Source organism: Magnolia sinica, chromosome 3, assembly GCF_029962835.1.
Source record: "Magnolia sinica isolate HGM2019 chromosome 3, MsV1, whole genome shotgun sequence".
Lineage (NCBI taxonomy): Eukaryota > Viridiplantae > Streptophyta > Magnoliopsida > Magnoliales > Magnoliaceae > Magnolia > Magnolia sinica.
Genome location: NC_080575.1, coordinates 734,640 through 878,818, shown reverse-complemented (window position 1 = coordinate 878,818; position 144,179 = coordinate 734,640). Strand labels below are relative to the sequence as shown.

Here is a 144,179-nt window from a genome sequence, read left to right as displayed (position 1 = left end):
TCACATGGCAATTAGCAAATGGTAAAAGTAAAATGGGCATAGTCCTAACCAAATGCACAACTCCATATCACCGACAGGCGGTCATCAATTGAGACCAATCATAGCTGTTAACTTCACCAAAGAAGAAATGATTTCGGAGAGATCACATATTCGACCACCTTTGCTTCATAGAGTAATTTGTGAATAACTACAATTAAAACCCATCCATTGATCGGATGCGAACCGCCTATGCCTAGGTCAACATAAGTTCTTGTAGGCAGAAGCTACATGAGCCTTCCACAATATTCGCATGACATCCACTCTAGCCTTCTATTTTTTCAACTTATGTAAGGAAATGAGTCCAAAATTAGACATAAATTGAAACAAATCCAAATTTTAAAATCAATCCAAAATTGAGACAAATCCAAAACTTAAGTGGACCACATGACGGGAAATATGTTATAATAGATATCTTAAATCGTGTTTGTTACTGGGTCTGTCGATGTCATTGACAGTCAGTTTGATATCACCTTTGATAGCATCACACAATTCTCGATCTCATTAATGTTTTTTGAATTTTCTTCAGTTAGTTGCTGGATTAACTGGACACTTCTTCAATGTCATTGATGAGTGTTTGATGTCATTAACAAGATTAGTTCAATGCCATCAAGAATTTCTGAAAAATCATGTTTCGTCTCTAGACAGTTGAGGTGTTAGTTCGATAACATCGATAGATTAGTTTTGATGCCATCTATAAGCGTTCGATGGCATTGACAAATTCTACACAGATTTTTCGCGAAGTTATGAAATTGTGGGATTTGTTTCCGATTTCATTTGAAATTCTTTCCAAGGCTATATATATATATATGGATGTAAAAGAGATTGGGAAGTATTCTAAGGGTTTCTAAATCATCCTAGGGTTTCAAAGGGTATACCAAGGGTGAGGTTCGAAATTGTTCAAATTAGGTAAGCTTTTTCTTTTTGTAATTTTTTCTTTCATAGTGATAATTTGTCGCGTTGTGTTGTGGTTTTTTTCCAAAAGGATTTTTTCACGTTAAATCGTTGTGTTCTTCTTTCTTTTACCTAGTGCACGCTTTTGTATTACTATCTTAGATTCATCTTTGTGTGCTTCTGCGAGTCCCCTAATAAAATAATTGGGATAGAACTGCTAGCCATTCAAACCATCTTGAGGTCCACTTAGATGAATTGAAAACATAAATATTAGCTGATCCAAAACTATTGTAATCCCAGAAAAGGTTTCAATGTTGGACTGGTTTCAGTGGTGTAGCTCATTTGAGTTTTAGATATGCTTCACTTTTGGAGTCATGTCCTAACATGAGCTTGCGTAGTTATGGACGGAGTGGATGTCACACTGGATTTGCAGTGGACACTACATAGCTTCTGCCTTATTGTAACCACTTGCTGGTGAGGGGTTCATGCAATTCACATCCCTATAGGTTGTGCCTTTTTCATGAGTTGCTAAGCAGTCTCAACTCATCCATTGTACACGTCGCATACATGTGTACCAATCCTAACTATTCAAATCATAGACTTACCATCACCGACCGTTATATACTAATTAATCACAACAGTCCAATAGATGGCCATCAAATATGGATCAGAAAGAAAGTGGTCCACCATACAACAACTTCAACTTATATACGAGGTATGACTGGCTCATGAATTTGATCAGTCCATAAGTTGGTGATTCCATGTTGGCATTTTATCCAAATAATCAGACAGGTTCACTCCTTTAAGCGAGCCCACTTACAAGTGAAGTACCTCCCAAGTGCAACTAATATGCATTTTGCCTTTCTTTGTGCTCAGGCGCATGTTCGAAACCTCACATGGTCACCCATATAGTTAGCATAGTACGTAGCACACAATAAGAAAATAGTATAAAAATGTTCATGTTTAAATCAGTCTCAATCAAATACAGTCATGTTAAAATTTTGGAGAATGAAAAGTTCCAAGTTTAATTTGGTTTGAATTTTAAAAGAAAAATGACTTATGTACAGGCATGGATTTATATTTTATACATACGGTTATAATATAAAAATTAATTAAAATAATTAAAATTTCTATATATATATGAGACAATAATAAATACATAGATGAATGATGTTCTTGCCTCACTCAAATCCTTTCTTTTCGAATAATTTGCATATGAATCAGCTTGGGGCTATTAAAATTTTCACCTTCTACTTGTAACTTTGTCAACGCATGGAGAGCACTGATCTCTATTTCTTCAATTAACCTAAAAAACTATTTTAATAAAACATATTTTATATTTAAAAAAAAAAATGTATTTTTTGTTTTGCCTATGTTTTAAACTACATGGAGTTTAAACATTAAATTTATTATGCAAATTATCTTTTTTGTAAAAATACAAAGTTTAAAATGAAATTTGGTCATGGGCCCACATCATGTGCTCATGACATCCAACGTGCCCAACAGGTGCGACCCTACATGTGTGCATGACATCCAACCTGCCCAACAGGGTCCGACCCTACACAGTGTGCATAAGCTAGTCCGCAAATCATGCAGACCAACCTACTTGATTGTCCTCGATTGATTGATTGGACACTCCTAGTGTCCCCAAGCAATCAACGGTCTAAGATCATTAAATCATTTCCCTTTATTCTCTGATTCATCACTTATTATTGTTTGAGACCCTCGAATTATAGATATTTAAAAGCATCCTTTGATACGTGACTTTCATCATTAGTTCTTCTAAATCATGCAGGTCTCATGTCTCTCGAGACACAGAAATTTATTTTTTTTGTGTGCCGCAATATCTTGTAACATATAATATTTGTAGAATGTGCCATTAATCGACAACTGACCAAAGCTTCCTTTGATGGGATCACCCTAACCATCTTCTAAATGAACTTTTATTAGTGCACCAGAGACTTTTCTAGCTTCATCTTTTATCATAATTTATATGCCGTTAAATCAAGATTCAGATCATTCCAAAACATAGATCTTAGTATTAAGGCCACTACCAATCCAGATAGTAATTGAACGGTTCTGATTTACTCAATTTATGCCAAGTGTGTGACAATGGCATAGAGGCACCGTACTTCCAATGTCTCGAGAAGCACTGGATCAGTTTACCAACATCAAATCGATTGCCTGTGGCCCGGGCACAGGAAGCTCCTGCGGTCGGAAGCCGTGTGGGCCCTAAGAAATTCCCGTGACAAATGCACTCTGTACATCGGTTTCACAATACCACAATAGGATAGGATTCCATAAATCAGGTAGATCCAAAACTCACGTGGGCCACACCAAACGAAAAAGTTGGAACGGAACCGTCCACCGTTGAAACCTTCTTGGAGCCGACCATGATGTTTATCTGTCATCCAAACCGTTAAGAGATTTATTACCACTCGGATAAACTGTACGCACAAATACCATACTGATTTTAAAAAGTCTCCATTGTGGGCGTTCAATCCCCGCTGTTTCGTGTGGCATGGCCTGTATGAGTTTTCGATCTGTATGATTTTTAGATTCCTGCTATATTGTGGTATTGTGAAAATGATAGACGGAGTGGATTTGTCAAGGGCATCTCTGTGGGACTAACACAGCTTCCGACCACAGGAACTTCCTTAGGCCGGGGCACAAGCAATCCACGTACACGTAAAAGCCGATATACGAAAGGATGAATTGCGTCTGGAGCATGCATGAACTAGATCTAAACCGTTCATTTTAATTTATGAAAAGATCAATACATCAAAAGTCTAAAATAGCAATATCTAGACGATACAAACCCGTTGATGCATGGCAAATATACTTAAACTAAGATACAAAACTCAGCAAATGGCTCACATTCATTTAAAATAATGTCCATATGTTAGATGGCTGAAAATTTTCAACAAAAGAAGAATTTAGTAGTCGATAATCATAATGCTTCAAACAGGACCCTGGCTCAGATCATTAAAAAAACAAAAACAAAAAAAAACAAAAACAAAATAAATAAAAAAAAAAGTTTTATGTGAATTACTTCCAACCCGTCCATTTTATAACTAGATTTAGTGTTACAATCTAATCCATAACGAGGTGGACCACACCAAAGGAAACAATGTGGTACATGAGAAGGTGACACTCATTATAAGAACTTTAAGATGGAATGTGGGGTCCAACATGTTGTTTATAATATTATACTATAAATGTAAGTAAAGCAAAATTGTTAAAAATAAAAATAAAAAACATCTACCACCTCAACATTCATGAAATCCAACCCATTCAACAGGTCTACCCCCACCAAGATGAAGGGATGTACTGAGGATGATGCCATTGACACACTACACAAATATATAGTTTTAGGCATATCGTACATTTCTACCTCTAGTGTGTCCCACCGGAGTTTTGGATCAGGAAGATTCAACGCAACTTTCTGTGAAGATGAGGGTGTGCATCAGATGCACGGTGTGGATTCCACTTATATATCATAGGTGGGCCCCATTTAGCTGTAACTATGTTAATTAGTTGAACTTATGACATAACGAAATATGGCTGGAAGACTCACAGAGAACCCAGAGGTTGACACGTGGATGAGGCCTAGATCCGACGGGTCGTGTCTGTTGTGGACTGGTGGGGATTTTGTATATTTGAAGCATGTAGTGACATCACATGCAACCTTGAAAGTGATATAATTAGGTCAATGAGACTCATTCTCATTCCTTCTACCAAGAATTCGCCAAGAAATACCAACCTTTGACGCTACTTCCATGTAAGAATCATACGGTACGAAGCCCCTCATCTGTGCACAGTACACACGTGTTTTAATTCTCACAAGTGGAGCTATCATTAGCTAATCTAAACCATTGGCTTGTTGTGTCCCACGTTTGATGAACTATGGCTTAAGACAGAAATATTAAAATTCAGATATCTTTTCCTACAGTTATGGATCCCACATTCAACTGAAAAATGTCTAAATATTGATTGTTGGAACCTTCAAACGTAAGATTTTTATTGAGAATTCTCCATCCAATATGGACATTAACTGACCAACGGTGTGGATTACCAAACCAAGGGACCCACTTTTTTGAAGTGAAAAATACATGTGTTTGAAAAGATGTGGCCCACAAATCCCTCTCTCTCTCTCGACAAGGCCCATACCTTCCCATGAGATTCTTTTAACCTAACCAAATCAAATTCTCTTTGTCATAATTCCTTTTTTCGAAGGGAAGAGACGCACCACCAAATCCCATCGTTGTTGGCTTCCCATTCACAAGTTCTGTGAAGTGGCAATTGCGTCACTAATCCGCTTCCTTATGGTAATCAACTCATAACACTTTCTCTTTTTGAAGTTGGTACAATGACGTACATCTCAATGTCCTCTGGTCCAATTTGGATTATCTTCTCATCTCCCTTCTTTTTTTATGGCCCACTTGGGCTCTCAAGGAAACACCGTACATCTTTTATTGCCTAAAATGTACAATGATGTCGAAATTGTAGTTTGAAAACTCAATGGATTGCTTTGATAAAATTTAATGAAATCATGGTTTAAAGCACAAAAACTTGACTCAACCCAAAAGCCAATCTAGTCTACTAAGAAACCCCTTGAGTTCTTCGAAAGGTCATATGAATTTTACTAACTATTTTCAATAATATTCAATATTTAAAATATGTAGAGTTGTGCTAAATTAAGTTCAGCTTTATCTAATTTTGTCGAGTTTTGTTTAAGTTTATTGAGTTTTGTTCGAGTCAAGTATAGATTTTCTTGAGTCTTGACTGATACATGCCATAAATATGCCAACGTGGACCCCATTATAAATGTTGTAGCTTCACTCGATATAATTTTCTTGATTAACTTATAAAGATTTCTACTTCGCTATGTTTTCATAACTATGAGTGTCCCTTTTAAAACTTTCATAATACCTTCATAACCGGCGAATATACATCCAAGTGCATTTAGAGGTCCTAAAAATATCAAATTTTTCTTCAATTTCAAAATATACCTGACATTAGTTAGAGTACGCTCCATTCCATCAAATATCCCGATGTGGACCGAACCAATTTCGATCATCTTATAGGCATAATCATTGCCCATAAGAATCAAGCCACCATTAGACTTATGACTATATGCGGTTAATTGAACCTGAAGATGACACAGATGGTATTATGCCTGCTATCCAAAATTCACTCCTAATAGAATTGTCCAACCTTAGACACTAACAGAACATTACAACCACCCGATCATTTACCTGATGTCGTTAAATTGACTTCCTTTGGTGAATTAATTATCGACGCGACTTCCCTTTCTCTTGCTCAAACGGTTTTCCCCAAGCAAACAATGCATCCGTATAAGTAACTCCGTTCTTCTTTTTCAACTACTTCGACTAAAGGGCTAAGATAAAAGTATCAACGTCTAATGTATCCCTATCCTAGTATAGAGTATCAACTAGATATTTATACAACTTTGGAAGATACGTTAACAAAATTAGGACTTTGTCTTCTTCATCAATCTTCACATTCACGCTTATCAATTTGCAAATAAGTTTGTTAAACATATTAATGTGTTCAAAGATATCTGACTCATCCACCATCATCAAAGTGTAGAACTGTCTTTTCAGATATAGATGATTGATGAGCGATTTTCTTAAGTACATACTCTCCATCTTTGTCCATAAACTTGTGATAGTCATCTCATCAATGATATTATAAAGGGCTTGCCAAGGACAATTGGATTGTGTTAATAGTTATCTGATCAAATTCGTCGAAATTCTCTTCCTTCATAGATTTCAAATGTTTTATTTTCCCAAAGTGTGCATGCGATCAACACTTGCCGAATTATGAGGACTTTCATCTTCAACCTCCATAATTTAAAATTATTTTTACTTGTAAACTTCTCTATCTTGAATTTTATATTCGATCTCTCGATACTATGTCTACAAATTTAACCTAATATCCCAACATATGCTTTGATATCACTTATTGGACTCGGAATCAACCTCAAATTAAAGCAAACAATGCAATCAAGAAAAAAAAATTCAAACAAATATAGATAACACAAAAAATTTTATGTGAAAAACCCTTGCAGAAAAAACAATGGCACAAAACAAAGATCAATCCACTATAATCAGAAGAATATGAGATATGGAATAACTTATAATAGAAACCCTAGCTTTTTTGTTTAAACCCTAGAAAAATCGTGCTAGTGTCAAGAACATTTCTAGCATTATTCTAATTGCATTTACAAACATTTTTATATACTATTGTACAAAATTAGGAAATAAAATCACACAAAAAACTTACACACTCATTCGATAGACCCAACTAGACTTTCGGTTGGCTAAAAACTCCAGTGTGCTTTGATTGACTCAACTGGATATTTAGTTAACCGAACACATTATAGTGTGCAATAGTCAATCAAGACATAACTCCGTTAAGCCAAAAAAGGAAACATTAAACGCGTGTTTGGGCAGTGGGATTAGAAGGGATTAGGTGGGATGGGATTCATCTGATCCCGTGCCAATTCCACTCCATGTTTGGGAAGAATGGAATTAGGTGGGAATTAGATTAGGTGGAATTGCATTGGGTCCCGTGCCAATTTCACTCAATGTTAGCAAGTTGTGTAGGTCCCACCATGATGTGTGGGCTATATCCACACCGTCCACCCATTTTTCAAGATTATTTTAGAGCATGGGCCAAAAAATCAGGTAAATCTAAAGCTCAAGTGAACCCCACCATAGAAAGCAACAGGGATTGAATACTTACCGTTGAAAACTTCTTTGGGGCCACATAAGTTTTGGATCTACGTCATTTTTAGGCCCATGCTATAAAATGAGGTTACAAAATAAATGAATGGTTTAGATATAACACATGTGTGTTATTCTCAGTCATTTCAAATGATGGTGGGTACATCCATTCACTGTACCACCCTATTATCAACAAAGCACGGAATTAATCTTATCCCATGGCAACAGGGAACAATCCCTGCCATGGTAATTATGTTTTTTGAATCCCATCCCACCCAATCCCTTCTAATCCCACCGCCCAAACACGCCCTAAAGGTACTCGATCAACAAAGATAACTCAGTTGAACGTTTGACAAGCCGGGTCGACTCAGGCTTAGGCCATTTCAGACTTTCAAGTTGGCATTTTTAATCAAAATCAATTACCGCCGACAGATAGTGCCAAATGCTAATAACCCAATGTATCTCTTCTATTAAAAAGAAAAGAAAAGCAAAGAAAAAAAGTTCCTATTGCATGACACGATGCATGATTGTGTGTGTGTCATGCATGGTGTCATGCATGGATTTACCAAACAATGACGCAGTCGTTAGCATTCTCAAGATCTAGCTTTCTTTCTTTTCATTAAACTAGATTTATGAATCTTTAATCTTGTTCTATGAATCATGCATGAATTTACCTAACTAGTTAGTTCACTGTCATTAAAAATGCCAGTGATAAGGTTCGTGACCCCACTAACGTACATGAGATATACTAATCCGTACCGATTTGCATGGAAGCAGACTGAGATGGGAGATTAATTAAGCATGCGCCAAGGCGTCAAGCACGTGCAAGATCTGAAACGTCCATCAACGTGGGGTCCCACCATAAACATGCCTTGACATAAAATCAAGTTCGTCCATTCATCAGATTACCCACACGCAAGCATGTGAATATATAAACGGTTTGGCCATCTTTTAGTCTCCAATCTCCTCACTATCTCTTTCTTCGGCCAAGGAGTGATTGTTCATGGTAGGACCCGCTGAACGAATGGAGTAGATCTCGCCCCTGCACGCCATGTGGCACGTGCCTTTGGGACCCTTGGACACGTGGCATTTATCACGGTGGAAATGGATGAATAAACCTGGCTATATGAGTAGTTATATTTGTGATATCATCACATTCCAACATGTAGCGGAGAGAAGCACGTGATAGGTATTGGGTTTGTTACAAGGTTATATTAGTTTGGGGCGGCACCACGTGGAGAGAGGTGGGCCATCTCACTTGCCAATGCCATACGTATTGGGTTTGTTAGAAAGGTGTCTACAAGGAATGCGTTGTAAGTGAAGTGAATGTAGGTTTCTTCATTCCTCGACTTGCAATTGGTTTGACGGTTAGATTTTAAAAGCCTGTTACCTATATATAGTCGTTGTTATTTTATTTTATTTTATTTTTATTTTTTTTTTGGGATTTTGACTGTACGTACTAACCTCGAAGCTTGGGCAAATTACCTAGAAAGTTATAACGTTCCGTATTTCCTAAGAGTGGCCATCTCACAAGCTTTAGATATTATTTCAGATGAAAATGTCTCTGTCCTTGGTTCAGAAGTCATACGGTCATAGAGAGATGGAGTAGCTACTCTCCCAAGAAAGTGACGGATTGGCTACTCCCCCCGCCACTAGGCAATGGCTAGTGCTCAATGCTTATGTGTTTCATCCATACCGTCCATAATTCATGTTGCCCACATCCTTTTTACCGTGTTATTTTAGGGGTAAAGCATCCATGTCGTTCATAATACATGCCGTGTCATTTTATGAGTAAAGCATCCATGCCATCCATAATCTAGCCGACAAGATGGATAGAAGTGGATATTGCCTAAGTCAGGACTTTTTAACCCCACAGCGAGCTAGCCGACAGGGTGGATGGATCAGATCACCCCATTGTCGGCCTTAAGTTATGGTACCAATGGTTTAGTAGAAAAGGAAGTGAACACGTTGAAAACCACAACCACGATCCAAGAAACATGACAACCATGACCCATATAACATGGCAACTACAACCTATGCAAACCATGACCCATATTGCAACTACGACACATATACACCCAGATCTATAGCTCAAGTAGTAGACTGAGTGAAAGATACCTCGTTTTAACATTGAGGTCTTGGTATCAATTCCCCAGTGAGGGTGGCTAACAGTGATGTGTGAACTGACAGTGGGTGTACTAATAAGGTAACCAAAAAAAAAAAACTACGACACATATAACATGACAACCACAACTCATATAACATGACAACCACAACCCTTACCTCATAACAACCACGACCCATGTAGCCTGCATTTCCTGCTCCTTCAATCTATTGATAGTCATATCATATTCAAAAAATGCCAGATAAGCTTTGGTACGGATGGGCACATTACTTTTCTAACTTTGATGAACGGTAAGGATCTTATTTGCATGTATGGGTCGTGGTTGTCATGCAATATGAGAGCAGGAAATGAGAACCACGACCTATACAATATAACAACCACGAGGGTTGTGGTTGTAATGTGATAAGGGTCGTGGTTGTAAGATCCTTACCGTCCATCAAAGTTAGTACATAACATACGTAGATATTGTTTATCCCATGTACTCACCAAGTAGGTACAAGTCACGCCATAGTCGTGCAAACAATTATGTTATTGTGATGAGATGCTAGGTAACGTGGCACTTAAAGTGACGTGTACCAATAGGATTCAGCTACTCGCTGTTTCCAGGATACAGGGGATCCGCACTCAAGATTTCAACGCTACTCGTGCGTGTATCTACCCCTTTCGTGGACGCCAATTTTCGGCCACAGCCTTTCAAGGAAGTTACTGCGATGGGATGCTAGGTGGGTCCCCCATGATGTTTGAGATAAATCTACACCGTTCATCCGTTCTAGGAGGTTAGTTTAGGACATGTGACGGAAAATGGGGTGTATCCAAAACCCAAGTGAGCCATAAAAGAGGAAACAGTGTAAATTCAATGACTACCGTTTGAGACATTCGTATGGCAAAAAAGTTTCACATCAGGGAAGTCTTTTTTGTGTTTTCACTTCGTCCTAGTAGGAATGACCTTCTCAACAGAGTTTTTAATCAGGCTAAAACAAGACATTCGCAACAGAGTTTTTCAACTCGTTGAGTGCCCGTTGAAGAGAACCGTTATTCATATTGTATTGTAATTATGGTCGTGGTTCTCATGTTATATGGATCGTGGTTGTTACTGCATATGGGTCGTGGTTTCCAATTGAGTCGTGGCTGTTATGTTATATGGGGTCGTAGTTTTCATGGATCGTGGTTTTGATGTTATATGGATCGTGGTTGTCATGCTAAATATCGTAGTTCATGGATCATACATGTAGCGCTGATTCCGAAGGGTCACGCTGAATCCGAAGGGAATGATCATGGATATAACGAACAATGGATCGTGGTTGTTATGTTCAATGGGTCGTGGTTGTCATGTTAAATGAGTCGTGGTTGTCATGGATTGTAGTTATTATCATAGGTCGTGGTTAGCATGTGAAATGGATTGTGGTTGTCATGTAATATGGGTCGTAGGCCTAAAATGACACGGCCAAAGGATGGGCGGCATGGATTATACACATACTTTAATGTGGGCCAATATGGGTTGTGGTTCTCATGTGATATGGGCCACGGTTGTTACATGTTCACTTCCTTTACTACCAAATGAAAGGATAACCATTGGTATAATAGCCAAAGGCCAACAATGGGGAGATCCGTTCCGTCCACCTTGTCGGCTAGCTCGGCGTGGGCCCAAAAAATCCTGACTTGGGCAATGTCTACTTCTAACAAACATCACAGTGACTTCTAACGAACATCACAGTGAGCTTGGAAAGTTTCAACAGTGGGTTCCATTATCACCATTATTTTCTATTATGTGACCCACATAATCTTTGAAACAGGCTGATATTTGGGCCCTAGCCCTAATATGACACGGCAAAAAGGATGGGCGGCATGGATTATACACATACATCAATGTGGCCCCATGAGTTTGGTCCTTGGCCATGCGCAAAATAAAGGTTTCGTACACATCACTTTATTGGCAATAAATACGATGTAACTTCTTATTCCCTAGAAAACTGTACAACTACTGATACAAAGATAAGGGCATTTTGGTTCAAGTAATTTTCAAAAGCTTGTTAGAAGGCTACTCTTAGGAAATATGGAATAACCTAGCTTTCTAGGTAATTTGTCCAAACTTCGAGGTCAATACAACCAAATTCCCTTCTTTTTTTTTCATGATTTCGGTTGTGAGTAGTTCTTCATCCACTTAGCCACATGTGCCAATATCGAAAACGTGTGCGAGATCAGGTCTTTTCTTTTTTGTGGGCTACATTGTTTAGATCTTGAGGCCTAAAAACAGGCCATTTCAGAATCCAAATGGACCACAGCATATAAAATAAATTGATCACTGTTATTTATGTGGGTAGAGTATATATAATGAGAAATTTTCATAATACCTGCCTACCTAATGCTCATCTCATAAACCCCACGAGCCCTAAATTCGGCAAACTTAACATTTATACTCAGGTTGGCTACAGGAAAGAGAACAGGTTGGGAAGAGATGGCTAACCTCGGTTTTCACCGAAGCCCACTTGGGTTTAATTATAACCAGAATTTTTGGTTTGCCCTTCATCAAAACCAGATGAAGGTTCAGTATGGCTTGGATTGCATATAAGAAACATGTGGGGCCCATGTCGCAAATCAAGGGTGGCACCCTCCTCCCTACTATTTCCTTTGGTGTGATCCACTTTGTTCACGGGTGGGATTGATTTTTGGGCCATAGAACTAACAATATGAGTGGGTTCATCTAGTTAAGTTGTATGTTGTGTATGTGTCAAGGGTGGGTGCCACCCCAGTCAGAGTCCAATGACGAGTGAGCACTTTTTGACATGTGATACAGTAAAGAAGAGGTGAATCACCTCATGAAAGCTCAAAAGTTAGCTTGAATTAAAAATCTAAGAGAGAGGCCTTATCACTTTGCCATGGCCGACTAGATTTTTGTATCAGGCTAACCTTTGGGCCATAGGGGTTTCATGGAGTGACTCAACTAGTGGATGCCTAATCGAAAATTTCAGTGGGCCATAACAAAGTGAGAAGTAAATCAAGGGAAGTAGTTCCTCTCACTTTTCTATGTGCCACCAAAATTTTAGATTAGTCTAACTTTTGAGCTCTGGAGGGGTTTCTATGAAATAATTCAATTAGATTGGATTTTGTGTCCATATCACCTGTCAAAGAGTGATCACAAGTTCCCATGTGATCATATCTCTCTCTCTCTCTCTCTCTCTCTCTCTCTCTCTCTCTCTCTCTCTCTATATATATATATATATATATATATATATATATATATATATATATATATATCTGTGTGTGTGTGGGGGGGGGGAAAAGGTTCTATGCGCTCGACCTCACGATAAGCACCCGTGAGGTCGAGCTGTGTGGGCCCCACCGTGATGCATGTCAACCATCAACACCGTGCATTTGATGGGTCCCCTCTAAATTATGGGATATCCCAAAAATCAGACGTATAAAGAACTCAGGTGAGCCATACCATCTAAAATCATGTGAAGATATGCCAAAAACATATAAAATCACTTGTTGGGGCCCACCTGAGTTTTGAATACTTCTGAAACTTGGTCCGAACCCTCATCCAAGTGGGACACACATAATGGATGGGATGGATTTTCAAACCACATCTCGGTGGGCCCAAAAACTGATTATGAATATTTTAATGGTGCATAGCCCCTCCCCACTCCTGTATGTGGTGTGGCCCAACAAGTCACGGATTGACTTGATTTTTGACATCTAGGCCCAAGATGGAATGTTGCATTTGACTGATGGGTTAGATGTTCGAAACAAATCACGGTGGGGCCCACACACCTCGACCTCATGGGACGGTCTTGTCAGCTCGAGCGCATAGTACCCCTCTCTCTCTCTCTCTCTCTCTCTCTCTCTCTCTCTCTCTCTCTCTCTCTCTATATATATATATATATAAAGAGAGAGACTAACGGACTGGTTCTCTGTCTGTCTCTCTATATATATAGTAACGGGTTAGACATAATTTATAATCCACTGAGAAAATAACTTCCCTTTGGTAATGTATTTGTGACATCCAACCCTTCTAGTAAATTGGGCCAACCACTAGGATCATTTTGTGAAAAAATCAGCACTATCTATTTATCAGGCGGATCATGCCGTGGAAAATGATTCAAACCATTGATAAATAACAAACTATGAGTGTAGTCCACATGATAAGTGGATGTAGCTGATTTTTATCCAATTTGATCCTTATGATCAGCACAACCTACTGGAAGGGTCGGATGTGGCATGCACATAATAGAATAGAAATTATACCGCATGATGGACTATAAATTGTGGTCCAACTGGTTGGACTTAGACCTACACATATTAGTTTTGTGTTCACGCCTATATTTTTTATTTTCCCTTTTTATGCCACACATCTGATTTGAAAATGGAAACGATAAGATTGCCCTATGCACTCAAATAACCAGCATTGATGATAGAAAGAAAATTTACAATTTGGAAGAGAGTGGTAATATTATCTTATGTTGAGTTTATTTATAGAAAATATTCGCCTTGTAATATCTTGTGAAGAAGGTTCTCAATTACTGTAACTCATTTTCTCGACTGCCCCAAAAGATTAGGGCAGAAAAAAGAGAGCTCTCTTAAATGTTATGTAATGTCATTTCCTCTCATTCTTTGCAATTGAGCAGCTAGCCATCTACCTTCCCTAATATAGGAATGATTGTGTGTACAGAGAAAGGTGCCTATTCATGATTTTACATCACATGAAGCTTAAATCTGAATTTTATTTTATTTTTTTAAAGATGCTTTGAGCAAAATTTATGAGAAATTAGTATTTACCAAATAATGCCTCTATTAGGGGTGTAAATTTGGCCCCGTCCACCCATGGCACATCACGTGCCTGGCATGATAAAATGGGCTCACGGCACGGTTGTCAGCCCGACATGGCATGGCACGGTAAAATAGTGGGTCATGCCGGGCTCCAATATCCTTGCCCGTTGCACAGCACCAAGCACGGCCCATTGCACGACACGTGGCACAACTCATTTGGTATGGAAAGGAACCAAAAAGATGTATTATAATCGAGTAATTTTTTATTTTTTTTCTTATCGATGTCATAAGTAAGTGAGTTCTAACTAACAAGGATGTGCTCAATCAATGATAAATTTTGTAACATTCATTTTAACATTTGATTCACATATTAAATAAAGTATAATTTTTCATTATATCAATATATTTGTCTTCATTTTAAATGGATTGATAGGCACAAACCATTAGATACGGTCCGGCATGGTACGACCCATCAAACACAGTAGACACATTAGAATGATAGGCGCACCGGCCGTGCCAAGCCCTACTTTCCAAAAAACTGCACAACATGTCATCCAGCATAATACAGACAAGTCACGAGGCATGGTCAGACCCGAACTCCTTAAGACCGGCACGGCACGGCATGACACAGCCTGGCTTCTACCAACCAAACTAGAGGAGAAGTGGTTTATAAATGTGAAATTACTATAATGCTCATTGTACACATTTTCTTTTAGATAAGTGGTAAAGTGGAGAATCGTGTGTGTGTGTGTGTGTTTTACTGTAAAATTCCTCAGGAGTTTTGATTTTATCAAAGAATTACTTATAACTGCGTAATCTATTACTTCTCTAAAATCGAAACCGATTGGGCCTACCTTTTGTGCTTATGACATTCAACCCATCTAAGAAAAAACAACGGTTCAGATCATCACCATCTCAGCATATGAACCCCAGCGGGTGCCGACATACACTCTTTGTATATATCCTGAGTCGCGCCAGAGAGAAAACGACGTCGCTGTGAGTAGGAAATGACGAGGAGCCACTGCCGAAAATGAAAAAAGAGAAGTGCTGCAGACGGCTTCGATCAGCCTCGTACAACTGGGCCACCCACATGAAAATCAGCTATTTTAGTTCCCTGTGGTGGGCCCGGTGTAGTGGGCCAATCAAAGTCAAAAAGCAACACGTCTTTTTTTGGACGCGGATTGGGTACTACCCCGCCTGTCCCGAGCTCTCGGAACAGGCTTGGACTCCTGAGGGGCCTGCCATGATGTATGGATTTATCAACACCATCCATCTATTTTGTTACAATGAGTCAGATCCAAGTCTCAAGTGGACCACACCACAGTAAGCAGTTGACTACCGTTGAAATCTTCCTATGGCTAGTCATGATGTTTATTTTCCATACAACTCTGTTCATCAGTTGGCATAGACCTGAATGAAAGTAAAACATAAATATCATCTTGATGCAAAACTTCTGACACTCCCAAGAAGTTTTTAATGGCATTAGTTTAATCACAATTGTATTGTCCATTGAGCCTTGGGATATGACTCATTTTTGGGCTTAGCCACCATGATTTATGTATTTTATCGGCCATGTCCATCCATTTTCCTAGATAAGATACTTTTAGGCCTTAGCCAAAAAAAATTAGGCATATCCAACGTTTAAATGGACCACACCACAGGAACAGTTGAATTTAATGTTTACGGCTGAAAAATTCTTGGGGCCACAGAAGTTTTGGATCAAGCTTATATTTGTTTTTTTCTCTTAATCTATATTTGTATGATCTCATGAACAAGTTGGATGACAAATAAACATCACCGTGGGATCTAGAAAGGTTTCAACGGTGGAAATTATTATCCCCATTGTTTCCAGTAGTATGATCCACTTGATCTTTGAATATGCTTAAATTTTGTGCTCAACCACTTAAATTAGATGGAAAACGGATGGACGGCGTGGATAGACCACATACATTCAGGGTGGGCTCAACTGAGTTTACTCCGTATAGACAGGGGCAGTACCTAATCCACGTGGATTAGGTGTTACCGGATAACAGCTTGGCCCGTGTTACCCTTAGGCATACCTCGATGATATGCTCATCGTTAAAAACTTCTCAATGTCCACTTTAAGCAGATACTTAATGGTTATTTCTCATCCAGACCGTTAATAAGGTCAACCATAACTGTATGAACAGAAAATAAAAATATTAGATTGACCCAAAAAATTTGTGGCCTACAAAAATGTTTTAATTGTCATTCACTACTTCTTCCAGTGGTGTGGTCCACCAGAGAATTAGATATTCTTAATTTTTGGATTGATTTCCTTAAATGATCTGAAAAAACGGATGGACAACGTGGATATGAAAAATATTTATCAAGGTGGGCCCCACACGGTAAGGGTAACACTACGTGGCTGTTACCCGGATAACAGCCAATCCGATCCCCGCTCGCTCCACACGACATACCCGTTTCTTCCTCTCCGTACTCTGAAATTTCGTCGTTGTCGTGAACAAATGCAGTGTTTACATATCCTAATAATGCTATATATGTTGAGGAGATTTTTGCATGATCCAAACCTTTAGTATGGTGGGCCCTACCAAATATGGCGTACCCAAGAAATACTTTCTCGATATGTATATTTCAAACAGTTGATAATTGAGTATTTTACTTTGAAAGTGGATCATTTCCTTAACTGTCACTTGTCTGGACCAATGATAGAAAAATTAGAATTTTTATCATGTAGAATTTCGATATAGCCTCATAAATTCTCCATTTCATTGGTTGAACGGTTCGGATTACTGGATATATGACTCCAAATATATGGAACCATGCGCAGTAGTGTACAGTATGTTTGCTGACGATCAGTACCCCTTGAGTGTAGCTGCACTCTTTGCGTAAGGGAAGGGAAAAGCTTCTTGCCTACGTCTGCGCAGATTCGATCGATCCGGGGAACACGGATGTCCGTGTATCGGTGACTGTGGGGCCCACCTTGATATGTGTTTTGTATCCACGCTGTCCATCCGTTTTTAGAGATAATTTTATTGGATGATCCCAAAAATGAAGCAGATCCAAGTGGGCCACGCCACAGGAAATAGTAATGATTGAACATTCACTGTTAAAAACTTCTTCGCGGCAACAAAAGTTTAGGATCTAGTTGATATCGTGTTTTCCCTTCATGGGCCCTACGAAAATTTTAATGGTAGATGTTCAATCACCACTGTTTCGTGTGAGGTGGTCCATCTGAGACTTGGATACATTTATTTTTTGGCTCATGGCCAAAAATTATCTGCAAAAATGGATGGACAGCGTGGATATAAAATAAATATCATGGTGGGCCCAAAGTCACGGATGCACGGAGACCATTTTGCTATAGGATACGTAGGCACCTTAGTCTTTGAGTATGAATTATGTTTCAGTGATCGACACCGTTTATACGATGGACCTCACCTTGGATGATATATAACCGAAAGATCAGAATTATTTTATTGGTATATTACAACCGTCTAATAATTAGACTTTTCTCCTTAGAAAATGGACGGTTTATTTAACATTGAAATCATTGAAGAAATAAAATATTAGATCATTATTTTAGGTGATCCAAATCAATGAGGCCCATCATATAAATGGTTTGGATCATTCAAAAAAACTCTATCAAACTTCTAAATCCCTAACGTATCCTATCGCAATGCGTGGGTACGTACCCTACCTAGCCTCCCTGGTATTATCAATTATCATGTGATCTATTGGCAGTATATGGCTTACCACGCATACTAGCACACGCGTGAGGAATTATTACGTGATCTTTTGGCAGTGTATAGCTTATCATACTCATGCAGACATCAACCGTTGATTTAGCCTTGCATGAATATTCATACAGACTCTTCAAATTGTAAATGCAGACGTGGTGTGACAAACCTTGAAGTGGCACTAGCCTAACCGTCTGATCCATGCTCATCAAATGATGGCCATTGGTCCAAATTCAATGAAAGAAACTCAGGTTTCACGTCAATCCAGACCATCCAGATCGCTGAAACAATTACAGGAGGAGCATAACCCAAAAATTACACTGAGATGATCGTAGCCATCTGATTTTGCCAAGGAATTTGGATCTCACTATTTTACTTGGTAGCCATTAATGCATGACTAAAATTGATTGATTTAGAGTGGTTTTAATCATATATGCCATCCATCTAATGTGGCCCACAATTTGGGTTGTCTGAACGGCTCTAAATGAGATTAAGGGTGCAACATTGATGGGTCAACTTGAACCAATGGTCAGATTGGATTGGTTTGAGCTTGGGCTGAAAGACTTCAGCCCAACCCCATTAAAGGTCACGTTTGGACTGGACTTGGGCCAAAATCCATTATCTAACACTAAGGGCCTGTTTGGAAGTACCATTGAAAAAGAAGCAGTTGAAGTGCAAATGCCATCTGACCCATGATAAAGGTGGTCCATTTGCATTGAAAATCTCATGGTGCAAAACCAGTTCCGTCCGTTCATTACTCGGACGACTCTCTATAAAAAAAAAATGGAGAGATTACATCAGATCTGCCTACAGTTTGATGGATCATACGTGTGTGGCCCACCTGATGAACGGACTAGCTGACTTTTTGTGATTACCATTCTCAACATTGATGCCCCACATTATTCACGGGTTAGATGTCTAAAAGATGTGATGCAGTGGGTTGCATGTGAAGCCCACATGCAATGTTGTGCATTGATTGCACTTGTTTGCTGTGCACATGAAAGCAGGCTCCTAATTGAAATATTTTTCTGCACCTTTACTAATTAGATTTTAATATTTCCAAGTGGGTCACACATATTAGAATTTTGGCTCCCCCACTAATGGACGGTTCTGATTTTAATACTTGAAGTGGGTCACACGTAAAAGAGTTGGTCCGATCCAAAGCAGAGTTTGGTAAGCCCACACACGTGTGCAACCTGTCCATCCAATACCAGGCACGTGTCTGACATCCGAGTTTTCCATCTGGTTTGGCACAAAGATTCGATCTGGCTGTTTCAATCTTCAGGTAGGCCCTAACGTAGGAAATCAGCCGACGGTTAAAACAATCTTTTCTGGCTGTTCATTTGTGATGCATGATTCGGCCCACCAGAGGACTGGAATGGCCTTATTTTCAGTCGGGGAGATCTAAACAATGTAGCCCATCTGACGGAGCACACGTGTGCCATGGCAGGTGCGATTCTGATGTGCTGGTTTTCCACACGCGTGTAGGTATAGCAAATCTCATCAACTGCAAGTGACGTGAGAAAGAGTAAATAAAAGCTCACTTGTGGTCTGCTGAATCTTAAGTGGAGCTGTACACGAGTCGAGTTAGCTCGACTCGGACCGAACCTCAACTCCAATCGTCTCGTATCCAATCAGCCTAGTGACTCAGTTATTTTGATATTGATGCTGCTCATTGAGTGTTTGATTAAATGACTCGATGAAGTGTTGTTTTCAGTGCATACATTCTCCACAGGATCGACTGGTGGCTCGAAAGGAATTGATACAAAACAAATCACTACAAAAGAAAATCTTTATATTATGAAATTATCCTCGTATCTTAATTTTGATGCTGATGAAATACCTATGAATTATATCACCATTTTGCCTTATGTAAAAAATTGAAGATGCACTTTTGTGTGTTTAAGAAAATGTTGCATAGGCTAAAATTAAGCTTGAATTGGCTCGAATTGCTGATCGAACCGAGCCAAGCTGGCCAATTAGGCTAAATAATTGAGCCAAGCTAGCTCAAGATGTTATGCAGAGCAGGTCGCGGACAGTTTCATGGCCAAGATGGATCAGAAAAGGCCCGGTCGACGACAGAAGTGATCCGGACCATCGAACCTTAGATTGAGCGTATCTTACAATCCGGAATGAGTTATCTGACGTAAAATATATGATTTTGGGGTAGAACGAGCTACTTTAGCCAACCAACCCTGCTACACCGGGTTGCGCAGCCTGAAATTGTGAAAAACCCCTTGATCGATGGTCGTTTCCCTATTTTAATTTCATTTTTACTATAACTAGTAGGTTTTAATTTGATTATAACTCTTCATCCATCGAGCTTTAGGAGTTACGCCCAACGTGAAAAGAGCTTAGAATAATTAGGAGAACGGTTTGGTGAAGTCAAATAGGACACTTATAAATAGTAAGTTTACTATTTATAGTAAGTCGCGGATTCTAGGAGTTTGAGTTGTAGTTTGATTCTAATTTCTTTCCCATTACTTAGTAACTTTATTTAAAGGGTTGTGAACTCGTTTTTAATTATTCATCAATCAATTTCAAATTTATTAGAGTTTATTTCTATTTTCTACTTTCTTTCCTCGTGGATTCGAGAAGTCTCTGTGAGGAGTCCAGAGAAGTTCCGTGGATTCAGAATAGTTATCCTCTTGAGGAAGACGGTGCTCGACCTCACATCCTCCCCTGCGTTAAGATGGGTATAGCTACTGGCCAAGATGAGTCAAGTTGTGCCATGCCCAACTCAGCACAACTCGTGTACAGCTATACTCTTAAGTATCAACCACCAAATCTGAGATCCCTACCAGTTAAAAAAAAGGGCCCCCAATATAGGTGCCTAGGTCACACGTGTGCGGTCACGACATGCTATGCGACGAACAAGTGGGCCATGCCGTACATTCACTTAAACCCCCATCAACCACGTGGCTGTATATGGGAAGCACTCCATTGTCACATGATTTTTCTAAGTTAGTGCATCACATGTGGTGGACGACTAAAATGACCGTATCATACTATAGATAATGTTTAATATATTTAGTGAATCATGAATAAGGAAATCGTTATCATTGACTTGAAAAACAGCTCATTTTTATTTAAGTGGGAGTGTAAACCATTATTTTTGAAACATGTTGAGTCAAAAGCAGCTCTCTACTTCACAAAGTGGTGCGCCACTAGCCGCCTGCGCATGTAATATTTTACTTTGTTTTACATGGACCATTCAGCATCTCTTCCCCAACCACCACGTTACATAGAAGTCTTACATTGTAAACCTACCATCTCTCCCTCTTTTTCCCATTTGCACCTGCCATTCCTAGTCTCTAAAATGCATGTTGAACTCATGCAGCAAGATTGGCAGGTGCAAGAAAGTGGCGGAGTAGCATATGGGTGAGAAGTGGCCTTTAATCAAGTCGGCTTCACTGTCCATGGACCATTTGATGTATAGTCACGGACAGTTTCATGGCCAAGATAGATCAAAAAAAGCCCAAACGACAAAAGTGATCCGGACCGTCAAACTTTAAATTGGGTATATCTTGCAATGCAGAATGAGTTATCGAACGTAAAATATATGATTTTGGAGTAGGACAAGCTAATTTAGCCACTCAACCATACTATGCCGAGTTGCACAAGCCAGATTTGTGAAATACCATTAGATTGACAACCATTTCCCTATTTTAATTCTGTTTTTACTATAATAACTCTTCATCTCGTTGTGCTTTAGGAGTTACGCCCAATACAAAAAGTACTTAAAATAATGAGGAGAGTAGTGTGGTGAAGCCAAATAGGACACTGTTTTTGGCCAAAAACCTTGCGCACTAGTAGACACCATGACCGTCTATAAATAGTAAGTTTACTATTTATAGTACGTTACGAATTTTATGAGTTTTAGTTGTAATTTGATTCTAAAATTTCTCCCATTGCTTAGTATCCTTATTTAAAGGGTTGTGAACTCATTTATTTCATTCATCTATTAAATTACGAATTTTATAGAATTTATTTCTTTTCTTTTTTTTGCTTTTTCCTTGTGGATTCAAGAAGCCTCTGTGAGGAGTCCAGAGAAGCTCCATGGATTCGAAGTAATTATCCTCGAGAAAGACAATGATCGACCTCATCACGTTCATCCCTGCATCACCATGGCATAGGCGAGGCTGTATATGGGTTCGGATGTGGATTTTCGTAGCCAGTCCGCTTAGAAGTTCGGTACTCAAGTGATTGTGTAAAAATTTTAATTGGGTAAAAATTCGAATATCCCATATCAGAATTTGTTTTTTTTTTTTTTTCAAAGAAGTCAGGTAAACAGATTGCCATTGCAAGCCGTGATCAGGCGTTAGTTGAACGTCCACTTTTTTAAACACGTGTGTGCAACCTGGTAAAGGGACCAGCTCTTTGGGTATGTGCCAATAGGTTTGGGCCAGGTTGGACCGGGTCTTTTTGGACCAGGACCAACTAAATACCTGTCTTTATAGTTTTCAACCACCATGGTTTTTATATAAGGCTATCAATTGGACAGGTTGGGATGGCCCTATGGATCCAGGAGTATCAAATTTCGGATGTTCTCGGCATGGATCCGTGATGCGAGGATGAATTGTGATGAGGTCAATTACCATCTTCCTCATAGATAACTACTTCGAATACATGGAGATTCTTTTGACTCCTCGAAAATTGATTGATTGATGATAAAAATGAATTTACAACCTTTTAAATAGTGGTACCAAAGTTTGAAAGAAGTTTCATAATCAAACTCCCACTCAAAGTGGATCCTTACTCTTACTTTGGTTGTAAACTCTCAGGAGTTTTAACACCCAGTCAAAGGTTTGAGTATCCATAGGTGGTGAAATCCCACTACCGTGTGAGTATGTGGGTGTGTTTGTGTGTGTGTATTCCAACTCAAAATTCTAAAAAATTTGTGACTTACCATTTATACGTGGTCATGATTTTCACTAGACTTCATGGTTTTCGGCCAAAATGGTAAGTGTCATATTTGGCTTAATTATATTATTCTTCTAATTTTTCTAAGCACTTTTCATGTTACACACAACTCCTAAATAGTAAAAAATAAAAAAATAGATTTTCAACCATCAATATGATGGAATCTGGTAAATTTGGAGTGGGCAACCCCGCATAGTTGAGTAGCAAAAGTAGCCTCTCCTACCCAAAATCATATATGGTTCATTAAATAACTTATTCTAGTTTGTGAGATACGCTTGTTTTAAGGTTCTAACGGTCTGGATCACTTCCGCCTTCAATCAAGCCTTCTTAGACATGAAAGTGTCCGCGACCCACTCTACATCAATCCGTCCCGTTGATATGTAGTGCTGATACATTATACTTGTATGTTTATTTCATTCAGATCATTTCTGGTGGTATTAGTGTAATATAATGTATCAGGGCCATCTAATATCAAGTGGGCCACAAATCGAAAAGCAAGGTATATAATCAATGGTCTGTAAATTTCAGTTCTAGTGACAGGCGGTCGTATTGCCATGTATTGCCCTTTATTGGGCATCTCAGGCCAATGCATGCCGATACAGTCCTATCGAGCAGTTAGAACCATGGGCCCTACTTGTGGGGCATGCAACTGGGAATACATGGGTTTTTTTAAAACCATGGACCCACCAATCAGAGCTGCAAACCGTTGTAAATTGTGCAGCTCGAGATCATTACCTTCCCAGGCTGTTCAGAGTACGCTTGGGCCTTCAGTTCTATAAGTGCTGTCCATGGTTCACTGATCCAAACAGCTGGATGTGATGGACAGTTGGAAACAGCAGGACCAAGGCTTGTAGGAACATGGCCAGGATATAAAGAAGCCTAGACTCAGCAAGGTCTGATTGTTATGGATCAAGGCCCAAGCCCATCTTACCCTGCCTCTAGACAAATACCATGCCCTGAAACAGGTCTGGCCAGACTCATCGTGTTGTGCGTTTAGTAGAGGTGGCAACCAGCAGGCAGCCTGCCCAACCATGCAATGGGGCCAGGTTTAGACCTATTAGGTTAGCCCATAGACCAGATTTGGCATGGTACGTATGATTGATGCAGGAACGGAAGTGATGAGGTCAATCACCATTTTCCTCGAGAGAATAATTATTTTGAATCAACGTAGCTTCTCTGAACTTCTTACGGAGCTCACTCAAACTCATGGAAGAAAAATAAGAAAATAAAAATAATTTTTAATAAATTCAAAAGTAAATTAATTGATGATAAAAACAAATTTACAATCATTTAAACAATGATATCAAATCTTGGAAGAAATTTCAGAATTAAACTCCAACTCAAACTCTTTGTATATAAATAGTAAACTTACTATTTGTAGACTTATTATTTATAGATGGTTATGATTTCTACTAAACTACATGATTTTCGGCCTAACCACTTTATTCTCCTAATATTTTAAAGCCCCTTTCATGTTAGGCATGACTCCTAAAACTCAATGGATCAAAAGTTATGATCAAATTAAAACTTATTATAAATAGTAAAAATGAAAATAAAACGAAATTTTAACTGTCGATATAATGGAATCTTGCAAATCTAGCATGGGCAACCCGGCGTGGTGGCTTGGATGGTAAATGTAGCTTCTCCTAATCAAAATCATATATTATACGATTGAATAACTCATACGGATTCGCGGGATACGCTTGTCTTAAGGTTCTGGCAGTCCTAATCACTTCCGCCTTCAAATGGGCCCTCTCTGGTCCATCTTTACCATGAAAGTGTCGGCAGCCCACTCTACATCAACAATCCAATCCATTTTTGGGGTCACACATGAGGTGGTGTAATTTTAGCCACGTCCAGCCCAGTTGACTTTATCCCTGCATGGGTTTTATCATACAAAGATGCCGTTCTAATCATCTGTCAGGCAACACATTTATCTCACATCTAAATCATTGGACCACTTGATCAACATATGGTTTAGGAACATTCACGTGGAAAATAAGATTTGATCATTTTCCGGACGGGGCGGGCTGGACCTGGGCCCATCTATATATGTGCTCATGGCCCACTATTCTATGGGCCTTGGACCCTGTAGTGTCCAACCCAACCAGGCCAGTCTGGCCTCCTTCACCTCCAATTTAATGCAACTTTATTTGATTTTCTAACCGTCTATTAGCTGGATCTAGAATAAAGAGTAAAGATTGTCCTTTCAAAAAGATTTTTGGGGCATGATCTATCTATGATGGGGCCTACCAGCCTAACGGTCTGGATCACTAAAGCATGTGTCCACTTGCCTAATATGAAAACCAGAGTACTTTGTTCATATCCTCAGGTCAAGAATCACATAATTCTCCCGTACATTCATGGTTGTAAATAGGGCTGTACACGAGTTGAGCGGAGTTGGGCATGGCAGCCAGTAGCTATCTCCATCCTGAGCTAGCTTGGCTCAATTATTTAGCCTAATTGGCCATCTTGGCTCGGTTCAATCAGCAATTCGAGCCAATTCAAGCTTAATTTAAGCCTATGCAACTTTTTTTCAAACACATAAAGTGCATCTTCAATTTTTTACATAAGGCAAAATAGTCATATAATTTACAGGTATTTCATCATCATCAAAATTAAGATATGAGGATAATTTCATAATATAAAGATTTTCTTTTGTAGTGATTTGTCCCATATCAATTCCTTTCAAGCCACCGGCCAATCCCGCGGGGAATGTATGCATTGAAAACAATACTTCGTTGAGTCATCTAATCAAACACTCGGTGAGCAGCTTCAACATCAAAATAACTGAGTCACCAGGCTGATTCGATCCGAGTCGTTTGGAGTGAGGTTCGATCCGAGTCGAGCTGACTCGACTCGTATACGGCTCCAGTTGTAAAATGCCATCCATCAATTTCCCTTAAACTCCTCATGTTGACCTGAGGATATGAACAATGTACTCGGGTTTTCATCTTAGGCAAGGCACCTTAAATTTCCAAGCTTACATTGATTCAGGCCATTCATCAACTGGGACCCACCTTAAATTCAGTTAGTTAAATGACTTGAAACCAATTGGAAAATCCTAACCATCAGATCAGTGACCTTACCATATGTTCCACATTCAACTGCCAATAGCACATTGGCCGGTCTGACTTTCTGGCCATGGTTTATCTGCACCACGGTCCACTGGATGAACGGCCATGGTTTTTGGGCTCTTGACTACAATTCCCAATACAAAAGAAAATGAACGGTTTGAAAAGGCTTGTCAACAGTCCACATTCAACTAAGACGTGTGGCCCTTCTGATGAATGAGCTTAGGGGCCTGAATTTTCCACTGGGGCATCTGATGGCATAACCCACCTTGTGCACCACTCAGATTTTGCACACATGTCCCAGGTCGGCACGCGTGGCTTGTTTAAACTTTAAAGGTCCATGTGGAGAGAGTTTGGTGGGGCAGCGGCGCTGTGAGGCACATCTCAAGTCATGAAGTTGGTGGCCAATGCTTTTGTCGGATTCACTTCTCTCTTTGAATTCCAAAGCTGGAAGATGGTATGGTGGCAAGGGTCGGGGTGATGTGGTAATCGGGATCATTCATCCACCTAAAATGCTCTATCATAATAAATGTGCAAGACTCCTATTAGGCAGGCCACATATAATCATCAGTTCAGTTTTGACCATTGGATTATTTAGATTGAGCGATTCAGTGGGCCCTACTTCAATTGTGATTATTTTAAATAAGTTTGAGGCGGGACGCTTGAACCATGGTCCTTATACACGATTATTAAGCGGAATATGGAAACCTACAGTGTGGAAACCCTAATGAGGAGAAATGTGATGGGTAAGTTTTTAATCACTTTCCTATAAATAAATGTTTTGATCCCCTCATCAATACAAGAAAGAAAATCTTAGTCATATTGAGAAGTTCTACTAAAAGTGTGAGGTGCGGAAGATCAAAATTCATCGAGGCATTGAGAATATCTTCCCAACCAGGTATATCTTAAAATTATTATGTTGAAACTTCATTATTGATGCATAGATCGTCTATGCGTCAATTCTACAATACAATTTTAACAAGATGGCCCATGTTTTAAAAAATTTCACCTCTGAGACCGTCCTGACTCTCACTTTTCTTCCCTTTCAGGACTAAATGTAGAAAGATTAATCATTGGCTGGGATAATTAATCTAATCAATATGCATTTTGAATCATTATTTCTGAGATGATAGTTATTCCAAGCATTATTTTTATTATTATTATAGTACCATTTATTTCATCCAATCATACGAAGCATTTGGTTTTCAATCATGCTCCATTTTGGAGTATTTATCAGCTATAAATTTGCGTCTAAAAATGCCTTTCTCATAGTTGTTTGCTTGTTTGAGCATAGTCCCAAATATCTTTCACCAAATCTACTTTACTAATATAGGAAATATTTGTATTCCATACAAGTAAAGCATCTCTATTGTTATTTCTCTAATTCGCAAGTCCAACTCAACCGAGGAATCAAGTTAAATAGCTAGCACTGATAATACCTTAAAGACCTCGGCCCATCAAGTGGTTTTGTAGCCAAACTTCTTAATTCTATAGTTCTTTATAGCAAGAACTAGAACAATTGAACTTGACATCAATATGATGGACATCACTAACATAGGAGAAATTAGGAGGGAAAGAGAGAAGAAAAAGAGGAGACTCAGAAACCACAATTACACTTAGCCGTGATGCACTAGTATCTCATATATGAAATGACAGTGAGTGGAGAAACTGAGGAGCCTTTTGGCACTTTTTATTAATATAATTGAAGAGATTTGAGAGGATTTGAGGGGATTTTGCTTCAAGTCTATCTTTGGGCACCATATATTTGGAAATAAAGGTATGTTTTGAAATTTCACATTTTTTTGGGTTCAAGTGTAATTGAAGTAAAATGTCTTTTTAACTCGCTTTTTCCAAGAATTAGGGTCACACATGTAACAAAGTTATATAAGGCTATTAATCTAATGTACATGTGGCACACCGATGATACCTAAAACAATTTACTTATCAGTCGCAATGCTGAAATCACATCAATAAATGATTCATAATGTCCAAATGTAGGCCATCTAAATGAATGATTAAAAAACATTGTCATTTGTTTGTGATCCTTAAGTTGTGGCTCGCTTGAGGCTCAAAATTTCTTCATTTTTTTGTCGAAATATATATTTCAATAGGGTTGTTACAATTATTCTATCAATTATCACATATGCATATTAATTCGGGATTTAAAGCTGCTTTAATTAATGAAATTCAAGTCCTACAAGTATAATAAAGAATTCGAATGCATTTCAAATACAAGCTTCCAAATGTAAAGTTTGGATATATTGTATTCCAATTACAACCTAGCAAACATAATCGAGGATTTTGAATCACATGATTCTAGTGTAATTATGATTTGGAGTCCAATGCATTTTAAATACAAACTCCCAAATGACCCCTTAGGACCTAATGCCTGAACCAACAAAAAAAAAAAAAAAAAGTTGGCATGCACCCACTCCAGCCTAGCTTGAAAGTTGGTAAAATTCTTACTTTCCGCTGAATGTTTCTATTCTATCGGTTAAGTAAGCTATATATTCACGAAGAACAAAATACTTAAAAAGATTCAAACCAATAGTCTATATTTAAGATTCATGGTTACCTAAGTGAGGATTTTGAAGGGCATATTTGTAGGATAAAACACATAAATTTGGGTTTAGTGAAGCGGAGTTTTGCTAAAATGACTATTCCAAAAATTTTACGGGCCATGCATGTTGCTAGAGAGCTTACCGTTTCATGTTTTATTTCACTCTTTGGTGGGAGTTCTTTTCATATCTCATATGGTACTATTTTTCTATTGGTCATCTAAGAGCATTAGGGCTGAAAGTCGGTTGGGTTAGTGCTCAACCCTAGCTCAACCCAAGATTCCTATACATCAACCCTAACGCAACCCAACTCAACCTCAAGTTGGGAATTTTGAACCCAATCCTAACCCAAGCAGGCTCGGGGTTGGTCAAGATAATTGCTAATATTTTCATTATTACATTAGGCTATTATATTTTCAATACACATCTTTTTTTTGGACCTATAATGTTATTAATTATATATGTAATATATCGTAAATAAGTTCATTTTTTCTAAACAAACAAGATAAATTATAGGACAATTACTCTTTTAAAACTCGTATTGTGCATCAAGCAATCTATTTGGGAGAGAGAAACTCAACATATCTTGTTAGCTTGAGTCATTAGAAATGATGTGGACTGAAATCCCTGTTGCCTTCAACACAGACGATTCACACTCCTTTATAATTAATTTATAAGGAACTTAGGGTTCAGTTGGGTCGGATAACTTGAGACCTTAACTCGAGCCCAACCCAAGTTTTATTGTGTTAGTGTTTTTATGGCCTAGGCTTGAGACTAAACCCAATACATCCTATCCAAACCCAACCCAATATCAGGTCAGTCACCGATTCGTCAGGTTGAACCCACCCAACTTTTAGCTCTAAAGAGCATCTTGCCTTTGCAAAGTGGTCCCTATCCATTTATCTTAATGTGCTATTTTGCTATTGGTTGTCTAATAATATTTTACCATGCAAAGTGGTTCTTATTGACTCACATGAACTTTCACATGCTCCATGAGATAAGCCTTAAGCTCAAAAGGTAAAAAGGAGTTTGGCTGCAAAACCACCGTAGATATGTGAGGAAAGTCGGTCTGAGTGATCCACAGTAGAAGGGCTGGCTGTCACTTCCAAGCCTGGAATACAGGAGAAACTAACGGGTATAAGGCCGGTCAGGGTTGTCGGCCGTCCAACCTTAACCTGATAGAAACTTCACATAATGTCATGTGAGTCATAACCATACATTGACACCTAAAATGTCGGGGAATATGAAGTCAATTCACATTTGCAACCTTGAATACGGTTGCAAGATCTGAGCCGCTCGCTAGGTGGGCCACCCAAAATTGCATAACTCCAAGTGGGTCGGCTAGACAAGGGGGGCAGCACTTGGGAGTTGTACTATTGACCGTTCTAACCGTCCACTTTTCTCAGACACGTGGTGGGGCCAGCTTTACCACCTGATGAAATACTTGAATCTCCCACACGTGTGCCAAGCTAGCATACGTGCTTTGATTAAGATTCTCTCCGTAGAAGAAAAACTAAGATCAATGATAGAGAATTAATCTGATGAAACGTATATCCTAGCCATCCATCTAAACTTTGAATAATTTCTCTTTGTAGATAGATCATTGTTATAATCTCAACCGTCTATTTGTAGCATCACCCATCAACGTTGGGATGAACTGCCTGGATCATCAATGGCCCACTTGATCCTCCACATCTCCCTGAGGCTTTCCTCGTTCACCAAAGGCTACCTTGGATGGTCAACACGTGCTACACGTGTCTCAATTTGCTTCACACGTGTTCGCGAACTCTCGTATCTATTTCACATGGGTACCGACATTTCCAATAGCACGCCATGCTTTCCGTATGCGTCTCAAAGTCCCGTGTCTTTGGGCAGCCCTTCCCTTTCAGGATCCTCGACCTCAGGACATTAATAAAATACTCGGTTTATTAGTTTGTGCAAATGGGCCCATGGTTCTACTATCCAGACCGTTGGAATGCTGGTCCAGCATAGATGGACCATGTCCAGAAAATCTGCTTGATAGGACAACCCTATCCTTAAGAAAATAAATAATCCACGGCTCATATTCAACTGCAAAGGGGCATAATATTATGGGAGATTTATTTGACACCGTAGATCCATAGCTCGTCCATCAGTCCAATGGTCTGGATCACTGAACCATTGGACCCCACTTAAATATAAGAACCCGAGTATGCTGATCGTGTCCTCGGGTCGAGGATCTTATAATTTCTTCCAATTATATGCGTGACGTGTCGTCCTCCATCTTTCCTCGAACCCATCTCAAGTCAAAAGCAGCTCAGTTAATCGCATGCGCTTCGATGGACCAGATTGATGGGCTTGGGTTCATCTCTATCAGGCCATCAAAAGCATTGGTTGGGAATGGGCCTAGACCAATCTGTTTCAGCCCATTAAAAAATGGGTCCCACCGCATGTTTCTTTTATATCTGAGCCGTCCATCCATTTGGTCGGTTGATTTTAATAGAATAGCCCAAACACGAGGGAGATCCAAAACTCAAGTGGGCCATACCACCGCTGAAACCTACGCGGATCCCAACATTGTTGTTTAGATGTCATCCAAACCGTTCATGATGTGATACCCATTCAGATGAAAGGAAAAACACAAGCATAACCGTCAGACAAAACTTCTGTGACCCTACTAAGGTTTCAACGGTCAGCATTCAATCCTAACTCTCGTGGACAGCTTGAGCTTTGGATGCCCCTCAAGTTTGAGCTCATGTTCTAGAATGAGGTGAAGAAACGGATGGACGGAGAGGATGTAAACAAAAATCGTGGTGGGCCCACAGAACTTTGGGTTAAGGAGAGCCGTGTAGCGCCGGGTTACAGAAGTCGCTTCCCACTTTCTGTCACCTTTCCCCGTCCTAAAAGACAAGGAAGTAGAAGAAGAAATAGAAGAAGAAAGAAGCGAAGAGAGGAATAAAAAAGGAAAGGAGATAAAAAAAAAAAAAAAAAATCCCAATCATAATTATCAGAGCTTAAATTAGCTTTCAAGAAATCAGCTTCCATTCCCCGAATTCTTTCCTCTCTTCCTTCGTTCCTTACTTCCTTCTCTTGCCGTGCCTGCTCTCTCTCTTTCTTTCTTTCTTCTTCTTCTCTCTTTCTCTCGCTATGGAAACAGCTGTTGCTTCTTCCTCCTATTCCTCTTCTTCCCTTCTTTCAATCCACTCTATGGATATCCTCACCCACCATCGATCCAGGCCCTCTATTCATCTCCAAAATTCAAACTTTTCTGCAAAATTTAGGCCATCTGTCGACACCTACGGACCCCGCTACCTCCTCTCTACTGACCCAGTTCGCCCTTTCCCTTCTTTCGCCCTTTCCCGGCGGAACTGGCCGCGGTCGAATCCGATTCCCACTTATAGAGCCCGTCGGAGACAGCCCATTTCAGCTGTCTTCGAACGGTTCACCGAGCGGGCCATCAAGGCCGTGATGTTCTCCCAGAGAGAAGCCTTGGCTCTTGGGAAAGACATGGTCTTTACACAGCACCTGCTCTTGGGCCTGATCGCTGAGGACCGGTCGCCCAATGGGTACCTTGGGTCCGGAGTCACGATCGAGCGAGCTCGCGATGCAGTTCGGAGTATTTGGAAGGATGACGAGGCGAGCACCAATGGGAATTCCAGTGGGACCCGCACTGCCACTGATATTCCATTCTCGATCAACAGCAAGCGTGTGTTTGAGGCCGCAGTTGAGTATTCAAGGACTATGGGGTATAATTTCATCGCTCCAGAGCACATTTCAATCGGGCTATTTACCGTTGATGATGGGAGCGCTGGACGGGTCCTTGAGAGGTATTTCTACTAAATGAAGCTGTGATTATGTTACAATGCTCATTTCACTGTTCTAGTGATGAAATGATGAACACTGTATTTTGGGTTAGTTCTCCCGTTATTAGATCTTTTGCGTGTCGACTAATTCTAGTCCGTGGGATGCAATTTCTTATCATTACATTTTCAGTTTTGTAATAATTCTATAACCCGTGATCCCTCATTGTATTAATATGTCGAAAGACATGTTACTTTCATGCCCATTTCACTGCTCTTTGCATAGAGTGAAGGCATTTAGGAATTGAGTTGTTCTTGCTGTTAATGGTTGAGATACGGGGAGAAATGTTTTTTTTTTTGAAAGATAACGAATTTATTAAAGGAAAGGAAGACAAAACACCAAAAGAAAAACAACGATCCGATGAGGAATCAGATCGGGAAACTATGAAAGGAAGAGCAGGTCACTCTCAATAAAAGAGGAACCACAAACAGCCCACTCAATAATAGCCCTTTTGGCTTTAGACTGCACGAAATCAGCAGGATTTGCCAGGTCCCAAAAACAACGATTATTGCACTCTTCCCAAACAAACCACCAGACCACAAGAAGAGCCATTCTCCAGAGCTTGGTCTTAGATTTGCCGAGGCGCACTCTGTGCCATGCAGGGAGGCATGTAATTTGGAAATTGGGTTGCTCTGCTTACTATGAGAGAGAGAGAGAGAGAGAGAGAGAGAGAATCTTGCTTACTATGGCAATCATTTTTAGTCCATAATGCACTAAAACCAAATACCACTTTCTGCTATGTAGAATCATCATCATCATCTAAGCCTCCTTTTCCACCATTCCACTCTACCAAGGGCCATAACTTCAGATAGACCATAGGTCATCAAGTCTTTTCTTGCTACCTCCACCCATATCGTTTTGGGCCTTCTCCATGCCCTTTTAAAGCCTTCAACTTGTACGAACTCACTCCTTCCAACTAGCGCAGTCCTCACATTTGTTACTGCTCCCTCATACACATCCTTAATCATGTCAATATATCCTCTTGAAACTCCTTTGTCTCCCAACACCTGCATTTGTTACTGCTCCCTCATACACATCCTTAATCATGTCAATATATCCTGTTGAAACTCCTTTGTCTCCCAACACCCACATTTGTTATTGCTTCCTCATACACATCCTTAATCATGTTAATATATTCTCTTGAAACTCCTTTGTCTCCCGACACCCACCAACTTAACTCTCTAAGGACCCTACTGTAAGCTTTTTCTAAGTCAATAAAGTTCAGATTCATGTTGGAAGTTTTGGCATAAGTTTGACATCAGCTGGCAACCTGACAACCCTCCTTTATACGAGCCAGGGACCAGCAATGAGAGTATAAAACTCCCACCAGCACAATGTAATAGGCTATAACATAGGTTGATTATATTTATGTGTGTGCGTGCATGTTGTTTGTGTGTGTGTGTGTGTGTGTGTGTGTACATGTGTGTGTGTGAGCAAAAAAGGCCAATGTTGAAGCTTGTAGATTGCTATAGACACACACCTATGCAACATTAACACTTAAAAGATAGAATGTGCATCCATGTTTAATATTTCAATTTTAAGTGTAAAAGTCATATTGATGCAGTACAAACACATATAAGCAACAATTGCACTTCACGTCCTAATAATCTGAAATCATACATGCATGAGTATGTCTCAGATGTCTGATTAGAGCAGTTAGAGAAGCCAAAGAGTTGTGGATATTATCATAACCAGTATATTTTGACCACCCCATCCACCTTCAATTTAAGCATAAACTATTGCAATCTTATGCATAATTGACAATGCATGTCACTGATGATAGGTGTTTAACACATTTTATTATTTTCAGTCATTTTGGTGATCCACCCTTATGATGAAGGAGATGGACAGGGAAGGGGCTTTCCTTAGAAAAATGATATTTTCTGCTCAAGAACTTGAGATGTTGAGTGAGTGTCATGAAATTCTTGAGACTGTATGAAGCCACCCCCAGCCAGCTTTAGAAAGTCAAGTAGCATACTTGTAAAGATTAACATGTGTTTACTCAGGCACACTTTTTAGTAGCCACTGCTATTTATTCAACTGATCATATAGTCGGAAATGAATGTTGATTGCAGACTGGGAGTGAATATAGATGACTTGGCATCTGCTGCAGTCTCTAGGCTTCAAGGGGAGCTTGCTAAGGATGGTAGAGAACCATCTGTTGCATCTAATAAGATGCGTGAAAAATCCTCTGCTGGAAAGGCAGCTGTTGTGAAGTCTTCCGATAAATCGAAAGGTTGGTCACTTGGTGTTCATCTATTGTTTTATAGGAGTTTTATGATCCTCGGCCTGCATTTATGTATAATATCCCTGGGTCCTCAGTTTTCATTAGTGGGGCCCATGATTGGGTGATCCGGGCTGTTGAACTGAACGGGCTCCAAACCTGACAGATAATGTGCTAAAAATCTCCTTGCGGGGCAATCCTTGCCCTTTTTCTAGCCTAGAAAAAGATGCTTCAGAAATGAAAGACAGAAATGGTCTGCATTCATCTGAAAAAAGACCAATGGTTGGATGCTAGGATCTTCAAGTCTTGGTGATTTGTCGGGCATGGTCCACCTGCAGCATGGAACATTGGATCAATATTGCGATCACTCTACCACATCCCCCACTTGTACCAACTGAAAAACAGGGGATTCTATGCATATCCTCCTGACAAGGTTCATATAATTCCCATTTCTTCATTGATTTGCTGATTACAAGCATCTTACTTGACTAGTTGAACTCTTTCATTCAGATAAAAGTCTATTAGCTCAGTTTTGTGTGGATCTTACGGCTCGAGCTAGTGAAGGACATATTGATCCTGTAATTGGTCGAGACATTGAAGTACAAAGAATTATCCAGATCCTTTGCCGACGAACCAAAAACAACCCTATTCTCTTGGGTGAACCGGGCGTGGGAAAAACAGCTATTGCAGAAGGACTGGCCATTAGTATTGCAAATGGAGATGTTCCCGTATTCCTTTCGGTGCGTCCTTTCTTCCCTCTACAAGCAACTCTGCTTCTTTAGTGTTGTTTTTTTTTTTTTTTTTGAAGAACCTGTTTTCAAGAAATCATATGGATGTGGCCATCTTCGCTTCAAATTTCATTGTAAAGATCGATGCGCTTTGCGTACTTATTTGGCTTGATTGATCGATGTGCAGGAGAAGCGGATAATGTCCTTGGATATTGGTTTATTGATGGCAGGTGCAAAGGAGAGGGGAGAGTTAGAAGCAAGGGTTACTGGCTTAATTAGCGAAGTAAAAAAAGCAGGTGGTTGAGCTTGTTCACTTGAAACTTTGAATTAAGCTTTTTCTTTTTCCCCCCAGTTCTCACAATGTCACTCCTTTAAAATGCAGGCAATGTTATTCTTTTCATTGATGAAGTTCATACACTTATTGGGTCTGGCACGGTTGGAAGAGGAAGCAAAGGATCAGGTCTTGACATTGCGAACTTGATAAAGCCAGCACTTGGAAGGGGAGAGCTACAGGTAATATACTAGTAATTATCTTGTAGCATGCATTTTTTTATATCTTGAAGAAGGAAAGGAAAAGAAAAAGACATTTTGAGAGGATCCAATACAGTATGCTGTGCTGTCTTTGCTCTGCTCATCATTCTTTTTGGCTGGAAAATGACAACTCCATCGAAGGATTATAAGAAAAAGATGACTGTTGTCTTTTCTCAAGTGAGGATGATTTGATGATGATGCCAATGAATTCCTGTTTGAGAACTGGCATCAAATATGTGCTATGGCATAAGTCTACGTAACTTATTTTAAGCAGTAGAGTTCCATCATCAAACTCATTCCTGTTGGTAGGCATTTTTTGCCAAGATTATAAAAGTCAGTTCTAGAGTTCAACTCCCATAGGAGCCTAAATCATTTCTAGTAACTAGGGTTTCAACTAAAAGGCAGTGAGTTGCGTGCTGACATGGTTCATTCGCCTTCTGAAAATGAGTGAACTCGGTTTGAGTGAGCTTTGGTTCCTTTCTTTTAGCAGAAGTGGACATGTCGTTGTTGTTGTTATGGGAATCGCGCTTTGGCACTCACATTAATCCGAGGGATGAGCATTCTGCTTCTGTGAAAGTTTGCCGTAGAAAGCTCTCTGCATGATATTCTGTATATAATCCACGTAGCTACAAGCCTCTCTTATGTCTCTCTTATACACATTATTCAGAAAGGACTGATAATCCATTCATTTCCAGTGCATCGCATCTACAACAACAGATGAACACAGGATGCATTTTGAAAAGGATAAAGCATTAGCTCGACGATTCCAGCCTGTGTTGATAAACGAGCCTAGCCAGGTAGCCTTTTGTTTATAATTTTTATCTATTTAATAACTTTTAATATTCCTTTCAATATTTTAATCATGGTTTATCTTTCCTTTAACATTTGATAGGAGGATGCAGTAAGGATACTGTTGGGGCTACGTGAGAAGTATGAAGCTCATCATAGGTGTAGATTCACTTTGGAAGCTTTAAATGCAGCTGTATACCTCTCAGCAAGATACATTGCTGATAGATATCTTCCTGATAAAGCCATCGATCTCATTGATGAGGCTGGTAGTAGAGCCCGTATGGAGGCATTCAAGAAGAGGAGAGAGCAACGGACATTTATACTTTCAAAGTCACCAAATGAATATTGGCAAGAAATTAGAGCTGTTCAGGCAATGCATGAAGTGGTAATTGTCTTTGGGTCTTGCCTGATATTGCTTGAAATTTGTGATTTGGTTTGGATCTCCATATATTGTCAATAGCCTCTTCATATTATTGGAAATGTGCAACATTTGATTAAGCTGCTTGGACAACAACTGTACATGAGGACCCATCTTATGTTGATCTGAATTGTTCATGTGGTGGCCCAATGGTCAACAGGGAATAACCAAAAAATCTCCAACTTTGGCTCTTCCGGCTGGTTGACCCCCCATTAAATATGGAACATGGGTTTTAATTGTTATGACTAGGGGGAGTTATTGGGGCACGTAACCCATCCATGATGGTGTACACCAGATAAACAACTCGTCACCGAAAGGTGGCCCCCTCTTGTAGCATTGCTGGATCAAGCAGAAAATGCTATTTCTCTTGATCAAGCATCATATAATAATACCTCTTCATATTATGTAGGTGCTGGCAAATAAAATGAAGTACTCCTTGAATGAAGGTAGTACAGATGGTGATGGTGATGCTAGCATAGAGGGTGACACCAAAGTCATCTCAGAGCCTGCGTTCCCTTCTTCACTAGAGGATGATGAGTACGATATGCTGCAACTCTATATTTGTAATGAAAGAAATAGCTATTTTTTCCCCTTGTTGAGGAACAACATTGCTTTGAATAATTTTCTTTGTCATGCCTTTTGTCTTCTTGCAGACCTGTTATGGTAGGACCAGATGAAATAGCAGCTGTTGCTTCATTATGGTCAGGAATCCCAATTCAGCAGCTCAATGCAGATGAAAGGATGCTTCTGGTTGGTCTCGATGAGCAGCTTAGGAAACGTGTGATTGGCCAAGATGATGCCGTCAATGCCATCTCTCGAGCTGTGAAAAGATCCCGCATTGGGCTGAAGGACCCTGACAGACCCATCGCAGCAATGCTATTCTGTGGCCCAACTGGAGTTGGGAAGACTGAACTCACAAAAGCTTTGGCAGCATCATACTTCGGATCAGTGAGTCTCTATGCATGCCTGTTTTTTCCTCTGTAAAGCACATAATAAAATGTTCTGAACCACAGGCACACGAATCTTCCAAGGAGTGGGGTTAGCGATCCTCTTTTGGTTATTTCCATATTCTTCTGTCAGATGGAAAAGTAAAATGTAATAACAATCCTATGCTTTCACAATTCTCTACATGGCGCGCCATCCAAACTTTGGACCACGCTATGTCTATAGGTATCGAGTCATAAAACAGCTTAGTTTCTACTTGTTACTCTTCCCACCCCCACTTCCTGTAGCTAAGAAGTAAGAACAGTCAAAGTTGCTTGAGATCAGGTGAAGCTGTTTATACACAACCATTTTTCACTACTGTAGACAAGATGACTTTAGTAACAGGGTATTGTCTAAAATTGGTTTTTCATTGGCCAAAAACTGTTTCTCAAGCTAATGTTCATTTTAAGCCTTCATAGGTTGCTGTGTTGGTGTCATAGATGGACATGGTGTCTGATGCTTCAATTTAGCCATACCTGGCATGGAGTCATGTGTACATGTGCGTTGTTATAAATCTTGGGTAACTAGTGGCAAATAGCTAATTTCTTTTTTTTTTTTTTGCCGACATTTATGTAGGAGGCAGCGATGATACGATTGGATATGAGTGAATATATGGAGCGGCATACTGTAAGCAAGCTAATAGGATCCCCCCCAGGTTATGTAGGCTATGGAGAGGGCGGCACTCTTACTGAAGCCGTCAGGAGAAGACCTTTCACAGTAATATTGCTTGATGAAATCGAGAAAGCTCATCCAGATATATTTAACATTCTCCTCCAAGTTTTTGAAGATGGACACCTCACAGATTCTCAGGTTGGTGCTTCTACTCAAGGACATTGTGCATGTTTGGTAGTCAGTTTTTTGGATTCTGTTATAGGAGGAATTGTAGGAATCTCAAGCTGAAGAGATGCAGATTATCTTGGGACTTGAATTTGTGGTCCTGTGGATCACTGATCCAGACTGTTGGTTGGTGAATTTCACCATGGATGGGCTGACTCCCCAAAAATCCTTCTGATTGATCAATCCTAAGTTCTTAACCCTTCCACCCGTGGCCTGCAAAGAGAATTAACTAAGAAGAAAACACAGCAATGGTCCGCCTTAATAAAAAGAAGAAGAAGAAGAAGCTTCCAAACTCAGGGATTTATAGGGAATCCGCTTCCATGGAGGTGCACATCAGACCACCAGCCTGGATCACCTATACAGCATCTGAGGGCCCAACTTATCCAAACTCAAGGCCTGAGGATACTGTTATTGTCCTTGGCTTGGGGTTCATGTAATTCCTGTCATAAACATGGCTTTATTTCTACTTCTGCTGCCACAACTCTGTAGATGAGATGATCAATAATACCATGTCTAAGAAGAAAAGATTGTTTTGTCAGGGACGGAGGGTGTCGTTTAAAAACACATTGATTGTCATGACATCCAACGTGGGCTCTACTGCTATTGCCAAGGGAAGGCGTAGCTCCATTGGTTTCTTAATTGAAGATGATAGCAAGGCAAGTTCATACAATGGGATGAAAGCCCTGGTAATGGAAGAGTTAAAGGCTTATTTCCGGCCAGAGCTACTCAACAGGATAGATGAGGTTGTTGTATTCCGTCCCCTTGAGAAGACACAGGTACGTCTCCTTTTCTTGTGTCATTATTAGCAGGCAACAAATCCTCTTTCTTTCTTTTTTCTTTTCTTTTTTAGTTATTACATCACCTGACTTGCCATATTTGCAAATCAATGTGTGAAAAATGGGAACATGGCATATGAATGGGCAGTAAATTTCAAAAATAATTGCAGATATGGGTTTTTTGAGAAAATCATCTTAATTGATGATTGTCTCTCTGATCTTTTCTCAAAATTAGCCCGAGTTTATGAATTGCGGAAATCAAAGTTTATTTTGTTACCCTTCAAAAAAAAATCGTAGTCTATTTAGTTGGTCAATGCCTGGTTTTCTCACTACGAGTGGGGTGAAGTGAAGATTTCAATCACTTCCCTAAAATGCCCGACCCATACATGTGGATTTCATTTTACACTTCCCTTGGTTTCGTCTCTCCAGCCTACTTTAATGCACCTCGCCTCTCTAAGTTTGTGTATCTTTCCTATGTTCGTATCTATGGAAAGAGCAATGCTAATATGCAGCTCGCATCAAAGGAGTCCTGCACAGCTCCCTCCTCATGTTACACATGCCAAACATGCATACTGATGGGGATTGTTGATCTTATGGGCTGCTTCATGGATGGGCCATATGCCAGAAAGCAGCCTGGTGAAGGAGCTTTTATAGAAACGGTCCCCATTCAACCAGCAAAAGTCACAATTGGATGGTCAGAGTTGTCTGATCAATGTAATTTTTGGTTTATGTCCCATCCATGAAGTAGCCTGCCAGATCAGAAGTCCCAATCACCACAAGTTTGTCTCATGTAATCCAAGAAGGGATTTGGATAGAACTTACTACAACATGAACTGCATAGAACTACTAAAAATCAGAAGTGGGACTTCATAGAACTTAAACTCCAACCATGACCCCGAGCTCAACCATAATGTATCTAAACCTCAAGTTCAAGTAATATTATTCCAATTTATCATTATTTAACCAGTTTTTTGCTAACTTAGTCAACTTAAAATCAGAAGCCAACAAATCAATTCCAAAGTTAATAAATCAACCCTAAACCCAATCTTCTTTCCAAGGATTGCCAATGCAGGCACTATATTTTCCAATTCGATCACATTTTCCATTTGCTGATTCTCACTGCCGTTCTCATTTCAGATGCTTGAGATTCTTAGTATAATGCTGGGGGAGGTAAAGGCCAGGCTTATGTCCCTTGGGATCGGTCTAGAGGTGTCCAAAGCAATCATGGACCTTGTTTGCCAACAGGGCTATGACCGGAGCTATGGGGCCCGCCCTCTAAGAAGGGCAGTTACCCACTATATCGAAGACGTCATAAGCGAGGCACTGCTTTCGGGAGACTACAAACCTGGCGACACCGCTGTAATCGATGTGGATGCGTCTGGAAATCCATTTGTCACTCATCCATCGGATCATAGTATCCACTTGTCTGATGCGACATCAACATTGTAACTTGTAAGTAAGATTAATTTATTATTTGTAGCCCTAATTTTATTCATATATGCCCAATAGGGTTGGCTTTTTTTTTGTATAGCGTTAAAGTGATAGAAACTGTATATACATTCATAAAACAAAGCTAGTCCTTATTCTTTGGACCATTCCGTCCATAGAGGTCCACTAAACAACAACAAAGGCATTGGTTGCTATACATACCTCAACTAATCATGCACAAACCCTTATCTCTAAACTTTTATAACTCATGTTCAGATAATTTCTGAAGATACTAAGGTTAATAGCGTGTATGATAGTTTCTTGTATGATTCGAAGGTAATTAACCCAAAAGCTGATTTTTCATTCATCCTTGCTGCTTTATCATGTAACAGACACCTCAGTGAATGTAAGTAGGTGTGCAAGAGGGCTGGCCTGCTTTCGGGCTAGGACCTGGCCTGCTTCTGGGTATATTTGGTATCATTCAGCTCAATGCTCTTCATTATTTGTCACTATGTGATTGATTATTACATAGTGCTCGTGGGAGTTTTGTGCTCTCATTGCCAGTCCCAAGCATGGATAGAGGTTAGTTGCATCAAGTTGGCAGCAGTGTGAAACTTTTGCCACAATTTCTATCATTACTGACAATATGACATTTAGGGGGCGTTTGGATGGTAAGTTACTTAAGATAAGCTACTTATGCCTTAAGTAGCTTATCTTGATTTCTACTTATTAAACCAGAGTGATTAAGTAACTTTAAATAAAAAAGCTACTTCTAATTGATCATAAACCAAACTCATCTCAAACAAGTTACTTATCTACTGATGTAAGTAGAAAAAGTAACTTATTTGGTGGTATCCAAACGGACCCAGCAGGATTTGTATAGCTGACCCCACTAGGTTAGGATAAGGTTCAAATGTTGATAACAATGATTTCTTGTTTGGCTAATGTCATATGTTAGCGATATAAAAGCTGTCCATCAGGTAGGTCCAACTGTCAAGATGTTTTCACCAAAAAAATTGAGGTTGATGGGCTCATCAAGTGAGCCATGATCAATGTTGTAATGAATATATCTTTTTTTAAGAACTTTATGAATTTAAAATGTACCTATTTATTATGTAAATTAATTTGGTTAAGGCCATGTTCGAGTATGGATTTATACCCGCACCCGGCCTAATTATTAATTTTTGGGCTCAAATTAATAGCGCAGGGCACCTATTTAGCTATACCCATACCTGGCCCCTGTCAGGCCGAGTTTGGGCATATCTGGCCATTGCCCCCTCCTACATCTATGGGTGGTGGGAGATGCTGAAAATCTTGTACAATCTTTTTCCATATACTAGTACACCGGAGCTTACAAGTTAAGTAGAGTCGGCTTAGCATTTGTTTAAAAACATAATGGTGACTCTTCTACTGCACATACGACGTAGTTGAATGACAATCAGTCCATCCAAATCATAACCCAACTGTGGATGGAGCACAAAAAAAATAACCATCAAATTTTTTTTGCCTTTGAATTTGAATCACTATCATATTTAACTATCCAGTTGGTAGATACTAAAAAATCACTTGTTAGTATTTGATTTTTTAGTATTTGCTTGATAAGTTTCATTTTAAAGATTTTCTCCATCCACAGTTGAGCATTTTGGGTGATTAGATCAAAAACACATGTGACTTTGAAGACTATCTAAATCAAGTATATGGGTTAGGAAACCTCATTTCTTTCTCTAGAATATATGTATTAAATAGCTAACAAAATTAACTGGAATTGACCCGGACCCAACTATACCCAACCAGACTTTAACAGGGGGTCCATCACATGAACCCACCTCAAACACGAATAAACCCAATTTTTAAGTGGGTCACAAAAAACGGGGACCTGAACATGTTAAAATTGAGTTGGTCCATTGGCGGCTACCGACAGGTCTGTTTACAGGAGATATTGGCAGGCTAAGAAAAATGTTGATATTAAATGTCACAACACCATTATTGGATTCGGAGAAGATGGTAGCTGAGTATCAAATAGGCGCCTCCTAGGTTTAGAAGTGAAACTTGTTAGCAAGAGGTTGTACATCATATTGCCCTGCAAAAGTTTGAATTCAGTTGAAATCAGTTCCAAGTCAGGTTTGGTTAATAATTTTATTTACTAATATTATATCCATACCGCATTAAAAGATCATAGTGGAAATTTAGGGTGAAATGCCCCCCTATGTCCTATGAGTCTACTCTGGATTGAATCTAATAGTATTCGTGTGATTATCCTATTGCTTGCGTGAATGAGGACTGCATTTTAAGATTATCCGATGTCTAGAGTGGGATGTAATATGTGGGCCCTTCATTCTGCAATGCCCAGCATTCTATACAAGTTCCAGTTGTAAATGACTTGGATTTGGTGAGAGAAGCGCTACCAAATGCACCCAAAAGTTTCTTGGCTGCACACGAAACAGCCTAAGCTGACCGATCATATAGTGGTACAAAATCTTACCCTAATCTGATAGGGGAGAAGAGAGAAGAAAAACTTTTCCGATTTTCTTCCATTTTTCTTTCCCTGAGAAAAGGATTAAACAGCTGTAAACACCGACTTCTACAGCATTCTGGTACCTAGCATACAGAATCTTCTTCGCCTAGGCATCAGCCATTAAAATAAATAAAATTCACTTGAAATTAAAAAATAATAATAATAATAACAGCATCTTACACATTAATAGAGCAGGATATTGCACTGCCACATAACTCTTTATGGAAGAGCTAAAAATCTATTTGGTCTATTAATTAATTAATTCACTGTCATAATCACTTGGCATTAAAATTAAAGGAGTGCTCCAGTGGTACTGGTGCAAACTTATGCTACAGTGGTACCGTGTAGATGTGGAGCCATCCAACGGATGAGTCAGTGCTAACTCCAGAGAGAATCAGGTGGACCACAACAACCTTGATTTGTGTGGAGGGTCCACAATATTTTTATATAAAATCCAGGCCGTTTAGACCCTGACCGGTCAAACATAAAGAAAAGCAGGCTGCTTGTTCAGGTGGGACACTGTTCAAATCAAGGGCGGGATCACCCTCATATTGTTCCCCCTGTCATGGCCCACATGAGAGATGGGTTAGGCTGATCATTGGCACCTAGATTAATATGAAACGACACATTCGATGGACATGATGGATGACCTTAGCCTTCATACATAAGGTGGGCCCCACATCTGCTCGGTGCCACCATAAGGGCACACCTCTTGCAATTGACAGCCAGCTACGGGCAAACTAATGAATATCCTGACTGAATTCAGGTATGATATAAAGGGTATTGAGATGCCCAGCATTCCCATATGTTCAGTAACTGGAAACCAATACCAATTTTTACAACAGCATAGTGTAATAACTTAACAAGTGCATCTAATCAATGCTAGTAATAGTTCAATTTGTCATGGCCGATCATGATTTATGAATGACCGGCGAATATATAATTTGTGTGCATTCACTTCACAGATATTATGTGAAACATCAATTAAATAAGGAAGATCATCCAGGCAAAAGGGTCTTAAGATGCTACTAGACCACTGATCATTGTACATGCCGGAACGAATCACACCACTGTGCAGAGGCGTTTCTAACCAGCTCCTATTGGTACAGGATCAGTAATCCCACAAAGGCAGCTATATTAATCTCCTCCCCAAATGGTATTCTATTCTGGGCTGAGGTCTTCACGGCAGCCTCTGAGAAAGGTACGAGTTTAGCAGGAAACCATCATCTGGGTCATCTGGAACCCTTGTGCAGCTTGAATCCAAAAACCCTAGGCACGTAAGTTTGGACTGGCTTCGCAGGGTTTGCAGAAGGGTATGTCATCAAGTATAGATGTGGGAATGTTGTTCCAATATAAGCACCATCCATATCTGAGCAAAATGTCAAGAAGCAACAAAGAAAGCTGATTGCAAATCAAATAATAGGCATTCAAGTGGTGACGCATACAAGACCAAGTAACTTGGGCATGTTACTCACAGTAAGTCCATCCCTCTATAATTCATGTATCACCAACATTGAATATAAGTGAAAATAGCCTAAAGTGGATAACCAGTTCACTCGCTTCAGTTAGACTGGACGTGAAGCACTCAATCATGGGTTCATTGGCGCTATGTGGGTAATGGTAGAGCTAAAAAATGGGGGGGAAAAAAATCACAAAAAAAAAGGATTTCTTTGCAAAAAGAAAATTATGGAACTCTTCTTTTTTGGGAAACCATCATAACTTCTCTAGAAAGCCCCATAAGCTGTTTGCTGCATTCATATAAATCTATCATTTCTTACAGTATGTTGGAAATTCATCCTGATAGCCAATAGCCATACAGCTTGTCTCGTCAAGGACAGCCTAGACTTGGCCAACCAACCTCTTTTCTTGTCACTGATATTCATTGGAACTATTTTATATTATAATATAATGGAAAAACTTGATTTGTATTTCAATTAAAATGCACTTCCATATCAAATTCAAATTTTTTGGGACACAACCATACTAGACACTTGTAGACGCATAGTAGAACACTCTCAAGGATGAATTCCCTGTACTATAATTTACACAATTTAAAATTTCAAAGGAGGATCAGCCCCATCATCTAGCTAGGAGGAAACGGCTCCAAACACAAGTCTAATGGATGTGGGATTATACTGCCCGCATGAACAAGCATGCACTAGAAAAAAGGCAACCCAAACACAATGCATTTGTATAAATTATACAGCGCTTTTATATATATTACCTTTCAGGAGATTCATGATGCAGGACATAACACAAATAGTTGCATAATACTAAAAGTATACTGGGTGTGTGACACAACACCTACAGGAAAGATTTCATGCATGCAGGTTTTAATGGATTCATTGTGCAAGTCAATGACTGAAAAACCTGCAGTGATTTGGATGACCAAGCATCGCGTATTGCATCTGCATTGAGGTTCATCTTAATAGTGGCCAATCTGCAGATGACCAAGCCTTCCAACTCGTTCTTCTACAAACAAATTCAACCTGCTTTCTCTACAAACAAATTCATCATATTCTCTTTGGTGACCAAGAGTAGTTTGCCTATCAATAATGCAAAATTGGTCTCACTAATGGCTTTGGGGTCTGGAAGCTGGAGATAGTTGTCACACATCTTTGATTTGCAGACAATACTGTTATCAGTGTGGTGCTTCTCTTCTTCTTTCTTTTTTTTTTCTTTTTGAAAGATAACACCACTACCAGGGATTGAACCCTGGATAACTCACACACACGACAGTCTCTACCACCTCATCTAACGAGCAGAAGACTGGTGCTTCTCAACAAATTAAAAACCGTTAAGTAGTCTTCTGGATGCATGGAAAATAACAGTTAAGAATTTCTTGCTACGGAAAACAGAAATTTCCATGGTTTGGATCTTTAATTTCCATGAAAAGGGTCCACTTTAATAAAATCAAATCCAGTCCATCTACCCAGCTAGTGCATATGAAATCCACTGTGGGACCCACCATGAGGCATCTAAACCCTTTCATTGTCATCCCAACATCTCGTTTGCAGGCCCACTATCCTATTTATCTGCAAATGCATTCATTAGAATAACAGTGTATTTCATCCCAATATTATTAGTAACTGAAGAAGAGGCTAAAACTGTCCACGTGGATCTTGAACATGTTCACCCACATTGGGCACATTAGATTGGAATTCTCCTTCAAGGAAAAAAAAAACCAACAGAATTCATTTCACGTGCATCTAAACAGCCCCTAAAGGTATCTTGCACTGCTCCCAAGGAGTATCACGTCTTTGGGTAGAAGCGGGGAAAAGGCATTATGGCAGGGCAGGAAGGCAAATTAGATGGGATGTAAAAGAATACCTATTCTCTTATATGGGTCTTCCCTTGGGGGCAATCATAACGGGTACCTTTTTTTTTTTTTTTTTAGAAGCAACGGCAAAAATATATTAAAAAGAAAAGAGAGAAAACAAGCAAAAACAAGAAGAAAAACAGAACTACTGGGGTAGCAGAACTGGAAACAGAAAAACTAGCAGCCTAGGAAACAAAGGTCATAGCCTTTCAAATCTTTTACATTGGCAGCCCATTCAATCAACAGCCTTTTGGCTCTGGCACCAATCACTGAAGCAGAAGACGACCTATCATTAAAGCATCTGTCATTTCTTTCTAACCAGACCGACCACCAAATAGCCAAGATGGCCATTCTCCAAATGATTCTTCTGGGTTTTCCAAGCTTCCAGCCATGCCAAGAGGATAGTAAGTTATGGGCCGAGTCAGGGCTACACCAGGAAAGGTTGAACCGCTGGCTAAAATCGATCCAGATTTGACGGATGAAGGGGGCAATGCACTAGAAGATGGTCCACCGATTCCGCATCATTCATACAACAAAGGCAGACATTAACCAGCTGCATACCTCTTTTCCAGAGGTTGTCGGTAGTTAGGATTCTATTGCGGTCCACCAACCAAGCAAAACAAATGTATTGAGGGGGGGGGGGGGATATCTCCAAATGAAAGGAGAGGCAGAGATCGGAGGAGATGAGGAGAGGGCTAAAGATGAATATAGAGATCTGACCGTGAAGCAACCGGACTTATCAATCCTCCATATGAGCTTGTCAGGCTCGGAAATAAGCAGCGTGGACTTAGAGATGCAATCAAGTAAGTCCACGTACTCAGCGATCTCACTATCTGTGAGATTTCTAATGCTTCTAACATCCCAAACAATTTTGGCATCTGAATAAGTGTAGCAATCTGAAATGAAGATGTTCTTGATTGGAGCCAAGCAGAAAATGTTTGGGAACATAACGGGTACCTTTTGAAGAACAATGTAACAAATATCACCGATTTAAAAATCTCATGATATTTTTCGTAAGAAAATAACTAAGTGATAGTATAATGTGAATATCACGATGTCTTTAAAATCTTGACAGTTTTAAATTTTCCACGATTTTTTTAAAAGGAATTTTCCATGATTTAGTTGTGAAATTATCATGAATAATCACAATATTTTAATTGATTTTTGTTATTTCATCGTATACTTACACACTTAAAACTTTATAATCATTAATTACTTTATAATTATAATTATTATTATCATTTTTAACCTTCAGTAAGATTTTTCCAATTGTAACCCGAGAAAAACCTCAGATTCTGAAATATCCCAAGAAATTACCAAGAGAGTGATTTGTGACTATGTCTGGGGCCTTATGATCAAGGTATTGTGCAATGTATCAGCTGCTGCACCAGCTAGCTTGTTGGCCGATACAATACAAGGCGGTTCCATATCGGCCGACATGACCCTATACTGGGAATTATTGGTAAGATTCTAAAAATATGTATTCTTTGTTGTTTTGGACATGTATTTGACGTTGTAGCAGGCCACCTTTTGGAAAGAATGCTATTTTTTGGATATCGTCAACTTGACCTACTGAAAGTTGACCAAATACGCCCTAATCGGACAGAAATAAAGCATGATTTGCTGGATTAGGGCCCATTAAATATAAATAAATAAAATAAAGAAAGAAAAGAAAGGTGGAAAAAATGAAAGGGCGATGGTTTACCATTCTTCCAATATTTTCCAAGATGGTACACTCTGCTTTGGTTCATCAAATCCCACTCAAATTTCATGTTTTGATCCTCAAAATAGACCTAGATCTAGTTTCAAATTAGTTTTTAAAGTTTCCTTCATGATTGAAATGTATAAAGAAGTGAAAAGGTGAAAAGGTGAAAAAAAAATTGAAAATAAAATATTTTACAATGGGCCCTTTATGATTGCATCAACCTTTAAAGGCCAAAAGGCCCCTTAACAGTGCCAATACAGGCATCACCCACATCGGCCAATACAGCCCATTTATTCATGACAGACCAATTCACCACCATATCGTGTAATGGGGGCGACCCCCTCCTTACATAAAACCGTTCTTTAATACCATGCCTATGATAGAGAGTATGGTGATAAAGTTGGCTAGGTGGAAAGGAAAGTGCCACTATGGGCAGCAGGATGATTCTTCTTAAGTCAGTTCTCTCAAATCCTATGGCGTATTTTGGGTTTGAGATGCAATGGCAGTGGCTAGTAAAGTGGAGGATTTGCAATGTGATTTCCTTTTTAAAAGGGTGGGGAATTGTGCATAATCATCACCTCACAAACTAGAAGGATGATCTAAAAATGAAAAGACAAGCCCCCAGGTTGAAAATCAGCTAGGTTGGGGTGCAGGCTCTCTTGAGGCATTATCCAACATCGAGTCTTGGTTACCATGAGGAGGTGGCCTCAGAACTCTTGACAAAAAAGAAAAGACAAGGGTAGGGGTGGGACAAGTTTTGGAAAAGAATTCAGCTCTTTCATGTAAATGGTGGTGAAAGTACAGGGAAGATTCTAAGCCTTTATGGAGGGAGGTAAAGTTTTTAGCACAACAAATCCAACAGGGTTGATTTTCTGGTTTACCATCCAGAACTAGGTGTGGATCGGAAGTTTGAAAAGAGATTAGTAAGGTTGGAAGGTAATAACTAGTAGCGATCTTCTTGTAAAGTGGGCAGGATGTTCATTGAAGTTGTTAACTGTTACGAGAGTCTTTCCAGCCCTTGTACCTTTTATCCACTAGGAAAGATACTAAAGTGAAGGAGTGGTACAACTGTCTTGGGGATCTATGGCCTTGATGGATGATTAATTGATTAGCTACAAGAAACTCTTGGATATTTTAAGCAATCTTCATCAATACAGGATTAGAGGATAGGAAAACCTGGGAATGGACGTATAACGCTTTCTTCCAGGTTATGAGCTCCTCCAATGGGGTTCTCTCTCCTTTTACCAAAGTGGACGACTCGGATTCCACTTAATGTGTGAGCTTTCACCGAGGTTTCCAAGCAAATAAGATTCTTTTCTTTCAGATGACAGCAAAATTTATTAGAGATCAAAAAAAGGACATTACAAGGGAAACGGATAGCTCTTCCCTCTTATTTTTTTTTCTTTTTTTTTTTTTTTTTTTGTATTGAAACTATAAGGAAAATGGTGGATTACATGTTTCTCCATTGCAATTTCACTAGAGCCGTTTGGAAGCATTGTTGCCCAGTTAAAGGCTTCATGGGGGCCACCTCAATCCATCCTCTCTATGTTTAACACTGGCCCCTGGAATCGAAGGCATCTTGAGAGAGAATCATGGAGAGGTGGTGGTGGCTTCCTCCTGGCCCTATAGGGAGGTTGGGCACAACCTTGTAAAGCTGATTGTGCTTGGATAAGGGTTGTGAATCATTGCCTCTTCTTATTTCACGAAGTTCTTGATGAGAAAAGGTATCAGTAAATTATCCAGTGGATTTCGGGTGACCAACAGACTCACTAAAGAGACCACTTGATGTACACTTTGTAATATTTCCTTGTAACTGTTAAAAAGACGTTTACTATGAAAATCCAAATTAATTACTCAGTTCCTGGTTCCTATTGTCAGTTGTCCATATTAAAGTTTAAACAAACTAGATTACAAGACCTGAATATTTAGAACCTACAATCAGGGAAAACATAAACTTAGAATAATCTCTGTTTGAACCTTCCACTGCATGCATGTTTAAGTAACCTAAAAGTAAGCAAAATATCATCAAGTGGGCAATGTCAATGTTGAGACGGAAACATTGGCATGTCTTAAGCATCTATTGAAAATGTGCTAGTTTATCAGAAAAAGGAAAAAGGAGCGAAAGGAGGAAGAAAATGTGTAATTGGTTATGCCTACAATTTATAGTCATTTTTTTTTATGTCAATCCTATAGACAAAAGAAATTTCAATAGCAGAATAAAACACTAAATAGTCATTTTTTTTAATGTCAATCCGATAGACAAAAGAAATTTCAATAGCAGAATAAAACACTAAATAGAAGGATACTGCACTGGTATTTGCACCTTGGAATGTATATGTCTTCACATTTTGGACAGTAGATCTTTACAGAACCATTTCGAGGGATGTCAGACGAACCCACAGGCAAGCATGGCTGCCCTCCGCAAAATACTCGAGGGCATCTTCCGAAATCCACTCTCTTATACTTCTCATGCTGCAAACACAAATAATAATGATGATGATGATAATAATAATAAGAAGAAGAAGAAGAAGAACAAGAAGAAAAGTGGGGGGAAACAACAACAACAAAGAACTTTTTAACCTCATAACTGAGTATCTCAGGGGGTAGACAACATACCATTGCATTTAATCCTTTGCTGGTTATGATATACCGGGCATGTATAAGACCATATAACAACTCTGCTGCAGATTCAATTTCACTGTGTTCCTCACCATCCATCTCACCTAAAACAACAACCCACAAATGGAAAAGAGAGATTGATTTCTAGTTTAGAACTTCTCCAAGAACCAAGGCATGTCTGCAAACCATGGATTCCATGCCAAACAATGAAAAAGGAAAAAAAAGGTTCTCTTTTGATATGACAACTTGTGTTGTTCGGATAGCAAAGAAAAGGGTGGATTCCACCAAACAATCATTAAACTTTTCCATATTTTGGATTCTTGACACAAGAAACTAGGTAAATATTGTGAGAGGAACATTAGATTTCCGCTTGCAATCCAAACAAGAACTCAAAATTGGATTCCATGTTTCAATAATTCTCATGGAAATCATCATTGCCTAGTTTATTATTTTTTCCTTTCTTTTACCTTGGATTCCATGTTTCCAAACATGCCCTATAAGAGAATCTCAGGGCAAAGCTTACATGTGAGAAAAGGTGAGAATAGCTCTCACGACAAGGTGATGGAAGGGGCTAAACAAAGAAATGACTGGAATATGAAAGATGGCTGCTTCTTTCAACATCCCAAAAAATAAAAATAAATAAAATTGTTGAACAGTGTGATGAGCCTTTACATGCTAAGAGACCAAAAATATGCTTGCCAATGGAAAGACCAAAAATATCCTGGATTTCAACAAACATTGCAAATGCAATTTAATTGTGTGCCCAACCTTGTTAAAAAAAATAACATACAGGTAAGTTTTACTCATCCATGACATCATCATTAAAATTATATATATATTTTTTCATCATATGTAGATTAAATTTACAAAAGGCAGTAGCTCAGTTCATCCTCACTTGTTCAGGTCAATACAGGATATATGATTCAGAAAAGAGGAAACTGTACGAATCTATTGGAACAAAATGGAACACACAATGAAAGGAAGGGATGGATACGAAAAGCATACCACTCAAAGAGTCATTATCCAAGATCATATCCAGGGCATAATCATAATAGGGAACCAGTGCTTGAAGTCCACACAAATTAAAATCATCCTGTATATAATCCTCATCAACTTCACAAAGGAGCTCATTTCCTCTCAACCCACAAAACCAGGAGATCCACGATGAATCATCTCCTTCAGAACTGCTAAGATCTGTTTCCTCGCTTCCTGTATCTGAGATTTCTTTGAAGATGAAAAGAGAACCAATAAAACAAAGGTTAAAAATTAGGACGACAACATAAATAAATTGATAGTGAAACCCCAAGGTTTAAAATCTGTGTATTGGATACCATGTCATTCCCTGCCAATACGGGCTCATATCACCCCGTATCGCCCTCATCGGGCTGTTTCCACTAGATACGGACCAATATAGCCGTACTGTTCATGGACAATACTGGTACCAGTTTTGGATGATACTTTAAACTTTCACAGAAACATAACAACCCTAAGAAGACCAAGGTTGACAAAAATATTTTGAGCTTTGGTATAGAAAGAAAACTAGAAATTTCCACCTAATTTTTTATCTTCTTGATAGGTGAGATGGGCATGAACCACAGACCTCAATGTTCCAACCACTCTATCTTCCATTGAGCTACAGGTTCGAGCCCAGAAAATTCCACACTATTTATAAGGTGAAAAAGAAGAATATAATATTTTAAAAAAATAAAACCCATCCAAAGACCAATGTCCACAACACTGACAGAAGAATAAACAACATGCACACTTCCAAAAATTGGAAACCCCATCTTACAAAAACCAAGTTTTAAAAGTGTTGTTGGTACTTTTTTTTCCCCTTTTGAAAGAAAACTACATTTATCCTTCAAAAAGAAAACTAAATTTATCAACGAAAGAAATGCTACACCTTAGGGGAGAGGAAGTGAAAATCCGAGAGCAAGTAACATTCTCATCACTCCCTCTTTCGCAAGGGGATCAACAATCCCACTTCATCCCTTGACACATTCGAAACAATTTATATTTAAGTGAGAAGCAAGAGCTCTAATCTCAGAAATGACAAATGATAATTTCCACATACACAGCTCCAAAGATAAGCCCATTTAACAACATTGTGATTTGTCCTAATCTTATCAGTTTACATATCATCATATCAGCAATAGATTGTGTTATGATCTTATTAAGAAAATTCTAAGCATGAAACAATTATCAAATAATGTATTAATGATGTGATTGAAACTAACAATTTGTCAAACTAAAATTTGTGGCAATATCCAAGATGCTTTGCCATAGATCAGCCTACTTAATTCCCATTTTCATTTTGCTACAAACCATACTCCTTTTGGTCTGACAGTAGTACACAGGTGTGCCTTGGGAGTCAACTTGGGTGCCTAAGTTTATTACTTGATACAATGTGTGACATGGTTTTAAATATTGGCTACAATATGGCTGTGTCATAACCACATTGGCAACCCCCAATACATGAGGAGTTGAACAGGTTCATTAAGGAAAAAATGGGCCATATCCGCTTCATAATACGGGCTGATATGGCCATTATTGGCACCAATACAAGGCTGTTATACAGGTATGACTGTGTCGTAACCACATTGGCCACCCGCGATGCATGATAAGGAGTTGAACGGGTTCGTTAAGGAAAAAATAGGCGATATCGGCTTGCCAATACAGGCTGATATGCCCTTTATCGGCACCAATACAAGGCCCCACTTTGATTTTATTTTTTTCCAAAATTTCTCTTGTTTTTTCACTTATTTCTCCATTTCAACCATGAATTAAGCTTGGAAAGTAATTTTTGACTAGATTTAGACCTCTTTTAAGGATAAAACACAAGATTTGATGGGCTTCATGGATCAAAGTGACCATTTTGGGAAATACACCAGAAGAGAATAGGTAGACCATCATTTTTTTCCATTCTTTCATCTTCTTTTCATTGTATTCATATGTAGTGGGCCCTAATCCACCAAATCATGCTTGATTTGGTTTCAATTACGACTTGTTGGGTTGACTTTCAGCAGTTCTAGCTGACAGACAGTGTTCTTATCAAAGAATGGTCTGATACACCATTGAATATATGTCAAAAACACCAAAAAATTGCTAAATTCTGATGTTTTACATTCTTTGCCTATTTTCCTTTTTATTCGAAACTTTACTGTGCCAAAAAAAAAAAAAAAAAACTCTGCCCATACAAGCCTGTATCTGCTAATATGGTTTGATACAGTATCATATCAAATAGTTTTTTGTGCCCAGCTGAGAACCCACCAATACTGTTAATCAAAACCTTATGTTCGCGCCTCGTGCTCAGTGGTATGTCTAGCAACTACCACTCCATGACCCTCTGGCATGTGCACATATGTATTGGTTAGGCTAGGGATTAGCAATAGGAATGTTGTTAAAGTGAGCCTCTCCCATCACCAGTTCCAAAGCCTGTGAAAAAGGGGAAGGTTGATGTTTGATAGGCAGCCAACCATGTGTCAATCTAGAACTTAAAAACCGACACCAAATTGCTTTGAGAAAGGCTATGATGATGAATTTAGGAAGGCATTTGAAGTGAAATGAGCAATGAAAGATGACTACTTTTAACCCCCAAGGACTAACTTATCAATAACAACACCTGAATACCACACAATTTCTTATGGGCAGATTAATCATCTGTATAATCATGGGGTTTTCAAAACCAAGTCTAGATTTTCTTTTCCAAAAACCTTTTGACGCTGGTTTCGATGGTACATCATTAATATGCATCTGCTAAAAGATCAGCTACACCTAATAGTAAAGGATTGGAGGAGTGGAATAGAACACATATACCAACTGGTTACAATCCCAGATGGGAATAATGGAAGCGTACGGATCAATTCCCAAAAATAAAACTATAAAATAACTAAAAAGGGAAGAGAGGGAGGAGGGGAGGGAGACTTTCAGTACCTGGCGGAGATTGTGCGTTGAGCTTTGCCTCCTTGCTCTTCAGTGCCGAAGCAGAGGAGCTATCGGACCGCTTCTTTGTGGCGGCGTTCGATCGAGGATCAACGGGCGTGATCGATGAGGTGTTCTTCAATGGTTTAGAATTAGAATCCCATAGAGGGTTAGGGTTGGGGTTAGGGTTAGGGTTAGGGTTAGGATTAGGGTTAGATCTGGTGGGTATGCCTCGAGACGAAGCTCCATTTTTCAACATTGCTATTAATGCGAAGATAGCACTCTCTCTCCTGCTCTCTCTTCGTTAAACTACCAAATCCATGCCTCCAAAATCCCAAATCCCTCGATCGAGAGAGAGAGAGAGAGAGAGAGAGAGAGAGAGCGCGCCCTGGCTTCGTTTTTCAGTTTTTTTTATTTTTATTTTATCGTCTTTATTTTACATTTGTTGGTTTCCTCTTACTAGTGGAATCCATCAACCAAACGACGCTCTCTCCGTCGTTTTGTCCGTACGTTGGGAAACTTTTAAAACAGTGGTATGGCAATACAATACGTCAGAGTGGTACTTCAGTACCGGGCACGGATTAGGTACTACCCCCACCTGTTCGGAGCTCGGGACAGGCGGAGGCTCTGATGGCCACTTAGGGGCCACCGTGATTTATAAAATTTATCCGCACCGTCCATTCATTTTTTCATATTATTTTAGAAAAACTATCCTAAAAATATAGAATATCAAAGTCCCGTAAGGGCAACACGGGGGTAATTAAATTCCTACCATAGAAAAATTCTTAGAGACTACGGAAGTTTTAGATCAAGATTATATTTGTTTTTTCACTTCATCCAGGTGTATATGACCATATAAAGGGGTTGGATGGAAAATAAACGACACAGTGGGCCCTAGGAAGGTTTCAACGGTGGACATCCTTGGCACTGTTTCTTCCTATAGTGTGGTCGATTTGAGCTTGGATCTGCCCTATTTTTGGTCCAATACTTTAGAATGATATGAAAAGAGGGATGGACGGTGTGGATAAGATTCATACATCACTGTTGCCCCTCAGTGGCCCTCGGAGCCTCTACCTATCCCGAGCTACAAACAGGCGAGGGTAGTACCTGATCCGCGCCCTTCAGTACCACGCGTCGGATTGGGACTCGGATTCGGTACTGACCCTTTTCAGTACCGGGCTCCCCGTTAATATATGTTTTTATCACACCGTCCATTTTTCTGGATCATTTTAGGGCATTTCACATAACATGAGGAGGCAGATCCAAAGCTAAGAAGCCTACCGTTTTGGATCGAGATGATTTTTGTGTTTTACCATCATCATGATAAAGTCACAGGTTGGATGGCAATTGGCAATAAACATCGGGGTGGGAGTCTTCAAAAGCCTATGTGATGTGGTCCACTCATGGAACAAGAGGTGAATGAGCGATTAAAAGTTTTTCTTAGGCCATAAGAGTTTTGGATCGAGCTGATTTTGTCTTTGTTTTTATGTGTACGTCTTGTTGGCCTTACCAATGGATTGGATTGTAAATAAACATTATGAAATGCTTAATGTGGTTATTGGGAAATTTTTAATGATGGACGTTCAATCACCACCATTTCCTGTGATGTGGTCACCTTATTCCGCTTCAGGATGAACAACTAATATCGTATGCAGATTGGGTACTACGTGTCTCCGACAGGCCACCGTGTTGTATGGGCTTTATCCCGAGCGTATGTACACTTTTCGATATTACAGTACAAGCCCAAAAATGAGACACTTCCAAAGCTCAAGTGGACCACATAGTATATTAAATACTTGTTGATAATTTTTCGAATGTTACATAAGTTTTGGTTTTCCTTTCATCCAACCCAGGTTAATGTGACCTCATGAACAGGGTGGATGGCGATTAACCATCATGGTTGGCTTTTCAATAGCCGCACTGCTTCTTGGTTTTACCCGAGCCTGCCTCATTTTTGGGCTATATGATAAAATGGATGGACAGTGCGGATAAAAATCATACATCATCGTGAACCCTTAGAGACACAGTTCGTTCAGGTCGCAATATGAGTATAGGAAATATCAGGTCCTTTTTAAGTTGAATCGACCCATACGTAGAATACAAGATGAAAGATTTATATTGCCCTATCAAGAGCATTTTTTAAGGCATAGCCCATCCGTAGTGGGACAGAAAAGACCATCCAGATGGAACCATGGCCCCACCTCGCAGAATAGAAACACGTGATTGCTGTGGAAAGATGCGGACCAGAATTCGTAATGCGTGTCCAATCAATGAACCTTTATCCGGGAAGCGGATTGGCTGGTGCACCACACACCACCCGCCTGGCTAGTGTGTTGATATCACCAAGTTGCATGAGTACCATCACGAGTATATGTTATATCCGGACCGTCCTTTCATTCTGCGAGCTCTTCGCAGGGCTTTAAACTAATAGGGGCAAATCCACTACTCAAGTAAACCATGCTACGGATGACTTATGACTTTTGCATTCAATGCAACTTATATTTAATGCTTTGTTCGTTTAATGCAACCCAAGTTTATCATTTGGTGTGGTCCACTTGATCATTGTATCTGCCAATTTCTATGTCGCATACCTTTAATTGATCCGAGAGAAGGGGTGGACAAGAGACGAACAAGGTAGAAAAACATATACATCACAGCGGGCCGTCCACCACTAGTTTGTGGCCAGAGACGGGTAAGATAAGACACAATTAGGGGTGTACATCGAGTCGAATCGAGTTGTGCTGGCCTTAGCTTGACTCAGCTTGACTCGGCTCGGCCACTAGTTGACTCCAACTCAAAAGTCGGCTCGACTCGACTCGGCTCGGCTCGGCTCGGTCAGCAACTTGGGCCAGCTCGAGCCAAGTTCGCCTATGCAACATTTTCACCAAAAAAATGGACTACACCTTCTAAATCCCAATGTATGTGAAATAACAACAATAGTTTTACAAGTACTTTATCAAACACCTTATAAGCAATATAAAAATTAAGAAAAAAATGGATATTCATTTCATATACATACATTCCTTGCCACCGGCCACACTTAGTTAAGTCATTTCATTGAATGCTTACTGAGCAACATCAATATTAAAGTAATCAAGTCATTGTACTAGTTCGATCTGAGTTCGATTTGAGCTGGGTTCGATCCAAGTCGAGTCAAGCTAGGGCTAACTTGAACTCATTTTTGAGCTCAAAAAATCAGCTCAACTCGACTCGAACTCAGCTTCAAACCAAGTCAAATCGAGCTTTTTCGAGTCGAGTCGAGCCAAGCGAGCTAACCGATCTAGCTTGGTTCGTGTACACCCCTAGGTATCACACAATCCGCGTCCATGAATATAAGTACACCAGTACAAGTGCATTCACATCTTTCCCGTGCCAACATGAGGCACGTACGAAAGATCCAAGACGGCCATCAGGCAGGCCTTACTGCTTAAATGCTTGGTACAAAAGAATTTACTATGATGATCTCATAGGCCTAATTCTTCAGGAACACCTTTCCTAGTGAATGAGGTATCATTTCGCGACCCACTTGATCGGACGGCCAAGGTTCATCAAACCTCGCAAATTGATGGGGCCCACCTTGTGCTGTGCTCAGATCAGATGTTTGCATTGACTCGGCCAGTCAACCCCGCAATGTTTTTTTTTTAAAACCTTGAAATCGTAATTCTATTTGTAAATATTGAAGCAGACAGGCGTGCAGTAGGAAATGAGTTAGAACGGCAAAGATTCCACAGCGCATTAAGTTATTGTCTTTGTAGGCGGGGACCGGATTAGGTGCGGCTCCGGCCTCACCCAAGACGGTGTGACCCTTTCTATGGGCCCCACCTTGATGCATTTGTTCTATATCCACACCGTCTATCCGTTTCTATAGATCATTTTAGGGCATGGACCCAAAAATGAATCAGATCCAAACCTCAGGCATACCATAACATAGCAAAAAGTAATTATCAACCGTTAAAAACTTATTAGGAGCACAAAGTTTTTGATCAAGTTGATATTTGGTTTTTTTTTTCATTTATCCATGTTTATGTGGTCTTATCAATAAATTGGTTAGCAAATAAACATTAAGGAAATATTACAGTTTTCCCTAGGAAGTTTTTAATGGTGGAGAGTTCAATCACTACTGTTTCCTATAGTATGGTCCACCTGAGATTTGGACCTGCTTCATTTTTGGCACCATGTCCTGAAATGATCTGTAAAAACGGGTGGACGGCATGGATATAGCATACATACATCAAGGTCGGCCCCATGGTAAGGGCAGCACCATCTTGGGTGAGGCTGGGCCACACCTAATCCTCTCCCATGTAGCCCTCATCAATGAGCCAGATTGTTCCATCAGGCCACACCATGGGCCCATGGTCTGGAGTAGGGTCTGATTTTCAACGGATCGTGATCAGCGACCGCACAGATGGTAGGCCCATTACTAGTGGACAAAAGAATCAATAGACAGATACAGACACATGCAGGCGTCTTATACTAATTAGTGATGTAATCGAAGGAAGAACAAGCTCTAGTAAGCTTAGTATACACCGTATCCTAATCATTATGGACGTTTTAGGCCATCAGACATTCCTGCCTAAAAACAACGCGTGTTGATTTTCATTTAGGTTGGCTGTTCTACCTGCTTACAGAGGTGCATGTTGAGGGTAACAGACTTTCCCTTGATTACATCTACAGTACTTACTCTCTTTTATCGTCCTTTAGCCAACATACAGTCCACAAGGGTGGCGTTGGGCCCACAGACCCACGAACAGCCGAAAGCAGCTGACGCCAGACTTTCTGGCCGATGGATTGCGTGGCCTCATTTTTTTAGAATAATCAATTAGACTAACCACAGAAAACAAATCATGAGGTAAGATACAAGATAAGGACATAGTGTCTGAGTGCATCGGAACCTCACCATGCACATAGCTGCATTTGGATTCGACGGCATCCACATTACCCACCCGGACCGTCCATCCATTAGGTTCAGTCCGCTCTTTGGAGGCCGCCTTTAAAAAATCATGCTAATCGGAACATGGATTGCATCCTGCTCAAGGGCTACTTGGCTGCAACCCCAGAATCAGCGATATGGGTGGGATCCTGACCGTGAGGCGTACCTCCGTGCCGTCCATCTGTTTTGCCAGTTTATTTTAATGCACGGTCCCAGAAATGAAGCAGATAGAAATTTTTGGTAGGCCGCACCACATGTAAAAGTGATTTTTGACCATTAAAAACCTTTTGTAGAACACAAAAGTTTTGGACCAGCTGTTTGTTTATTATTATTATTATTAGTCACTTCATACAGGACTGTTTTACCTTATCAACAGATTGGAATGTCAACAAACATTAAGTGGAGCCTAGGAATTTATTAATGGTGGCCGTTCAACGAACGCTGTTTCCTATGATATTGTCCACCTGAAATTTGTATCTCAGCAAGGATATACAATGCATGGATCAATGTCGGATGTGGGGTCCTACGGTCAGGGTCCCACACCCACGACGCTGGTTCCCGGGTCGCAGCAAGTAGAGCTCATGCTGCCCCTGGCAGGAACTAGGGGCTGTGGGGCCCACCGTGATGTGTATGTTTTATCCACACCGTCCATCATTTTGCCAGATCATCTTAAGGCATGAGCCCAAAGGGGCCTAGGATCCAAGGCTCAAGTGGACCACACCACACCACAGGAAGCATTGATGATAATAACACCAATTGTTGAAATGTCGCCAAACTTGTTCAAGAGTTTACGTAAACCTGCGTGAAGGGAAAACACAAATATCAGCTAGATCAAAACTTCTGCAGCTCCAAAGAAGTTTATAATGGTGAGCATTCAATCCCACCGTGTGGTCCACTTGAGCCTTGGATCTGTCTTATTTTTCATCTCATACCCTGAAATGATATGGCAAATTTGATGGATTGCGTGGATGAAACACAAACATCATGGATAACCCCTAACAGGACCAACCCGCATCCTACTAATCATATGGTCCAACCTGTCCGCTGTGTTCGGGAGCATGAGATTGATGGAATTTAAGAGTAGACTAGATCAACCGGACACGGGCAATGTGTATGCCAATAAGTCCACATGCAAACGTGTAGATGGGAAGGTTTCCGTATACAGCCCCTACATCACGTCTCTTACTATCAAGTTATTTATATAATACCCGACGAAGCTGAATTATGGGTAGGGCTGTACGCCAACCTAGTTAGCTCGGTTAGCTCGCTCGACTTGACTTGAAAAAGCTCGATTCAACTCGGTTTGAAACTGAGTTTCGGCCGAGTCAAGCTGATTTTTTTAGCTTGAAAAAATTTCGAACCAAGTTCAAGCTTACCCAAGCTCGACTGGGATCGATCCCTAGCTCGAATCGGACTTTGATCATACTAGTTTGGCGACTAGATTACTTTGATACTCATGTTGCTCACCAAGTGTTCGATGAAATGATTCAACGAAGTGTCAGCTGGTGGCAAGGTAGGTATGTATATGAAACAGCTACCTTTTTTCTTCTTGATTTAGGTGTTGCCTACAAGGTGTTTGAAGAAATACCTGTAAAACCATACAGTGAGAATATGAAGGTGCAGTTTATATGTTTGTGAAAACACTGCACAGGCGAACTTGGCTCAATCTTGGCTCGAACTGGCCCGAGCTGCTGACCAAACCGAGCTGAGCTGGCCAATCAGGCTCGAGGACTGAGCCGAGCCGAGTTCAAGCTAGGGTCAGCTAGTGGATGAGCCGAGTCAAGCTGTGCCAAGCTCGACTTGGTTTGACTCGTGTACACCTCTAATTATGGGTTAATTTTGCATCAATTGCAAAATGTTACAACATGTTAGATCAGTGAGGTTGTCGGTTGATCTGGACCAACCAATTGGAAGGCCCACTCACAGATGAGCCGTTCATCAAAATCTTTAACAATCGATTGTTTTCAACCTTTTTTTTTTCTAGACCATTGCTCCAAACAAGTTGACCATCCAAAGACGAGAGATAGTCAATAGTTATGTCCATCTAACCATGAGTGATCCAAACAGAAATCTGCAACCATTCCAAAAGATGGCCCAAGAATTTGATAGTCCAGATCCATGTCACATTGGCACAAAAAAAAGGTCAGTTATATTTGTATCATTCACTAAACACTAGTAGTTGCCAACGAAGAGATACCTGTCCACATATTGGAGTGTATACAACATGGAATGAACAATAAATATCCCAAATGCTTATGGCTTCCCATGCAAAAATGTAATTTCTCCAAATTCTTATTACAAAACTACCTCCTAATCTGTACCATATGTATAATTTGAATTGTAAGGCCAAATGTTTTCCAAAAAAAGGAACTTTGATAGACGGCTATGAAGACTCAGCGACTCAGGCACTCACCTGAGTTGGGGGTGATTTGGTCTGACTTGTCTTGTTGAGTTCGAGGTAAATCATGTAGGTGACTCGTTGACTCAAAACAGATTGGGTCCAAGTCAATTCGGACAAGATTCGCACGTGACTCATCTGGGTCTTAAAACCATTCTACTCTGGCAAAGTATGATGGACGATGTGCAAGTGCTAATGAATTGTTCACATGGCATCTAATGAACACAAACCAAACTGTATAAATCATGGCCCAGATTTAGAGGACTCTTAAACCAAAAAATAAATTGATTTTTCCCTATATGGATGAGTGGGGAATATTTAATGGACTATCAAAATGTAAACAATCAATGGTCCAAATTAACCAACCAAATGCTTACGAATGACATATTATGACCATTAAATTAACTCGAATTGGACGAATTGGATGATGACCTATCTAAAGTATATCCACCACTTGGACCTTCCAAGTAGATCCAAGTGTTTTTTTTCTCCTCTCATTGATAAGAAGCATCTAGTGAAAGCTAGAGCCATTTAGATGAGTTTCAAAGGCATGACCATCCCTTATTCCTCTTCCCTTTCCCGTCATCGTGCCACACTCCAAAAGACCCTATTTGGACAAGATATGGTAGCACCAGATTTGGTGATGTAGATGTAGCCATGTTGCAGGCATGAAATCTCCACGACGTGTGTTAAATATGCTAATGACAACTCATTAATGATCAGGTTCTCAAGGAGTCGTGGTGCTTGGATAACTTTTGGATAAGAGCAGTGAACCATCAAGATTACGTCAGCATCGAGGCATGATCGATAACTACTTTACAACTGGCAATAAGTCTATAAACAACAAAGAAGAATGCAAAGCAAAACACGAACGATTAAAAACAACCACTACTTTACAACTGGCAATAAGTCTATAAACAGCAAAGAAGAATGCAAAGCAAATGATCCAGAAAAATCAACAATCAATCAAACCAAATCCAAACAGCTAAACTCTGGTACCTTGAGACATTTATCATCTCTACCACTCATTAGCGTAAAAACTCTTAGCTTCTATGAGTAGTTCAATCCACCGCTACTTTATGCTGGACTGACTTACTAGTTATCAGTAACTGTAGTTCCTTTCCATCTGCGCCTGCGAGCCAAATTTAAAATAAGACTATAGTTTATAGAATTGTCTACCTACACTCATACGATGGGTCGACAAGTAGTTTGTAATCTTGGCAATTGCCCATTCCTTTTTCACTAGCATATTGCTCCCAACCAAGACAGTGATCTCGTGTTTTAGTGATAAGTTCTACTTGTCCACCTTCGCCTCCAATTTCCGCTCAACCAAACACTTGTTGCGCCTTCAAACCCCTTGTTTCATAAGGCCCAAAATAAAAAAAAGCCTGATTGGAGGAAGAATCCCATGCTCCACAAACCGTCTGACAAGCGCACTCAACAGTTGACAAAATGACCATTGGCTAGCCGACGCGCCACTCTATTTCAACGCTAGCGCTCAGTTTGAATCGGATAGCAAATCAGTTCTAACACGCCCGCAAATCACACACACATGCCACGTAACCAAATTCTAGACCAACAGGTCTTACGGCTATCCTAGTTAGATGATGTTAACCACCTAATGGCGGCCATCGAATGATGGTTAAAACAAATGGCCTGCAATCCAAATTCAACTTTCAATCAGATGGTTAAGTTTATTTGATGATGCTAACCATCTAATTGGTGGCCATTGAATGATGGTTAAAACAAATGGCCAGCAATCCAAATTCAACATTCAATCAGATGGCTAAGATCATCTGATTTTCAGACTTATCCTTCCACAACGGGCCTGAAATGTGCATTTTATATTGATATATTGGATGCCGCATGTGCACTAGATGAACAATCACCATTTACCAAACGGTGACAAGCACACCACGGTCCAGCCTACGGAATTAGGCATCGCTTCTAAGGGTTTAAAAGAAGCCCTCATTACATCCCTTGTTTTGCTTGTGAGCGGGTGATACCACCTTACATACCATTACATGGGGGTGGCCCGGAAATCCTCCAGGCCCTGGCCTGGCTGGGCTTCAGTATTCCTTGACCGTGGGGCCCACCATGATGTATGCAATTTACATCCACCCCATCCATCCATTTTGACAGCTCATTTTATGGCATGATCCCAAAAAATAAAGCAGATCCAAATCTTAGGTGGACTACCACAGGAAACAGCAGTTATTGAATACCAACCATTAAAAAATTTCTTGGGGGCCACCAGAATGTTTATTTGCCATCCAACCTGTTGATAAGGTCACAAAGACCTGGATGATGGGTCCACACAAAATCAACTTGATCCAAAACTTGTGGCCCAAAAGTTATTAATGGTCAACACCACTGTTTCTTGTGCTGTGGTCCACCTGAGATTTGGATCTACTTCATTTTGTGGATCATGCCCTAAAATTAGATGTCAAAGAAATTTTTGGGATATTCCATCTATTCCTTTTGTAGATGGATGACATATGATGATTGGACCAGAATAGGGCCTATTCCATATATACTAATCAAGGCACAAAATATCATTATGGTTGATATCAGTCCTCAAGAGAAACAATAGTCTGCTTATATTTCGAACCACAATACTAATTAACCATTATGGCACTTCATAACTCATTTTATACAATTAAAGTATAAAGGTCGGATCCTCAATGAAATAAATAATTTCATGTTTGATTACTGAAGATGGAATTTCTCAATTTGGTTGCATGATATCCTCAAAATTTGGTCACCTAGCCATCTAAACCATCCATCAGATATCCCCAACTATGTAGATGTCTGTGTATGAAACGCAAACTGGTCCATTCATCAGATGGTGCATAGTTCATAAAAGGAATGTACAGCTGAAAACAACATAACCAAAATTTCATAGTTAACTCATATAATCCTCTGGTTTCATGAACAAAACACCCAGAGTGTGGCGCACATGATATAACCTCAGATTGCGCAAGCATGTGGGCCACAGTAGGTATGCTCTGCAAAGTGCACTTTCAGGACTCAACAGTAATCTGACCCAAAAGATGAAACTCTCTTTTAATGTAGTATACATAAAGATGATCAAATGGAAATATTTAAGCCAAAAAAATATATATATACCAGTAAAATTTCCAAATCCATCAAAATAAGGGGAGGCAATGTAAAATCCAACTCAGGCACACTAGCTATCTGAACTATGCATACTTTTATGCCTAAACAGATGCACTAAGGTGTACTCATAAAAATAAAAAATAAAAACAGGCAAACCTTTAGAAAAGATCAAATTCTGTGTACATGACAAGCAAGGTTTAAAAGTTGATACCTCATTATATTGCCATGGCAAGCAACAATGCAGAACCCTGTAAGAGAGGAAATATTAGGCAAGATAAACAAAGCTTCTATTTTGAATAGGAAATTTATATTTCCACCTAATTTTGTTGGAAACATGCTGCTGTTATTTATACTAAGGGCCTGTTTGGATAAATGGAAAGCATGGGAAAGGAAATAGTGTATCTTAGAAAACCTTATTTCCAAGAAACCGGGGGAAAGGAAACATGGTTTTTCCTTGTTTGTTTTTCAAGGAGACTTTCTTATAAATTTAGGATCTATTTTCAAATTTGTTGTTTGGCAAAATAAAAAATTTCTAGTAAAAAAAAAGAAAAGAAGTAGGTAGTCACTAGCATGTGTCAAATTAGCACGCATTACATGTGGGATACTTGTAGATGGATAGTGGCACATGTAGCTTATGCTGCATATGTGGGCTCTTGAAGCTAAATTGTGGCACACGTGATACATGTGAGGTGCTTGAAGCTGGACGGTGGCACATGAGGCAAAAGACACGCATCGGCACATTTGACATGCGGGCACTTGACGCTAGATGGCAACACTTATGCACATCGGCACCATGGGCACATGAGGCATATTTGGAGAGATTGGAGACGGACGATGGCACGTGTGGCACATAGGCGCATGTGCATGTGGAGTGCTTTACACGTGGGGTGCAAGAGGATAAGAATGGTGGTACATGGGGCACATTAGCACATGTGGGATGCTTTACACATGTGGGCCACGAAAGAAGATGAATGGTGATGTGTGGCATAGTGGCACATGTAGATGGACAATGGCTCATTTGGCACATGTGGCATATGTGAGGCGATTGAAGATGGAAGGTGACACATTTGGACTTAAAACCCTTGAGAAATCATTTTCCTTCCATCATAGGAAAATGCCTTTCTTGGGGGTGGAGGTGGGAAAATAAATTTGCTTGTTTACCAACAAAGAAAGTGGGAAATGATGTTTCCCACAAATTCCTGCGAAGAATGCCTCGACAAACAATGGAGAGTGAGTTTCATGATAAACAATGTTTCCTTTCCTTTAAGATGGAAGTAGAATATAAGGGTGTAGCCATCCAAAAATGTGGGTGCAGATAGTGGCTCCCTTTTCTTTATTGCACTACAAACAAGCAAACATCTGCCATTTCTTTTGACTTTTTCTTTTTTAAAGATTGGAAAGAGAAACATCAGCCATGATTTACCCGATATAATCCACGATCAAACATGCAAAAGAAACTAAAGTTTCTTTTTTACAAATCAAAGCTAAAATTTATTAAAACAAAGGCAAAGAGTACAAAAAGGGCAATCCATCAAGGGAATGGATTAGAATCCTTATACAAAGAACAGATCTAAGGACATTCATTTGCAAGAGAACACAATTCAATTTGCCACTCTGGGAATCTGAACAAAATTGACGTTCATAGCAGTTTGCCTCTCTGGGAACCTAACACAGTCATAGCACGAATTCACATTTTTAAGGTATTCAAGATAAAACACAGTTTCCATGGGTACTTGCATTTCCATGAAACCCATGCAATTGCCAAGGAAGCCTCTCCCTCAACAGTTAGTGAACCTACTAAGCAGATCGTGAAAATATACAGCCCAACTTTTATAGTCAACAGCTCCACACAGATTGAATTGCCAACAATGCCAAATAAGTTTGAGACTTCATGTGGAAATATCTAAACTATATTACTTTTTTGAAAGAGCTTTAAAAATATTATCAGCAATCGACTGTTGCTTAATAGTGAAATTCGTAAACCTTTCAAAATAGTGTTTGCTTTAATAACAACCTCTCTACTTGTACACAGCCAACCATCTCTGTTGGCACCTTCCCGACCTCCACTTCAATATTTCACTTGCCTTCTCCTATCGAGTTTTCATCTCTAAATAACACCAATCATTCCCCTTTAATTCCACCATGTGATTCTTGGAACTTCTACCCTAGCATCCTCCTTTACATCTTTTAATGGGACACGTCTAAGACCGCTAGCTGATGCAGCATAGTTGGGGGCTCACCTAGTTAGGACTGGCAATGGGCCCGGCCTCAGTCCAGCAAAATCGCAATTTTGAATAGGCCCAGCCTAACCAGTTCAAAATCCAGGCCTACGCCAAAGATAACTTTATGATCCTTGCACTATGAGTGTTTCCCTCCAAACCAAGAAATGGTCAATCAATGATGAGGATGGTCCACTCTTAAAGTCAACATAAATCATCTCTCTTTTTTAAAGCAGGCATTTAATGTTGTTAATTCATATGCCATTGCAAACTCAAGTATTGCCTCTCCTTACTCATTACTTTCCCCACACCCATGCTCCCCAGGCCTAGGTGCCCTCTCATACCCCCCACCATCATTTCTTCTTGTCCCTTTCGAGCAATCCTTATGTTAGCCCATAAAACAGTCCCAGAAATTGTTTTTTAATACTTTCTTCTTGTCCTGACTCCTGTCTGAGGTGCTTATACACTAGCAAATTATTTCCTCACCCAAAATTTAGTATAATTGACACTAGTCTTTTGCCCATTCTTTTAACCTCCATTGTTCTACCATTCAAACCTTACCTATAGCTATCCCTTCCATATTTTGGCATCATACTTCCCCACGTACGACAATTGTTGCCATCTCCAATGTCTTTGGATTTTGCCCCCATTCACTGTGTCTCATCTCTCATGCAAAAATGATATATTAACCCACGTTTTTATCATATCCACCAACTCTTTTTCATTGTATCCCCAACCCCAAAATCTGGCCTAATCTTCAAAGAATAAAAAATAAATTAAAAATTAAAACACTCATGCTCTTTCCTTACAAAATCCCCACGTTCCATGCAACAAGTTTTCCTAATCAGAACTTGCTTCTTTACCTGCTCTGTCCCATCTGAACCCTTGCACACTTTTCACCACAGCAAGGCATTGACGTAGTGTGTGTATGTACATACATAAATCCATCCATGCATGCATATATGTATTTGCACTCCAGCTTACTCAAGAATGGGACGGCACTGGTCCATCAGAAGCTCATTCTGATTATGGACCAGTACATTGGAATCCAGAAGCACCACCAACAATGCTACCTTGTTTGCTTAAGGTGGTGCGTTAAGCCACAACCCTGTTGTGTTGCGCCAGAAGCCAACTTCAGCGTGTCAGCTTAGTCATTTTCATCAATCCATGTCACTTAGTGTCTAGCTTCCTACCTGGTAGGCAGTTCCCCCTATATCAGTGAAAAAGGGATAAGTTAATTGATTCACATAGGGGTGTTAATGGGCCAGGATATGACTGGGCTGTGGTTGGCCCTGGCCTAGAGACTTGGGCTGCACTAGGAATGGACCTGGACTGAGCTAGATCAGGGTTGGATCAAGGCCAACCTACAAGTTAGAGATAAGTTACATATATGCTACATGTACAATTAATTTACAATTGGCAAGTGTGTGTTCATGAATCACCATGCTCTTCCAGATTATCAAGGTTTTTCTATGGCACACCCATGTCAAATAAGATCCTTCATCAGCCAAGTGTATGCCCCGCCTAATTATCCACCGTATACATAGACTTAAATGAGGACATCGTTGTAGAGTTCACCAGTATAAATTGAGGTCCAAATTTTGGACAATTTATAAGTGCACGCTTATCATCTACCATACTCTACAAGAGTATCAAAGTTCTTCATATTACTTTATATACACTATTATATAGACTCTATTGTCTAAATTACTAATACCTATGTACCATAGAGTATACACTAGGGCAATAGGCTAGGCCAACCTATTCATCTTTGGCCCTGGCCTAGCTTAGCATGAACACCAGGCCTACATTTCAAGCCCAATCCTAACCCTCAGGCCAAGTTTAGTGGCCTAAGCCTTTGGCCCTTCAGGGTTGGGTCACCCAGGCTGGGCCGGCCGATTGCCACCCTTAGGCAAGTGCACATGTGCCTGCGCACGTGCACACAGATAAGAAGTTAGTTCCAAAATTGCCATCATTGCTCTTTAAAAGTATTAGTACATGTATAAATCTTGAAGAACGGACTGGGTCAAGTTGCTTTAGGTGCCTGTAGGGCCAACAGGTTTTTAGATATGGATTTGTATTGTAGAATTCATTGAGAGCTCATATTAACCAAATGATGCCCCAACTTTTCTAAAGCAAGTGAACATGCTTTTAGTTGAGGGCAATGACTAACTCTTGTAAATATTTATATTCTACCCCGAAATTGCCTCAAAGTATCACAAGATTTTACACAAGTTATCCACTTGTCTATGATCAGCCCCATAATAGAGAAGAGTATCATCCACATATTGAAGATGTGTAACTTTCAAGTTCGCATTTTCCACTAAAACCTTGAATACGCCCAATCTCTCCTGCCTTCTCAAGCATTTTGCTAAGAGCGAGCCTTAGCTACCACAATGAAAAGGAAAGGGGATAGAGGATCATCTTGCCTAAGGCCGTGGGAACTTTGGAAGAATCTTTTTGGAGAACCATTTACAAGTATGGAAAAATACTTTGATCCCATACATCCCATCATTCATCCCTCCCATTTTTATCCTAACCATATTCTACCCAATAAATAGCGTGCAAAAGCCCAATCCACATCATCATGGGCCTTTTCTATATGAAGATTACACACGAGGATCCCTATCTTGAGTCTACACATTCATGCGCCACAAGTGCACCATTTAAGATTTGTCTCCCAAACAGAAAAGCCCCTTGAGCCTTTGATATCGCATTACTTAACACTTTTCTCAATCTTGAAGCTAGTATCATAGACAAAATCTTGTATGGACTGCCGATTAGGCTAATTGACCAATAATCTCTTAAACCTTCAGATCCTTCGTTCTTCAGCACCATAACTATAAAAGGGGCTCCCGTGCCCTTGGACTGCTGGCCAAGACTGAGACCTCACTGACAAATGCTATTAGATCAGCTTTGACTAGTTCCTAACAATTGGAAGAAGGCCATGGGATAGCCATCCAGACTGGAGCCTTATCCATCCTCAATTCCTTGACAGCTTAGAGGACCTCTTCTTCTTCAATTCTTCTTACAACATCTCACTCGATAGGCAGTCAAAGAATGCAATTCAAAGCAATATATGTACCTACTACCTACAGCCTATGCTCTGAATTCAGAATTCAAATCAAACACAGGACCAGGCCATGTTAGAAGAGTTCAAAACATTGGGAAAAAAAAGGCGGAACAAAACACACACTAGGACAATAGATGAAGCAGATTGAAAGAATTAACAATCAAGGAATAACCCTAAAAAAAAAAAACATGATAGAAAGAATAGAGCAATATACTCACGAAGCCAAAAGCAAGCTCACTCATCCAGCATAACTCCATCTTCCCCATTATCTCCACCAGCATCTTCCTCAGTTCTCAACTGTCCACAAACATTGCATTCCATAACGTTGGACACCAAACCCTCTGACGGTGGCAATGGAGCTAATGTCCCCCCGCAATTCTCCCTCTCACAAAGATACCTCACAAAGAAATAAGCATGAGGAAAATCCTCATCCCCATTCTCTTCCTCCGCACCATCCATCCGTGCATCTCCGTCTTCTTCCATACACTCCTCATCCTCCTCCTCATCTTTCCAATTTCTCTCGACCCTACACCTGTCACAGTCGCACACAAACCCGTAATCCTCCATCAACCTCCGCTGCCGATCCTTGTAACTCCAATTCACCGGAAAATAACTCAAGCAGATTTCCCTCCCTTCCTCGACATCATGAATTGCCCTCACTACAATGTCCGTGTTCCCGTCCCCAACCCTATCAACGTAATCAAACCTGCACGCGTTTGGGAGACAATCATGATTGAAGAAAGACGCAGTCGGGTAGATCCCGTAAGCCCGCACCGACCTCTCATCGCTCCCGTTAAAGGGCTCCATCAGGCCAAAGGCATTTCGCTTGTCTTTCGCCAGCAAGGCAGCGGTCAGCTCGGGAGAGAATCCGACGGCAGTTTGGAGGGGAAGGGAGAGGGAGGAGAGGAAGGAATGGAGGATATAGGATTCGGCGGGGTCCGGCGACGGGTCGCCTTCGAGGGAGAGAAGTCGGTGGAAGTCGGACGGGGAGACGGAAGCGAGATTGTAAGCGGCGATGAGGAAGAGGAGCTGGGTTTGGAGGTCGGGGTTTAGAGAAGAGGAGGAACGGATTAGGGTTAGGGTTCTGCAGAAGGAGGGAGAGTGGGAGGAAGTTAGAGCAGAGGATTTGCAGGACTGGGAACAGAAGAGGGTGAGGTTGGGGCAGGAAGGGCAAGAGAGAGAAGGGGTTTGGGAGGAGAGTGTACGGAAGCAATGGGAGCAGAAGGTGGGGGATGAGAAAGAGAGGGTGGAGGGGTAGAGTAGGATTGGAGAGTCTTGTAGGAGTATCTGCCCGGGTTGTATATGGCGCGAGGCGATGAGAGAACGGCCTCGGCCTGGGATTTGGGCGAGTTTCAGAAAGGGCGATGGAGTTTCAGACATGGTTTGGGATTGGAGAGAGAGAGAGAGAGAGAGAGCTGGTTCGAGTGTTGTGGGAGGGAGAGCGAGCTGCTTCGAGTGTTGTGGGAGTGGGAGCTGCTTCGGGTGTTGTGGGAGGGAGAGCGAGCTGCTTCGAGTGTTGTGGGAGTGGGAGGGAGGGAGAAAGGGGTGCGGTCATATGGTATCAGTACGACCACAGCTTGTGGTGGTACCGAGCTGATGTAGGGTCATCGTCCGATTTAAATCCGATCTTCCACGTCCATCGTCTTCTCCCTCTCATTATCACCGCAGAAACCAGAGATATGATTGATACTTAATTCATATGGGTAAAAAAGTATGATGCCTGAGACCTCTAAAATCACTTGGTGTAGTCCACATAGGTTTCTAAATGATATGATTTATATTTTTTCCTTCATCCTATTATGGATCGCCTGATGAACAGATTCGATGTAATATAAACGGCATGGCGAGGCTCAAAAATAGCAGAGAAGTTTTTATTTGTTGAGCATCATCTCCCAACTGTTCCCTCTGTTGCCAATCTCCTAACCGAATTTTGGCACCATGGCCTAACATCAAAGACTTCATCTAATGGACGGAGTGGATGTAAAGAAAGGTTGAAGTAGGTTCCACGGAAGCCCAGTACCACCATATGTTATTGTGGTGGTACGGGTACCACATAAGCGCACCTAGAGGGGGAAATGGTATGAATGAGGGCCACGAATAGGTTGGCCGGTCTTGGTCTCGTAATGTATAGGTCAAGCTCATGAGCTGTGAACAGGGCCCAAGCTAAGCCCAATGCAAAATCGGGCACGGATGAACCCACCATCCAAATGGACCCACATGTGTGGCAAATGCAAGCACGAGTCCGGTCGATTATTGTCAGCACAAAAATCAGACCATGTTCCTCCATTAGAATTGGAGCTAGAGCGGATAAGGTCAAGCCCACTCATTCGGCCAGCCCAATGTGGTTGGATCATTGGTTATCTTACATGAGAGGCATGTTAAACAGCTACTTACCTGCAAGAAAGTATAAACATATATTTAGTTTTCGTCATCAAATGAGTACTTATCTCTTAATTATATTATGTCGACCCTCAATATCAACGGTCTATCATGTGGCCCAACCTTTAATGTAAATAGTTTTTTATATTGGGTCTACCTTGGATGCAAGTCGTCCATGCCCATTTTGGATGTGGATCATTCATATTCACCATCAGCACTTTTGGCATGAACTGTCCATTATATGAGGCCCACTTTGATGTAGGCCATTTATCATTTGGGGGCTACCATCAAAATAAATTATCCATCATGTGGGGCCTACCTTAAATATTCATCGCCCATCGCGTGGAGCTTGCCTTTTCATTTGGACTGACCATTGTGTGGGCCCACCTTTGACTTGGGTCATTCATCATGTGGGGCTCACCTTGGATGTAAGACATTCATCACTGGGAGTTAACCTATGACGTGGGTTGCCCATTATGTGGGGCCCACTTTCAATATCCATTGTCCCCCGTGTGGAGCCCACCTTTGATGTGGATCATTTGTTGTGTGGGCCCCACATTCAATGTGGGTCGTCCATTGTGCAGGACCTACCTTGGACGTGGGCCATTCGTCATTAGGATCCAACCTTTGATGTGGACCATCCATTGTATGGGGCTCACCTTGGACGTCCATCACGTAGAGCCCACCTTTCATGTGGATCATCTATCATGCAGGGCTCACCTTTTGATGTGGGCCATTGATCATTAGGGTGACCTTTGATGTGGACTATCTATTATGTGGGCCCATGTTATTATGGGTCATCCACTGTATGGGGCCCACTTTTGAAGTGAACCATCTATTGTGCGGGCCCACCCTCAACATAGGACCTCCTCTAACATGGACACCCATCACATGGAGAGATGAGAAAGGGGGGTAAAAAAGCAGTAATAAAATTTTACCTTAATACAGAATTTTCGTCATATAGGTCACTTTTACAATGGAGCTTGCCAACCTAAACTTAGTATCATAAGGTAAATTTAAAAGTTACTTGAGGGGAGGTTTAAAAAAAAGTAAGTAAAAAAACAATAATAAAAAATTAGGTGAATGCATAATTTTCATCGTATAAGTCACTCTTAATTTACAATGGAGCTTACTAACCCAAACTTAGTAACTCAACATGAATTTAAAAGTTACTCGCCGGTGGCATCCAAATAGGCCCTTGCATGTAAAATTGAAGATCTTAACATCAATAATAAATGTTGAATTCATTTATGCATATATAATTTTCTATATACAGGTGGGAAATTTTGCCATGTGATGGGTGTAGATTGAGGTGAACATGCATTGGATGGAAATCTAAAATTGTAACCTCACAAAACAAATCCCAGGCAATTTGGGAGCCTATATTTAAGAATGCAATGGATTCCACCCTTCATCTACACTAGAATCAAGGTGATTTTGAATTCTAGGCTACGGTTGGAAGTAGCAATTGGAGTGCACTCGAATCTAAGCATTTCAACTGGGAGCTTATGATATGAATGCAGTAGGATACTGTAATATATTTATTGGTATTGAATTTGATTAACTAAATCAGCTTTCATATTTCAAACTAGATTGTGTATGCGTGATATTTGACAAATTATTTGTAATAAGCTCATTAAAATATATACTTTGGCAAAAAAATGAAGAAATTGTGTACCTTACATGGCTACAAGCATAGGGATCATAAATGAGTGGCTCACTAATGTTTTTCTAACCGTCCATTTAAATCACTTACTGAATAGTTCAAATCATTCAATTGATGCGATTTTAGTGTTGCAGCCGATTATAAGATTGTTTTTATGTATCATCATTATGTCATGTTCAGTAAATTAGCAGACTAGCGACTCTACTTCACATATACGGCTCTACTGCATTTGAAAAGGTAGCTTAAAAGACTCATGATTTCCATAGAAACCTAGGATTTGGAAACACATCTAAAATGTGTGTTTGAAATACCTCTAAATTTCATTTACCCCTGAATACACCGTGTACCCATCAAGTGGTTGCATATGAATACACTCAAATACAAGGTGTCAAAAGTCTTCACATTTATCATTTGTTTGCGAATGCCCCCGCAAACATAGGGCCAACCTCAAGATTGGGCCACTGAATTGGTATGGCCCAATGAGAATAGATCTTATCTCAAAATCTAACATGTCCGCTTATTTGGTGGTCCATGTTTAACTTGAATATTGCGAGTAAATTTATTTATTTTATTTCTAGATTGTCATTTCCTTTGGACCATTGAATGGGCCATTTACAAGGTGGACCCATCGTAAATGCCCGGACTTCTGATGGTCCATTGTTAGGTGCGCCACAAGTATACCTTGAAAACGCCTTTTGTGACATTTCATCCTAATATGCCATTTCAATGACATAATATCCATTCATCATGCATGTGTCCCACCTAATGAGCAAATACAATAAGAGGCAAGACCTATTCATATAGAGGCCATGTTATTGGAATCCATGGACAACACAGTCTGCCTTGGCACACAGGCTCGACCCTGACAGTGACTGGATGGGCCTGATTTTCAGAAAGATGATATTCATGGTGGGGCCCCTTTTTTTCATGGCATTGTTTCCCTAAAAGGGTGTCATGCTGGCAGGAAAGACCATCGTACATGCGTGCAGAGTACTGACCAATCCAGGCATTTGTTTTGTACGGACGGGGAATAGTCTGCAGGGAAACGGATTGCCCACTGCCCCTGCCATCAGCCCCGTGGCTGATCGTCGGGGCTCCGTGGGCCCACCATGATGTATGTGTTTCATCCGTTCCATTCATCCATTTTTACATATCATTTTATGGCATTATCCCAAAAACGAGGGGATATAAATCTCAGGTCCCACCGAGCACCACCGACCACCAGCCATTGGCCAGCGTAGGGGGGAGTAGCCAATCCGTTTCCGGTCCGCAGCACCTTATTTATGCGCCCAAGATACATAGGGCGCACCATGTTTTACATGTAAAATACACCTCCTCCGTTTCAGCAGCCGTTATTTACACGACATGCAAAAGATCAGCCTGATAAAAAGTGCTTATGTGGTCTGCCTAAGTGATGGATGATACTGCTTTTTTCATGTTGGTGTATTCAACTTGATTAATGGCTCAAGATTCAACTTTAATCAATGTGCTTGAGGAAAGATACACATCATAATGGCCCATACACAAACCTATGTTTGTCATTCCATCAAATGTGGCCCACCGGAGCCATGGATTTAGCCACTTTTGTCTTGAAAGCCGTACACAAGAGAGAACCTAATGCATGGAGTGGACTTTCCATATACGATATGGTGGTCACACACGCAAAGTAGGAGTTGTAGACGATTTGAGACTGGTGGTGGGTCATATCCCTAGCTACTGGACATAGTGGGATTTAATTGGAACACGTGCTATTGTCGAATATAAGGCCAAAATAGAGCATGTTTGAAAGTGATTGTATTTAGTACCTGTTTAAATTGTGACACCTAAATTATTAGGATGCATGAGCTTGCATGACTCATATTTCACATGCTAACGAGGCTTATTTGAATTACGATTTTGAGTTATTTTTTTTAATATTTTAAGAGCAAGAGGGGAGAGAGATGATTTTTTGCTTAAGATCTTTTAATTCTTAGTCTTTTTTAAATAGTAGATTAATCATTACTTTATAGTCTGATTTTTTCTCACGGAAAGTTTTTCTTATAAAAAATTTGTTAGTGTTTTTATAGTTGTACGATTTATTATTATTATTATTATTATTTTTCTCTTATTTATTTTAATCCAAATTAAGGTACTTCTTTAGGGCCAATTCTCCAACAATATATACTTAAATGATTTACTATTATTATTTTTACAGTAGCACTTACCATGCCACTCCTGATATAACCAACTCAACCGTGAATTCACTTCCTCTTTAATCTATTAGAGTAGTGATTGGCCATTACTCTTTCTCCTTAGTTGATATATGGAAACATATTTTTAACTTTCAAGGACATTGCACCCAACATGAACCAAACAAAAGGCTTAGGCTATCCGGGACTCACCTATCCCCGAAATGAAGGTTCAGGAACTCTTGGAACTCAAAGCAGGCCCGATGCACACAAAACCAACTGTAAGAGGGCACTGTGATTTATGGGTTTTATTCACATTGTCCACCAATTTTTCTATATCATTTTAGAATACTGGCCAAAGAAAGAGTTAGACTCCGTGCTATAGTACACCACACTGTGAGATTTAAACACCTATTGTTGAGAGCTTTTTAGGGCTACATAAGTTTTGAATGAAGCTCATATTTGTGTTTTTCATTCATCCAGCTCTATATGACCTCATGACTAGGTTTGATGGCTATTAACCTTTACAATAGGCTCGACGTAGGTTTCAACAGTCGGTGTCATCACTGCCATTGTTTACTGTGGCATGGTTCATTCAAGCCTTAGGTTTGCCTTGTTTTTGAACTCATAACTTAAAATGACATAGAAAAAGGGATGACAATGTGGATAAAATCCACGCATCACCGTCGCCATCTAGAGCCCCTATCCTTTCTTAGCAAGAGAAAGAGAAGAACAAGTGATACCCCATCCATGTCTGCTGGCCCCACATTGAAAACAAGCGAGCAAGCTTTAGCACGTGCGCTCGTGGAATAAAGTGAACAGATAAGGCGAGAAAAGGTGATGCTTCTGCGGACACGACCAGGACCAAAAATCAGGATGGCCCACTCACTTAGACCTGCATTGCCTTATACATGCAATCAATGGACGGTTTAGAAGATCTTCTCGTTTTGTGAATGGACCTGCCTAATTTCCTGTCCTGTGATGGTGGTCCACCTCACGTTAGGTTGGCAAGTATGCTTTACACCGTCCTGAATGTGATATCCAAGCCATTGGTCAGGCCGTATGCCTCTGGGACCTGCTCTGGTCTAGAAATCAGGACAGTCCACTCATCACGTGGATTACACGCGTATGTGTAGAAAAAGCAACCGACAGCTCGTTCGCATTCAGTGCACATCAATGCATGTGTAGCCACTAGTTGGGCAGGCCCACCTGCAAGACCATCTCCAAGGTGGGCCCCAGTCCTCGAGCCACTTCCTGGGACACTGGCAATCCTGAGTAGCTCCAATGAGAGTTATTCAAGGGAGATCCAAGGCTCTAATAGGGCAAGCTCCACCATGCCCCACGACCCAACAACAAGAGGTTATAGGTTGGTTTGCTTATTATGGGGGGCCACATGCCAGCCTTTTCTACTTGCACATTTACCATTTTACATCTCGATGGAAGAAATGAACGGTCAAGATTGAATTTACGGTCAAGATTGAATTTGACTAACATTCCTAAGGCTGAATGCTGCACAATGATAATGTTTTGACTAGGAGAACTTATCTTTTACTCTTATGGGAGACTTTTGTTACTACTGTAATTTATGCCTGTGTGTAAGGAAGTGATGCTGGTGAGATGTATTTATCCATATAAAATGTTACCTATGCCTTTGCATTTATAACAAGTAGCACGCAGTGCTTTTAAGGAGTTTCATGCATTTTGCATCGCAATTGAATTACCTGCCGGGTAAGTTGGTATGCGGGCCCAACATGAATTATGCGTCTTAACCACCGGTCCATCTATTTATTAGCTTATATTAAAATATGTACCTAAAATTGAAATATATTAAAGCTCAAGTGAACCATACCACAAGAAATGGTGAATTGAACAACTATCATTGGAATCCTAACAAGGCCACGAAGGTTTTTGATCAAGTTGATTTTTGTGTTTTCTCCTTGTTATCTGTGTGATCTCGTTAGTAGGTTGGATGATAAATAAACATCACTGTAGGCCATCCGAAGGTTTTGGATCAAGTTGATTTTTGTGTTTTCTCCTTGTTATCTGTGTGATCTCATTAGTAGGTTGGATGATAAATAGACATCACTGTAGGTCATCCAAAGGTTTTAACAGTGGATGTCATTATCCCTATTATTTTGAATGGTGGTTCTACTTGAGCTTTGGATTACTTTATTTTCAGACTCAACTCCTGGAATTAGTTAAAAAAATGGATGGACGGTGTCGATAAGCCATGCATATTAACGGTGGCCCAATAGAGTTTACCAAAGCATACTGGGACTGTGATGCATGGTCTGGCCCATTAGATGGTACCACCTGCTGTTTCACGCACCCAAGCTTTATGGGCCCACCATGTTATCTACTTTTTTAGGCGGCTGATTTTTTGCATGTACGGTTAAAATAAAGTTTCTCACTTAATGAACGGATTGGATTTCACATATAAAACAAGGTGGGCCCACATATTTGGCATTGGCCATGCTGAGTAAAACAGGTGGTGTGGATGATTCCAGTCTCAGCCAATGAACAGGTGGACACGATCTTTGGCCGGAATGGCATTCTAGATATTTACTGAACAGTATGGGCATTTTAAAAGCCAGCGCATTTAAGCTCCGTAGATCAAGAAAATGCAGCTACTAGCCGCCCACAAAGCACTTCCCTTTCATCCGAGCCCTTTCTTTCTCCTCCCTCTGTCCTCTCTCTCTCTCTCTCTCTCTCTCTTCAACCCCCCACCACCACCTGTTCTAACCTCAGCCGTCCGATCTTCCCCGCCCAAAACCCCAAATGAATTCTAGGCGTCGGTCTCCCTTTCGATAGTCTCCTTCTCTCTCTCTCTGGTTCTCGCACTTCATTTTTCTCCTCACAAAAGATGGAGCTCCAATACCAGGTCGCGCAGGCCGTACACGTCCTCAACCACGACACTGAGTCGTGCAACCGAGTCGCCGCGAATCAGTGGCTCGTCCAGTTCCAGCAGACCGACGCGGCCTGGGAGGTCGCCACCTCCATCCTCACAGCCGATCGCGCCATCGATCTCGAGGTCGAGTTCTTCGCGGCTCAGATCCTCAAACGCAAGGTCTGCAATCTCCATTCCCTTTCTCGATTTCCCACCATCGCGTTCTGATCCGTCGCTATTTTTGCCCATGCAATCCCCTTCCTTTTCTCTGACGTTTTCCAAATGGTTTTTGTGTTGCTGTTTCTCTACTGCTGATAGATGAAGCGTCTTTTTCTTTCTTTCTACTTCCTTCTTTTTTCATTTGGAAGCAGTTTCTGTTATGTTCTCGAATGGCAGTTTTGTAAATTCATGAATCCTCTCCTCCATTGGTAGCTGAAAGGGAAAAAAAACTGCTCTTATTAATATCAAGAAAAAGGAAAGGAAGCAGTTAGCAGTCATTGCCCATGCAAGTAGTTTTTTCTGTTAGATTTTCCAATGGCATTTTTGTAAATTCCATCATTGTTGCCAATTTTGCCTGCATGTGGTGGCATTTTGATAAACTCGAGAATCCCGGTATCTGAAAGGGGAGGAAATGGTTTTACTTTTTTTTTTTTTTTGAAAGATAAAAGGAAATGGTTTTATTAAGGGCAAATTTTTTTTTTTGCCAATGCATGCAGTTTCTTTCTTTTTGGTTTTTCAAATTTCTTTTCTTTTTCTTTATTGTAAAATTCTGGGAGATAATTGTTTTTTTTTTTTGTCTGTGAAGTGTTTTTTATTTTTATTTTATTGGTCAGGCTATCCCATGGCATTTTTGGAAATTCAGTAACTGTTTCTCTTTGGATAGTTGAAAGGAAAGGATCTACTCTTATATTAAAGGTTACCCAGTCCTATGGGGCCTTGATGGAATGGCTAACATAGGCCAATTGCCTTGATTTTTGGGCCATGGTCCATCCATGGTGACCCATTAAACCAGTGGTACCGATCACTACAGGCAAGTGCTGCTTATGCATTAGAGATGTTTTGGTGTGTGATTCATGGACCTCAAGTAGTGAATGTCATAGTCGCATTCCCATTTAGTTTTATTGTTTTCTGGTCATTAAGTCTTCATGTACACATCCGTCCAGCCTTTCAGCTACCTGGTTTGTTACTTTTTGGTTCTCTTTTAGATGTTCTATGCCCCACCTGCAGCTTCTTTGGAACATATGTCATAATCATTTGCTGGCACTCTACAGATCCAAAATGAAGGACACTACTTGCAGTTGGGAACTAAAGATGCTCTGCTTAACGCTCTCCTTCTTGCTGCGAGAAGGTTCAGTTTGGGTCCTCCACAGGTGATGTATACTTTCAAGCGTATGTTGTTGTTGTGCAATGTTCAAAACAAGTGGGCACAATATTTTCTTGTTCTTTATTGATAAACTCTCTCTCTCTCTCTCTCTCTCTCTCTTCATGGCAAACTACAAGGGTAGAGAGGCCCAAGAAAACATGAAACAAAAGCCCAAGAAAACAGGAAGGTACAAGTGCTGGGGCTAAATAAACAACCCAGCCCCTGACAAGCAGCACTACCCATTCCCATCAGAGCTACAAAATCGACTACACCCACTATGGATGGGGGCTCATGTAATCAGCATGAACCCTGAGCCAATTGCTCCTGAGTTTGGTATCCGTCTCTTCATTTGCGTCCAATTGAGAGTGGATGAAATAAATTTGATGACCAGCGCACTCATCAATAATTTCATCCTCTAGATCAGCAAGCCCCCCATGATAGCAAGGAGTTGATTGTGGCCCTATGCCAATTTCACAATAAATAAAATGTTGAAGCTTCGGCAAAATTTGAGCCGTGAAACACAATTGAGCCATAAATGTTGGTCGTTATGAGCACTTTGCCATCTCAAACCAAACTCCACACCCACTAGTCCCAGGTGGCTGAGAGAGCAACCATCAAAATTCACTTTGAAGAATCCTGTAGGTGAGGGAGGGTTTCCATCTAGAGATCACCTTCACTCAGGGAAACTCGCAGCCCAACTCTTCTCGCTAATTTTGCTTGATTGCCACAATGGAAAACCCCAAAATCTCATCTGCACGAGCCCAAGACAGTAGAAGATTCAAGATTCTGTTGTAGTACTGTCCGATAACCTCGTTGATTTCTAGTTCGGGCCCTAACTTGCATTTCCTTCTTGTGTAATCCGAATGAAGTGCGTGAGGTATTGATTGAGCTCTTCTTTTCCACATGTAACAGCTCTTAACGCAAGTCTGTCTCGCATTATCAGCACTTGTCATTCGTGCAGTAGAACACAAGAAGCCCATTGAGCAGCTATTTTCTAGTCTTGACCGACTGCGAACCCAGGATAATGGTAATATTGCTGTTTTAGAGATGCTTACTGTTCTTCCAGAGGAAGTCATTGAGGATCAAAATACTGATTGTAACATCAGTTCGGATCGTAGATGCCAGTATGGCCGAGAGGTTTGAGAATTTTTACAATCATTATTATAGTACTCTTTCTTGATTTTGTTTTAAGTTATTTTTGAAGAGTCATGGCTGTTCCTTTCTGTTCCCCTTGTGCATGCTGCATGATAATCTTGTTATATTTATTCTGATGCTGCATGATCATCTTGCTATATTTATTTTGTTCTTCATAGATGGATGTATTTCTTCTACTCATAAGGCAACCTTTGATTCTCAAACAGCTTCTTTCACATACTCCTACTGTTCTTGAATTCCTGCTGCACCAATCTGAGCAACGATCTGAGGATGGTGTTCAGCTTCATGAGAAGAGTCGGAAAATATTGAGATGTTTGCTGAGTTGGGTAAGATATTTTTTGGAAGACTTTGCTATTTTGTTACAATGATGTTTTCTGATCTAGGTTGTTACTATTTATTTTTCTTTTTTGCTCCTTCAATCAATAGCAGAAAGTACCATAAAAACGGGTAGAAATTTATCATATTTTCTAATGGGTTAATTGAGCACAATTCTTGATGATACCATCAAAGCTCCAGCCTGAACTAGTGCGGGAGTTGACCCGTCTCAGTTTAGTGTGTCCGCATTTGAACATAGAATAAACACAAGTTTAACAACTTTGTTTTTTCCAATGTCAGAAAGTAATATCTATGTAGGTAATGCGTGTGTGTGCATGCGCTTGTGCTCGCATGTGTGTGTGGGATTGGCTGTTAGCTTATGCAAGGGGAAAAAGAAAACAAAAATCAGGAAGGGAGAAGTGAAGAGAAGGAAGATTTGTGCAACTGCAAGAGTTATGTCTTACCACTCTAAACTAACCCTAAATACAGTTATGGTGCCCAGAGGGAGTACAATAACGTGACGTGCACACATACACATTCTCTACAATCTCAATATCATCTGAATATGCACTAAAAACAAAAAGTAAAAATGCATACTGCAAGTGATCAGAACCATAAGCTAGTTTCCAAACTAGTTTTTCTGCCTGCATATTAGCCCCTCCATGGATAAACCAAAGTTTTCGATGAGATTGCGAGCTGAATGACTGGGGAACTTGATTGTGAGTGTGACTTCATCTCGCATCGATGAGACTCGTTGTGTCGAATTTCTGACTGGGTTGACTCGATGTGACTTGCAACAATTTGAACCGAGTCCCTCGCCTTGTAGACTGTTCTTTTTCATGTAAAGGTGATAAGTTCGAAAACTTAACTGCTTTGGATGAACAAACATCCATGACCAGCATCACAAGGTGCACATTTGTTCATTTCAACTAATTTTATATATTTTAGTGTACATAATTATTTTAAATATTTATCACTACTTTAGATATTATTAATTCAATTATTAATATCAAATTGAGTCAAGAAAGGACTCATTTGAGTCTTTGAATTGAGCCAACCCAGCTGGACATTTAGTTCTCGTGTTTTTGAACTATGCTTGAAACCTAAGTTGACTTTATAAATGTTTTTGGGTTTTTTGATGCCACTTTTTATCATGAATGTCTATGCTGACTGATCATGACAACCGCTGGCTAGTAATGTTACGTTTTGTGCCAGTGGCATGTGTAGAAGTTCGTCGCGTCCATCATGTTACACTTTTTACTGGAACTCCTAAGTTGCCATCTGAAAGCTTAGCTGAATCTCAGGTTCGTGCTGGCTGCATCTCAGAGATTCCTCCCTCCTCACTGCCAACTCACCCACTTCTTAATTTTGTCTTCAACTCCTTGCAGGTATGTTTTCACCATCTTATGTAATCAGTTCTGCTCATGTTGCATTCCTTCATGCACTCAATTCATTTCTGTATGGATGGGCGTAGGTTTCCTCTTCATTTGATCTGGCCATTGAAGTTCTCACTGAGCTTGTGAGTCGGTATGAGGTATGGATGGGCCAGTTCTTGCTTATATGCTTTACACACTGACATACTGATACATGTAATTATGGTGGTTAAAAAAAAAAATACCACCCAATCTATGCTTCCTTTTTTTTTTTCCTGCTGACAAGATGACTATGGTTATCTTTTGTTTGAGATTTCAACAGTTTCATGTCCTTTAATTTTTCTGTATAACACACTCCTCGTTTGACGTGCCGTTCTTGCCATGGTAGAGTTGTCTGTGAATTAGAATGGTCCATCGGCTTGTGTTATTTTATAGTGTGTTAAAAATCTGTACAGTTGATTGGAACTCGAAACATTTTGGTTATATGATGAAAAATTGCAGTTAAAACAACCACATCCTATTTCTGCATCTTATTGTCTTTCTGGAGGGGTGAGATATTTTGCATGGATTTGCACTTCAACAATTGTATTTCTTTATGTGCTTTTAACAACCATCTCTCCGGCAGGGTGTACCCCAGGTTTTGTTGTTCAGAGTACAGTTTCTTAAAGAAGCACTTCTTCTACCTGCCCTTGCTAATAGCGATGAGCAAGTAATTGGTGGTCTTGCATGCTTGATGTCCGAAATTGGGCAAGCAGTAAGTGTTTACTCTTCTTTCTGGAGTGCAAGATTTTCCACTTGCTTGACTACTTGTTGTAAGTGATAAGATGGACCTGAAGTTTGTACTTATGATTATACATATTTAAAATAGCCATATAGATTTATGTTTCCTGAAATGTTCTCTAAATGATTTATTTAGCTATGTTGTTTTTGTTCTTCAATTAGGCGCCAGCTTTGATTGCTCAAGCAAGTACAGAAGCACTTGTGCTTGCAGATGCACTTTTAAGGTGGTATCTAAATTCTATATGTTTGAGAAACTCAGATTTAGTTCTGTAGATGTTCCAGGGTGCAGCATGGAGCCATGATTTTCCTTATCAGTGTTCTAAAACCACCACTGTTTTATGCTAGATATGCTGGCTGTATTTATACTCCATTGCAACTGCCTATATACTGAGCATTTATGTTTATGCCATGACAGTTGTGTAGCTTTTCCAAGCGTGGACTGGGAGATTGCGGACTCAACATTGCAATTTTGGTATTAAACTCGCTTTGAGTGTTCTCAATATATTAGCTGTATTAGATTTAAAATTGGGCTTAGAAAATTTATGCAATTTCAAATAATGTATACCACAATTCCATTTGGTGATTTTCCTTAAATATACATAATCCTTGCAGTTTAACCAAAGGTAATTTGTAGTTGTTGCCTTGTTCAATTTCCTTCTTTTATAATACCCATTTTTATTGAATTCTATTAGTTTAGCCAAAGGTAATTTGTAGGTGTTGCCTTGTTCAATTTTCTTCTTTTATAATACCTACTTTTATTGAATTGTATTAAGTCCAATGTTCGAAATATTGGTATCGCGTTATGTATCGCATTCTTGGGAAACGGATACATATCGGTTATCGCATGGGATATATCGGTTGTATCGTGTAATGTATCGCTGTTGTTGGAAACATGGGGAAACATTGGAAAATTGGTTGAATTTTTCAATGAAATTTTGGTGATTGTTAAAAAAGACATCAATACATACTTATAAATCTAAACATTACAAAAAAAAAGTACACATAATAGGTTTTCTTTGTATGGGGTCCTAATCTATGCGTTATCTAACTAAATTGATGCAAGTATATTCAATGTCTATTCATATAATTTATTAATGTAAAAAGACGTGTGGAAACACAAGCAATACATTCAAAAGCAAAAGAAGAATCACTAGATTAGGTTACAGACATGTTTGATTTGACGTTCGAACACAAATATTGCAAACAATTTGCGAGAAATTGGGAAATTTTGATTTTTTTTTTTCAATTTTTCGCGACTTAGCCCATCTCCTCCAAATCTTGAAATCGAAGCTCCCAATCCATGATTTTTCATGCAGAACATGAAAAATCATGAATTTGTAACAATTTGACACTAATTTAACATGATATACAGAAAATAAGAGCATCGAAATTAAAAAATGCTCAATAGATCGAACATGTGGGATATATCGCACTACTCGTGCGTTTCGTATCACACTGGTGGGATACAAGATATATCGTGGGATATATCGGCCGATATCTCCGATATTCAGTGGTATTAACTACACAAGGTCTTAAAAAAGGACTTATTTGCAGTTTTTATAGTTTATGATATCTTTTTAGTCGGTGTGCATGTGTCTGATGCGCTTGTGTCCATTACAACACACAAGTGTGTACCATACGATCCAATTTTCATGAGCTTATTTGTATTATTGGGGCAATTTGGTCATTATGAATTTTTTATTAATAAAATGGGGAGGAGGCAATTCGGTCATTTTGAATTTTTATTGATCAAATGGGGAGGAGGCAATTTGGTCATTATGATTTTTTTATTAATAAAATTGACGCAGGACAGCCCTAATTATGATGCATGCTCATGGAGATAATTAAACAGCGGAAATAAAAGGAATAAATGATCTAAAATTATCAAGGGGAGAGAAGAAGCACCATTAGAGAGAAGAGAGGAAGGAGGCAACCAAAGGGTTTGCTTTTCATTCATCAATAGTTGAAATTCGTGTTTAGGGCTTTACCCCACTTAAATAAGCACATAAAGACATAAAATTACTAAAATACCCCTAGGATAAGCAAATAAAGATATAAGATTACTAAAAGACCGCTAACTAAGTCAAAAAACGTGCAAATAACATAAGTATGGGAAAGTTTGGGCGCTCGGTCCTCTTTCTCCAATCTTCCTTCACATGTGTCTTCCCTAAGTGGGGTCTTCTATATGTCCAATCACATGTGAAAGGTCTTCAACTCCTCAATATTCTCATCATTATGATTTTTTTATTAATAAAATGGGGAGGAGTGGTGTGACTATGGTAACCTACTTTCCCATTCCTCTTTTATTCTCTTGTCCTTTTCTCCCTTTTCCTTCATCTACTCTTTATCTATGCCGTGATTTCTACATAGTATGGGATTGCTTGTTGGTCCAGATTTCATTAGTTCTCTTTCTTCCACAGTTTTCTCCTCTCTCTCTCTATCTCTCTCTCACTCAAAGAATCCAACTCAACATGTTTGTTCTAGCCCATGTGATTTTCATGGAAAGTGGAAAGATCAATGGTCAAAATGTGAGAGCAGTATCTTGAAAAAGAAGAAGCAGAAATGAGGATCAATGTTATCAAAATCGTACAATTCACGATATGAATTGTATGGTTCATATCGTATCATATAGGTGTATGATTTGAATTGTACACCTGAATCATAAATCCTAAATAATCGTGCGATTGTCGTGCTAATTGCAAGATAATTGTAGGTTGCATAAATGGGCTAAAAAAATGCTTTCAAAACATTTTTTATTCAAAAAATATATATTTTTTCTTTTTCTCTGTACCCTTTTGCTCATAAAATATGAAAAAGGCTCTCCCTTGTTAAAATTATTATTATTATTTTCTTTATTATTATTTTCTTTTGTAGAGAGAGAGAGAGAGAGAGAGAGAGAGAGAGAGAGAGAGAGGAGATTTTGATATTCAAAAACCCAAAACAAAGAAATTAAGATATCCTTTTATTCACAATGGAATCGAATGCCATTTTTTCTAACATGATTTTACACTATAGAAGGGTACAAAAGAACATATTTTTTAAAGGACTTTTGTATTTTTTAAAGATAAATTATTCGAAAGACAACAACAGAGAAAAAAGGAAGGAAAAGACAAGAATCCTTCGCTATCATGATATGTATACCATATACATTTTTTCATTGATAATATCATGATATGCATTACTTTTTCGGTTCATGTTGATGGTAAGTGGATTTTTTTTTTCTTTTTTTAATATTTAATTTACTTATATCTTTTCATGTCTTATATATATATATATATATATATATATATATATATATATATATATAAATATATATATATATATATATTGTAAATAAAAAAATCTTACGATTTACAATACGACTTGCGATTTCATACGATTAAACTCCTATTAGGATTTGCAAATACGATAACGATTTTGACAACATTGATGAGGATTATTAGCTTTTTTTTTTTTTTTATAGTAAAAGGAAATGACTCTTGTTTGTGGAAAAGTGTGGAAAGGGAAATCGATTTCTGTAACTGATTTTTTATTTTCTGCAAAGAATGAAAGACGTCACATCACATCTCTGCTGAATACATTTCTTTTTCCACAGCAGAAAACAAGATTCCACCAAATATGTATCTTTTGTGTGCAGAAACCCAATTAGTTATTTGCATTGGAAGCGTGTGATCTTGTTTGGGCATGTAGTGTGGGCAGGCCATGTGTAGATATTGAAGCATGATTTGGGCAAGAGATGTGAATTTGAGTAGAATGTGTGATCTGAGTTGGCCCATATGCATATTTGGGTTGGGCGTTTGACCTGTACACAATGTGTGATTTGGGTTGGTGCCACACTGCTTTTGTAAGTTATGTGCTATCGTCCCTCACAAGATTTTATTTTTCTTCTTTAATGTTGTGACTCGGTCTAGTGTAGAAGCATAGTACAAGACCATTGCTCACTCTGCTTGTGAGCTTGTGTAGTTAGAGTAGGAGATGATTTGATGACTAGGGTGTGGAGAAGAGTGAGAGAGAAGAAAAGAGAGGAAGGGAGTTTGGGGAAAATGTTGTGTATATGCAACATGCCCTCACACACAATGTTTTATTAGAATAGAACATATAGTACATTGTAGGAGAAGGAGAAAGAGTGCACATGCACTTACATTAAAAGAGCCACTTAACACACACACACACTTAAGACTAACATTCTCTAGAGTTAGGGTAGGGACTTTGTTACAAGAGATGAGATTCACAGTGGATCAACCAATGCAATTGTATTGTGTCAACTAGGTGGCCTCGCATTGATATCACCAATAGTTTCTTTGTTTCATGAAAAAAACCAAATATTTTGAGGTCGACTGCTGCTCCATCCATGAGGTCTCCAATCATGAAATTTCTACTCCACATGAACTCTCAAGATCAACTTGCAGCTATGTTCACTAATACTCGATCGTAGTCAATTTGGGGGATTTTGTTCCAAGTTGTATGCTGATGATATCTACTCACAAGGGGGTGGTGCTAAAGTTAATGCATTATGGGTGTTAAAGTCCCTTGATATGCCGTCCTCTAATGGCTTGAGCTTTTAGAGCAAGTGGTTATTTGACATGGTATCAAAGTGGAAGGTCACGTGTTCGAATACTGGGGGCAACAAAAATGCCTTTGTAATATATTCTCCCACGGGGGGCCAGGAAAATCAATTCTGGCCTGTGGACCGGGAAATCAAACCCGGCCTGTTTACGGTGTGAGTGTCCCTCCACCCTAGCTTAGTTTGTTCCTGTGCGGAGCTCCACCCCGCACATGCGGGGGAGTGTTAAAGTCCCTTGATATACATTGATATGCCATCCTCTAATGGCTCGAGCTTTTAGAGCAAGTGGTTATTTGACAGTGGACAGTATGGTTGTATGACCTAGTGTTGTGGGCTGTACATCTATATGGTCCATTAGATTGATGTGCAAGAATGTGCCCTCTATATTTGTCTCCATTATAGTATGCTATATACCATATGGTCGACACTGTACATGAGCTTACTGTATTATTGGGGGCAATATTTGGTCATTATGATTTCTTATTAATAAAATGAGGACTGTGGGCATGTGGCTAGGGTAATGCACTTCCCCTTTCCTCTTTCTTCCGTTCATTTCCTTTCTTCTCTTTCTCAATGCCATGATATTTACAGTTATTTTTCTACCTTTTTGGAGAGTTTTGTACTGTTTTCTATGGTGAAAACTTGCTTAAATACTATGCCGCTGTCAGTCATGGATGTGGGGTGTAGGGAGACGGCTTTTAAAAGTAAATTTCCTTTTTCACTAGTGTCTGCACAAATATCTTAAATAATGAAATATCACATTTTAGTAGTCTGTGATTATTTATATGTAAAAACTGTAATAGACAAATAGTTATGATAACAAACCTATACACACTAATTTATGTTTATAAAGTACCCGAGAGAAAAAAGAAAAGAAAAATAATTAAACATAAAAGTTAATTTTTATATGAGCTAAGTCAACACATTGCCAAAGTGCCAGGTGCTTGTTAAATAGCTGAAGACATCATATTTCTCAAGGTATTCTTGGAGCATACATATGTTAGAAAGTGCTTGTATGGTTGAAGCTTATATCTGATCACTGGTTCCAATTCATATTATTTTAACTTTCATAGGGTCTTTTGATATTATTTTTGGTATCATGCGTCCTTTGCTATGTTATGTTTGAGATATACGTACTGATAGTTAGAGCTATATGTACCATTGATCTAATAGAAGAGCATAATAATTACATTCTCCACCTCAATCTTTATTCTCCAGGTGTAGTTTAGCAAGCCGTCTTATTGGCCTAGTTTCAGAAAAGGCGAACTATAAGAAGATTGTGGAAGAAATGTTTTTTCCTGTACTATCAGCGTTACTAGACGCTCTTCTGATACGTGCTCAGGTACTACTTGTGTTACCATTGTGTCAATTTTTTTTTTTCCCAATTATTTCATCATTTGTTTTGTTGTTTTCCAGTTTTGAGAAGCATGGGTGCATTGTTTCGCATGCTTAACTCATGTTGCTTTTAGACGTTTCTGCTTGGGTGATTTTTCTACAAGTGAACTGTTCCTGTAGATAATCACATATGCATGTAGATCTAGCAGTAGCTGATTTTGTGAAAGTCTCCACGACATTTTACTAATTTCTCTGCATTAACAACCATATTCACATAGTTTCATAATCTTATGCTGATTCTTATGTATTTGGAAATTAACCTTTGTGCAACAGTAGGACAAGTAGATGACTTCTTGGATTATTCTTCCTAATGAATAATGATTGGCTTGGTTGTTTAAGAATTCAGAAGGGAACTGTTCGGATATAAACCTTTTTTATTTTTTATTTTGCTGTCTATTGCATTACCATATGCATTTTGGTTGTAGTGTACACCATATGCTATGTAGCATGCCCTACAGTGGTGGTGTGTTTGAAAGCTTAAAAATTAACTTCTATGTTAAGCAGAACTTGAAAAATGGTAGTGACTCATTGTCACACATGGCACTGATGTACAATTATCCAGACCGTCCAAATGGTGGTTCCTATTGTTTGGATGGAGCAGATCTCTAGAATCACATGCATCAGGCAATAGTGACCAGCTGTACAACTATGCAAAGTGCACGGTTGAAAAATTGCAACCATTGTCAGATGATGTAATCATGTAAAACTATTATTGTGATGTAATCATGTAAAAATATTATTGTAGGCTATAACATAAAACTAATAGAGTACGATTTCACTCATTCAAAATTGGATGCCCTATTCCCTTTTATTTGATCGAAAGCTCTATTCCCTCTTTCCAAGACCCTTATTCTATTTTCTTAATCCACACAATGACTGAAGATGAAAATTTATCCAATCCATCGGTGCTATGAGAAGATCTATTGGCTAAAATTTTGGGAGCAGTGGAGCCTATATGAAGGAGAAGATTGATTTTCCCCCGTTTCTTGTTCATACGACTGTATTGTTGGAGATTTTATTGTTTAATTCACTTAAAGCTGAAGAGAGGTACATTCTTACCATTACTCTTTGTTAATGAGTTATATTTCATTTGGATGTAGAGTTAGTGCTTTTTTTTTTTTTTTTGGAAGGCTGGTTCCTATGCAACATTGTAGAATAAACTTGTTCTACAAACTTTGTTGTGTGGGTCCTACCATGGTGTGTATGGCATGACATTCAAGTTGACTAGTCCATAATGTGGGTCACCACGCTACAACGGTGGTTTTTGGTTGGCTGTGCACTGTTTTCTAGGATATGACCCCCATGATGATTGGATAGGCTTGATTTTCTATGGTGGCTGTCCGTTGTTTTTAATGGTGTGGCCTGTTATTCGCCTGTCCAACCCAGTAGGGTAGATCCAACCATCATGGGGACCACCACTCTACAGTGGGGGTTTTGAGGTGACTCTTCATTGTTTTCTATTGTGTGCCCACCCGATGATTGCATAGAGGCCTGAGTTTTGGGGTATCCCATCATCACAATTGGGCTTGCTTGATGTGCAGGCTGGATGGTGTTAGGGTTGTCAGTGGATACCTGAGGAGACCTGGTTAGAACAGCGTTGGGTCCAATTTTAAGAATCGATTTAAAAACCGGGTTGGGTTCGGTTCTAACATCACAACTATTTAGGAAGTGGGTCCAATTGGGTCGGGTATCAGGTACTTGATGGGTGCCCTACTATATATAGTATTAAATACATTTAATGCTATGTTATAATGGCTTTTGTAATGTGATGATAATGGCATGAGTATCTGAACGTTTTGAAGAAGAGATAATTAATGCCATGATGTATTAGGAGGGTCTAGTTAATGCCACAATAAATGTTTTAGTAGGAGGAAATCCATTTAATTCATCAAATATCCCTCCCAGTGTCATTCGGTCATGGGTTTTCATAGTGCACGGTGCCATTGTACCATGGTGGTAGGTTTCCACCGCCTATTTGTATCTTAAATGATGATATGAACTGTTCATGTCCTAGACTCTATACTATACATGCCATCTTAAGAAGCATTCATTGAAGTGATTCATGGTTGTTCATGAAGATGAATATTTAATCTCACATTCAAATCCAAGATTTGAAGCTCGGGATCATCAATAAAGAACTATAGCTTCTATGTGGTGGTAATGAGAACATGAACAATTCGGATCATTCTAAGGATGTAGTATAAACCCACTACCCGGTATCACTGTACCCTTTTCAAGCTCTTCGGTCATTCAAAGTTGGCTTCTACCCCCAAAAAAAAGGTTGCAGCGTGCAATCACCACATGAAGGCAACGTTGGAGGCAGAAAGGACCAACAAGCATTTCACATGAAATGTGCTAGGATGATATCACAATGAGGATGGTCCAATTGATGGGTCCCATGATGAATGACCCATGTTGCCAAAATCATAGCTAACATGGTGTTGTTTGCCCCAACGGGTTCCTGGTGAAACTCGTGTCCCACGGTATCCAAATCTGGGACACCAAAGATGGTAACCAGATTTGGTGGGACCTGAATTGATAGGACTCAGGGCTTGATTTGTTTGTGTATGAGTATACCTGGACCCGCTAAACCCGGGCTCGAGTGTGGTGGCCTGTGGGGTGCGAGAGCACACTCATGGTTGGTGGCCCGTGTGAGGCGGGTGGCTCGTGTGAGGCGGAACCCATGTGATTTGGGGCCCATGAGGGGGTGGAACCCAAGTGATTTGGGGCCCAAGAGGAGGGTTCGGCCGAGGACCTAACCCATGGATGTGGGGCCTGGGCTATGAGATAAAGGCATTAATTCGTCATGCTCTATCAGTTCGAGCTTTTAGAGTAAGTTGTTAATTGTCCTGCATCACATACATAATGGGCCCCAGACAATCAGTTACATGGCTTCTTCATGTTTAGTTATTTGTTGATGTTAACATAGTTTGCTTAGAAAGGTTAGTTTAGACATGAAGAAGTGGGCTGACTTTTGATAACTTGTTTTGAACATCTTTTTCTTGAAAAAGCAAGCACTTTTTTTCTGCGCCTTTTTAAAATATTTTTTGTTATTTTTACGATTTACCATATTTAGCTTGTTATTTTAATTAAAATACTGTGTGGCTTACACTACACACAACGTAGCCTACACTACACACTTTAGAGTGACTGCTAAGCCAGGACATTGTATTTTCACGTTGAGACATTGGTTCAATTCCTGTAAGGGATAGGTACTCATTCCTGGCGGGTGGTATCATTGCTGAGTGATTGCTTGCATGCCGTTGGCTATTTAAACATTGTTAATGAAGGATGAGACTTTGTTGATCCTTTAAGCTTGTGGTCAGTGTTTGCATCGATAAGCTACAATAGTCTGACTTGCTGAAAAGTGAAAGCCTTGCTATCTGGTCTTAGGTTCATCAAAGGAGTTGGTGAATGGGTTTTATATCTCAACTACTATTTGTGGTTTCTTTTCTCCTGAAAGAAAGGCTATAAGCTATTTGAGGTATTTGTTGTATTTATGCCTCTTCATTATCTTGCTACAGCTAGACAGATGTTACTCAGGTTCAAATCTGCTAATAATAAATGCTGCCGCCTTTTTCTTTACTTCTATTTTTTATTTTTTTGTGGAGTCATTTTCTGAAATTTATAAATGCTGCTGCCTTAATCAATGGAATCCAACATTGAAGTTTGCCATATTCTTTGGAACAAGCCTTTCTAAAATAATGAAATATGTTAGAATATTTAACTCCTTGTCAAATTGGAGAAGGACGCTCTCTCTATTTAAGTGGCATACAGCTAGTAAGTAGATTCTCAGGCACCTTCCTCGCCCAACAAGAAGGAAAGATCTCATTGGCAAGGTCCCACCATTGTGGTGCATGCATTAGAAGGATCATCTTGTAGAAAGTTCTGTTTATTATAAGCCTGGGTAAAGACAGCCTATTGTAAACTGTTAGCAAGGAATCGTGATAATTTCTATTTTAAATATTCGGCAAAAAATGATTCACATCACCAATCTAAATAGATGGTCAGGGCTATGATGACGATGACGGTGATGATTAAGGATCATAGTGTATAATTTTGCATTATGATTCAAACAAATTTGCCATGTTGATTGAAATTTTCTATTGGTATAATGGCATCCTCGCGCTATTGATTCTAACTTCTTTGCAGTGTAAGGATTTCTCATTCATTTCTCGTTCATTAAATGGTATTTTCATTTAAGCCCAAATTACTGGGAGAAAGGCTATGAGGATGAGATGATTCTGTGTATAGTGGATATAGAGGTGGCCGAAGCACCATGTGAACGTCTGCTGCAGTTGCTCATGTCTTGAATATGAGTTTTGAGAAAAACCAATTCTCAGATTTATGTCAACAAGAACTTGAGAATTAAATAACGAAGTGCACTATATCTGCATGTTATAATTTTCTAGTATTTAGTTCATAAAATTATGACAAGCAAAATAAGATGCCTGGAGAAGTGTCTACTGTTGTCTGGGTTCTCATTCTTCTAGATATATAAACATCAATTTTTTATCTGCATATAATCATTTTGTGAGTGTTTGTTTTGTGAAATTATGATGAGCAAAATATGATAAGTGGGGACGTGTATACTGTGGTTTGCGTTGACATTCATCTGTTTGCATCATCATCTTCTTCTAAGGCTTATCTCAACTAATTTGGGACATTCATCTGTTTATGTAAACATTGATATTTAGTCTTTTGATAATTACCACTATTTTATCCTTCGAAAAAAAAAAGAAGATAACAACTGTTTACGTTCTTGCATATACATCACCTCCCTCATTGTTCTTGATAGGTTGATGATTCTACTTATGATGGTGATGATGGAACTCTCGACATGCCTGACGGTCTTTCACATTTTAGGATGAATTTGGAGGAGATTTTAGTAGACATTTGTCAGCTTTTGGGATCCAATACATTTGTTCAGAAGGTGCACCATTCTTCAAACTGCTTCTTTGATGGCAAGTAGAATATTTACATTTGTTTGGAGTTAACTTTGTGCTGTAGGTTTCGTGAATGATGATTTTATCTTATAAGTTATAACACATTACATATGCATAAGATTTGCTGCCACCAGATAAAATAATGTGTCATGAATCCATCTCTAGATTCCTCAGATCTTTCATGAATTGACTCGATAATCAGCTAGAGATGAAGAAAAGAAAATGAAAATAGAACTAATCATGCGGAGGTGCTCTACAGAAGGCCATAAGTGTCATAACGATGGGTTCTAGAAGAATCACTCTCTAGGGCTTTGAATCCCGTCTTTGGAAACAAGGAAATCTAATTTAGTTCATTCAAAAAATGTTTCATCTTTCTCTAAAATCATTCATATGTATTTCTGTTTATACATAGCCTTTTATGAAGTCCTACTTTAGGTAAGAGAATTCAAGACTTGTAGACACCCTAAATGCAAATTGCCCTTATCACCTAAAGGGTCTTGCTCTTTCCACTTTCGTAGGGATTAACCTTTAATTAGGAAAACCCCATCCTGGACCCCTTTTTTGACTAAAAATCCCTTAAAAAAACCCCAAAATATTAACCTAAAAATGGTAACGAGTGTGGGAAGGCTGGGGGCCCTATCCTTTTTTTTTTTTTTTCCAATTATTTAATTTTGCATTTTAAGGGGGAATGAAATCCAATTTCTGCACCTTTTTTTATAAATTTTTTGAAGGCGTGGATATGGATTTCTACTCCTTGAGATTTCAGTTGGTTTTGGGGCCATAGAAATTCAATTTCCACTGCCACGATAACAAATTTTTTTTTTTTTGGCGATTTCCTTGCGATTTGGTCCTTTTGATTTTCTTATTCCATCCTGTGTGGCAGTATTACTCCCCTTTTTACTTCTCTAGTCATGCCATGTGTCCCACATTTCACAATGCCCTCAAAGTTCACCAAAATTACAACTAAAGCATTCTCAAATCTATTAATAAGAATCCCTTCTCTAAGAAAGAGGCCTTTGTATCATGTTTTCTACGAAGGCCTCTTTATGATATCTTTAATGGAATCTGACCATCGGAAGCAAGAAATAATGTACTGATCTCAATCTTATTAGGTACGCAACTAATGACCATTAACAAAGCCTTGTGGTCCAGAAATATGATCTCCAAATCAGCCTGGACAAATAATAACCACCACCAAGCATCCATAAAAAAAAGAAGGCAAGATTCAAAAGGAAATCAAATGTCAATTACGGAAGGATGAGATAGAAATTTCAACAATAATAAACTTGTCCCAAAGTGGAAGAATGTGAAAAAACGAGTGTTTGGAGCCTCTAGAAGTATCAAAGTTTGCATGGACTAGAGGAGCGGCGGGAGCCTAATAGTCTCAACCCTTAAAAGGTCTTTGGCAAAAAGCCTCCAAGAGAAACACAACCAAAAGAATATCCCTTTACACATTCCTCCTCCTTTGACTAAAGGGATCATTTGGATGCCTATAAAATCCTTGATTGTAAAGGGTTTACAGGCATGTGTTTAGATGACAAGATTTGCTTAAGTGTTTACAAATTTTAAGCACAGTACAGATAAACTCTTCTTTTTTCAGGCAAAAACCTTTGTTTCATATTACAGGTAAAGTCTTTTCACTAGAAAAGACAACATACATACCATCCAATCTATCCATCTACATTGCTTGATGCTCTCCTACAACCCCCAAAAAATAGGCCGATCGATCATCAGGTGGCCCACACGACAAGGAACAGTTGGGATGGGACGTCCACCATTAAAAACCTTCTAGATTGTGCATGGGGCGACTATAGTGGGTGCAGTACAATCTGATTTCTCCAACATGTGTGCCCATTTATGTGATGTAGAAAAAGAAATGTCAAGCCCTTTTTATGCAATTTGAAGATTTTGGCAGGATTTACAGCCGTACACTCTATGTGATGTGAATACACAATAAATGCACTGTAAACACTCTACAGGTTAGCCAATGACAAACTGTTTACTTGTAAGCATTACCACTCAAAAAGCCAAACAGGATAGTAGGTAAACAGTTTATACATGAAACTCTTTTCAAGTGTGAAGTGTTTATAGCTTAAAAGTTTCCAAGCATCCAAATGACCCCTAACTTTAATGTGTAGTGACTAATGAGTAATGACTAAAATATCCCTACTTTTTAGATTTAAAACATAACCACATAATGAATAATTAATAATAACCATGTCCACCGCCAATAAAGCCAATAACTTTAGCCCATATTGCATTTCTCACTAGTCCATGCATGCACATGTGTGACCCACACTCACATGACAAGCGGGCTACATGTGTCCACCTCCAAATCCAAGACTTTGGTGTCTGGATTGCCATCAAAGCACCCCATTGTGAAGCTATCATCATCATCATAAATCCACCAGTGCCACCATCGTTGACAATCAAGCTCGATGACCATTGGATCTAGACAGTTTGTCAAATTTGATAATAGATCCAAGTGATCCAACAGTGCGAAATCAGATATGACAGCTAGAAAAGCCTGTGAAAGTCTGTCATGGTCAAGGATCACACCAAAAAGGTAAGGTAAATAGCTTGATGTCAGCCCTCAAAAAGGATGGCAAGAAAACTCTATTGAGCCACATTTTAAACCTGAAGAGCATATGGAGTGGGGAGTCATCTTCCGAGACAATCTGGGTTCCAAGTAAGGATGATGTGATTCATGGATATGAACACATGACCTACCCAGGGTATCAATAGCCCCTCTACCCTATGCAAGGACCACAAGCACGAGCAACTATTTGTCATGTTTATCCCAAACATACTGAGGCAATTCAACCCCATATCTAGAATACCCAACCAAGAGTACGACAGCAGAGATGAAGATTTCATGGGCAATATGGACCCTAATGCCTTTCACAATTGGTGGAGAGCATTGTAAAATCACTTCGAGTTATGCTTTGTGGCGTTGAAATTAAGGGGGTCAACACTGAATAGGTGGCATACAGTTGTGAGAGATAAACCACATTGTGGCCTTCTACCCATATCGACTTGGGAAGAGATGAATGTGAAGTTAAAAAAGAACTTTTTACCATTAAATTACAAGGGCAAGGCAAGGCCTTTAGAGAACTTCTTAGCCTTCGATAAGGGAATCCAACTGCCGAATACATGCAAAAAATTTATGACCTAATGGTGATGTGTGATACAAATGATACGAAGATACAACGGGTTGCAAAGTATTGTCATGAGCTGAGGATGGCTATACAAATAGAGTGGAATCAATCCCAAAAGTGTAGAAGAGGCCCATAAATAGCATTTCACGTGAAAGAGCAACACAAGATAATAGCTAGACACAACAACTTTCAAGTTGGGGCAGTTTTCATCTTGTTTAGCTTTGAGCAGGTCAGGTTCGCATTTTACTTAGCATCCGGAACGGTAGCTCCATATAGGATTGGCCAACACGACTACAGGAGTATTTAGGGTACTCTGGTGGGTAGTAATGGTGGTAATTGGCAACCCACGCAACTGCAATGAAATTTTGAGATGGTGGGAGCAATATGAATGTAGCCTCACAAAGCACATTTGACAAGCTGAAGCTGAAGCTTATATTTGCACAAAGTGTGAAGCAAAGTGGCATGAAATTCAAGTGCAGGAGCGAGGAAACATCTCTTTCAAAATATAAACAACTATAAAAAAGAACGAGGCGGGAGTGGGAGTCAGAAGCGGAGAGTTGAAGAGGTTGCATCACCTAATTAGAAGGATCAACTGAAGCCTGAGAAGTTTCCAGCAAGATCCTATACCAAGCTCCACTCCAAAAAGGTGGGTCCTTTTTATGTTTTCAAGAAGCTCGATGATAATGCATGTGTGATTGAGGTTCCTCACAAAATGAAGAGTAGCCCCATTTTCAATATAGACCTTACATTTTACCTTATACATTATAAAAATGAGAGCATAGAAGAACAAGCTATCTAGATGCCTGAAGCATCGCACCGGTTCGAGTAAGTCATTGAAGATGTGTTGGATGACCAAATAAATCATTATTATGTTTATATAATTTAAAGCCAATTCCCAAGACTTTATTTGCTGCTACGATCATGCATTGCATAGGTGGAGAAGGTGCCTCACCCTTTCTTTTTCCATCACTGAGCACCTTACCTAGACTTTGGGAGTAGAGACCATTGTTGGAGACTTGGTTCTCAAACCTTCAACTATTCTGCGAGTGAATTGCCTCAGTGTTTCTCTAACCATTGACATTTGACGGGAATCTAAGTCCCAAAATCCGGTTAATGGTGACTCCATTTGATTTTCACATGACTTTGTGATTTTCTAGTGGGTTTGCCAGTCTCTTTCAAAATACTAGAACACTATTGGCTCACACATGAATAAATCCTAAAATATCTCGACTCAACTGACAAGCTTTGGATATACTGTGATTACATTACTTCGATCCTTAAGAAAACTGCAGTACCCAAGTCATACTTTAGATAGGATCAATGATGGGGATGCCCTTCCCCAAGACTTGAAATTCAGATTTACTGGGATTTGGACTCTAGAGCTATCAATATTTCGAACTAGGAAACCGTACCATTTGGGCAACAAATTCAACTTGTGATCTTGTTCGGTAATTATTTTAATATGGTTCTAGGTAGTGGGCAGCCATGAATCTGTACCATACCATCTCCCAAGAATTTGGATTTTGAGGACAAGCCCAATCGATGCCATTTTTTTCGGAAGGGTAATTGTTGCTGTACTTGATACTGGGTAATATGGGATATTGGAACTCTGTCCACATCCTTCGACAGTTCGGCACTTTCTTGTTATTAAGCTTCTTTAGAAGATTCATCTTGCATCTCTAAGGGCATAATCATAGCGTTCTCAGTCCCAGACAACCCTGGCAGTAAGGACACCTAATGGTTTTTAATAACCAGTTTTAAAATTAAGCCTTTCATGTAAACAATCCACTCGCTTAACCTTCTATGTTGGAATGTGTGGGACAAGTCACAACGTTCACTCAGCATTTGAACATGGTCCAAATGCTCTCACCTATTAAATAGGGACTAGATCAGTGGGCTTAATAATCCACTAAAATCTGTACTAGCCTCCACCCACATGTTAAAGAGGGATCAGATGACTTTCTATCTTTTGGCTGATTTTCTAGAAACTTGATCCCAGCGCATCATTGGGGAGGGCCTTACGGTGAATGTCTTGAATAATTTAACTTCTCTGTCTTGGTTGGCTTACTAAGCTCATATACACCTGCCTAAAGAGAACGAAGATAGTTTTCATGTGATTATTTGGGTAGTTTGTAATAGCATGCAATGGTCTGTGTTTGGGTGGGGCCAAAGTGGACTATTTATTAGTCCAGGCTGAAATTTAGGCATTGTCTTTAAAGGTAGCAAGTCATAAACAGGCCTGGACCCTGTCTTGGGTTGTTCCCAACAGAAAAAGTGGTTGGACTTGAGCCTTGGCCCAGCCGCTATAGTAGTTCGGGCCTAAAATTTCTGGCCAGGGACTGCAGGCTTAAAAAGCAGACTTGGGCCCAGTTTGTGGTTGATTGGATCGAGAAAACCAGCGGACTAGCGTGTTCCATTGCCAGCTTTCATTAGTAGAAACCTTGCCATGGACACTGATAATAAATAAAAATTGATGTTGATGTTGCTAAATTATCCATCTAAAAGCAAAGTAAGGCATTTGATGGTATCTTGAATCTTCTCTATAATAACCACATGTTCCCTAGTGAACAGTTTGTAACTTTCTTTTTACAGACAACACAACATGGAGACTAGATCCATCCTATCAAATTACACAATTTCATTTTTTTATACTTGTGTTTATACATTTCTCTAGAACTTTTTTCAAAAATTTACATAGTGATTTCTTATTTCATTGTAGCTATTCTGCCGTGGATGGGCTTCTGCAGATGGACTGATTCCTTGGAGAGAGGTGGAAACTAGAATGTTTGCACTTAATGTGGTGAGCACATTTTACTACTTGCAGTTTATGCCCTTGAGGTTCACATTCACCTTCATGAAAGTTTATGTGAACTGCTACCTTTTATTAGCATCTTCCTTATATGTCTCTAGAGGTTCTTGAGCATGCCTACTCTCTTCTCCTTTTCTGCTACATAGTGGATTCTTAATTTATTGTCAAGCATGGAGCATGGCCATGCCTAGATCTGATTTCGTTGCCATTCTTGTTATCCCTATGAGAATGTCGAGAGATGAGTCATGCATGCATGTTATTAGTTATGTTTTTTTTTTTTTTTTTTTTTTTTCTTTCTTTTTTTCATTCTTCTTTTCCTAGCATGTGCTTGTTGGCTAGTTGCCTCGTATTTTAAGATCATGGTTTTGGTCTCTCTCATTATGAGAGCACCTCCCAATATGCATGATTTCTTCTTTAATTAAAACCAAAGCCACCATTTTGTTGATATTGTCATTCCATTGGCTGTCTCTCTCTCTCTATCTACATCCTAACCCTTATACTAACCTACTTTCTTCCAAATCCCAATCATCCTAACCTATGTGAAGCTAGCAAGGAATACATCCATTCCAATTGTTCTCCAAATGCACCTTCATCTTACCAAATGATCAAGTCTTGGCTTTCAAAAATTTGAAGGGTTTTCTTTTTTTGGATGAAGTTGAAGACAACCAATAATCTAATCTTTACTTTATTGAGGTTTGGCTTTATTTGCATGTGTTTAGAATATTGTGGCTTACGATAAGTACTTGAACCTTTCAAATTGAAGCTTTTGCCCTCAACTGAATTATTACGAGTTATGACAGATAAAGAATGGCACGGTATCTTCATTTCCACTTCTTCGAAACCATCAATGTTGCAAACAACGAATAACTGTTTGTTTATTCCTAGGAGATAGTCACAATAAAAGTTTCATCTATTGAAGTGGGAAGAGGTGTGCAAGCCTTAAGGGGAAGGGGGAGCAGGTAAAATGAAGTTGGAGTTTATGAATCTTGCTTTGTTAGGTAAGTGGTTGTAGGAATTCAACACGGAAGAAGGGAGCTTATGGAGAGATATGATTGCTAGTAAGTACGATGGTAAGGAAGGGGGATGGTGGGTAAAAGGACTCATCCTCATATAGGGCTTCAGGGTTGTGAAAGGCGGTTGCTAGGTTGGTGATTAAGTTTAAGGAGGGGGTTATTTTCTCATTAGGTGATAGGAAGAGGATTCATTTTTGGAGGATGTGTGGAGAGGAGAGAGGACACTCTATGCAAAGTTTCTGAGGTTAGCAAGGTTATATTCGGAAATGAATATTCCTGTTGTTCATTTCTTCTTTGGTTGTGGCGAATTAATGTTTTGGCATGTCAGAGGAATTTGAGGGATGGGGAAGCGAACAATTTCATTCGATTTGGCACAGCTTCATTGCTTTTGTCCTTTGGGTGAGAGGGATGTGATGGTGTGGAATAAGGAAAAGTCAGATTAGTTCTTTGTCATGTCATTGTACATGTTGATACACAAGTTATCATTGGGCAAGAGAGGACATCACACCTCTTATGTTTGCTTCTATGGCGGGGCTCCTAACGTAGTGGCATTTGCTTGGTTAGTGAGTGGGAATAGGGTCACTTACAAGTTACAATAGACAACCCTAAAAAAAGGTTGATGGTGATTCCCAATATTTGGCATGTAGAATACAGAGTAAGTAAATCATTTATTCATCCATTGTTCTTTTGCTAGATGGGTGTGGGAGAGATTCTTCAACTTTTTTACATGTGTCATCGGCGATCTTCCTAACATGACATGGGGGCTGGGTTAGGAAAAAGGAAAGGTGGTTTGGAAGTTAGCCTTTTTAGTAGGCATTTGGGCCCTTTTGGGGAAAAAGGAATACTTGGCGCTTTCAGAATCTTAGCAGGATGGTGTTGGAGGAAGGGCGAAGCTAGATGTCATGGGATGGGCCTTCTGCATAAAGGCTCTTGATGACTGTAATTTTTCTTTTTTTGTTTGGGCCTAGCCATTGTATTTTTACTTAGAATCTCTTCTTTGGCTCTTCTTTTCTAATAAACCTTAAAAAAAATCTTGTAGTTTCAGTAAATTTTCTTCATGAAATCATGTATATGTGAGCCATTAGTCTTTTTCATGAGTACCATTCTCTTTGGATAATTAATAATGAGGTCATCCAAAGCAGCCTAGGAGCACCAGTGATTAGTGTTCCAAATATCAGCAATATTATCGAATATTATCGGTATCCTCAGGTCAATGATATTGAAATTGCTGGAAGTATAAAAAATTTCAAATGATAATATCGGCGACACTTTGCGATATTATCGATATCATCGATACTTTGAGAAGAATCCCTCATAAAAGTTCCTTGGTATCGGTGATACCATTGACAATATCTCTATTACTAGGGAAATGTTCATAAATAGATGTAAATTGACAGAAAATTGGGAAAATTTTCAAAAACCCAAAAAATCTCCATTTTGGTATATATATATATGTGTGTGTATATATATATATGTATGTATGTATGTATGTATATATATATATATATATATATATATATATATATATATATATCCATTTGTTTCTTAGATGATCTTGATCACTCGTGGTTTTTATTGAATAAAAGTTTGGATTTGGGGATAAATCTCGACTCGAAATGAAGAAGAGTTAGAGCGCAAAGAGAACAAAAAATCTGTAGAAACCTTTTTGTTTTTTAATGGTAGCATGGATTGTAATGGAAATCCAAGCCTATTGATTCTCATGCAAGTGGAAATTGGGGAAAGCTGGAAAAATCCTAATTTTTCAATTTTTATATTGGAAATAGTGTTCTTCACTTTAATTAATGTGGAAATATATTAACGAGTGTTGGCCATTTTGTATCTTTATTTTATACTGATTTTTTTGATAACACGTTTAGACCCCTATAAAATGTAGTTATATATATATATATATATATATATATATATATATATATATATATATATATATATATATATATATATATGGGAAAAGGTTCTATACGGTCGAGCTCATTGGAACTCCCCATGAGGTCGAGCTGTGTGGGCCCCAACATGATGTATGTCAAACATCAACACCGTGCATTTGATGGGTCCCCTTTCAATTATGGGACATCCCAAAAATCAGCCGTATAAGGAACTCAGGTGGGCCATAACATCTAAACTCATGTGAAGACATGCCTAAAACATATAAAAGCACTTGGTGGGGCCCACCTGAAATTTGGATGTGTCCGAAACTTGGTCTGACCCCTCATCCAAGTGGGACACACATAATGGGTGGGACGGATTTGTGAACCACATCTCGGTGGGCCCAAAAAATAATTATGAATGTTTTAATGGAGGGTAACCCCTCTCAACTTTTGTATGTGGTGTGGTGGCCCACACAAGTCACGGATTGACTTGATTTTTAAGCCCTAGGCCCACAATGGAATGGTGCATCTGATTGATGGAGTAGATGTTCGACATACATCATGGTGGGGCCCACACAACTCGACCTCATGGGGATTTCCCATGAGCTCGACCGCATAGAACCTCTTCCCTATATATATATATATATATATATATATATATATATATATATATATATATATTGATTCTACATGTATAAACATGTCTTGAAGTTTCACTGAAAAATTTCACATTTTTCCTATGCTTCCCCAACATTTCCTTTAGACAACAATATTTTTCCAAGCATCATCAATAATATCAGCGATACCATTATTGACGATACCAATACATGTTTCTATATCCCTGATCATTGATAATGGTACTAATATTCTGGACACTAGTACTGACATGATACAAATGCATATAAAGATGGTTTGGTCATGCGTAATGAAGACGAGATGGCGTAAAAATTGGATGAGAGGAAGGCCTAAAAGGATTTGGATCAAGGTGGTGTGGGATATGAAGGATTCACTTAGAGAGGATAGGAACTTAGGTAGGAATGATTGGTGAATTAGGATTAGTAAAACCCAATCTAAATATTTGATTGTTGTCATTGTTATCCAAGCCTCCAACAAACTCTGCTTGGTGACAGCTGCCACAACCTATATTCAACACTGGCAAAGGAGGAGGGTTGATGCTAGGTGGGCAACTGGTTGTAGAACTTTTGACAAGCTACCATGAGGATGTTTGTTTCAATAGGCAAAACATGATTTTAAAGCTGACCTGAAATTTGCTGGGACAAGGCTATGAGATGACGTTGATGACCATTGCCTTTGGATGTCTCAATAGTTTCTTTGGATTGGACTAGATCAGAAAGTTTTCGTCGACAATTCTTCTTCATTGAGTTTGGCCTTGGTTCATATATGTTGTGGTTTAAACAACACTTTGGAGGGTTGAGAAAATTTCTCATTCGGAAGCCACCCTCCTGCACTACTAAGAAATCAAAAGACAAACATTCCTGTCAATTGAGGGGTTAAAACGTTGTGTAATCGAGTGGGCCCTCGTAAAAAAAGAAAAAAAAAAAGAAAAAAGAAGAAGAAAAGAACATAGGGATTACTTATATGATTTCTTAGCATGCCACTTTTGTTGAGAAAACCCAACTGCATTAACTAAGAGATCAAGGAAAAAAATTTCATATTATATATGCCATTGAGATTGATCCTTCTACTTGAACTTGTAACGCTTTTTGTTTTGGCAGCCAAGGCACGGTTTATAATATCATTCAGTATTGTGCGTAACAATCGCCCTGTACTTGTCTGATTCCAGTCCTGGTGTTTCCTTATGATATTTGTATACATTAAGAATACTACACCAAGCTAGTCAAAATTCACTCCAAGACGTACGACCATGTCGAATAGGAATTCCGGATTCATATCCAAAAGCAAGGGCCTCATATGCAAATTAGATATTCAGAAGGCGTACGACCATGTCGAATGAGAATTCCTCATGTATATGCTTCACAAAATGGGCTTCGGTGGGAGGTGGTGCAAATGGATCAGAGAATGCGTGGGATCGGCTGTCTTCTCCCTTCTCGTCAATGGATCTCTGAAAGGGTTTTTCCTTAGCTCCAGGGGCCTTCGCCAAGGCGACCCGCTCTCTCCCTTTTTGTTCCTGATTGCGGGTGAGGCCTTGTCCCGCATGCTTTGTAGGGGCCAGAAAGTAGGCCTTATTAGAGGCTTTAAAGTGCAGGGGATGTCCGTTCCAATATCCCATATTTAGTTCGCTGACGATATCCTTCTCTTCAGCGATGCTGAGCAAGTGAAAGTCAGCAATTTATGCACTATTATACGCTGCTTTGAAGCCATTTCGGGCCTCCGAGTAAATATGTACAAGTCCACTATGCTGGGGGTGAATATGGAGGAAGCAGAACTAAAGGAGCACGCTAATTTCTTTTGCTACGCGGTACATTCCCTCCCTACATCTTTCGTGGGCCTTCCTTTGTGTGTCGAGAAGCCTCCTAAGAAATCTTGGGATAAGATCATTGACAGAGTTAGGTCCTATCTAGCAAACTGGAAGAGCAGGTATTTATCTTTGGGGGGTCGGTTAACTCTTATAAACTCAGCGTTGTCAAACCTTCCAATCTACTACATGTTGCTGTTTAAGTGTCCGGCATCGGTTGTTAATGCTTTGGAAAAGCTAAGAAGAGATTTTCTCTGGCAAGGAAAGACAGATAAGGAGAAATTTAATCCCGCAATTGGAAGGTTGTCTGTTGTCCGACGCAAGACGGTGGGGCAGGTATCAAGGATCTTAAGCTTATGAATCGCGCTCTTCTTGGGAAGTGGTTGTGGAGACTCGGGAACGAAGATGGGGCCTTATGGAATGAGCTGATAAAGAGCAAATACGGCAGGTCCAAGGGGGGTTGGTAGACCAATAGCAGTTGTAACCACAAGATATCTGTTATATGGAGGGACATCATTTCTACCAAGTCGGAAGTTCTTAGCGGTATATCCATGGTGACAAGTAATGGATCCCAAACTCGGTTTTGGTTGGACCCCTGGTCGGGGAATGACACGCTCGACACAGCCTTCCCAAACATATTTCGCATCACCAAATTCCCCCACTGCAAGGTTGCTGATTGCTTATCATTAGTTGGAGGAAATCTCGTTTGGAACATCGAATGCAGAAGGAACCTTAGGGAATGGGAGATAGAAGAATACGCTGTCCTCCTTAATCGCATCTACAGCCTATCGCTTAATCGCAATGTACCTGACAGTCTGTCCTGGCGTCCGGATAAACAAGGCAGATTTTCTGTAAAATCCCTCTACGGATTCTTGCTTGAAAAAATTGCTCCTCCTGCTGGTCTATTGCGGTATCATGGCTGGAAATATTCGGTCCTTCCCAAAATCGCGGTCTTCGGTTGGTTGGTGGGAAATCAGAGGGTTCTCACTGTTTATAATCTGTGGAAGCGGGGAATGAAAATTATCAATATTTGCGTCTGTTACATGGCCAATGAAGAGACGATCAATCATCTTTTCATTCACTGTCCTTTCACATACAAGATTTGGTTAGTTATTCTCCACCGCTTCAACGTGCTCTGCTGTTTTCTAGGTTCAACTAACAGTCTCCTTTCTTTCTGGCATGGGGTTAAATGCGGGAAACACCGGACTCCTCTATGGCGAATGACCCTTCTTGTGGTTTGGTGGGCTGTTTGGGTCAAAAGGAATGATTGGTGCTTCAACGACAAAGCCAACTCGGCGGAGTCCACTACGTCTAGGGCGATCCAATTTCTGGTCGAATGGGCTACTTACTCGATTAAGGCAATAGATTGTAATTTTGATTTTCTAGCTGCGTAGCGGTTCTGCTATATCAGCAGAGCTGTGTTTTTCTCCCTTTCTTGTATTTTCTTTCCCTTTTATCAATATAATCCTCTACGTTAATTCTAAAAAAAATAAAATTAAAAATCACTCTAGGACGAATGATATGTATTTTCTGATACATATGACTGCATATTATTTTTCTAGCTGGATGTTACTGCTTGGTTACAAATATTTAAACTATGCCAAGCAGACCTCCTTGTTTTTAAGGTTAAGTAAGAATTTGTCTACCTTGGTTGTCCAAAACAAAGTTAACCATCCTCAGCGTCACTGGGATGCCCCACATTCTAGCATTGGTGATGAGATGTCCTGCTGCAAAATCCATATTCCATAGTTTGAAAAGGATCTTCTGGCGTAGTCATGAGAATGCATGAGTGGAAAAGAGTGCCTTTTTGAATTATAAAAGAATTAGAGAGTCACAACTATGTTGTCAAGATCCAGACCACCAATGTTTTAAATATTGACGATATCGGCCGATATTTCCCACGATATATCTTGTATCCCACCTATGCGATATGAAACACGCAAGTATTGCTGATATATCCCACATGTTCGATCCGGTAAGCATTTTCACTCCTTTTTTTTTTGTTGAAATTATGTTAAATCGGTGTCAAATGGTTACAAATCTATTGGTTCTTCATGTTTTGATTATAGAGTTGGAGCTTCGATTTCAATATCTATTGGTTTTTCATGTTCGCTATATATTTTTATTTTTATTTTTAAATTTCCTTCAACTAGCTATCAATTAAGAGTAATTTTGAAGTATTTATGAGTATTTGATGAAATGATCATCACATTCACCCTAATTTTGAAATTTGAGTGCAGGTGTTCTGATTTGGGAAAAATTGGGAAAATTTCAAAATTTTCTTAATTTCTCCCAAATTGCTTACAATGTTGCACTCTAAACATGAAATCAAGTCTGTATAAGGGTTGATCTACTGATTTTTAAGTCCTTGTCAATTTTCGAAAAATAAAAATCATATTTTAATTAAAAATTATTAAAATATTATTATTTTTTTCGAAATTTTCCTTCAACTAGTTCTCAATTGAGACTAGTTTCGAAGTATTTAAAAGTGTTTGATTAAATGATCATCACATAATTCTAAATGTTATGCATTCAATTTGAATATACTTGCACTAGTTCAGTCAGACAACACATAGCCCAGGACCCTATGCAAAGGAAACTTATTATGTACACTTCTTTTTTTTATATGCTATGATTTAAAAGTGTCTATTAAAGTCTTTTTTAAGAATCTTTGAAGTTTAATTGAAAAATTCAACCATTTTCTTAATGTTTCCCCATGTTTTCCAAAAAGTGCAATAAATTATCCGATATAAACGATATATCCATAACCGATACATATCTATATCCCAAGGATGCGATACGTAACACGATACCGATATTTTGAACACTGCAGACCATACACCTTCAAAGTATTTGAGTAGAGGCCTTGGAAGGGCAGGGCACTGTTTTAACGATTTGTACCAGTCCAACCTGCAGGTACCTTTTAGATTCCCAGTGAACCATTTATAACCATTTATTGACCATCCATTAAGAATTTTTTTTTTAATTTTTTAATTTTTATTTATATTCCATGATTTAAATGTGTAATTGCTGACAAATGAATCATTCTGTGACTGAAATGTAGCATGGTTGCTCAAGGCTTCCTATGAAAATGTTTATGTAGAGATAATTTTAATTCCAAACCTACTGACAGTTCAAATTCAGATGCCAGACCTTGACAATTTTATGCTTTGGCTTTGTTTCTCCCTTTCTCACAACCTTCAAATTGTACGCAAAAATTGTTTCAGGTTGCAGAACAAATTCTACAAGATGGACATCCATTTGATTTCTCAGTGATTATGCAATTGGTGACAATACTATCGAACAGAGTGACCGTTGAGCTAAAGGGCTTCTTGTGCTTTGTAAGTTATATGCGTGCTTCCCAAAATTCAATTGCCCTATTGATATTTTGATTCCCAGCCTGATCCCAACCTTTTGCATTTGCATACAGTTTTGAATAGTTAGATTAACACAATAGCCCTGAAAATATCGATAAAGAAGTCCCAAAACTATAAAGTTGAATTATAAGGTAGGGTCTATTTAATGAAAGAACGAACAGGTCCAAAAACAATATACCTGGAAAAGTGGAAAGAAAAAGTTGTGGTTCATAAACTGAAATTTCGACAGGAAGAATGTAGTAGAAAGTTGTTTTGAAAATAATTAAATTTTATTTTGTTCTTTGCCTTTTAGTTTTTCCTCCCAAGTAAAGAAAATGAAATAAGTGGCTTAAAACCAGTTTTAAACAGTTAGTTACAAAAATCTAGGGCTGTCAACGGGCCGGGCCTGAGGTAGGTCTCAGCCTGGATTTTGAACTGTTTCGGGCCAAGCCTTCGGGCTGGCCCCATTCAATATTCTGATTTTTCAGGCCCAAGCCTGGCCCATTGACACCCCTACAAAAATCTATTCTCTGTTGGTATTTTGGAAGTTTTGGATAATTTACATTGTGTAATAATATTATATATATATATATATATATATATATATATATATATATATATATATATATATATATATATATATATATAATATTATATATATATATATATATATATGTTATTTATATATTCAGAAATCACATTTCACATGGTGTTTTATTCAACTATAGCCAAACATAGGTTATGTAACTTGGATGGTTAGTTATGTTCTTCATGTTTTGAATGATTATTTCCATTACAGGTATACAGATCAGTTGCAGATGTCATTGGTTCTTATTCCAAGTGGATATCTGCTTTTCAAAACAACATTAGACCTTTACTGTAAGAATCTGATCCATTTCTCTTCTAATGATATCATCTCACAGTAGGTTGTCTACATGGCAACTTTAATTATTACTTTTCTCAGCATTCTCTTTTTACCCCGTTGCGTCCAGCGTCTCGTTGTTTCCTTTCTGTACTAATGCCACTAGTTCCAGACTATTCTTTGCTTCAGGAATTACAGAACCCTTGTGTGCAAATGCTTGTGCCTCAGCCTTGCGTAAACTCTGTGAAGATGCTTCTACAGCGATTCATGAAGCTTCAAATTTGGAAATTTTAATTTGGATTGGCGAGGTAATCTTTCCATTTAGAATTGTGATAGAACTCCTTTGAATGCTTCTTTTACCTTGTGGTCGTTGTTGTGGCCTTGCAAGGGCCTGTAGCCAAGTATTGTAATATTAATGCCAGTTGACTAGTTATATATTACCAATTTATTTATGCTAAATTGCTAGTCATTGTGTAGTAGGGAAGTCTGTCTTCTACTTAAACAATCATTCTGGTAGAATTAGTCAAGATCACTTCAAGTTCTAAATGGTTAAGATTGTCAAGTTGTCTCTTGCCTTGTCCAACTTATTGCCAATGTGTTTACGTCTTTTCCTGGATGTGTCAACACCAATGCACGCGACCAATTCAGTAAGTTTGATGCAAGGTTCACTTTTCTTCATGGTGATCATCAGACAATTCTTAAACAATCATGCTGTTATAGTAACTATTCAAGATGACAAATGAGCTCTAAAAGGTTAAGATTGTTAGGTTCATCTTGTCCCGTTTTTCCAACTTATAGGCAATGTGTTTATGCATCTCCTGGATGTGTCACCACGAAGCACACAACTATGCAGTCACATCACTGCAAGTTTCACTTTTCATATTGCATATTCTTCAATTTAAGAAAATTTCCATGTTCACTAACAAGTCCAGGAAGTTTTTCAGCTGCAAGTCTTTGTAGAACATGGCATCCCAGCCTTTACACCATAGGTTTGGTCATGATCCTCCAGCGATCACCTCATCTACCATGGCGACAATTGAATGGCACATTTTTGGAATCACTACCACTGGATTCCATGACATTGTCACCTTCTTGTGCATGAGAAGGTACCACTTGATGTTGTTTTGACGGCGTCAAGTTACGCAGTCTTTTGTAGACCTTTTGAATGGGCCCTTCAATTTGATCTTGCCTTTTATCTGCTTCCTCTAACATACAGGGTGTCCCGTATCCGTTACGATACGGCCGTATCGGCCGATACGTAACGGTAATGGCCCAGGCCGTTACGCGATACAGGGCCGAAACGGGCACCCCTCCAATTCTGTGATCGTAACGGCCGTTACGGCTCCATAACGGCTGTTACGGGCCTAAAGAAAATAGAAAAAAAAAAAAGAAAGAAAGAAAAAAAAACCATTCCTTTTTTTTCCTTTCTTTCCTTCTTCTCCTCCTCCTCCTCCTCCTCCTCCTACTTCTTCTTCTTCTTCTCGGGCTGCGGCTGCGGCTGCACCCCCCCGTTTTCTCCTTCTTCTTGTTCTTCTCTCGTTCTCTTTCTTTCCCTCTCGTTTTCTTCCTCTTTCTCATTTTCCCCTTCTTTCCCTCTCATTTTTTCCATTTCCCTCTCATTTCTCTCTCCCTCTCTCTTGGTCTCGAAAAAATGAACAGGTGGCGTGGCTATAAAACAGCCATGCACCTTTTTTTTAAAGTGGTTTGCGGCGCACGCCGCTTACTGCACTTACACTGTTTTAGTGCACATGGCCCACCTTGATTTATGTATTGTATTATATATCCATGCCACCCATCAGTTTTTCCTGATCATTTCAAGGTATGGTCCCTAAAATGAAGCAGATCCAGATCTCAAGTGGACCGCACAGTAGGATTGAAGGCCCACTGTGCACTTGCATTGTTTTAGTGCATGTGGCCCACCTTGATTTATGTGTTGTATTATATATCCATGCTACCCATCAGTTTTTCCTGATCATTTCAAGGCATGGTCCCTAAAATGAAGCAGATCCAGATCTCAAGTGGACCACACAATAGGATTGAATGCCCATTGTGCACTTACATTGTTTTAGTGCATGCGGCCCACCTTGATTTATGTGTTGTATTATGTATCCATGCTACCCATCAGTTTTTCCTGATCATTTCAAGGCATGGTCCCTAAAATGATGTAGATCCAGATCTCAAGTGGACCGCACAATAGGATTGAATGCCCACTGTTAAAAACTTATTATGGCCCACTGTAATGTTTATTTATCATCGAAACTACTGATAAGGTTGCATGGACTTGGATCAAGGAAAACAAAAGTCGCAGCTTAAAAATAAAAAAATATAATAATAATAATAGTTTTAATCGTGGGAATTCAATCCCTACTGTGTAGTGCACCAAAGATTTGGATTTGCCTCATTTTTTGGACCATGCCCAGGTGAACCCAGTCAAACAGGAAAATTAAAGATAAAATCAAAAAATTGAATCATGCTTATTGTTGCAAACATGATTTGCCAAACAAATATGGTACTTGTTTACCTTTCTGAAATACATGCAAAAGAGCAATACATCCAAATTCTTAGTAAAATTCAGAATCCGAAGCCAATAAGACTAAATCATTTAAGTCTAGTGGAACACCCAATTCTTTCTACCACATTGGAACAGAAATAAAAGTGAAATTATTTTCGAAGAATCAAGCTGAAACAGCCACAAAAATGCACAAAAGGAATCCAAAAATCAGGCCGATATAAAACTTAGGTAAAATGAGTTGGCAAAAAGGATGGACAGCATGGATATACAATACATACATCGTGGTGGGCCCTATGTACATGGCCGTAAAAATTATCCATGAGGCATACATTAACTCAAAATTAATAAATTAAATTATGGCACTATTGTTGCCATGTCACAATTCCAAAATTAAATTATTTAAATGATTTTCACCGTTAATTTGTAAACACTTGTTTTTTCTGAAATAGGATCATTTGATATTTTTCATTCATCACTATTCAATAAATATCCACCAATCCATTAGTGAGATAAAGTGCTAATAGATTGCATGAATTTAACGTTGATTTGGGGCATCAAATGGTCCACCAAATCAGCTCTAAATCGACAACACTATTTACTTGAATATAATTTCAAATTTTTTCTCAAGATTTATTGGGAAAAATTATATTAATTTGTTAGATATATGAATTATATAATTGGACATAAAAGTCCCTAGATTGTATGTTGAAATAAAATGTACACAAGTCACAAGGTATGTAATACACCAATACCTACAAATATGAGATATTTTGGTATTAGATTCATTCTAATTAATTCATATTGATATTATGTACTTAGATAATTAAATATAAAATATCTATAGCCAATACCAGGTTGTCTGGTTCATAAATTCATCAGATAGTCCGATACAGCTTCTCACTAAAGAGTGGATTGTTACACCACCATAAACATGTTCCAATTTATAAATGAATGCATATTTGGAATGTTTAGAATATTCCGGATTTAATACATATTTTTTCATAATTTTTTTGCAAAAAAATAAATAAATTTGCACCGTTACGCCCCCGTATCGCCGATACGCCCCCGTATCCGTATCGGTATTGGTGGGCACCGTTACGCCAACCGATACCGATACGAGATATCTTGCTAACATACTATTCTGGTTATTAGTCAGTGATTTCCAAAACAAGCCTAAGATATATATATATATATATATATATATATATATATATATTGAGAGCTACGAGAAAAGAATACAAAGCTTGAAAAGCCCCAACAAACAACTAAAGGGGGAGGGCAGCAGAGGCTGCCTTAACATAAACCGCCCATTCCTTGACTAGCCTTATAACATTAGAAATCACCTCATTCACCCTCACTTTCACATTCCGGAAACATTGCCCATTCCTGGAACCCCATACAACCCATAACACGGCCATAAGGAGCAACCGCCAAAAAAACTTTATGATCTTTTCCAAGTCCTCCACCACGCCACACCCATAACAATTCTTTGACTGTTTTTGGTATAACCCAAACTACCTGAAAAGAAGAAAGGAAATAGATCCATATCATCTTAACAAAAGAACATGAAAAGGTGGTTGATGGATTCCTCATTTCCCATGCACATTAGGCAAATATTAGGGAGAACCATCGCTCTTCTTTGGAGGTTGACAATAGTTAGAATTCTTTTCCGACCCACTAACCAAAGAAAAGCAACAACTTGGGGAGGGGCCCCATAAAACCAATTATGAAATGAATGAGATGGAACCGAGGAAGAAGGCAAAGGGGAGATGAAGTAATAAAGCGATCTAGCTGAAAACTTCCCAGAACTATTGATGGACCAAATGACCCTGTCCTCTTCCAACTGCTCCAGCTTTACCGACTGCAGGAGGGCCAACAAAGTTGCAAACTCTTCAAACTCGATATGGGTTAGGTTTTTGCGGCAAGGGGGGTTCCACACAATCGACTCCCCAACCCAAAATAACACTCCACCAATGAACAAATCCGTCAGGGGCAAGACTAGCAACCACAGGAAACAAAACCTGAAGCAGCTGAGTCCTTCACCAAACATCAATCCAAAACTGAATACGAGATCCCTTACCAACTTTGAAGGAAATACCCCTGCTCACCAACTGATGCGTGGCCATAATCGCCTTCCAAGCTCCCAAAGTTCTGTACAACGAAGACACTTTGACATACCAGCCGCATTCTTGTACCCCATACTTGGCTGAACTTAGCTTTAATGCCAATTTGTAGTAGGGGGATAAGCATTCTTTAGAAGTAGGTTAAGAAGAAAGATTGGTGTAAGAGGGTAATCTTATACCATGTTTAAGAGATTTCTACCGTTTTCACCGCCTATGAAAAGACCTTATTACCAAAAAGCTTTTCTTTTGTTTTCAATCAACCAAAGCCATACGGCATCTATTGATCTACACATCATAGATATACATAAATATACGTGCATACATATAACCTGAATGCTGATGTCAATTCTCCGACATAGGAGATCTTTCCTTGATTTATCTGAACAAAGAGTTGAAGAGGTAGGAGCTAACTCACGCTCACTATTAGGCTGGGGTGTGCGCACCTTGAGAGCTATCCACATGGACCCCACATGTCACACGTGTGAAGAAGCGAAGAGAAAGAGAGAGAGAGATGACTCTTCTCTCTCCTTTGCTTCTTTCTTTTCTCTCTTTTCTTCTCTCACCATTTTTATTTATTTTTTTATTTTGGGGGGGTCTGGTTTACATCATCAAAAGTTTGTAATCCTACCTATTCATGCACCAGAATTGATCAAAATCTCTCCGCTACCACTTCCATCTACCATTGGCCACTTCCATGAACAGTCCGATCACCAAAATCTAGCCTACTAAAATTTTCCTAGGTGAACCAAGATCCCATGTTGGGGGTCTCAACTGAATCTTAATGCATACGCCCAATCACACCCGTATGCCAGTCACAAATGTAACATCTCAAGGTGAGTTAAAACACACAATACTAGGATGTTAAAATCCCCATGCGTCCTCAGGTCTAAGGATTAATCAAAGCTAGTAGATGTCTAAGTCATTCCTGTTTGATCATGATGGGCCTCCTGAATTAGAGACGGGGCTATTGTCCAATTCAAGTTGCCAATCGAGTCTATAACTAGGTATTCTCAAACACGATGAACACTTGCGCTCTAGTGTAGGGTAGAGCAAGGCACCAGGAGCCCGATGGTGGAGACTATCCATCCGGAGTCCTGGTCTCATCTTTGGTTACCATCACATAACGACACAAAACATAATCATCAGCTGCTCAATTTGCTAAAGTGGTCATGGACATTTAGGGTATTGAGATCTATGAACAACAACTCTCCCTTGGCTAGTGGCTGTTATGACTAATCTCATCTTCCCTAAGGACAACCAGATGAATCCCTCATTTTCGACACATGATTATAACATCCATGACATTTACCAAACATAGGTGGTCATCTAAATCCATGATCATAGTCACCATTGGATTTCTAGGGCACACAACCCAAACATGCTAGGTTGGTAAAATCTTTTTGAAATGACAATATTACCCCTCCCAAATCCCCTAAACCACAACCCTAACCTTTGTTCTCTTTCTTCTCCAAAATGCTAAGCCTAACCCTACCCTCTCCACAAATGTAATCTCTCTCTCTCTCTCTCTCTCTCTCTCTCTCTCTCTCTCTCTGTGCGTGGATGGATGGATGTACACATTGGTTTGGTCCAGATCTTATGAAATTGGTAGGGTCCAAGTTGAAAGTGGCTGGGGCCTCACATGACATCTTTGAACAGTTAGTATCATCCATAAGATGGTCTAGATCATCCATGTTTGATGGTCCAGATAATCTTGCATTTATGGGGCCCACTTTACAAGCGGGTGGGTCTCCCAAAAAATGTCATTTTACTCCTTAATAATTGAACAGATCATATTTGACAGCACACACCAAGTGATAGTCTAGATTGTCCATGTGAGGTCCAAATCCTATCATTGGTGGGGCCACTTTATAAGTGGTTGGATCTCCAAAAAATCATCATTCAACTTTTGAATGAATGGATCAGATTTGACAGTTCAGATCATCCATGTGATGCTCCAGATTATCCGACCTTGGTGGGGCCCACTTTACAAGGTTGGTCTCTCAAAAATCATCATTTTATTTATAAATGAACAAATTAGATTTGATGGCCCACACAAAGTGACTGTCCAGATCATCCATTTGACAGTTCTAGATCTTTGGTTACTTGTGGAGCCCACTTTTTAAGCTTCTGGATCTCCCAAAAATCTTCGTTTTACTCAATTTTCAATGAACGGAACAGTTTTATTGGCTTACACCAACTGACGGTCCAGATCATCCATTTGATGATCCATATCATGTCATTGGTGTGCCCCACTTTAGAAGCGGTTGGATCTCCCCAAACTCATTATTTTACTCGTTTATTTAAACCAGGGGCTAAAAGTTTTCACACATATTGAGGGCTAAATAGTCATTTAACTCCTTTATATTTAGGGGGGGGGGGGGGGTAAAAAGGTCTTTTTCCGTGGTCAACAACTATAATGCCTCTGACATGGTTGTCACTTATTGCCAACAGATGTTAACCATAATCATAATGTCATTTCTGACCAGATGGAAAATAGAAAGGGTCATTTGTGAGTTATGCATGGAGACTGGTGTTATTTGTCAGTTCATTGTAGAATGGGTTTCAAATGTAGACCAATTCAGGGGTTGTAATCTTTTGTTTCTAGGAGTTTGGTTGGTTCGCTATCTCAGCGTCCCTAGTTTCTGATATTTCTGTTTTTCTTTTCTGTTGTATTTCCTGCTTCTTAATGAAATTGCGCTGCTCTTCAAAAAAAAAAAAATATATTGGAGTTTTTTGTTTGCAAAATATACCCATCCTTTCTACTTTCAGTGACACAAAATTATAAACTTTCAGGCAGTGATATACAATAATACAACTGTATAGCTGAAAGAGAAAGGATGGTATGCTTGGCAGTTAATGTGGGTGGTGGTAGCACAAGGTATTAAAAAACGGCTACGTAACAATGAAGGTGGTAACTGTTACACATTATAGGGCTGTAAAGGTCGTTACTTAATGGAAATGGTGGTAACCATTACATGTTACGAGGCCGTAACGGCTGTTACAAGAAAGAAAAGAAAGGAAAAGGCCATTGTTACCGTTATGGAATACCGTGCTGTAGCATTTCCCTTTTTAAGTTTTTTTTTTTTTTTTTTTAAAATTATTTTTAATATACTGTATTGAGGTACATCCGAGTCATGTCATGGATCCATGTGGACAACGAATCGTTGAACAACTTCTTCAATCTTTAAGGCTTGGAATTGTTGGGGGGAGCAGCAGTGCTCATTCCAGATTTAGGACTTGGAAGTGGGTTTGGTGATCTTTGCCTGAGATTCATAAAAGGGCTGCTAAGCGCCGAAGACTACCCGATGTGGATGGGTCATTGTCGTCGACTGTTTATGAACAAACTTGTCCATGGAATCAATCCCACTAAACATAGTTTTCATGAATTTTATTTGAAGTTTAGTGTATACAGATTTATATTTTCAAACTCTTCGGTCCAGCTTGATGCCATGTAATTCTTGAAAACTTATTAGAGATTGGGTGATGGGCCGATGGCACATTTTGATCAATTAATTTGATTATTAGGCCAGATATAGGGATGTGTACATTAAGAAGAGAAGTCCAAAAAACAGTAGATGCATACATTTTTTTAGCTGATACTGTTAATTTTTGTTCCTGCTATTGCTTCTCAGTAGACCTTTCTCCATTTGTTAAATGGAAATTTTTGCTGTGTTGCTCTATGAAAAGCTCGAGTGCTACTTATGCATAATTATTTTAGATAATATTGGCAAGATAAAAGTGGTATTTAAATATCTGTGTTGGATCCCAATCTGCTGCATGTTATCCGCTGTTATTTTCTATAGCAAGATGACTATGTGCGTGCTGTTCTTATTTATATGGAAGCATCTCTAATCTTCTAGAGGAGCATGTCTATGTAACAAAATGTGTTTCTTTCAGGGCCTGGAGAAAAGGAATTTACCATTGGATGAAGAGGATGAAGTTGTTAGTGCAATAACTCTCATCCTTAGTTCTGTTCCTAACAAAGAGCTAAAGAATAATTTGTTAGGGAGACTACTTTCTTCTAGCTTTGTATCTATTGAAAAACTTGTAAGTGTTCCTGGGTCCTTTCTCTTTTGCACTTCCTGAATATTGGGTTTTATCATAATGGTTTTCTGTATCATTACTCCATTGCAATCTCAAATTTTATTAACTTTGCATCGGATTGCACACAGATAATTGTCAGAATATGAGACTGGCATGGAATGTCAGATTTGCTGAACTATGCACAATAATATCCATGGAGCTGGCAGTGTATATTAGTTAATTTAGAAAGTAAATATTTTATCATCTTGACCATATCTATTTGTGTAGGCTTTACTAATCCTGTTTCTCTAATTTATCATTTCTAAGGTCCTAAGAGGAAACCTAAATAGTTTTACAAAGTTGTTTTATTTTTCAAAGAGCAGTTCTGTAAAAAGTATAGTAATTTTATTTGTTAAATTGGTTTACTTTTTTTTCCCCCTTATTCTTTCTTAATACAAACCAGTGTTCGAAATATCGGTATCGCGTTAAGTATCACACCCTTGGGATACAGATATGCATCGGTTATCGCATGGGATATATCGGTTGTATCACGTAATGTATCAATGTTGTTGGAAACATTGGGAAATTAGGCGAATTTTTCAATGAAACTTCAATGATTGTTAAAAAAGACATCAACACACATTTATAGATCAAAACATTACTAAAAATAAGTGTACATAATAGGTTTTCTTTTTATGCGGTCCTAATCTATGCGTTGTCTAACTAAATTGATGCAAGTATATTCAAAGTCTATTCATATAATTTATAAATGTAAGAGGATGTGTGGAAACACAAGCAATATATTCAAAAGAAAAAGAAGAATCACTAGATCAGGTTATATACATGTTTGATTTTATGTTTGGACACAAAGATTGCAACTGATTTGCAAGAAAGTGGGAATTTTTGATTTTTTTTTCAATTTTCCGCAACTCGGTCCATCTCCTCAAAATCTCGAAATTGAAGCTCCTAATCCATGATTTTTCATGCAAAACATGAAAAACCATGGATTTGTAACAATTTGACACTGATTTAGTATGATTTATAGAAAAAAAAAAGACTGAAAAAAAAAAATGCTCACCGGATTGAATATGTGAGATATATCGCACTACTTGTGAGTTTCGTATCGCACATGTGGGATACAAGATATATCGTGGGATATATCGGCCGATATTGTCGATATTTAAAACAATGATACAAACAATCCATCGAAGATGCATATGGTAAGAGAATTCTTTGTGTTTAGGTGTCCAATAGGTTCAACAGGATTTGGCTAGGAGAAGAATCCTGGTGTCTTGCCCAAGAATCCATATGTCTGCTGCTGTCGTATCCTTCTGACTTGCAAATTAGAGACGCTTCCCTACAAAAAAGATCATCGCGCACATTAGTCATGTTGCTATAGGAAATATATTCCTACTTCAGGCGTTCATGTAACTTGGTTTTTATGTTTATGGATGGGGTGTCTGGAAGGTATCCTGGTTCAGTTTAACTATTAATCTTCAAGCCTCTGGGTTTTCTTCTCAGTAAGAACCACTTAGATTGGGCATGAAGTTAGTCTAAAATCCTTTTTAGATTATGGGGTCTTATGTAATTATTGCATACATGCATAGTTCTCGTAACAGGTATACATGTCTGTCTTCACGTGAGTGATGCATGCATCTGAATGCACATATATATAAAATTTGTACCTACGATGCATGCATATCCTTTTGCTGCATGATGGATATGAGCACCACGGGATGGGTGATTGAGGGAGGGTCCCTTTGAACTCTATTTCTCCAAAGGAATCATAGGTCTGGAGTAGGTTAGTTGTCTGATGGAGGGATTGGTAATAAAATGATAGCTGATTTTTGCAGCAAAGATACCCTAACTTTGGCCATTGAATGAGGCATTCTGGCAGGGTGGTCATTTCATGACAGTGATGAATCTGTCGAAGATCCTCCTGCTGTGAGGGAGGTTTGGCATTATGTCAAATTCAGTAATTTTCCTAGAGAATTGTGGGTATTGAGGAGAGGATGGTTGTCTGAAGGGAGATGGAGGCTTCAGGACTAAAAGTTACAGATTACAGTAAAATGACGATGATGAATTTGTTCAAGAAATCGCCTACCAGATATGGTCTTGTATTTTCTTCTTCTTGACCAGCAAGGTAGGCTTTCTTATTGTTAGGGAAACATTTGATGACAATGATGAATCTGTTCAAGAATCTCCTACCAAATATGGTCTTATATTTTCTTCTTCTTCGGCATAATGTACAACTCAGTAATTATGCTTCGCTTCTCCTTCTGCTTCTTCTTCTTCTTCTACTTCTCCATATCCTCTTTTTCTCCTCCCATTTCTTGTTCTCCTTTCTCTCCTCCTCCTTGTGTTCCTTCTCCTTCTCCTTCTATTTCTCCTTTCCTTCTTCTCCTTCTCATCTCTCCTTCTGATAGAACTGATATTATAATCTTTGAAATATTATCCGGGTGGTGAACATAATTAAAATGTCATTGATTAATTGGAGGTCCACATTGGAAGAATTTGAAGGAAGATCTAAATTTGATATCCTAAGAGAGTGAAAGTTACCTCTCAAAAAAAAAAAAAAAAAAAAAGAAAAGAAAAAGAGAGAGAGAGAGAGAGAGAGAGAGAGAGAGAGAGCTCTCAAAAAAAAGAAAAAAAAAAGAAAAAGAGAGAGAGAGAGAGAGAGAGAGAGAGAGAGAGAGAGTTGGCTCTCAAGTTCAGCCTATCCTCGCTATTGGATGGATACTCCCCAGGTCTGTGGAAGCTCAGCCCTGATGGTAGCTTGTTTGGTTAACTAGAGTGCATTTGGGATTGGTGACATATTGAGAGATGAACATGGCTCCATAATTTATAGCTTAGGGCCCACTCGAATTGAATCTTTGATTAGAGCAAAATTATTACCTATGAAAATGGGGTTGGGAATCTTTGTTAATCTCATGGGAGGGTCATTAATGGTGGGAGCCAATTCATGCAATGCTACAGCTTGGGCCTTTGGCAAATGCTCCCTCCTTTAAATCTTTCTTATATATATATACAGTGTTCGAGTTGTTGGTATCGCTACAAGTTTCGCAGGCCAGAGATAAAGATATAATATCGTTATCACCGATAATATCGCCGATAACCAGAAATGCGGGGAAAAAGAGGGAAACATGAGGAAAACGATGGATTTTTCAGTGAAACTTCAAGACATGCCTAAATACACATATTTACATATTTAGGAATAAAAAATTGCGAAAAGAATACATTACATAATAAGATTTCATTTAATGGGACCTAAAAAGCACGCGATGCCATAAAAAATCACTTTAATAGCAACCAAAATGAGTTTATATATTACAAATGCAGCTGACATACACTAATTAAGACACGTAAAATAAATGAACTCAAAGATGTCAAATCAAGGATGGATTGGATTATCCAATCAATGTGGTTTTTGCATGATAGAGATGTACATGTGACAAAATCTAACATAATCGAAAATGAATTTTCGCTTCATCAAGATCTGTGTGACCTGATCAAGAGGTTGGATGGCAAAAAAAAAAAAACATTACAATGGCCCAACGAAGTTTTTAATGGTGGGCATTTAATCACCACCGTTTCCCTTAGTGTGGTCCACCTGAGATGCAGATCTGTCTCATTTTGGACTCGTGCCTTAAAATTATCTATCAAAATAAATGGACAACATTGATAAAATATTTATCATTATGATGGCCCCACAGAACATGGACCCATCAATCCACGGATCCAAACAAGTCACACGTGCGCATCATATAAATCAGTACGCTCATCGTATTGAGTCAACTGTGTGGGGCCATAAGTTTTGGAGCAAACTAATATTTATGTTTTCCCTTCATCCAGGTTTATTAGACCTTATGAACAATTTGGATGGAAAATGAACATCATGAAGGGCCCCAGGAAAGCTTCAATAGTGGATATCATTCCCACCACAACTTCCTATGGTGTGGACCACTTGAGCCTCATATCTGGCTACATTTTGGGCTCATTCCCTAGACTAACATATCAAAATGGATGGATGGTGTAGATAAAACAAATATATCATGGTGGGCCTTATAGAGCCCTGACAGGAGCATCCATCTCTAGGCTCTAGATATGTGCCAACAAGCTCTAGATCTACGCCAACGCCGATTTTCCCATAAGCAAAGATATTGTGAGAACTTTTTGAGAACTCATCATATGTGATGTGAGTCCAAAATCTGAATGGTCTAAGTGATGCAACACTCCATGAAACCTCTATAGTTCAATTTTTGCTTTCATCTAAGACTTCAGTGGGCCATTATAAAAGAAAACATTTTCTCCCTTGATTTACATCTTTCTTCACTATGGCCCACCAGAGTTTTAGATCAGGGTAAAATTTGGTCCCTGGGAGTTTCATGGGACTCCGTATCACATGAACCGTTCAGATTGGAGGCCCATTACATGTGTGAAAAGATACCTATGTGACTAGTGTAGCCGTGCACGATTAAAAAGGATGTGGATTATCTATGACAGGTTAAGTAGTGAGACTGGCTATTGAAGTGACGTCACCAAGTTATGTGGGTCCTATCATGATGTATGTGTTGTATCCACACCGTCCATCCATTTGGAGAGAACATTTTAGCGCATGTTCCAAAGAATTAGGCGGATCCAAAACTATAATGGACCCCACCACCGAAAACAGTGGAGTGAGTTACACTCACCGTTGAAACCTTCCTAAGGTGCACTGTGATGTTTATTTGAGATCCAATCTGTTCATAAGTTAACACAAATATTAAATAAGGTAAAAACACAAATATCAGCTTCATTGAAAACTTTTGTGGCCATTAGAAATTTTTAATGGTGGGCGTCACTCTCTCCACTTTTTTCTGTGGTGGGGTCCACTCAAGCTTTGGATCTAAATCATTCTTTGGCTCATGACCTAAAATGGTCTCTCAAAATGGATGGACGGTGTGGATACAAAACATACATCATGGTGGGACCCACAGAACTTGGTGACGTCACTTCAGTAGCCAGTCTGGCTACTCAACCCATCAGTAGCGCATCCGCGCCCGATAAAAAAGGGCTCCGAACCCTTTCTTTTAATCCAAGAGACCCAAAAACCCCTGAAATCTTCCCCAAATCTCCAGATTTCTTTGGATTTTTTTTTTTTCGCATTTCCTTCCTAAATCAATTCCGTTTTCAGGTAACAATCTAATAGAAGAAAGAAAAAAAGGGACTCGAGATTTTCTTTACAGTAACCTACGAATGGCGAGCTTCGATTCAAATGGCCCACCAAATGCAGCTTCCAATCGGGGCAATCTATTCTACAGGTGTAGAAATCCACCCTATTGAAAGTTTCCCCCCCCTCTCTCTCTCTCTTCCGATTTTTTCGGAATATTTCTTCCGACATGTTTCGTATCGTTGGACTGCGACGATATTGCGAACACTGCTGACAACTGGACTTTTCGCAAAAAATCGATAAAATCGCCGAAAAATCGGCGATATTAGGAAGAGAAACGAAAATAGGGAGTTTCCGTGTCGCAACTCTAGCGATACCGAAATTATCGGCGATAATTCAATAATATCGCCGATAATTTAAACACTGTATATATATACACACACACACACACACACACACACACACACACACACATATATATATACATATACATATATGTGCCTTTGGAATATACTCTACTCCATGGTACAGTTCTTATGCAATAAAGGGGTTGTGGCAAAGTTTCTCCTTTTATCATTATGTGTGAGCTTTCCAACTGGGTGGACTATCATTATGGTTTTGAAAACAGTATGGCTGTATCATAACCATATTGGTCCTCACCGTTACAAGAAGGGTGAATAAGTTGATTGAAAGAAAGGGCCATATTGACCTGCATCAGCTATTACAGTCCGATATGGGTCGGCTCAACACAGATACGGGGCCGATATGACTATAAGGCTTCTTACTTTTTCACTTCTTTATTTGTTTCAACCCTAGAGGAAGCTTAGAAACTTATTTTAGACTAGATTTAAGCCTGTTTTGGGATCAAAACACAAGATTTGAGCGGGATTTGACAAATCAATGTGGAATAATGGACCATTTTAGGGAAAATCGTGAAAGGGGTCAACCACCATTCTTTTTTCCTTTTTTTTTTTTTTTGTTTGTTTTCTCATCATTTGTTTTTTCCCCCTTGAATGGTCACACCAATTTTATTTGAAAAGGTAAATATTTCCCAAAGCAGAGTGCTACAAGCCAACCCCACAAGAATCAAAAGAAATTACAGAAAAAGGATACAAATAGCTTGAGACAGAAGGCCCGAGTGATCACATTGAGTTTTGCCCTCTTGAAAATCTCATTAGGAGATCGAATACGGTTATAGAAGCATCTCTCATTCCACTTAGTCTAAATCGACCAAAGACTAGCTAGATGCGCTAATCCACAAGAAACTTTCCCTTTAAGGCCAATCCCTCCCCCGTTGCATGCCAAGAAGAAGTCTTCAATTGATCTTGGCATCGCTCAATTACAATGGGATAAGTCAAAGATCCTGTTCAGAAACTACATGGAGGGGGATTGGGTACAACCCCTGCTTCTCCTGAGCTCGTAACAGGCTAGGGCTCTAAGGGACCCATTGTGATGTATGGGTTTATCCACACCGTCCATCCATTTTTCCATATCATTTTAGGGTATAAGCCCAAAAATGAGGTAGATCCAAGGCTCAAGTGGTCCACCCCACAAGAAGCAGTGGTGATAATGACGTCCACCATTGAAACATTCCTAGGGCCCACCATGATGTTCATTTGCCATCCAACCTGTTCATAAGGTTACATGGACTCGGATGAAGGTAAAACACAAATATAAGCTTGATCCAAAACTTCCACAGTTCCCATGAAGTTTTTAATGGTTGGTGTTTAATCCCCACTATGTGGTCCACTTGACTCTTGGATCTGCCTCATTTTTGGGCTTATACCCTAAGATGATATCAAAAAATGGATGCACGGTGTGGATAAACCCATACATCAGGGTGGGTCACTTAGAGCCCCAACTTGTTCTGAGATTGGGATAGGTGGGGGTAGTACCCAATCTGCGCCTGTTCAACATTGCTCTAGGAAAAATGTGTTGCAATAGCGCTTGGTTTACTGACTTTGCATCCAAAGGTAAAATACACATGTTGGGGAGAATCATGTCTCTTTTGAGTTTTTCCATCATAAGCACCCTATTCCTTGCCACCAATCAAGATAAGAGTGGGGACCTTTATAATGCCAAATCACCCCCGTCGAGTCCACAAACTGTCTGACATTTAGCATATGGGACACCTTGCAAAAAGATCGAACTGAAAATTTACCAGACTTCTCCCACTACCAAGCCCATGCAACCCAAGAAGAAAGGATCTGATGTCGACCGTGAAGAAAAACAAATAATCTTGCCATATGCTCCACTTTCGCATACAAGAATTTCTTGAGACCAGGAGGTGCTCACACCACTGGGTCACTCAACACTTCAAAGCAGTTTGAAATAAAAATCTTATGGTTAATCACAATATTAATCAACCCTAGAACCTGGATGCATAGAGGGCTATCAAGACACCACCCATGCATTGAGAATCTGGTCTAAGCCCCATTCTCGATCGAGTACTCAATTCCTTCCATGAATCTTGTGGGTAGTCTGGAAATAGCCTTCCACAAAGGTGATTCCTCAGTAAACCATCCCCCTTTATTGACCCCAAATTTGCTATAGATCACCTGCTTCCACAATCCTTCCTCTATCTCGAATCTTCTAAGCCATTTACCCAGTAAAGCCATCTGTATAGATCTTAGATCCCTTATGCTTGCCTCTTCTTGTTTAACCAGTTTACAAACCTCAGACCATTACAGAAGATGAAACTTATTTGAGATGTAGATCCCTGCAACAAAAAGTCTCATAGAACTATTTTCAATCGTATCAAGAATGCAAGTGGGGCATTGAAATAACGACATAAAATAAAGGTGCATATTGGATTATTTTGTCTTGATCAGAGTCATACGGCCTACAAGCGAGAGATATATTCTGTTCCAACTCGTGAGTTTTTGCTGTAACCTCTCAATCACCTTGTCCCATGTTTTGCGGGCTTACTGATACACAGAGGGAGACCAAGTACGAGGATGTTAGGCATCCAGCTTTACACCTGAACATCCTTGCTAGGATTCAACTTCTGTAGAGGACAATCTAAATTGTGCAAGGTTTTGCTTTTGTGGATATTAACCTGCAGGATTGAAACAACTTGGAAGCATCAGATGATCTTCCGCATATTGTCAACCTTCACCACCTCCACATCATAAAAAAGAAGGATGTCATGAGGAATCTGGAGATGTGAAATCTGAAAGTCGACATTTTCCACTTTGGTCCCATTAATTAAGCCCAATGACAATCCTTTATCCAACGTTCTATTGAGCACTTCTGCCACCTCAACAAATAAGAACGGGGAAAGCAAATCACCTTGCCTTAGGCCTTTCGAAGATCTAAAGAAGCCTTTTAGGGAACCATTAACCAAAACTAAAAGCTGAGCTGATCTGACACTCCTAAATCCATTTGTGCCACTTCATGCCACATCCCAGCCTGTCCAACATGTAGTCTAAGAAACTCTAATCTAAATCATCATACACGTTTTCCAAAGTTTGCAGATGATGCCTTTTTTACTTGCCCTTTTCATCTTCTTTTTGTTGCATTTCATGAAATGGGCCATAACCACCCAAATCATGCTTGGTTTCTTTTTTCTTTTTAGGGCCTGATTAGTTAACTTTCAGCAGGTCAAGCCTATAGAATGATAAGAATGTTTTGGTTTAGCATTGAATTTGTGTTAAAAATACTAGAACATGATAGATGCTGGCGTTTTACATTTGTACTATATATATATATATATATATATTTCAATAATTTTCAAAATCTTTGTGCCAAAAAGAAAAGAAAAGAAAAGAAAAACCCGACCAATGCAGACGTGTATCATCTGGTACACCCGGTTTTGTATTGTTTTTGGGCCTGGCTGATATGCTTGTCAATATTGTTATTCAAAACATTGACCAATATGACATTATTGATCTCCCTATGGGAATACCAATTTACTTGGACGAATAATCAAAGCGATCCTATTATGTCAAGACTTAACAGGTTCCTGGTGTCATTGGAGTGCGAAGAGCATTTTCTGGGCGTTTCCCATATTGTCATTCTCGGCTATACTTTGGATCACTACAAGATCACTTTGGAAACTTAAGGAGATTCGTTGGGCCCGATTTCTTTTTTGCTTCAATTGATGTGGCTTAAAGAGGAAGGGTTTGTTGATAAGGTTAAGGACAGGTGGAACTCCATTCAGGTGGAGGGGTGGGCTGGTCACATATGATGAAATTGGGAAATCTCAAGCGGTGCATCAAGGAGTGGAAAGGAAGCACATTGGTACGTTAGAAGACAGAGAAAACTCTATTCTCGAGGGCATTTGTGAAGGGAAATGGGATAATGATTAATGACACAGAATTCTATCATGGAATTGGGAGAACTAAAAGCAAAGTAGGATCTAGAGTGCGATTCTGGAGGGGAGAAGGGTGGCAAAAAAGAGTGAAATATATAATACTGTGGTCAAAATTTACTTGAACCTCATCTTGGAAGACGGTTGAAATCATCCCAGCTTGGACAATTTACAATTCGATAGGATTATCAGGAAGTGGATTGGTTGGAAAGGCCAATTCATTTAATTAATATGCTGGACTTAGAGAAAGCATATGATTATGTGAGTTGGGAATTTTCTGCATTATATGCGAAGGAGAGTGGGTCTTGGGCCATGAGATGGAGGTGATGGATGAGTGAACTTTAAAGGGGTGTTAAGATGTTATGAAACTGTATCGTGTCAAATAAATAAATTGAGATAATGTGTTCGGTGGTGAGGAAGGTGTGCAGGCCTTGGCTAATGAATTTTGTACTCTCCCTTTGATGTATCATCATCTACCATTGGTGTGTGTTTGTGTGTGTGGCAGCTGGCTTAGCAGCTGCTGGTCATTGTGGAAAGACAGCTGTCAGCATGAAACAGTATCTGTCTCTGGGTGGTTGCATTGTGCTAATTAAGGAAGCTTTATCTAATATGCCAATCTATCACATGTTGCTATTTCTATGCTCGACTAGTGTTATCCACTGTCTTTAAAAATTACAGAGACTTCCTTTGGAAGGTAGGGAAGAGAGGAAGAACTCCACTTTGTAGGATGGAATGTGGTAAGTCTCGGACTTTGTGCAGGAATAAAGATTTGAAAATGATGAATAGGGCCCTCCTAAAAAATGGTTATGGAGGTCATGGCCAGAAGAAGACAGCTTATGGAAAAAAGATTATAGCATGTAAATATGGAGAGCAAGAGGGTGGCGCACATTCACTTCTTCTCATTATAGGGCTTCAGGGAAGGTGATTGTAGAAGGAACTGACAAGTTTATGGGTGATATGGAGTTTATGGTAGGGGATGACACCCAAATTAAGTTTTGGGAAGACATTTGGAGGGGTGAGAATCTACTTAGGAGTTCTAGATTGTGCAACAAATCTTCCAGCCGACATTCAACTCTCTCGATGTTATGATATGGTGAGGAATGTGTTGGTTTGGTCTCTTGCTTCTGTAGGGACTTGGGAGGAATGAGGGGCCTCTCATTCTTCTTTCAGTATTGGTGATTCTTATCTTATCCATTGCTTTGATGGATATTTATAGCTTTTCTCCCTGCAGGCTACCTTGCAAAAATTTTGTTATTGAAGAAAAAAGATATGCAAAACAGAACTAGGTGATTCCTGGCGACTGTCGTAGTTCAAATTTTCACTGTGGACCCTAAGAAAGGAATGAGTTAATATGGTAACTATACATACTGATATAGGTTACAGCATACAGTGTGCACAACACAATCATGTTCATGTCTATGGTTTTGTGGAATAGTGGTGTAAGCCTATCATGTCCATGTATATGTTGATAACTATTAACTGGTATCCATCTGTTGTCCAGGCCGGTACTATGTTACCGGGACAGCTCTTGCCACATTTTTTTGAGAGATGCTCTTGCCACCTGATGCAGCTTATTCTATTAGTAGTGTTAGTATGCAATCAAAGATCTGTTTGACTGATTTTTGTTTATTTAAAGCTCGCATCCCCATATCTTCTTCTCTTCTTTATCTACGTCATCAATTGGCATTGTTTTTTGTTGTCTTCAACTTTTCATCACGAGAGTGCTATCTTTGTGCGGCTGTTAAAATATACTCCTCTTCTAGGTTGCTGCAGATAATGACCATTCTTTGAAGCAAAATCCTGCTGCTTATACACAAGCCTTGAACTCCGCTGCCAGAGGACTTTATAGGTTGGTTCTTCATGCCAAAAACTATGTTGTGTGGTGCATTTAAAGCCAGTCCAAGTAGACCTGTGATGTCAATGGCCAAAATTTGAATGTCATTCCACATACTGATTGTAGCGAAGTGGCATAAAGAATTTCCACATTCAGGACTGCCAACTTTAAATGCTGACGATTTGTGAGAATTGTTTATACGATTTGCTACATGGAAGCTGAGCATATTCTAACCATTAAGCCAAACACTCTGTGTGAACATTGACTCTCAATAGGATAACCGCAGTGCAATTTGTCATGTTTCCGCAACTTATTCTGGAGATGGTTTCCGTTAAAGTTTTTACTAGAACTTCGATGATGACTAATTAACAGCAACATCTAGTCCTTGGAAAGCATTAAAATCATCAGCTTGTATCAGCATAAAGAATATCTTTAGACTGCTTTGTGGTTCTGGCTTGCAGTTCCACCTCACAGATTCATATGAAGCTCTGGCTATGACTTAGTTGTCTGCTAGAAACATTTTTGAAATTTCTCTTCAACCATCTAGTGTGGCTGCCATACTGTACTTAACTGGTTGCAGGATGGGAACTGTCTTCAGCCATCTAGCAATCCCTCTCTCAACTGATCTTGTTGAGGATGATACTATTCTGGCCTTACTGAGAGTTTTTTGGCCACTGCTGGAGAAACTATTTACATCACCATATATGGAGAGTGGGAACTTATCCACAGCAGCGTGCCGAGCCCTTTCACAAGCAATTAAATCCTCAGGTTCATGTGCTAATATTTGTTTTGATTGAAAATGATGCCTCCACAATTGATGATGTATTGAGTTGTCGAATCTGTTTCTTTGGCAGGCCAGCATTTTCTAGTACTATTACCTAAAGTACTTGATTACCTGACCACAAACTTCTTATCATTTCAAAGCCATGAATGCTATGTCAGAACAGGTAGTGATTCATTTATGACGGCTTAGATTTCATACAGGATGGTATTTGCATCTGTTGTATTGTTTTTCCCTGTTAATGCAGTGACCCTGCGCATTGAAGCTTACTTTTTCTTCATTTTCTACCTTTGGTATGCATCCATTATCTTCATCAGCCGCTGTTGTCATCGAAGAATTTGGTCACAGAGAAGAATATGGGCAATTATTCATAAACACATTTGAAAGATTTACCTCAGCAGCTTCTATAACAGCGCTTAACTCTTCCTACATATGTGATCAAGAGCCTGATCTGGTGGAGGCCTATACAAACTTCACTTCTATATTTGTCCGATGCTGCCCTAAGGTTTTACTTCTGTTAATTACGTGCATCTTGTATTTATATTTTATCATTTCCTTTGATTTATCATTTATTGCCACGGTAGCGGCGAAGGACCTGTTCAACAGTGATATATGTTTCCAGGAAGTAGTCGCAGCTTCTGGCTCTCTGCTTGAAGCATCCTTCCAAAAGGCGGCTATATGCAGCACAGCTATGCATCGTGGAGCAGCTTTAGCAGCCATGTCATATTTGTCCTGTAAGCAGTGTATTTTATGACAAGGATACTCCAATTTCATAAAAGAGGAATTATATGATACATGGCTTACCCTTGATAGAGTGGAATGGCGAAAAAGGATACATGTAGCCAACCCCAATTAGGTGATGATGGTGATGCCTGCACTTTGCACAGGGTACACAGTTCAGTTCTGACAAGTGGGCCCAATGGTTCAGCAATCTGGACTATTAGTTTGTGAATCCCCCTGTGGATGGAGAATGCCCCAAAAATCTCCTAGATCAGAAGATCCAAGGACCAATATTAGAACCTTTTTTCTGTTCAATGAGGACCATTGTCATATTTGTACGTCTTCTTAACCATCTATCCATAGGGCACAAATGGAAAGTTGGTACTCCATCCATGGTTAGACGTGGACCAATGGTCTGGTTACCAAACCATGCACCCCAGTTGTCAGAACTGAAAACCCGTGGATACTTTGAAAGATGTGTGCTATGTATCATATAATTCCTCTTCATAAAATTGAAATGTGTTTTGCAAACTTTTGAGGTGGCTTATCAATAAAGTTGTTACCTTTCAAAAAAGAAAAAGAAAAGGTGTTAAGCAAACTAACCCAATCTGGTATTCATTGTGAATCTGATCGGAGCCTTTTTTTTTTCTTTTTTTTTTTTCTGTTCTTAGGCTTTGTTTAATTATTTCTTTGCTTACGTTGCTCTATTGTGTCTTATGATAATCATTCTTAAACGTTTTGATAAATATTTTTCGTATGCTAATTCATCAAAGAAAAGAAAAAGGAAAAAAGAAAAATACATTCTATGCCCTAGCATACGTCTGTGCTCTTACATGGATTGCATATATGATATTTGGAAGCCTAGAGATTCAGAGTTTTAGGGTTTCTTGTATTGGATGCCTTAGTCCTCCGTATCCGATGTCCAAATATATGCACATGCACAGGTTACATCAAAGTATAATAGTTGGCCATGGCTACTTCCAAGTAACATCTCAGTGAATACCACGTGGCTATTGAAACAATTATGATTGTGGACCTCATGGTTTATTATTTCTTTAGGATCCAGAATTCAAGATTCTGTCATGCATTGTTCCATCTTCTGGAAGAAAGTTGCTTGGAAGACATGCAGCTTTATGATAACCATTCGATTCTGTTGGGTGGTCTTCTGTGGGCATATGTGTAATATTAAGATTGGTGTTTGGTTATTTTTGTTGCATATTTTGTAATATAAGAAGACCCACCTTTTCTACTGTTAAAATTTCAATTTCATGGTTTTTTACTACCTTTTCATTTTATGCATGCTCCGTTTTTTAGCCTGTTGTTATATCTGGGCGTGGAGCACTCTTACACTGCGTTACATTTGTGACTTTTCAAACTGGTTCTCGAGCCTTGCAGGTTTCCTGGAAGCTGGACTCAATTCGGTGCTGGAATCTATGGCCTGTATAGTTGAAGGATCATTGAGTGCTGTAACAATTCAGGTCTTATCTCATACTGGTGAAGGACTCATATCAAATGTGGTTTACGCTCTACTTGGTGTATCGGCGATGTCGAGGGTAGGCATCCCTTTTGATCTAAGTCCTTGGAAGAACGGCTTTATTTTTCTATGCATTTCCATTATTTGGTTCTGTATTTGTGAATGTGGTGTGGTGATTCATGAATCATGATATGGCATCTATCATTTGGAAACTCTAGGACGAGAATCACCTAGCAATTATTCCTAGACAAAGATGATAGAAAATTTGCAGCTGGCAGGCTCGTCTTTCTTTATTTTCTTTTCCTTTTTTTCTTTTTTTGGTTCTATTTCTTGTTGTTCTCCAAGGCTGCTAACCATGTCACATGCTAGAACTTCTGAATTGAACTGTCTAACCAACTCAAAGTTTCTTTAGTCCCAAGGGGTGGGAAGTGGGAGCATAATTTTAAATTTGGATGACAAAATCCCATCAATATGAACAATTTTTACGACCATTGAACTTGTAAATTGGAGAAGTGCCTTATCCTCCTGGGCTCTCTGAAGGACAGCATTTGCAACTTTCTTGGATTTAACTGATGGACTTGGACTTGGACGTGGACATGTTGGCATCTGACATGGATAAGGGTGTCAGATATGGCAACTTTAAGATGGTTGATATACTGTCTGTTTCAAAATAAATATTAAATATGCCATGTAACTAAATGTAAGACACTCTAAAATAAATAATATAAAAAACCCATAAATATAATAAAGTAAAATGATATTAGAAGGCTGGAGTGGCGACAAGTCGCCATGCCCAACATCTAGGAGTTGTTGCATTGCACTCGTCCAGCCTTTCAGAAGTACTTACTTCAGCCTCCTTTTCTCTGTCTAAAACCTGGCTAACCAGCCTTGCCTGAACTTTTTTGTTAAATTTTCACATTTATTTTCCTTCACTGACATTGATTATGACTGCTGAATGGTTATCCTTCCCAGATCTTATCATCTACCTTATTTTTTATTACTTTTTATCTGGGAACATGTGGATTCCATTTTCTGTGCCACTCATATTTGTCAAGTTCTCTTCATGAATGCATGTCTATCAGCACTTGTGATGTCTTCTATTCTTAATAAGTAAAGCTCTTAGCTAAATCAAGTTAATCATCCAATGTCGTACTGTGAGCAGACATCCTTGTCATACAGTGAGCAGACATCCTTTGAGATATCATGCTTATGCACAATTTTGTTCGACTAACCTACCAGTGACACTTGTATTTTTAACAGGTTCACAAGTCCGCGACAATCTTGCAACAATTAGCAGCAATATGCAGTCTAAGCGAGAGATCAACCTGGAAGGCAGTTCTATCCTGGGGTTCTTTACACGAATGGCTGCACTCGACGGTCTCTCTTCCTCTCCCTGTCCCTCACTCCTTATATGTGTCTGTAGATGCATCTGCATGTCAATGAATTTAGGGCTTATAAACTAGAAACTCTTACTTGGAACATGGATGAGTGTTATTTCTGTTGTAGTCTTTTTTATTGGAGTTCTTGTGTTATAATAATGTGATTCAAACCCACAATGGTGTTTTTCCTGTCGTAGTTTTTGAAACGGTCAAATCCACTATGGGAGCTTTAAAGACTGAAACTACCCTTTAGGTCGATTTGAAGTCAGTGTTTGTGTTTGGTCAACTCAAAAGCTTGAAGTTCTCACCTCAACACACACACACACACACACACACACACACACACAAAAAGAAAAAGAAAAAAGTAGAAGTTTTGAAGATCTCAATTATGTTTTCAAACCATCGTAGCTCTCTATTTGTACATTGTGTCTCTATATATATACAGACATGCATACGCACACATGGACACAGTACGGTACCGTGAGGTCAACCTCATGGGAGCTTCCCATGAGGTTGAGCTGTGTGGGCCCCACCATGATCTATGTCAGACATCCACCCCATCAATCAGATGCACCCTTCCATGGTCGCCCACCGGCCTAAAAATCAGGCCAATCTGACTTAGGTGGGCCACACCACAGACCACAGTTGAAAGTAGATGCCCACACATTGAAATATTCATGATTGTTTATAGGGTCCACTGAGATGTGATTTAGAATCCAGCCCATCCAAGTTTCAACCACATCCAAGGGTCCCACCAAGTGCTTTCAGATGATTTAGGCATGATTTCACATGGTTTTGGATGGTATGACCTGCTTGAGTTCTGGATACGAATCTATATATATATATATATATATATATATGAAGTTTTGAAGGCTTGTGATATTTATGTGTTGTATATTTTGTTTGGGTTGCAGTTAAAATGTTTCAGGAAAAAAATCTGTGCCAGATTCTAATGAACAACCTTTTCAGGACTAAAATGTCCTTGCAGAGTTAATTTTAGCTGCTAGACTGCACCATCTTCATTAAAATAGCATTGGTATTGTTGTTTCTGCCTTTATTAGACTGTCAGTAGCATTCTGTTCATGTACCATACACGGCGAAACCTGAAACATCTGCAGCTCAGGGATTGTCTGAATCTTTGAAGAGATTATACCTTGATACTAAGAGGATTTGTAGGATCCCAATGAATGATCAGGATGTGGATGCTGCCCCAGGATGCACCCGTCTGTACACATGGGGCCCATGGTCTGGCGATCCAGGTTGTTGACCTGACTGCTCCCATTGTGGATAGGAGATAACCCATGTTTTGATTTAGTGGCAACATAGGTCTTTGTTTGCTACAGATTTCATTCTTAGGTTATTTAACTCTCCTTTGAATAATAACACAGGTGCAAGCGCTTCCAGCTGAGTACCTAAAGCCAGGGGAAGCAGAAAGCCTGGCACCCACATGGCTGAATGCCCTTGCAAGTGCAGCTTCAGATTACCTTGAGAGCAAGACCCGTGATGCAGGAAAGGATGATCCTGGCTACATGCGAGGGAAAGGTGGGAGAGCTCTGAAGCGTATTGTCCGAGATTTTGCGGACACTCATCGGAATGTTCCAAATCTTACGTGACATGTGAAAGATTACCAATCTGGATGTTGCCAATCTACAAGCTTTTGCTCCTCCGAGGCCCTTAAACCTGTTGCTGACAACTCCTGTAACGTAAAACTGTAAATGAAGGTGTGTTTGGCAGCTTGGTTTTGAAACTCGGTGGTTCGAACCCAGTGCTCATTGCGCCACAATCAAATGCTTTGTACAGTATCGATTCTTGTCACTGAAATTTTGTTACCACGCCCACAATTTGAGGGCTTTTTTTTTTTCTTTTTTTTTTTTTCTTTTTCTTCTTTACCTTGAATGAAAATCAAGTGATCTTTCTTGGATGTGAAATTTTAAACTGTCAGACAGAGATACTTTGAATTTATATTTTGTATCTGCTGGCATGTTGCAATGAAATCAAGCTGATGAATTTTACTGTACTTGTTGATCGGATGGCTGTGCATATTTTCACAAAGAACTAAACGACTGCTCACATTCCAACGATTCCCTTGCCCTCGCTGATGCCTGGAAATGCAGTAGCTGTATCTTGAATTAAGTAAATGATTTTAGAAAATGCCGGGAGGGTCCAATGGTGGAAATGCTGACCATTGAAATTGCCTCTTCTTTTCGTCATTAACAATGAAGTATTTCATACAACATTGATTCTTTTTAGAATTAATGCTTCTTTTATACTGGTAGAACATTTCAACACTCAATCATGGTTGAAATATTCCCCATTACTCATGGTGTGGTTCGATGCAGCGTCCCAACCGGGATTTTGAGACAGCCCTCGTTTCGATGCCACTACAAATGGATGAGACCCGAAAGATCATTCCCACTGGTTTTTGAGGAAATGACGATTGCAGGTATCCACAAATGTCGATCAACCATTCATACAAATGGGCCCTCATTGGTCGCTAATTAGAAGTTTTCAGGATGACGACATGGACTGTCCATCAGAATACCATGTTCCCCCATCTAGAATGTGGCTTTTATGTTATTATATACGTCTTATTAGATACTCGTGAGTCTTAACAATTTGAGTAGCCAACGGTCCATAAATTTACATGTATCAGGCTTGGAAAATTTTAGACCTGTTGGCTGGGTCTGAGCTTGGTTTTTACGCCAATTGCCATGATAAGCCAGGTCCGTGGATGGCGCCAATGATACAAACCGGTCGTGCCAGAGGTCTGGCACTGGAGCTAAACATCTGGGTGGCACATACCTGCAGCCACTTGCTAGGCATTGGTAATGAGGCATCGGTCTAGGCTTAGAAGCGTTAATTAAGTTGGGCTGTTCTGGCATGTCCTGCAGGGCCTTGAGAATGACCGATTAAGCCCAGACCCAACCCTAAGAAGTAAAACCCAAGTCCCAGCAAATGCAGAGCTGTCTGCCTCCACGCCCAGCTGTCGCAGGCTTCACTGCATGGATATGAAGCAGGGCCCAGTTCTGAAATTTGGGCTTTTGTACATAAATAGGCTAACGTATGGCCCTTTTACCACCCTTGAACGACAAGCAAGCCTAAACATGCGCAGCATTCATCTTTTTCTGTAGGAATTGAAATTAGGATATCCTAGGCTCAGTTAGAATTATTCGAATAATCCAGTGGGGAATGCTTGCTGTGTGAAAAGATATGGTCAGTTCATTAGGTGGGGCTTGTCTTGCGCATGGCTAGCCTCTCCAAAGAAATGTATTTACATTTTTTTATAAAGAAAATTAAAACTGAATAGTGAGAAAAGAAAAGAAAAGAAAAGAAAAGAAAAAATATTTACATTTTTTTATAAAGAAAATTAAAACTGAATAGTGAGAAAAGAAAAGAAAAAAAGAAGAAGAAAGAAAACAGTTTCCTATTAAAACCATAAGACGCTTCAGCACTATTTCACGCAATAGATACTCATGGGTATTGGAAATTTTTTATGAGATTTTTACTTGTTATCTGAACAAGACTCTCAAAAATAAAATTCATAAAAATTCATATTTCAATAATGCTAGTTGAAATCTTGAAAAACCATATTAGATAATCATTACAGTGAACTTTATTGGATCCACAGCCGTATGCAATAAAGCTCATGTAAATGCCACACGTGGGCTAGCATGAGATCTAATATATCCATCAGAATGGCACCTCTCTATTGATGCCCTTACCCAAGAATCAGGTTGATCCACTGGTGAGATTGGCCAAAGTTATCAAAACAAAAATACGGCTTTGAAAACTTGAAGTTTTCTAACCGTTCACCTCCAATATTAGGGTCTACCTGCTGACTGGACCAGATATCTTTACAAGGTCTGACCAACCTGATGGATGGATTGGATCCAGCACTCATATGCTTTGCTAGCACGTGTGGCAGGTACATGAGATTTATTGCACTCGTGTGCACTTAGGAAAGCTCTCATGACAGTTTCCTTTTCTTTTCCCACGTCCAAAGAAGCCCTAATGCTCAAACTTGGTAAACCGTTGATTTAGGCATCTATTCGTACGGCTGAATAGGACCGTTGAAAAGATTTTTTTTTTTTTTTTTTTCAAAACAGTGATTGCTAAAAGGGTTCCCAGTTCCGCCCAAAAGAACTCCTTTTAAGTTTTGACTACTACAAAATATTTGATACTTCTAACGAGTTTGATGGATGGTATATTGGCACTTTAAAATTACACTGAAAATGCATACGTGCCATAGAAATTGTCAAATCAAACTGTATAAACTATGAGTCCAAGTTTAGATGTATCATCAACCAAAAATCACGATTATTTGATCATCTGAATGTCAGATTAGTGGACATCTTTTCAACGGTTAAAAATGAATAATAGTCAATTGTCCTCTTTCAACAAAGAAGTGTCCATGAATCAGTGGTTATGGTTGTTCAACCAATCTTATTTTAAAACTGTAACTTTGGAGTGTTTGGCATCTTTTCTAATAAGAGTTTATAATCTTATATTAATCCACAGGGAATCAAAAGGTTTTCATGCACAGGGAAGCTAGGTGGGGTCCACTGTGATATTTGTGATAAATCCACTCCATCTAACCATTTTGCCAGCTCATTTTAAGGCATGCGACAGAAAATGAGATGGATCTAAAACTTAACTGAGCCACATGAGAGGAAGCAACATGGATTGATTGGTCATGGTTAAAACATTCATAGAACACAATTGAAATGACCTATAAATTTTCCTGTCACACAGCTCTCTCTCTCTCTCTCTCTCTCTCTCTCTCTCTCTCTCTCTCTCTCTCTCTCTCTCTCTCTATATATATATATATATATATCTTTTGCTCGAGTGAGTAAAGATTAAGGTATCTTTTGCTCGAGTGGGTAAAGATTAAGGCTCTGATCATTTCTTTTCATTTAAAATTCCGAAACTGGCATCACATTCTCCTTGCAGTCTCTCTCTGTCAAGTGAGCCCACATGATGGATGACTCGGACCCCACATAACTAATAGTCCACATCAAGGTGAGCTCTCGCAATAGACATTTAATTTCAAAGGTGGCTCCGTATGATAGATGACTCACATCAAAATGTTGAATAATAGAAGTACACATTAAGTAAGTCCCACTTGACAGATGATCCGTATTAAAAGTGGGACCCATGATGGATGGTGGATATTGAAGGTGGGCCCACATGATGAATGACTTATATTGAAAGTGGAACTCCACATAATGAATGGTCCACATCAAAGGTGAGCCCCACATGATGGATGACCCACATCAAAGTAGGCTCCAGACGATGGACAATCCACATCAAGTGGGTCCCACTTGATGGACGGTCCACATCAAAGGTGGGACCTATGATGGATGGTAGACATTAAAGATGGGCTCACGTAAAGGAAGGTTGGCATCAAAGGTGGGCACACATTATGAAAAGACCTATGTTGAAGGCGAGATCATGGCCTACCTTAATGTATACATCCCGTATCCACCCGGGCCATCCATTTTTACAGCTCATTTTATGACATGAGCTTCAAAGTGAAGCTATCAAAATCTCAAGCACCCACGCCAAATAAAATAGTGGTGATTGAATGTCCACCATTAAAAATTTCTTATAGCTCACAAAAGTCCTAAATAACTTGGTATCGATGTTTTCAATTGATCCAGGTTCGTGGGACTTTATCATCCAAGTTGGATGGTAAATAAATGTCGGCACTAGGAAGTTTTTAATGGCGGGCATTCAATCATCAATGTCTACTGAGGTGTGGTCCACGTTAGATTTGGATCTTCTTCAATTTGTTTTTTTGTCTCTCGGCCTAAAATGAGATGGTAAAAGGATGGACGGCGTGGATATACAAAACATACATCAAGGTGTGCCCATGGTGATATGATTGCCACCTTAGCACCCATATTTTGGGGTTTTTCTTTATTTTATTTTTACCACTTTTCACCAAGGCCAAGTCATTGCGTTAGCCTCTTTTGAAAATAACAAAAATACCTAAAGAATTGAATTGATAGTATCTTTCCATATATTGATAGAAAGATCAGGTTTAGATCAATTACGTCCACCTACACTTATTTTATTATTGGACAATCAGATTGGTGGACATTTACCGGACATTTAAGAATGAAAAGTATCCAATGGTCCTATTTCAACAAATTAGTGCCCCTGAATCAGAGGTCGGGATTGTCAAACTAATCTCATTTTTGGTCCACTTAGTAACAGTTGGTTCCACAATTTAGTAGTTTTAATTTGATTTAATATATGCCATTTGTACCATTTCTAACTTCCTGTGTATCAAGCGCCATCTCAGCTAGAGTATCAAAGAGCTCTCCTAGCCATTTACTGGTTTCATTGCTCTTCCTTTGTAGGGCTATTCTGGGGACCGTGAGTGACTACTGTGTGCACCATGCATGTTGCAGTGTGATGATTGTTAAGAGACCAAAGTGCCTGGCCACTAACACTCCCACCACTGAGAACAAACTCGGCACTTGATATATGTATATGGTTTTCCCCCTCCATAATAAGAGAAGGTCCAATAAGCTATTGAAGCTTAGGCCTCTTTGGCAGATCGCTGAGTTCATCTCATTTTAGTTAATCATATTTATGTATTAGATATTACATTTCCTTTTCCAACTATTAGCCGGATTATTGTAATTCATTTCATATAAGCATCCAAACACTCTCCAATACTAAAATTTTAACTAATATAAGATTTTTTTATATGATTAAGAGAGTAGCTACTCAAGTTCCTTTCTTGTTAAGTGGCCATATGGAATTAATGCACTCACGGCCCATCATTACATGCCATGTTGGACAATGGTATCCTAAAGCATATCTCGCAATGAGAGACTAATTAAAAAAAAAGTGAATGGTGAGATCTATTAGATCATGGGCCATATACCAGTAAGGCTCTATGCGAACATAGCGTCCCAAAACCCAGGTTGAAGTAATCTCATGTAGGCCATAGGATTATGGTGATAGTCTTTGCTGCCGTGAGAGTGGCTCACCCAATAAGTGGGTTGATCAGAGATATGGACCATGGCACATATGTGAGTGGTCGTCGTCATCATCAGATATTAGCTTGATTCAAAACTAATTTTTTAACCTACAAAAAGTTTTTAATGGTCAATATTACTGTTTCATATGATATGGTCCACCTGAAATTTATATCTGCTTCGTTTTTTTTTTTTTTTTTTTGGAAGATGTGGATATACAATGTATACATCAAGGTGAGCCCCACGGTTAGGGTCTTTGGGTTGCAGCTATGAGTCGCATTAGACCTACCCAATCTTCACCAGTCTCTTGCATACAGCTGTACATGAATTGAGTTAGCTTGGTTAGCTTGCTCCACCCGATTCGAAAAGGCTAGCATACAGCTGTACAAGAATTGAGTTAGCTTGGTTAGCTTGCTCCACTCGACTCGAAAAGTCTTGGTTTGACTTTGTTTTAAAACTAAGTTCGAGCCGAGTCAAGCTGAATTTTTAAGCTTGAAAAAATTTTAAGTTGAGTTTGAGCTTGTCCAAGCTCGACTCGAGTTAGATCGAACCCCAACTTAAATCAAACCAATTTGGTGACTTAGTTATTTTAATATTGATATTACTCACCAAGTGTTTGATTAAATGAGTCAACGGAATGTTGGCGGGCATCGAGGAAGGTATGAATATGAAACAAATACCACTGTATCTTGATTTTGATGTTGGCTATTGAGTTGTTGATGAAATATGTTTTATATACCACGAGCAATTAAAGGTGCACTCCATGTTTTTGAGAAAATGCTGCATAGGATGATTTGGGCTCAAACTCAGCTCAAACTGAGCCGAGCTGCTGACCAAACTGAGCCGAGCTAGTCAGTCAAGCACGAGGACTGAGCTGGGTCAAGTTTGAGCTTGGGTCAGCTAGTGGAGGAGCTCCACTCGGTTTGGCTCGCATTATGCACATTTGTATGAAAGAAACGAACGGTTACACGAATATTTGCGTATGGCTCCAATCCAGTGGTATATGTTTGTGGGCCCACCTGACGTTAATATGATAATGAATATTTGAGATATGACATCTAAGCACATAGATTGCCTGATGAGAGGCCTGGTTTTGTAAACGTGTTCCTCGTTTCCACGTGCAAGGCGAGCATAGTAGAGGTA

At 39.3% G+C, this 144,179-nt stretch overlaps 4 protein-coding genes across 20 annotated transcripts; 2 read left to right on the top strand and 2 right to left on the bottom strand.

Moving 5' to 3' along the window:
* The first annotated feature begins 31,756 nt into the window (after positions 1-31,756).
* On the top strand, positions 31,757-41,573 carry LOC131239210 (chaperone protein ClpD, chloroplastic). Its single transcript, XM_058236809.1, has 12 exons — positions 31,757-32,657; positions 34,767-34,927; positions 35,426-35,655; positions 35,831-35,939; positions 36,026-36,156; positions 36,870-36,971; positions 37,067-37,348; positions 37,791-37,918; positions 38,035-38,329; positions 38,942-39,175; positions 39,742-39,978; positions 41,116-41,573. The coding sequence occupies exons 1-12, from the start codon at positions 31,978-31,980 to the stop codon at positions 41,425-41,427; spliced, it is 2,901 nt and encodes a 966-aa protein (XP_058092792.1). The 5' UTR covers positions 31,757-31,977; the 3' UTR covers positions 41,428-41,573.
* A 3,117-nt stretch (positions 41,574-44,690) lies between these two features.
* LOC131239209 (putative casein kinase II subunit beta-4) lies at positions 44,691-55,937 on the bottom strand. 2 transcript variants are annotated; one of them, XM_058236808.1, is made up of 5 exons: positions 55,498-55,937; positions 52,570-52,779; positions 51,562-51,668; positions 51,252-51,417; positions 44,691-45,290 (listed from the first exon to the last, which is right to left on the bottom strand). In XM_058236808.1, exons 1-5 carry the CDS (start codon positions 55,742-55,744, stop codon positions 45,154-45,156), a joined length of 867 nt encoding a protein of 288 aa, XP_058092791.1. In that variant the 5' UTR covers positions 55,745-55,937; the 3' UTR covers positions 44,691-45,153. The 2 variants fall into 2 exon arrangements, with proteins under 2 accessions (XP_058092791.1, XP_058092790.1); XM_058236807.1 differs by having other exon boundaries at positions 52,570-52,788; positions 55,498-55,928.
* Positions 55,938-64,257: 8,320 nt separating this feature from the next.
* On the bottom strand, positions 64,258-72,692 carry LOC131239208 (histone-lysine N-methyltransferase ASHR2). 3 transcript variants are annotated; one of them, XM_058236805.1, is made up of 2 exons: positions 71,444-72,692; positions 64,258-64,469 (listed from the first exon to the last, which is right to left on the bottom strand). In XM_058236805.1, the coding sequence occupies exon 1, from the start codon at positions 72,603-72,605 to the stop codon at positions 71,460-71,462; it is 1,146 nt and encodes a 381-aa protein (XP_058092788.1). In that variant the 5' UTR covers positions 72,606-72,692; the 3' UTR covers positions 64,258-64,469; positions 71,444-71,459. The 3 variants fall into 3 exon arrangements, with proteins under 3 accessions (XP_058092788.1, XP_058092787.1, XP_058092786.1); XM_058236804.1 differs by lacking the exon at positions 64,258-64,469 and adding an exon at positions 65,391-66,181; XM_058236803.1 differs by lacking the exon at positions 64,258-64,469 and adding an exon at positions 67,327-67,598.
* Positions 72,693-80,065: 7,373 nt separating this feature from the next.
* LOC131239206 (transportin MOS14) lies at positions 80,066-138,061 on the top strand. Of its 14 annotated transcripts, none has more exons than XM_058236790.1 (24): positions 80,070-80,505; positions 81,597-81,695; positions 82,601-82,825; positions 83,050-83,169; positions 84,463-84,546; positions 84,633-84,692; positions 85,169-85,285; positions 85,474-85,535; positions 85,727-85,783; positions 91,094-91,217; positions 96,069-96,203; positions 102,094-102,174; positions 110,747-110,860; positions 111,675-111,754; positions 111,910-112,045; positions 120,270-120,419; positions 131,620-131,705; positions 132,271-132,458; positions 132,545-132,637; positions 132,789-132,976; positions 133,094-133,205; positions 134,587-134,744; positions 135,926-136,042; positions 137,433-138,061. In XM_058236790.1, exons 1-24 carry the CDS (start codon positions 80,302-80,304, stop codon positions 137,655-137,657), a joined length of 3,015 nt encoding a protein of 1,004 aa, XP_058092773.1. In that variant the 5' UTR covers positions 80,070-80,301; the 3' UTR covers positions 137,658-138,061. The 14 variants fall into 14 exon arrangements, 13 of the variants coding, with proteins under 13 accessions (XP_058092773.1, XP_058092772.1, XP_058092775.1 ...); XM_058236789.1 differs by having other exon boundaries at positions 85,157-85,285; XM_058236792.1 differs by lacking the exon at positions 84,633-84,692 and having other exon boundaries at positions 85,157-85,285.
* The last annotated feature ends 6,118 nt before the right edge of the window (positions 138,062-144,179 follow it).

Excerpts from the sequence above, each read along its gene's own strand:
- LOC131239206 (XM_058236789.1), top strand. The coding sequence starts at position 80,302 with ATGGAGCTCCAATACCAGGTCGCGCAGGCCGTACACGTCCTCAACCAC. Across the intron at positions 81,696-82,600 it reads TCAGTTTGGGTCCTCCACAG|CTCTTAACGCAAGTCTGTCT; the intron begins GTGATGTATACT and ends CACATGTAACAG. Across the intron at positions 82,826-83,049 it reads GATGCCAGTATGGCCGAGAG|CTTCTTTCACATACTCCTAC; the intron begins GTTTGAGAATTT and ends ATTCTCAAACAG.
- LOC131239208 (XM_058236805.1), bottom strand. The coding sequence starts at position 72,605 with ATGTCTGAAACTCCATCGCCCTTTCTGAAACTCGCCCAAATCCCAGGC.
- LOC131239209 (XM_058236807.1), bottom strand. The coding sequence starts at position 55,744 with ATGTTGAAAAATGGAGCTTCGTCTCGAGGCATACCCACCAGATCTAAC. Across the intron at positions 51,669-52,569 it reads GGATAATGACTCTTTGAGTG|GTGAGATGGATGGTGAGGAA; the intron begins GTATGCTTTTCG and ends TTGTTGTTTTAG. Across the intron at positions 51,418-51,561 it reads GCAAAGGATTAAATGCAATG|CATGAGAAGTATAAGAGAGT; the intron begins GTATGTTGTCTA and ends TTGTGTTTGCAG.
- LOC131239210 (XM_058236809.1), top strand. The coding sequence starts at position 31,978 with ATGGAAACAGCTGTTGCTTCTTCCTCCTATTCCTCTTCTTCCCTTCTT. Across the intron at positions 35,940-36,025 it reads TAGCGAAGTAAAAAAAGCAG|GCAATGTTATTCTTTTCATT; the intron begins GTGGTTGAGCTT and ends TTTAAAATGCAG. Across the intron at positions 38,330-38,941 it reads CAGCATCATACTTCGGATCA|GAGGCAGCGATGATACGATT; the intron begins GTGAGTCTCTAT and ends ACATTTATGTAG.